The sequence below is a fragment of the Bos indicus genome, chromosome 7 (genome assembly GCF_029378745.1).
Source record: "Bos indicus isolate NIAB-ARS_2022 breed Sahiwal x Tharparkar chromosome 7, NIAB-ARS_B.indTharparkar_mat_pri_1.0, whole genome shotgun sequence".
NCBI lineage: Eukaryota > Metazoa > Chordata > Mammalia > Artiodactyla > Bovidae > Bos > Bos indicus.
The window spans coordinates 14,061,369-14,167,838 of record NC_091766.1 but is presented as its reverse complement, the minus strand read 5'-3'; the positions used below and the strand labels follow the sequence as shown (position 1 = coordinate 14,167,838).

General features: G+C 41.6%; 4 protein-coding genes and 1 long non-coding RNA gene across 22 annotated transcripts in view; 3 read left to right on the top strand and 2 right to left on the bottom strand.

Moving 5' to 3' along the window:
* The window catches only part of FBXL12 (F-box and leucine rich repeat protein 12), a 12,081-nt gene extending 6,688 nt beyond the window's left edge, over positions 1 to 5,393 (top strand). For 4 of the 5 annotated variants that reach the window (XM_070792769.1, XM_019964110.2, XM_019964111.2 and 1 more), the window contains one exon: positions 3,907 to 5,393. In XM_070792769.1, coding sequence (XP_070648870.1) covers positions 3,907 to 4,728 — 822 coding nt within the window. In that variant the 3' untranslated portion in view covers positions 4,729 to 5,393. Of the gene's footprint in view, positions 1 to 1,675; positions 1,753 to 3,906 lie in introns of all 5 variants that reach the window. The other variant, XM_070792770.1, reaches the window with a different exon arrangement.
* Positions 5,394 to 19,501: 14,108 nt separating this feature from the next.
* LOC109561565 (zinc finger protein 177-like) lies at positions 19,502 to 60,969 on the top strand. 11 transcript variants are annotated; one of them, XR_011567515.1, is made up of 9 exons: positions 19,505 to 21,429; positions 22,003 to 22,131; positions 23,892 to 23,965; positions 26,854 to 26,944; positions 27,359 to 31,478; positions 32,013 to 32,216; positions 33,651 to 33,734; positions 34,882 to 34,964; positions 35,696 to 47,033. XR_011567515.1 is itself a non-coding variant. In XM_070792778.1 (9 exons), exons 4-9 carry the CDS (start codon positions 31,446 to 31,448, stop codon positions 49,367 to 49,369), a joined length of 432 nt encoding a protein of 143 aa, XP_070648879.1. In that variant the 5' UTR covers positions 21,897 to 22,131; positions 23,892 to 23,965; positions 26,854 to 26,944; positions 27,359 to 31,445; the 3' UTR covers positions 49,370 to 60,969. The 11 variants fall into 11 exon arrangements, 4 of the variants coding, with proteins under 4 accessions (XP_070648879.1, XP_070648878.1, XP_070648877.1 ...); XR_011567518.1 differs by lacking the exon at positions 19,505 to 21,429 and adding an exon at positions 21,436 to 21,613; XM_070792778.1 differs by lacking the exon at positions 19,505 to 21,429 and adding an exon at positions 49,362 to 60,969 and having other exon boundaries at positions 21,897 to 22,131; positions 32,090 to 32,216; positions 35,696 to 35,792.
* LOC109561561 (zinc finger protein 426-like) lies at positions 44,394 to 87,200 on the bottom strand. Of its 4 annotated transcripts, XM_070792773.1 has the most exons (7): positions 86,370 to 87,197; positions 79,036 to 79,124; positions 78,409 to 78,535; positions 77,705 to 77,785; positions 76,893 to 76,975; positions 49,343 to 49,398; positions 45,577 to 45,786 (listed from the first exon to the last, which is right to left on the bottom strand). In XM_070792773.1, the coding sequence occupies exons 1-6, from the start codon at positions 86,386 to 86,388 to the stop codon at positions 49,366 to 49,368; spliced, it is 432 nt and encodes a 143-aa protein (XP_070648874.1). In that variant the 5' UTR covers positions 86,389 to 87,197; the 3' UTR covers positions 45,577 to 45,786; positions 49,343 to 49,365. The 4 variants fall into 4 exon arrangements, with proteins under 4 accessions (XP_070648872.1, XP_070648874.1, XP_070648873.1 ...); XM_070792771.1 differs by lacking the exon at positions 49,343 to 49,398 and having other exon boundaries at positions 44,394 to 45,786; positions 86,370 to 87,193; XM_070792772.1 differs by lacking the exons at positions 45,577 to 45,786; positions 49,343 to 49,398 and adding an exon at positions 52,127 to 57,155 and having other exon boundaries at positions 86,370 to 87,200.
* Positions 69,803 to 72,246, bottom strand: LOC139184076 (zinc finger protein 266-like). The gene is given in 2 exon segments (XM_070792767.1): positions 69,803 to 70,842; positions 70,844 to 72,246. Coding segments are annotated over 2 exon segments (1,344 nt in total). The 5' UTR covers positions 72,082 to 72,246; the 3' UTR covers positions 69,803 to 70,736.
* Positions 87,201 to 89,202: 2,002 nt separating the features above from the next.
* LOC109561566 (uncharacterized) lies at positions 89,203 to 97,966 on the top strand. Its single transcript, XR_002181068.2, has 3 exons — positions 89,203 to 89,399; positions 96,043 to 96,136; positions 97,470 to 97,966. It is a non-coding gene; the product is annotated as an uncharacterized lncRNA (long non-coding RNA).
* Positions 97,967 to 106,470: the final 8,504 nt, after the last annotated feature.

The following is a 106,470-nucleotide window of genomic DNA, read 5'->3' as shown; positions in this document are numbered from 1 at the left end:
TATTTTACTTATATTAATATATCCACCCATTACCAACTTTATTCACACATCACTTTTGAGATTTACTCTAATTAGTACTTGTAAATCTAATTCGTTCCTTTTAATTGCTGTTAAATGAATATACCACAGTTTGTTTCTCTATTTTCCTGTTGACAGATGATTAGATTATTTCCAACTTTCTACTATCACAAACAGCTTTATAAGACCGTGTCTCAAACTTTATTGTGCATATGAATCACCTGTTAGTGTTAGGTTGGTGTTGGTCACTCAGTCGTGTCCAACTTTTTGCAACCCCATGGACTATAGCCCACCAGGCTCCTCTGTCCATGGGATTTCCCAGTCGAGAATACTGGAGTGGGTTGCCATTTCCTCCTCTGGGGGATCTTCCCGACCCATTGCATTGACAGGCGGATTCTTTACCTCCAAGCCACCAGACTATTTTATTATGAAAACTTTCAAACGTATATAATAGTTAGAAGAACAGTACAGAGAACACAGTGTTGCCCACCACTAATACTTAATACATTGGTTGTATCATCTCTTCATCCATCCATCCCTCTTTCCATCAAGCTTTTATTTTCCAAATGTTTGTTTATTTTGTTTTCCCATTTGATTTTTTAAGTATGCTTCAAAATCAGTTGCAGATGAGTCCACTTCTAAAACACTTTAGTACCCATAACAGATATTAACTAGGACATTTGTTTTACATTTCTCTTTTTGAGGTTTAACTTTTTAAAATCACACATCATGAATAATTCTTACAAAAATGTGGAAGTAGTATAACTATGTATGGTGATGGGTATTAACTAGACTTATTGTGATGATCATGTCATAATACATATAAGTATTGAATCATTATGTTGTATGCCTGAAACTAATAAGTGTTATATGTTAATTATATCTAAATTAAAACAAAACCAAAAAAAATTGAAATATTGTCACAAATGAAGCAAGAGCCTTTGACAGTCATCCCCTGGTATCTCTACCCTTCCCCAGAATAACCACTAGTATGTGTGGAATTTCCTTCTGTAGCATTTTCTATGCTTTTGGAGCCTTGGGGCTTTATAGGGAAGGAAAGGGCAGTGGTTACAAGAGCAGGATTGGCCTTTGGGGTCAGGCTGTGTTGAATCATAGTTGTACTCTTGCAGCAAGATTCGGCCAATGCATTTTTCCAGTAGGGGGGTGGGGTGGGGACGGAGACCTGCCTTGCAACCAGGTACTGTGTGAGCCTTCTAGTTCAATGCTCAGCACTGCATCTGGCAAACAGTAGTTACTCAATACAAGTTAACCATTATGGTTGAAAGAATTGTACCCATATAAATTATAATATATATATAATAGTCTTCCCAGGTGGGGCTAGTGGTAAAGAATCTGCCTGCCGTTGCAGGACACATAAGAGACGCCAGTTCAATCACTGGGTCAGGAAGATCCCCTGGAGAAGGAAATGGCAACCCACTCCAGCATTCTTGCCTGGAGAATCCCTTGGACTGAGGAGCCTGTTGGGCTACAGTCCATGGGGTCACAAAAGAGTCAGACATGACTTAGCAGCTAAACAACAAAAGTACATAGTATTGTTTCTTTTTTTTTTAACCCTAAAGGTATCATTTTGCCACTCCTTCCTGCATGTCTTGAGGAGTTACCCACGTTTGAATCTCTGAATCCTCTTTGTTCTTAGTTGCTATCTACATGGCTGTTATCACTGGACATTTTTGCTGTTAAAACCATGATGTCAGAAACCAACGTTTCTGTAAGGTAAATTCCACAAAACAGGTATTACTAGGTTAGGCAGTGTGTTCATTTAAACCAACTAAAGAATTCATTTAAAAAAATATAAGTGGGGGCCGCTCAGAGATAAATGCAGAGGATTGAAAATATACAAAATTATAAACATTGGAAAGTAAGGTCTCTCCCTGCTTCTGTCACCCAAATCACCTTGTTCTTTCCCAGAAAGGCAGTAGATGTTCCTGTATTTGAAAAAACAAAACAGGTGCCAGTGGGGGTCCATATTTTAAATTTCAGTAAAAATCAGATTGCATTTCAAAGTAGCCAGACCAAGTCCCACCAGCAGGACCCAAGAACTGCTTTTCCACATCCTGGCTAGTGTTTGATATCATGAAACTTAAAGGATTTTCTCATTTGTCTTTTTACAAGTAAAAATGCTTCAACTTCTGGCTTTGTGGCCATTTGCTATTTTGCCAACAGTGGCTTCCACTCTTGTGAGTTACCTTTTAGTGGCCAGTGTTTCTAGTGAATCCCTTTCCTCAGCCCAAATTTGCAGGTCTGAATTTGATCAGGAAGATTTGATTCCTCTATCAAGAGTAGTTAACAGGGGGGGAGGGATAAATTAGGAGTTTGAGATTAAACTATACATACTACTATATATAAAATAGGTAACCAACGAAGACCTACTGTATAGCACAGTTGGAGCAATACTCAATATCTTATAATAACCTAAAATGGAATAGAATATAAAAAATATATATATATATCCAGCCATATATATATATATTCATCCATATATATACACATATGGGCTTCTCTGGTGGCTCAGGTGGTAAAGAAGCTGCCTGAAATTCAGAAGACCTGGGTTTGATCCCTGGGTCAGAAAGGTCTCCTGGAGAAGGGAATGACTACCCGCTCTAGTATTCTTGCCTAGAGAACTCCATGGACAGAGGAGCCCGGTGGGTGACAGTCCATGGAGTCACAAAGAGTCAGACATGACTGAGTGATTAACTCTTTTACTTTTACATATATACATATATATATATATAGCTGTACACCAAAATAGCAATCACTGAATCACTTCGCTCTGCACCAAAACTAATACATTGTAACACACTGTAAATCAACTATATTTCAATGAAAGTGTGAAAAACATGAATTTAGGAATAAAAGGATTAGGGATACCAAGAACCCAACAGAAAAGGAATAGCTGAAAAACAGCAGAATATCATCTTGCCTGGTCATGGATTTTGCTAATAAAAAAGTCATATTTACCAAAAAAAAAAGTCAACAAATTCTATGGTATGCAGTTTCTTTTTTCTGCTTTTTTTTTTTTAAAGGTAAACTGTACATATGATAAAATACATGAAATACTAGTTATTTATAGTTTGTTTTCTACAAGTCTAACTTCCCAGGGTTAAATTTTGCAGCTTTCACTATTACTAAGCTATGATTTTTTGTTTGTTTGTTTGTTTACATCTAATTTACCCTGGGCAGTTTTAACCTTTTTCAGTTTTTATTTTGTGTTGCTCATTTCTATGAAGAGGTGGTCATTAAGAATGCGATAGGCACTTCCTTGGTGGTTCAGTGGTTAAGACTCCAGGCTTCCACTGCAGGAGGCGAGGGTTTGATCCCTGGTTGGTGAACTAATATCCCACATACCACATGGGATGGCCAAAAAAAGAAAAAGAGATAAAAATATTGCTGGGTGGATTCACTTTTTTAAAAATCTTAAAAGGTATAAAGTTTTATTAAACCTGGAATCAATAGTACTATTTCATAAATTAGCAGTAAAATTTTCCTAGGGTATATATACAGATCACAGTGATTTTCATTGTGCAAGGAATTGAAAGGTTTAGAAACAGGCTTTTTGTTGTTGTTGTTTCACTTTCTTACTTATTCCAGAAGGTAATGAGACTCATTGTCCTGGTAGAGACAGATATGTTATGATGGTCTCTTATCCACCATTGCTTTTGTTCAAACTTAGAGGTCAAAATGATGGGGTTAAACCATCCTGTTACTTCTGGAAAGGTATCTGGTTGAGTAAGGCTGGTGAGGGAAGGACAGAATTCCCAGGAAGCCTCAGAACCCTACCTGGGGCTTGTCTGTCTCCAGGTGGGTGGGGTCCCTGGAAGATGCCCCGTATCTCTGGTCCAGACACCCTCCCACCTCTGGCTCTTACAGATGCGGCCCAAAGTCATGTGGCACCTCCTCCGCCGGTACATGGCATCCAGGCTCCATTCCCTACGGATGGGCGGCTACCTGTTCTCAGGCTCCCAGGCTCCCCAGCTGTCCCCTGCCCTGATGAGGGCCCTGGGTCAGAAGTGCCCCAACCTCAAGCGCCTCTGCCTGCATGTGGCCAACCTGAGCATGGTGCCCATCACCAGCCTGCCCTGCACCCTGAGGACCCTGGAGCTGCACAGCTGTGAGATCTCCATGGCCTGGCTCCATAAAGAGCAGGACCCCACGGTGCTGCCCCTGCTCGAGTGCATTGTGCTGGACCGCGTCCCCGCCTTCCGCGACGAGCACCTGCAGGGCCTCACACGTTTCCGCGCCCTGCGCTCGCTGGTGCTGGGTGGCACCTACCGAGTGACTGAGACGGGGCTGGATATGGGCCTGCAGGAGCTGAACTACCTGCAGAGGCTGGAGGTGCTGGGCTGTACCCTCTCGGCCGACAGCACCCTCCTGGCCATCAGCCGCCACCTCCGAGATGTGCGGAAGATCCGGCTGACCGTTCGGGGCCTCTCGGCCCCTGGCCTGTCTGTCCTGGAGGGCATGCCAGCCCTGGAGAGTCTGTGCCTGCTGGGGCCACTTGTCACCCCGGAAATGCCTTCCCCACAGGAGATCCTCGCCTCCTGCCTCACCATGCCCAAGCTCAGGGTCCTTGAGCTGCAGGGGCTGGGCTGGGAGGGTCAGGAGGCAGAGAGGATCCTGTCTAAGGGGCTACCGCACTGTATGGTCATTGTCAGGGCCTTGCCCAAAGAGTCCATGGACTGGTGGATGTGACTGCACCCCCCCCCCCCCCCGACCCAGGGATCCCCCTCTTAGCTTTCATTAATGAGATCTGGACCCTCTGAGCAGCACCTTGCCAGTAGGCAAGTGATCAGGTTGGAGAGGCCTTAAGGCCAGGTAGAGAGAACCCAGGCCTTGGTGTCTTCAGGTCATTGGAATCATGGTTTACCAGCTGTATGGCCTCTGTGACATGAGCCAGCCCCTTGGAGGCCCTATCCTCACATCTGGAGATGAAGAAGACCTCAGCTACCTCATGGTTACGTTACCGAGCCTTAATGTTTACCACCCCAGGGCCCACCAGTGGCCCTCCATGAAGAGCTGTTCTCAGGAACAGGATGATGCAGAAGGGCAGATTAGGACTTAGGGAGACCTGAGGGGCCGAGACCCCTTAGGAAGCCTAGAAAGCCTAGGAAGCTTAGGAAGCCTATCTATGCATGCACACTGCACACTAACATGTCATTGACACGCAGACACACCACTGATAACACTGACAGACCTACATGCACACAGGAGACATGGAAAGGAGGGCAGATACAATTCATGCTTTGATGATCAAAATGTTAAAGATCCGAAGCTGTCCTTTCTGTATTTTGTATTCTGGATTTTCCCAATTTTCCATAGTGTAATTTTGCTATTAAAGACAATCTTTTTTTTTTTTTTTTTTAAGTGTTTGGTTTATTTATTCAACAAATGTGTCTCAAGCTATTTTACAGGGACTGTTCTAGGCACTGGGACCACAGCAATGAATGAAACACACACAAGGAAGAAGGCAGGGTGATCAACAGGTGAACATACGCATGGAATAGTTTTAGAGACTCTGAGCCAATAAACTAGGGCCATGTGATGGACACACGTGTGTTTGGTTGGGTGGGCAGGTGGGCTTCTCTGAGGGGAAGCCTGGGAGACAATGAGGAACCAGCCCTGGGGAGCACTAGGAAAGACAGAAAAAGCAAAGACCTAAGATGGAAATAATGAACTTGGCATTTTCTGAGGATGGGAAGAAGGTCCCAGGGGCCAAGTGAACAATAGTGAAATCAGACAGGATGAGGAGACGTTGGAAGGGCCTCACAGGTGGCTTTGGTTTCAGGGGTTCCGTAAGGAGCAACTCGTTTTCCTGTTTTTGAGTCTGAACCACTTCAAAGATGCAGGTGGCAGACAGCAATCCTAAGTGCCTACCCTTGAAATGAGGTGTGTGTGTGTGTGTGTTTTTGAAGTAGAGTTGATTTACGATGTTGTGTTCATTTCTGCCATACAGCAAAGTGACTCATGACTCACTTATACATATATGTATGCATATCCTTTTTTTTTGCAACACAGCATGTGTGGTCTTAGTTTCCCAACCAGGGATCAAACCTGTGCCCCCTGCAGTGGCAGTGAAGGAAGCCTACAGTGAATGGTGTTGCCGGGTTTGTGGTCCCCAAAGGAGAAGATTTAACTCCAGACCAAAGACAGTTTCAGTCACTCAGAGCTTTGTGTAGATTTTTATTTGAAGTGAAAGTGACAGAGAAAGCTTCTGACATAGACATCAGAAGGGGGCAGGAGAATACCTGGCTTGCTAGTTTCGGCAGGGCATTATATACTCTTCTGCTAGCTAGTTAAATAAAAATAATACCTCAAGGTTTGTAAAAGTTCCACCATACCCTTTCCCAAGGCATACATCATGTCATAACTTTGGCACAAGATTAGCCAGGGGGAATGATCCTGGTCAATGTCTCTGGAGACATACTGTTGCTGTGTCATCAGGGCTACAAGTCTTGGGAAACAGTTTCCCAGGCAAGATTTGTTACAATTATAATTATTCATAGAGTCTAAGAAAAGCATTTCCATGAGTAAGACACTGCAGCCGTTAGTTCCAGACCTAAAGAAAGGCCAGTTCTCAGGCAAGATACATTGTTGCACAAGGCTTAAGGAAAGCATGAGCAAGAATATTGGACTCCCCTTTAAAGGGGCCTAAGCTTTAACTCAGAAGCAGGGTGTCTTAACCACTGGACCACCAGGGGAATCCCTATGTATTCTTTTTTATATGTTTTTCCATGATGGTTTATCTCAGAATATTGAATATAGTGGACTTCCCAGGCAGCTCAGTGGTAAAGAATCTACCTGCCAATGCAGGAGACATAAGAGACATGGGTTTGATCCCTGGGTCGGGAAGATCCTGTGGAGGAGGGCATGGCAACTCACTCCAGTATTCTTGCCTGGAGAATCCCATGGACAGAGGAGGCTGGTGGGCTACAGTCCATAGGGTCACATAATCGGATATGACTGAAGCGGCTTAGTACACACTGAATATAGTTCCCTGTGCTATCCAATAGGACCTTGCTGGGTTTTTTGTTTTGTCTTTTCTGGCCACACCTCACAGCTTGTGAGATCTTAGTTCTCTGACCAGGGATCAAACCTGTGCCCCCAGCAGTGGAAGGATGGAGTCCTAACCACTGGACCAAGTGAAGTCCCTAGGACTGTGTTGTTTATCCATGAGTGTTACTCCTGATCGGAGCTGGGTAGGAGGGTATGTGTGGCTTTGCAGGCTCACTACCTGCCTGCCAATTCAGTGTGTCTGCTCTGTGGTGGGCAGAGCCAGGAGAGAGGAAAGAGGGCTGAGCTGGGTACCCTTGGTTCTTTTTTCCAAGTTCACCTATCAGAGAGGACCCAGATGTTTCATTCTTTTCCCACTGGGGCAGCCAATGGAAATTCCTTCCCATCTGACCACATGAAGACCAGGGTGTGACTGCTCCCCTGATGTGGCCATAGTTAGGGGTCTACTTGTCCCACACTGGGACCAAATCTAGCAGCTCCTGCCCAAGGCATCTAGGGGACCAGGTTGATCCAGGCTGGGGCATGGACCCTGGGGACATCTCAGGAAGGGAAATGACCAAGGGCTCTGTCACCTTGGTAGAGAGTGTTTGGAGATCTGGTATATACTGTTGGGAGAGGGGGTGTGATGGAGAGATTGACAGAAGCCCTGTCCTGGCCTCTGCTGGTCTCCCTGGAGATGGAGTGTTGTTGTTTAATCACTAAGTTGTGTCTGACTCTGCAACCACATGAACTGGAGCCTGCCAGGCTCCTCTGTTCGAGAGATTTCCCAGGCAAGAATACTGGAGTGTGTTGCCGTTTCCTACTGATATTCAACCTGGAACAGCTCTTTTCCTGCCTTTCCAGTGGGAATGGAGCAACAAATATGGAGTTAGAGGCAGTGGTGTACACAGAAATGTTTAATGGCTGGTGTTAGCAGGTGGTGGTGGGGGGAGTCCTCATTCGTAATGCCTGTAGCATGTGCAGATTTTTGTGGTGTAAAACTCTCTACCATGGCTGGTTTCAAGCTACCAACAGTTTAACAACTTGGCTCAAGAAATTCATGACAATTTAGCAATCAGCTCCCCTACACTGGCATGAACTGGCTGCAGCACACCGCTAGTTAGAGGTGTTTTTTCCCCAGGCTCACCTGGTGGAGGACTCATTCTATCTTAGCGGTGCCTTCCTCGAGTTTAGCTCTGAAGGTTGGTGGAGTTGTGGGACATCAGACAGAGCTCCTCCCCACTTGGGATCTTCTCATCCTTAACCAATGCCTTTTCCTAGATAAGGAGCTGGGGGCTTAAGGCTGTCCTCTGTTTTAAAATGTATCTGGGACTTCCTGGGTGGCACAGTGGATAAGAATCCACCTGCCATGCAGGGGACACAGGTTCGATCCCTGGTCCGGGAGGATTCCTCTTGCCATGGAGCAACTACACCTGTGCACCACCACTACTGAGCCTGCGTCCTGCAACTACTGAGGCCTGCATGCCTAGATCCTGTGCTCCAGAGCAAGAGAAGCCATGACAATGAGAAGCCCATGAACCGCAACAGAGTAGCCCCCAGTCATCACAGCTAGAGAAAGCCCGAGTGCAGCAACAAAGACCCAGCACAACCAAAAATATATAAATAAAATGTACCTGGACCATGGTGAAGCCTTGGGGCAGGAGTCCTGGTTCTCCCCTCAAGCAATAACATTATCTTTGAGCTGTTTTTTAGATACTGCAAGTCCCTACATATGAATGAGTTTTGTTCTAAGAGTATGTTCATAAGTCCAATTTGTTAGCCTGCGTATTCAAGTAACACAATCACTGTATAGTACTATACTGTAACAGGTTGATAATAATTTTCACACAAATAATGCATAAAAACAAACACAGAAATATGGAAAACGTTTTAAATCTTATAGTACAGTACCTTGAAGGTCCAGTTCAGTTCAGTTCAGTCACTCAATCATGTCCAACTCTTTGCAACCCCATGGACTGCAGCACACCAGGCTTCACTGTCCTTCACCATCTCCTGGAACTTGCTCAAACTCATGTCCTTCGAGTTGGTGATGCCATCCAACCATCTCATTCTCTGTTGTCCCCTTCTCCTTCTGCCTTCAATCTTTCCCAGCCTCAGGGTCTTTTCCAATGAGTCAGTTCTTCATATCAGGTGGCCAAAGTATGATGCAGCTGCAGCATCAGTTCTTCCAATGAATATTCAGGACTGATTTCCTTTAGGATAGACTGGTTGGATCTCCTTGCAGTCCAAGGGACTCTCAAGAGTCTTCTTCAACACCACAGTTCAAAAGCATCAATTCTTTGGAGCTAAGTTTTCTTTATAGTCCAACTCTCACATCCATACATTATGACTGGAAAAACCATAGGCTTGAGTAGACAGACCTTTGTTGGCAAAGTAATGTCTCTGCTATTTATATGTTGTCTAGGTTGGTCATAGCTTTTCTTTCAAGGAACAAGCGTCTTTTAATTTCATGACTGCAGTCACCTTCTGCAGTGATTTTGGAGCCCAAGAAAATAAAGTCAGCCACTGTTTCACTATCTATTTGCCATGAAGTGATGGGACTGGATGCCATGATCTTAGCTTTCCAAATGTTGAGTTTTAAGCGAGCTTTTTCAGTGTCCTCTTTCACTTTCATCAAAAGGTTCTTCACAGAGGCTCTTTCTGCCATGAGGGTGGTGTCATCTGCATATCTGAGGTTATTGATATTTCTCCCTGCAATCTTGATTCCAGCTTGTGCTTCATCCAGCCCGGCATTTTGCGTAATGTACTCTGCATATAAGTTAAATAAGCAGGGTGACAATATACAGCCTTAATGTACTCCTTTCCCAATTTGGAACCAGTCCATTGTTTCACGTCCAGTTCTAACTGTTGCCTCTTGAACTGAGTACAGATTTCTCAGGAGGCAGGTGAGGTGGTCTTGAAGAATTTTCCACAGTTTGCTGTGATCTACACAGTCAAAGGCTTTGGTGTAATCAATAAAGCAGAAGTAGATGTTTTTCTGGAATTCTTTTGCTTTTTCTATGATCCAACAGATGTTGACAATTCGATCTCTGGTTCCTCTGCCTTTTCTAAATCCAGCTTGAACATCTGGAAGTTCACGGATCATGTACTATTTAAGCCTCGCTTGGAGAATTTTGAGCATTACTTTGCTAGCATGTGAGATGACTGCAATTGTGCTGTAGTTTGAACATTCTTTGGCATTGCCCTTCTTTGGGATTGGAATGAAAACTGACCTTTTCCAGTTCTGTGGTCACTGCTGAGTTTTCCAAATTTCTTGGCATATTGAGTGCAGCACTTTCAGAGCATCATCTTTTAGGATTTGAAATAGCTCAACTGAAATTCCATCACCTCCACTAGCTTTGTTTGTAGTGATGCTTCCTAAGGCTCACTTGACTTTGCATTCCTGGCTCTAGGTGAGTGGTCACACCATCATGGTTATCTGGGTCATGAAGATCTTTTTTGCACGGTTCTTCTGTGTATTCTTGCCACCTCTTCTTAATATCTTCTGCTTCTGTTAGGTCCCTACCATTTCTGTCCTTTATTGAGCCCATCTTTGCATGATATGTTCCCTTTGTATCTCTTATTTTCTTGAAGAAACCTCTAGTCTTTCCCATTCTATTGTTTTCCTCTATTTCTTTGCATTGTTCACTGAGGAAGGCTTAGCTTTCCTTGCTGTTCTTTGGACCTCTCCATTCAAATGGGTATGTCTTTTCTTTTCTCCTTGGCCTTTTGCTTCTCTTCTTTCCTCAGCTATTTGTAAGGCCTCCTCAGGCAACCATTTTGCCTTTTTGCATTTCTTTTTCTTGGGGATGGTCTTGATCATGGCCTCCTGTAAAATGTCACAAACCTCCATCCATAGTTCTTCAGGCACTCAGATCTACTCCCTTGAATCTATTTCTCACTTCCACTATATAATCGTAAGGGATTTGATTGAGATCATACCTGAATGGTCTAGTGGTTTTCCCTACTCTCTTCAATTTAAGAAAATTTATTGAAAATTCAGGAGTACAGTACAGTGGCTGGCAAACAGGGGCTGGCAAGAAGTGAACAGGCAAGGAGAGTTACTGACTGAGGAGGGAGAGGAGGTGGAAAAAGGTTAGAGCTGAAGGATCATGAGCAATAGGAGATGGAGGAAAAGCTGCGGTTTCATTAATGCATGATATTGATGGCATAGGTTCTGGTTTTTGGCCAGAACCAGATGTATGTTTGAATCTTCAAAAGTTCTCAACTTGAAGGTTCCTGTGTAGGGGACTTACTGTAATGAAACCCCCACCAGGTGGGAGAAAGTAACTGTATGCTCTCCATAAGGACAGAGACCCCAGAACGGTTGGAACCAGAAAGTTGATGATGTTGACTCCCAGTTACCTCACCACCAACCAATCAGAAGAATGTCCATGAGCTGATCATGCCTTCCTCTTTGAAGCATTACTATAAAAACGCCTCATTCAGCCTCACTACCCCTTCCACATTGGGACACACAGTTTTAAGGGCATTAGCCCTCTGTGGCCCCCTTTGCCTGGCAAAGCAATAAAGCTACTCTTTTCTACTTCACACCTCCACTAAAAAATACAAATAAAATAAAACAAAATGTACCTGGAGCTTATTGAATCATGTATAGTAAGGTGACAGATGTGGAGACATTGGTAGTATGGCTGTTAGCATAATTGACACCATATTGGGCCCTTATAGTTCCTCCTGTCCTTCTGCTGACCCCATGCAGAAATGTACTGTACAGTAAACCACCTCTCTGTCATCAAGGGCTTTGTAGTTAAGAGATATTGTTTAACAGTCATTAGGATTGGTTGGCCTCTATGCTCTGATAGTCCCCAAACAGTGATGAAAACTTTCACTGCTGATGTATTCCCAGTGCCCATGAGACTAGTTACTCATTTATAAATCTTGACTTAGTAATGTACATTCTGTTTCTCAGCACCTTCCCCCCCGACCCTAGGTTAACTATAAATTGTCCAAAGGTCCCTCAGGGGTGAGGAGTGAGGCCATGAATGCTTCTCAGTGGTCATACACCTGATCCTACCCTGTGAGCATGTTGTGAGTGTGTTAAGTTGCTTCAGTCGTGTCTGACTCTTTGAGACCCTATGAACCAGAACCTGCCAGGCTCCTCTGTCCGTGGGATTTTTCCAGGCATAAATACTGGAGTGGGTTGCCCTGCCTTCTTCCAGGGGATCGTCCCAACCTAGGGATTGAACCTGCATCTCTTACGTCTCTTGCACTAGCAGACAGGTTCTTTACTGCTAGCACCACCTGGGAAACCCATGAGCAAGTTACCCTCTAATAAATCGATCCATTGACTATATGAAGCTGCTTGCCTTGTTTTTCAGTCTCAAGATGGCTTCTCATTTCAATGGTCACTTTTCATTCCCTCCATCCTCCAACAACTGTCTTTATTTATTTATTTAAAAAAATTTTATTTATTCATTTGTTTATTTTTGGCTGTGCTGGGTCTTGGTTGCTGCATGCAGGCATTCTTTAGTTGTGGCTAGCAGAAGGTAGGAGAAGGCAATGGCACCCCACTCCAGTACTCTTGCCTGGAAAATCCCATGGACAGAGAAGCCTGGTACGCTGCAGTCCATGCGGTCGCTAAGAGTTGGACATGACTGAGCGACTTCACTTTCACTTTTCACTTTCACGCATTGGAGGAGGAAATGGCAACCCACTCCAGTGTTCTTGCCTGGAGAATCCCAGGGACGGCGGGGCCTGGTGGCCTGCTGTCCATGGGGTCGCACAGAGTTAGACACGACTGAAGTGACTTAGCAGCAGCAGCAGCAGCAGAAGGTACTTTCTAGTTGTGGTGCCTGGGCTTCTCACTGGGCTGGCTTCTCTTGTTGCAGAGCACAGGCTCTAGGCAACCACTGATCTCTTTTCTCTCACTAGAAATTATTTTGCTTTTCCAAGAATTTTGTGGAAATAGAATCACATGGTGTGTTTGTGTGTGTGTGTATTTGGGCGGAGAGGTCTTGTTCCTTTTACCCAGCATAAAAATTTTGAGATTGATCAAGATCCTTTCGTTTCAAGGATCAAAAATTTGTTCAAAGTAATTCCCGGGTGACCAGGTGATTAGGAATCCTCGCTTCCACGACAGGGAACCCAGCTTCAATCCCTGGTGGGAGAAATAAGATCCAGGAAGCAGTGCAATGTGGCAAAAACAAACAAAAAACCCCCCACCAGACCCCCAAACATGAACAAACAAATTGCCCCTTAAAAAAAACCAAAGAAACAGAAAAAAAATAAGTAAAAAACATTTCTTCCTGAGTAGTATTCCATCATATTACTAGAGACAGTAATTTGTTATCCATTCACCTATGGATGGTTATTTGTGTTTACACATAGAATTTTTGAGTGGGAATTAACACAACACTGTAAATCAACTGTATTTCAATTAAAAAATAAAGTATAAAATAAGCCTTGTGGGACTTCCCTGGTTGTCTAGTGGCTAAGATTCCATGTTTCCAAATGCAGGGGACCTGGGTTCAATTCCTGGTCAAAGAACTAGATTTCACATGCCACAACTAAAGATCCTGCATGCCAAAACTAAGACCAAGAGAAGCCAAGTACATAAGTAAATATTAAAAAAAATAAAAGCCTTGAAGACAGGGTTTCCCAGTTGGCACAGGGCACTATCAATGCAGGAGACATAAGAGACTCAGGTTCAATCCCCGGGTCCAGAAGTTCTGCTATAATAGGAAATGGTAACTTGTTCCAGTATTCTTGCCTGGAAAATTCCATGGACAGAGGAGCCTGGCAGGCTATAGTCCATAGGATTGCAAAGTTGTAGACACTTGAGAGACTGAGCACATATATACACATACAAGGCTTGAAAACATATAATTTTTGGTTAAAAAGAAATTGTCCTGATGTTGTAAATAATTTTTTTTTTGGCCACCCCACAGGATGTGGGATCTTAGCTCCCAGACCAGGGATTGAACCTGTGGACCCTGCAGGGAAGTCTTAACCATTGCAGTCTTAACCACTGGACTGCCAGGGAAGTCCCTTGTAAATAATATTAACATTACAGAAAGTGAATCTATTTCTAATCCTAGACCCCACAGGGAATCATTGTAAGAAGTTTGGCTTATCATCTTCTAAAATGTTGTCTTGTTGACTAAGAAAAAAAAAGCACGATGTAAGAGTTGTGATTTAATTTTTATTTGGGACCAGATGAGGACTATAGCTCAGGAGACAGTCTCTCAGACAGCTCTGAGGAATTGCTCTCAAATAGGGTAGGAGGTGAGTAGCTTTATGACTTTAGTGAAGGGGGATAGGTGCAGTCAAGCACACATTTTGATAGAAGGTTTCTGTTAGTCTCAAGGAGCAGATGTCTCTCTTAGTAATTTTAGTGCTTTTCTAAATTTGACAAGATGCAAGAAATTAGACTTGGAGAATCTCCTGAAAAATCTAACCCTTGGAAGACCTGTTCTGCCAGTTTTTCTCTGTGCACAGAGTGCCTCATTCCTGATCGCTATCCTGAACTCCTTCCACGGTGTGTTGAAGTCACTGCAGTGGCAGGTGATTTTATTCTTTTTTTTTTTTTTGGCAACACAATGCAGCTTGTGGGATCTTCCTCAACCAGGGAACAAACCAGGGCTCCCGCACTAAAAGCACCAAGTCCTAACCACTAGACCACCAGGGAATTCCCGCTAGTGACTTCATTCTTATAGAATCAGAGGGCAAGCGACAGTTTTCAGTTGGCTTTCTATTATTGTGACTTTGGACAAAAAACAATCATTGGGATCTCTTCATTTCACTTCTGAAGTCAAGGCCAGTCACAGGAACTAGCAATGAAATTCACATCAGCTTCGTGGCCCATAAAGGCAGGACTGGAACACATGGCTTCATTAGGCAACTTGGTGGGTTTTCTGATATTTCACCCCTTAATGTGCCCAACCTACTCAGGCATGGCACAGCTAGTCAACCACAAGTCTCCTCTGGATATCAACTACATGGTCCCAACCTGACCAAAATACCCTCTTGAAGTGGGAATTTCTACTAATGTACTTTCATAGCCTTGAGAAATTTCATAGAAATAGCACCTGGCAAAACAGCATATATCAAGAAACTGTGTTGATGATATGTCAACAATGATGAAAAACATTTTTTTCATCATGTTTTTCTTAGAATAATAGCCTTGTTACAGACCCCAAGGCCAGACCCAGAAGGGAGTATGACTGGGATCATGAAAGCATGGACCTTGGAATACCAGGTCAGTGTTAGGTATGAACACTGCCTACACACTTGCTGATTGTTCCCGAGACTATTCCAGAAGGGAACGGCCTGGGGTAAAAACAAGGAGATCTGGACTATGTCAATGTAGTGTCTTGGGAAAGATACAGCAAAGCAAGTTTTGTAGTCTGCAATCAGGAATGAAAGCTGGACTCAGAGTGGACTCTGCACCTCAGTCCAATAGAGGTTGCAGGCCCCCTGATCCATTGCACCAGATTTCGTGTTGTTTTCATTCCGTCACTCGCTCCTGGACCTTTAGGGCAACACCTTCTTTCTGGGGTCCAGCTGACTCCAAAACCAGAGAGAAAGGGCATGAACGATTCAAACTCAGCTCCTCCTTCCAAATCCACTAGTCAGATAAAGTTTGTGTTTCATGTGCAGAAAAGAATCATGACTGTCACTTCAGCTGAAATTTCCCTTACTTGGACCTAGGAAGCTGGAGAAATGGAGTCTCTTCCCTAACTCAGACTAACTTAGAAGCATACCTGTTTTGATGTGAAAGTTGGACCATAAAGAAGGCTGAGTGATGAAGAACTGATGCTTTTGAATTGTGGTGTTGGAGAAGACTCTTGAGAGTCCCATGAACAGCAAAGAGGTCTTACCAGTCAACCCTAAAGGAAATCAACCCTGGATATTCATTGGAAGGACTGATGCTGAAACTGAAGCTCCAATACTTTGGCCATCTGATTTGAAGAGCTGACTCATTGGAAAAGACCCTGATGCTGGGAAAGACTGAAGGCAGGAGGAGAAGGAGGCCACAGAGGATGAGATGGTTGAATAGCATCACTGACTCAATGGACAAGAGTTTGAGCAAGCCTGGTGCCTAGTATGCTGCAGTCCTTGGGCCGCAGAGAGTCTGACATGACTTAGCCACTGAACAACAGCATACTGATAGAGTGCCTGGGACACTCACCTGGTCCCAGACTCATTGGGATGAGCCCCCGTGGACATTCCCCCAATGTGAGCCAACACTATGTGGCTGGACTGGCCTTTATGGTTTCTTATTATGACTGTGATGAAATAAACTTATTTTAAGGCAGGATGAGAAAAAATGTAAACATTGGATTCTCTCTTTGCCCATTTGGGCCACTACCTCCTCCCCTTTGTGTGCAATGTGCATCTGTATTATACATAAATCAGACCTCCTTAGAAGACACAGGAATACCTGCCCAAATATAAAGAGCAAATTTCTCCTGGTGCCAGCAAGGTAACTCCTTGAGAGGAAATATTCCTTTCACAACCCTGTTAAAACCACAGTGACCCATTACTTGCCCTATATATGCAATCTGTACTTTGTAAACTCTCAGCAGTTCACTTTGATTTTTTTTTTTCCTGGAAAAAAAAGTGTATAACTGTGCTTTGATCTCTAACCAATGGAAAAGTCCTCAGGGCTTTCCAAAAGACTGTCTCCCAGGTTATATGGATAACCCTCAGGTTGGCTAGAATAAAATTCTATATTTCGTTCTTGGATTGACCACTAATTAATTTTTTTGTTGACAATTCCAAGAAGCACTTTATCAATGATCATCAGGGAACTTGAAAAAACAGGTTCATTAGTCACAGATCCTAAAGGGTACAGGGGCATGCTTGAGGTCTCAGATAGAAGGAGATAGAGTGCTGGCTTAAAAAAAAAAGCACAGAGTGCGACTTGTGAGTTAAATTTATTTGGAGCAAAATGAGGACTACAGCCTGGGAGACAGCTCCTCAGATAGCTCTGAGAAACTGCTCCAAAGAGGCAGGCGAAATGTCAGTATAGATGTGATATTGGTGAAGGGGGAGTACATGCAATCACGCACATACTTTTTGCAAATGGTGTCCCACTCCTATTCTCCCCTGACATGCTTGTTCAGACATTTCCATCTGTCATCAGGATTATTGACTTAACTTTTTTAAAAAATAATTTATATATTTGGCTGCTCCGGTTCTTAGTTACAGCATTCAGGATCTTTGATTTTCATTGCAGCATTTTGGGATCTAGTTTCCCTGACCAGGGATCAAACTTGGGCTCCCTGCATTGGGAGTGGGAGTCTTAGCCACCGGACCACCAGGGAAGTTCCTGCCTTAACTTTTAAAATTGTCCTCCCCAATTCTATTTTTGCTTCCTAGGAATCACACAAAAGACGTGTGTGCTCAGTCGCTTCAGTTGTGTCCAGTTCTTTGCGACCCATGGACTGTAGACCTCCAGGCTCCTCTCTCCATGGGATTCTCCAGGCAAGAATACTGGAGTGGGTTGCCATGCCCTCCTCCAGGGGATGTTCCCTACCCAGGGATCAAACTCTCGTCTGTTGTGTCTCCTGCATTGGCGGGTGGGTTCTTTACTACTCACACCACCTGGGAAGCCCCACACATCTTTTAAAAATATATATCAGATAATGCTCCTCTTGTAGCTCAAAGCCCTTCAGGGGTTCCCCACTGCACTCAGAGTTAAACCTGATATTCTTATAGTTGCCCAGATAACCCCCATATACTCTGACACTGTTACTTCTCTAATTTTATTTCCTGCTGGTTTCCATCCTCCCCAATTCACTTCCACCATCTTAGGTACTGAGCTTCTGCTGTTGGTTAAAGAGGCCAAACATTTCATGCCTCAGGATCTTTGCACTTGCTGTTCATTCTTCCTCCAGAAATTTTAAGACAGTCCCTAAAATCCTTCAGCCTGATTGCTGGGGGTGGTGGGGGGTGGGTAATGTGGAAATACTGTGTCTAGATAACTCTGAATTTTAGTTTTAAACTGTCATTCCTTCCCTGCCAAACCCCAAGCAGTAAGCATTGTTAGAACCCAAAGGTATCCCGGGAAGGGAACATTTACTTATGGAGGAGAAGAAAAGAGTGGCTTTATTCCTTTTCCGGGCAAAGAGGGAATACAGCAGGCTAGTACCTCATGAACTGTGCCCCACTCCTTAGGGAATAGGGAGAGGTCTTATAGATAGGGCTAATGCTCAGGGGTAGGTGATAAGGATCAATGGAGTGATGGGCTTGAGTTCTTCTGGATCTGGAGCATTGGTGGTGTGGTAAGTAGGAATCAGCATCATCAACCCTCAGGTCCAAATGGTCTGGGGTCTACATGCTTGTGGGCAGCCTACCATTGTTAATCATTAACTTTTTCTACCTGGATTGGGTGTCAGTATCTTGTGTCTGGACTTCATGAGACTCAGGTATTTTTATGTCTCAGTGCAGAAGGAATCCAGGATACTTGTGAGAGATGCAAGTGGGCAGGTAAGGGGGCTTTGCCAGGAAAATGCTTTTTTTAGATAAGAACTATCCAATACAGAAAGGATTATTTTGTGGTTGGTTTCAAGAGCAGCTGCTTGAGACAGCACATGATACCCTTGATCCCCAGCAGATGGCAACACATCATATCTGCCATGTAAATTATCAGTTCAGTTCAGTTCAGTTGCTCAGTCGTGTCTGACTCTTTGCGACCCCATAAATTGCAGCACGCCAGGCCTCCCTGTCCATCACCAACTCCCGGAGTTCACTCAGACTCACGTCCATCGAGTCAGTGATGCCATCCAGCCATCTCATCCTCTGTCGTCCCCTTCTCCTCCTGCCCCCAATCCCTCCCAGCATCAGAGTCTTTTCCAATGAGTCAACTCTTCGCATGAGGTGGCCAAAGTACTGGAGTTTCAGCTTTAGCATCATTCCTTCCAAAGAAATCCCAGGGCTGATCTCCTTCAGAATGGACTGGTTGGATCTCCTTGCCGTCCAAGGGACTCTCAAGAGTCTTCTCCAACTTTATAACATAGGAATTAAGAAAGCTTTAACATTTGTATTTCTCTTCATCCCTCATAAGGGGAAAAATAAAGGAATGCATATTTGTTGGGCATCTACTTTATCAGGCGAATATCAATATACATCTTTGATTTAAATCAGACCATGTCCCTCAACTCTCAGAACTCTCCCAAGCAATCAAATGGGGAATTAAACTAAAACTTAGATGTATATAACTATAGTGTCTACAATTTGGAAAACTCAGCAGGGGCCACAGGACTGGAAAAGGTCAGTTTTCATTCCAAACCTAAAAAAGGCCATGCCAAATGATACTCAAACTACTGTACTGCTGCTGCTGCTAAGTCACTTCAGTCGCGTCCGACTCTGTGTGACCCCATAGACGGCAGCCCACCAGGCTCCCTTGTCCCTGGGATTCTCTAGGCAAAAACACTGGAGTGGGTTGCCATTTCCTTTTCCAATGCATGAAAGTGAAAAATGAAAGTGAAGTCGCTTAGTAGCGTCAGACTCTTAGCGACCCCATGGACTGCAGCCTACCAGGCTCCTCTGTCCATGGGGTTTTCCAGGCAAGAGCACTGGAGTGGGGTGCCATCGCCTTCTCCAACTACTGTACCGTTGTGCTCATTTCACATGCTAGCCAGGTAATGCTCAAAATCCTTCAAGCTAGGCTCCAGCAGTACGTGAACTGGGAACTTCCAGACGTAGAAGCTGGATTCAGAAAGGGCAGAGGGACCAGAGATCAAACTGCCAACATCTGTTGGGTCATATAAAAAGCAAGGGAATTCCAGAAAAACATCTACTTCTGCTTCATTGACTAAAGCCTTTGATTGCATGGATCACAGCTAATGGGAAATTCTTAAAGAGATGGGAATACCAGACCACCTTACCTGCTTCCTGAGAAACCTGTATGCAGGTCAAGAAGCAACAGATGGAATTGAACATAGAACAATGGTCTGGTTCAAAATCAGAAAAGGAATATGACAAGGCTGTATATTGTCACCCTACTTTTTAAACTTATATGCAGAGTACATTATGCAAAATGCTGGGCTGGATGAATCACAAGCTAGGATCAAGACTGCTGGGAGAAATATCAATAACCTCAGATATGCAGATGACACCACTCTAATAGAAAGTGAAGAGAAACTTAAGAGCCTCTTGATGATGGTGCAAGAGGACAGTGAAAATGCTGGCTTGAAACTGAATATTCAAAAAAACTAAGATCATGGTAATCAGTTCCATCACTTCATGGCAAATAAGATGGGGAAAAGTGGAAACAGTGGTAGATTTTATTTTCTTTGACTCCAAAATCACTGTGGGCAGTGACTGCAGCTATAAAACTGAAAGACACTTGCTCCTTGAAAGAAAAGCTATGATGAACCTAGATAGTGTAAAAAGCAGAGATGTCACTTGGCCTACAAAGGTATCATCAAAGCTATGGTACAGATGTGACAGGTGGACCATAAAGAAAGCTGAGCACTGAAGAATTGATGCTTTTGAACTGTGGTGCTGGAGAAGATTCTTGCGAGTCCCTTGGACAGCAAGGCGATTAAACCAGTCAATCCTAAAGGAAATCAACCCTGAATATTCATGGGAAGGACTGATTGCGGAAGTTCCAATATTTTGGCCACTTGATGCAAAGAGCTAACTCATTGGAAAAGACCCTGATACTGGGAAATATTGAGGGCAGGAGGAGAAGGGGTCAACAGAGGATGAGAGGGATGGGTGGCATCACCAATTCAATGGACAAACTCCAGTGAGATAGCGAAGGAAAGGGAAGCCTGGCGTGCTGCCAGTCCATGGGGTTGCAAAGAGTCAGATACGACTAGCGACTGAACAAGTCTCAAGATTAATATACAAATGTAAGACAAATTCTTCCCAGGTGCCGCTAGTAGTAAAGAAACCAGCTGCCAACGCAGGAGACTTAAGAGTTGCGGGGACGATCCCCTGGCTGAGGGCATGGCAATCCACTCCAGTATTCTTGCCTGGAGAATCTCGTGGAGAGAGGAGCCTGACGGGCTACAGTCCATAGGGTCGTAACGAATCGGACACTACTGAAGTTACTTAACACACAGGTTCAAAGATAATAGAAATAAAAAACTGAAGAGGGTTGCATTAGTTATCCACTGCTGCATAACAAACCACCGGCAAACTTAGTATCCCTTTGTGAAAGGAGGTACTAAGGAGTTGCTAGAGCTGGGAGAAAAGCGTTCTCAGAGACTCCCACAGCCTGGCGGCTCCCAGGTGTGCACGAGGACCGGTCCAACCGACTTCAGGGGCCCTGGTTCCCCGGCTCCGCCCGAGCCTCCCGCCTGGCCCCGCCCCCAAGATCCCTATTGGAGCCTGCCCCGCGGGGCCCAACGGCTCCAGTGAGAGGATACTGGGACTCCCCGGCCCCAAGGCTAGAAGATGCTGTGGTCGCCGTTCTCGCCGCCTCAGGTGCTACTAGGCCGCCCCCCGAGTCTTCCCCCTTCTAAGGAAATGGAGTGGGCGTCCCTAGAGCGGCCATCCTTATCGAAACCGCGCCACTGTTTTCCTAGCGATCTGCCTCCAGCACCGAGGAGCAGATCCGTGTGCGGCCCCGCCTCTTGGCGGGCGGGGACTCGGCGAGGGCGAGGAGAAGGTGCTTGTAGGGTGGGGTCTTGGTAAGGGCCTGGAGATGGGGCTCGGAAGGCAGGTGACAGTGCTCACGGAGCGGGGTCTTGAGAAGGGCGGGAAGATGAACCTGTGGGTACGAGGTCTCGGCGGGGGCAGGGGCGTAGGATCCAAGGGGCCGGGTCTGGGCGCGGAGACCGGGCTCAGAGGGGCGGGGTCTCGGCGTGGTTGTGGAATTCTGGGAGGCGGGGCATAGGGGGGCGGGGCGTGGAACTCCAAAGGGCGGGGTCTGAAAGAGGGTGTGGCCTTATGCCTCCGGAGGCGGGGATTCGAGCGACTGGGAATCCAGCTGGCGTTGACCTTCCGTCCTCGTGTCCTTCGGTTCTCGTGATCTGGCCGTTTCGTCCGTTTTTCCAGCGAGAGGCGCCGGTGAAAAAATTTTTTGTGTGTGCCGGTGAAATTTAATCAAGGAGTCCCTTTCTGCCGGCCTTGTACAAGAGAATTTTACTTATACAAGAGACTTTTGCTTTCGTGAGCGGCATTGAGGTGAGGTTAAGATAAACTCTTTTTCAACTTTTATTTGTTTGACAAATTCGTTTGGGAAAATAATTTCAGGATTCTAGGGTGAGTGTAAATAAGCAAGTGTAATAAAAGGCGAAGGAGGAAAAGTGAAAACGTAAATACAGGTCTTAAAGATTATTCAGCTCTTTACATCCAGTCAGCTCCAACTTTCCTCCAGCGGCTATGATTGCTGCTGAGTTTAAAAATATAGGGATCTCTTAATATTGATATTATTAAAAGGGATTTTGGTGTCGTATATTTGTAGTGAAAGCGTGACAAGAACCCAAAGTGAAATACATGCGATTGTATTTCATAAAAACAAAAGGGTTCTTCAGTAAATGGGAGGAAGCAGCTTTCCTAATATTAGTAGAAGAAAATTGAATTTAGTAGCCTTAAACGAGATGTGTTTTGACCAAGTGAGTTTTTTATTTTTTCAGTGAAGTTAAAAACTCATGGGTGAGAAATTGGAGGAAGAATGATTCTGGAGGAAATTCAGCAACATGGGTTCCTTGTTTCTGAAAATACTTCTCATACCTTAGTGTTCAGTCGCTAAGTTGTGTCTGACTCTGCGACCCCATTGCCTGCCTTACCTTTTCTTAAATAACACGAGTGGTTTGTATTGCGGACAGGCATTTAAATTAATTCCAGTGTTAATATTTGTACTGTATCTATTATTGGATGTGTGCACCTTCTTAGTCTAGCTGTAACTGAACATTGTCCAGGGCACTCAAGAAAACTTGCTGAGTGTGAGCCAAACCTAAGTCAATGAATGGGCACCAGAAAAATAAAAAATGCACAGTGCTGTCTCCACCAAGTAGGCTATTTAGAGGAGAAACTGATGTGAAACTGATATGAGGGCCTATAATGGACAGATGAGCTTAATTGTATGGACAAGCAGGGAAGGAGGCTTGATATTAGGAGGCACTGATATTTAAGAACTGAAAGATAAGTAGGACAGAGCTGGGCAGAGGCTGTGGAAGAAGGGGGTCTGAGAGGTGGAAGAAAGTTCAGAATCCCAGAAGCAGGACAGAGCCTGGTGTATTGCTTGAATGAAGGAAAGAGAGACCTGACCTGGAAGGGCAGAGAGTGATGAGAAAAGAAGGGGCAGTGTTGCCTGAAATGTGGGTTCACCTCTTGGTGGGCATCTAGCCAAATGACATAACCAAGCCAAAGAGCAGGAGAGGTAAGGATTTATTACTTACGGCAAGTAAAGAGGACACTGGGATTTTTCCCAAAGCAATGACTCCTTGAACAGCAAAATTGGGGTAGTTTTAAGCTAAGGGTACATTCATACTCATGAAGGGGGTTGAGCAGAAGAGAACTCAGCATGGAATTGGGGTAGAGGTTGCCATTTGTCCTTATGCAATTTTTAACACTTTAGTTGTCTTCCATCTGTAGTTGTTTGTGGCTGCAATCTCATGCCTGCTACTTTCTGGATAAGAGTTCTAACTGTAGAGAGAGACGAGAAGGAATCATTTTTGGTGTATGTAGAAAGGGGAAGTGAATATTTCTAAAAGAAAGGGGAAGTGAATATTTCTAAAAGAAACAGTGCTGTGCTTTTCAGAGTAAATATTGCAGTTAAAAACAGAAAGTGAAAATGTTACATGCCCTGTATCTTTTGTTCTATGCCAAGTTGAAACGTCATTTTGCATGGTATTGTTATTTTTTAAATTTTTAAAAAATAAAGATGAAAATCTATTTGTTTATTTTTAATAGTTTATTTATGTATTATTTGGCTGCACCAGGTCTTAGTTGAAGCATACGGGATATAGTTCCCCCGACCAGGAGCAGAATTCAGACTTCTCTGGAGGCTCAGACGGTAAAGCATCTGCCTACGATGCGGGAGACCTGGGTTCGATCCCTGGGTGGGAAAGATCCTCTGGAGAAGGAGATGGCAACCCATTCCAGTATTCATTCTTGCCTGGAAAATCCCATGGGAGGAGCCTGGTAGGCTACAGTCCATGGGGTCGCAGAGTCCATGGGGTCGCAGAGTCCATGGGGTCGCAGAGTCCATGGGGTCGCAGAGTCCATGGGGTCGCAGAGTCCATGGGGTCGCAGAGTCCATGGGGTCGCAGAGTCCATGGGGTCGCAGAGTCGGACAGGACTGAGCCACTTCACTTCATTGATAACACCGAATCTTAGCCACTGGACCACCACGAAAGTCCCTAGTGTTATTTTCTTTAAACAATTAGTCAAAACACATTTTATTTCAGCTAAGCTTGCCTGGTGGCTCAGACAGTAAAGAATCTGCCAGCAATGCAGGACATGTGGGTTTGATCCCTGGATTGGGAAGATCCCCTGGAAGAGGAATGGCAACCCATTCCAGTATTCCTGCCTGGAGAATTCCATGGACAGAGGAGCCTGGCGGGCTACAGTCCATGGGGTCGCAAAGAGTTGGACACAACTGAGGGACTAACACTTTCACTTTTCACAACTTCCATAAAGTAGGAATAGTAGAGGGAATATTTATATTATTGAAATAAACTGAATATGAAAAAATTTAAGTAATTCAGGAAACTGTAGAGTAAATATATCAACATTTCCCTTCATATTTCCCCTGCCAAATGCCCATGAAACAGTGTTGTGCTCTTCTCCAGAGGGTCCCAGTGTTACCTATCTCAGTAGGCCTTTGCAGTTTGTTTTACAAATTATAGTAAATGATATATAACATAAAATTTTCCTTTTAAATTTTTTTAAGTTTTTTTTTTTTTTTTTTTACGTAAACCATTTTTTTTTAAAGTCTTTATTGAATTTGTTACAGTATTGCTTCTGTCTTTTGGCCCCAAGTCATATGGGATCTTATTAGCTCCTACCCAGGGATCCAGCCCTCACCCCCTGCATTGGAAGGTGAAGTCTTAATTGCTGGACAAGCAGGGAAATCCCAGTTTTTAACCTTTTTTGAGGGTACTTTTCAGTAGCATTAAGTATATTCACATTGTTGTGCAGTCAGCACCACCATCCATCTCCAGAACGTTTTCATTTTCCCAAATGGAAACTGTACCCATTAAACAGTAACTCCCTGCTTTCTTTCTCTGTGGAGTTGACCCTTAGCTACATACCTCAGATAAGTGGGATCATCTGATATCCATCCTTTTGTGTCCAGCTTATTTCACTTAATATTTTCAAAATTCTTCCATGTTGTAGCATTTGTCAGAATTTCATTCCTTTATAAGGCTGAATGGCTTCCCTGATAACTCAGTTGGTAAAGAATCCACCTGCAATGCAGGAGACCCCAGTTCAATTCCTGGGTAGGGAAGATCCACTGGAGAAGGGATAGGCTACCCACTTCAGTATTGTTGGGCTTCCCTTGTGGCTCAGCTGGTAAAGAATCTGCCTGTAATGTGGGAGACCTGGGTTCAGTCCCTGGGTTGGGAAGATCCCCTGTGCTGAGGTCCAGTCCCGGTGGATCCAGGGAATTCGAAGTGGGGACTGCGTCGGCGATCAGAAAGCTTCAGCTTATTTAAATGTAATTAAAGATATAAAGAGTGGTTAAGGATAGCTCAGTGAGGAAATTCAGTGGAGAAAAGAGGCTGAATAATTCAGCCAGAAGGTGAGAGAAAGAACGACATAGGGAGACCAAGTTTCGGTGAACAAGGCCCACACTTTATTTTCCAAAATAGTTTTTATACCTTAAGTTATGCATAGAGGATAATGGGGGAAGGGGTAGAGTCATGCAAGGACAGCAGTTCCTGATCCTAATCGAAGCCAGGCTTTCAGACTTATCATATGCAAAAGTTTAGGTGATTTACATCATCTTCTGGCCAGGAGGCCTGTTAAACATTTTAAGAAACTTATTTTTCTCTAAAGGTGATTATTCTAAAGTCAGGCGCCAGCCTCCAAAAAAGCATTGGATAAAGTTGCATTCCTATAGGGCAAAGGTGAGGTGGGCTCAATCAAGAAAAGAATTAACTCAAGGGTCCAAGGTTACAAACATTGAGGCTACTACTTACATTTCTATACACCCATTATATCAATCAATACACTGCCAAGGACACAGTAGCTAAGGGTTATGGAGACTTAGCAGCAAACATCGGCCCAACAAGTGAAAAACCCTTCACCAATACAGTTTCTAATCAATCTTTTAACTACTCAAAGGAATCTGTGTTTAGACAGTTTAGAACATCTCCTGCCTCTCACAGTTGGGAGGCTCTGAACAATCACATGTAGCCGGAAAAACCTATTCAGGCAGGCTAGAGGATTTCCAAAGGAGTTTGTAGGTTGAAACACTGTCACACCCAGGAATTATTAACTGGAGCTGTAAGCTAACTCTTTTTTCAGAGAGAGGTAGTGGGGGACAGCCCCCCGTAAAGTCAGAGGTGTAGGTGAAAGCACAAAGCAGAAAGTAGGCAGACTCTGGTTTTGGGGGTAGATGCTCGAGAATTTCCAGAGGGACTCCTGAGGCTTGATCCCGCCTTTGCATATGCCGAGCCTCCTTCCTCATGACCTTTGCCATGGGCGGAGTTCCTCATGCTGGCTCCTGGCAGTGATAGAATTCCAGTTGAGCTATTCCAGATCCTGGAAGATGATGCTGTGGAAAGTGCTGCACTCAATATGCAATATGCAGTATGCACTCAATATGCAATATGCCGGCTCCCGGCACCCTGGAGAAGGGAAGAGGTTCCTACTCCAGTATTCTGGCCTAGAGAATTCATGGGGTTGCAATGAGTTGGACACGACTGAGCGACTTTTACTTTTCATATTCCACAGACAGAAAAGCCTGGCGGGCTACAGTCCATGGGGTCACAAAGAATTGGACACGACTGAGCGACTAATACACAAGGCTGAATAATATTCAATTGTAAGTATACACATGTTGCTTACCCATTCATCTGTTGATGGACATGAGGGCTTTTTCTACCTTTCCTCTATTGTGAATGATGCAGCTATGAATATTCATGTGCACATATCTGTGTGAGTCTCTGTTTTCAGTTCTTTTGGATGTGTATACTATTGCTGGGTATACAGATCCAAAAGAATGGAAAAACTCGAATTGCTGGGTCTGTGTTAAGGTAGTTCTGTAATTCGGTTTTTGAGGAACCGTTACACTTTTCAACAGTAGCTGCACATTTCACACTCCTACCAGCAATGCATAAGTGTTCCAGTTTCTCCACATTCTCTTCAACAATTGTTAGTTTTTTTTCTTTTGATAAGAGCCATCCTACTGTGTATGAAGTGATGTCTCGTAATTTATTTTTCTTTTTTGCCCCACCAGCCTGTGGGATCTTAGTTCCCTGACCTGGAATCCAACCCATGCCCTCTGGAAGCGTGGAGTCTTAACCACCGGATTGCCAGGAAAGTCCCTCAATATGGTTCATGTTTGCATTTCCCTAATGATTAGTGATGTCAAGCATCTTTTTGTGTGCTTACTGGCCATTTATGTATTTTCTTTGGAGAAGTATTCATTGAAGGCTTTTTCCTCACAGTCATTTTTAACACGTACATATATTTTATAAGCTTCCCAGTGGTAAAGAATACACCTGCAGTGCAGGAGTTGCAGGTTTGCAATGCAGGAGACTTGGGTTTGATCCCTGGATTGGGAAGGTCCCCTGGAGGAGGGAATGGCAACCCACTCCAGTATTCTTGTCTGGAGAATTCCATGGACAGAGGAGCCTGGTGGGCTATAGTCCTTGGGGTCCAAGGAATTGGACGTGGCTGAGCCACTGAGCATATACATATATTATAGATTATGTAAACGTATTGAATACTTCAAGATCTATGTCAGTTTTTTGGTTTTAAAGGCCATAATCATATCCCACATACAAATATCTGGTCATTCTTTAGCCCCTTGCTATACTCTAATGGATATTTTGGTTTGTTCCAGTTTTTACCCATTATAAACAGTTTGTACAATAGTAAACAAGCTTGAATACACACACACATCTATTTATCTGTCTATATCTGCACAGTTGCCAAGGTTTCTCTTAGCTACAGTCCTGCAAGTTGCTAGTTGAAGGCATGGGGATATTTAAAATTTTTATACACATAAATTCGAATTATCCCCAGCACAGTCCCAACTACCACGGGCCCCTGGTCATCTTTGTCATCTGTGGCAAAGAATTTTTTCTACTGGGTACTGAGGGCAGGTGGCTGCCTGAACCTGGAGCCCAGATAAGACATCCCTGGGGCACTTCCCTGGTGGTCCAATGGCTAAGACTCCATGCTTCCAACCCAGGGGGTCCGGGTTTGATCCCTGGTCAGGGAATTAGACCCCACATGCTATAACTTAGAGCTAGCGTAGGCCCTCTCCCACTTCCCTCAAAAAGAGACATCCCCTGAAGCCCTCTCTCAGCCTGCTGGTCTACCACATTTTGAAATTATTCTCTCCAACCCCTGTCACTCCCACAAGCCTGAGAATAGGCCTTGATATCCCTCTTGCAAAAACAAAAAACAACAAAAAAAATCCCCTCTGCTGTATCAAACCTCTCTCTGAGGGAGTCTGCCTTGTAGGGGTGGCCCTGCCCCAAGAGGAAATTTCCTTTACCTTCCTGAAACCTCCAGCTGACAACAGCCCCCTCCTCTTTTGCCAAGGAGTGGGGAGAGCATAGTCAGAGTGAATAAACGCCCCTCACCCTCTGTCCTCCCAAGTTCACTAGTGCCTGAGCTTTCTGGGATGTGTGTGTAGTGTGTATGCTCAGTTGTGTCTGACTCTGCGACCCCACAGACTGTAGCCTGCCAGGCTCCCCTGTCCATGGGATTCTTCAGGCAAGAACCTTGGAGTGGGTTGCCATTACCTTCTCCAGGGGATCTTCCCAACCCAGAGACTGAACCCAAGTCTCTTGCATCTCTGGATTCTTTACCACTGTGCCACCTTGGATAACTCTTTTAAATTTGATGGGAAAATATGCTATTTGTTAAATCTGTAAAATACACTATGCATATGTGTGTGTAAAGTATATATGATATATACATATTAATTTTCACATGTTATACAAAATACATATATTTTTGCCTCTGCCAAACCTCACCTTGAACAAACTTGCTTCTCCTCCATCTTTCCCTCTCAAGTAGTGGTCATCTCTTAGCCAGTGTGCTAATATTGTAAGGAGAGGCTTGCTGTAGGCTGAAACCTCCCATCCTAGGGTCAGGCTCTTTTTTTCATTTTGGCTGCACAATGCAGCATATGGGATTTTCGTTCCCAAACAGGGATTGAACTTGTGCCCCCTGCATTGGAAGTTTGGAGTCTTAACCACAGGGCTGCCAGGGAAATCCCAGGTCAGGCTTTCTTTGATAGGAAAGAATAAACAAGGCTGAGAAGTGGGATGACTGGTGGGGTGGTAGGGTAGTTTGTTAGGGCGGACAGCTGGTTTCCAGGTTCACGGGTGGGTCAAAGTTCAATGACCCAGGAGACTTGGGGGTTGGGGGGTGGGGAGAAGCCTGACTGAAGCTTGGTAAAGTTTTGTCCAGGCTGTTCAAGGGGGACAGACAGTTCAGCTACTCATTCACAAGACAGATATTGGGAATTCGGATAGCCTCTGCCTGGCCTTGTCCTAGGTAAACAGAGGGGTCATCCTTGGGTCTACCTGAGTTGTATGGGGAAGGGTGTTTCATTTCAGGGCACAAAGGGTTGGAGGGGCGGTTCTTACCCATCACTGTTTTCTAGGATCACAGGGCTCAGGTATAAAGTTCAGTTGTTGGGAATTCTCTGGTTGTTCAGTGGTTAGGACTCAGCGCTTTCACTGCTGGGGCCCAGGTTCAATCTCTGGTCGGGGAATTAAGATCCTGCAAGCTGTGCCTTCCTCCCTTCCCCAACTCCAAAAGTTCAACATTGTGAATATAAAGGATCCAGTGGTCCTTCCTTGGTTTCTTTACCTTCTCCCGTTGGCTGAAGGTCTCCCGCAGCTCCGCTTCTACCCCAGTTGAATTCCCTAGCAAATCCTTTGGTCTTTCCTCTGATGCATATACCATACTAATGACTTAGAATAGTCTGCTGCTCCTGGCCTCTGCCAAGGCATTCTGGGCCCTGCCACTGCTGCTTACCAGCCCACTGCTTCTATTTCTGCCCTCCCCAGTTCTGTCCTGTGAACAGCAGTAAATATGATCTTAAAAAAATAAAAACAGGAACAGAATACTCTTGGTGCCTAATTCTTCTGCTAAGCTAGTCATGGGGTATAAATCCACATGTCCCTTTGCCCTGGTCTTTTATTATTATTTATTTACTTTTGGCTGCACTGGGTCTCTGTTGCTGCGGGTGCATTTCTCTAGTTGGGGGTGAGTGGTGGGGTGGGGTCGCGGGGTGGCTACTCTGTTACGTTGCATGGGCATCTCATTGCCGTGGCTTCTCTTGTTGTGGAGCGTGGGCTTAGTTGCCCTGCAGCATGTGGAATCTTCCTGGACCAGAGATCAAACCCGTGTCCCCTGTGTTGGCAGGAGGACTCTTAACCACTGGACTACCAAGATAGTCCATCCTTTGCCCTGTCTTGACTCAGCTCCTGGTCCCTCTGCTCCTTCAGTTTTCCTCCCTAGACACTCCAGTCACCAAGCTCCAGCCACTCCCACACGGGCTTTCTTCCCCCTTGAGCCCCCTCCCAGAGCTAGTTCGTGCCCTGGCCAGTATTTTGAGACCCTCTTCCTCTAGGGCTTCCAAAGGCCAGGACGAAGTGAGAGTGGAGCCCCAGGAGCCCCTGCGTTCCAGGATCAATGCTTTTTAGGGTTTTGGATATTTGGGGGATAATATTGTATTATTCTTGCTTCCTTCCTTCCCCCCTCCCTCCCATTTTTTTTTTTTTTTTTTTGGCTGTGCCTTACCAAGGATAGAACCCTGGCCCCCTGCACTGGGAGTACAGGGTCTTAACCCCTGGACTACCAGGGACATCCTGTTCCTTTTTCTTTCTTTTTTTTCCCCCTTGCCAAGTGGCTTGTGGGATCTTAGTTCCCCCACCAGGGATTCAACCTGGGCCCTTGGCAGTAAAAGCCTGGAGTCCTAGCCACTGGATTGCCAGGGCATTCCCCTCCTTGTTTTTGCTTTATAAACTTGGACAATCGACTTGCAAAACTGTTCTGAAACTTGATTACCCACAATAGTCACGGGAGATTACTAAGCTTCCCCTGGGTGGCAAGGTCCACAGGCCTCTTTTCTAATTGTGAGAGAGACAGGGCCTCCCTGGCCTTTTAGGAAACCTGCCTGAAGGCAGGTGGGTGGGCTTGCCTTTGCTTCATTCAGGGTCATGTGAAGCAGTGTCCAGGCTTGGGTGGAGTGGAATCTAGGCTTGGCCTGTTTCTCACAGCATCTCCCTTGTCCTCCAGCTGTACCTGCTTAGGATCCCACCTGTCACCAGCAGGGGAACGTGGAGGAGGAAGCAATGGCTGCAGAGCTGCCAACAGCCTGGTCAGAGGTAACTGGAAATCCCCTTCCATCCAACATGGCATCTCCCTTCCTTGAGGGTGGGTGGCCTGGAGCCTCAAATCCCACTGGGACTTGTCCCTACTCTTCCTCTAATGGTGGTGAAGGAGCTTCCCAGAGAATGCTGGCATTGCCTCAGTATTTATGAACTTTTCTCAGTATAGTCACTTCTGGGCTGTGACAGAAAACCAAGAAAATCTATGAGACCACTTTGTCTCAGGAACTCTTGGGAACATCACTCATTCATTTATCTAAATTAAAAAAAAAATTAAAATTTGTCACCATTTGTTTATTTAAAAATAATTTATATTGGAGTATAGTTGCTTTAACTCATTCATTTACCAAGTATTCTTCCAGGACCTTGGGGAGCTCAGGGCTGGGTGTTACCTGACTGAGGGGACCCAGGCAGGATGGGTTCACAGACTAGCTGGAGAGGAGTTCAAGTGTGTGTTGAAAAATTAACATATCGATGGGGCTACATGGGGCTGCTGAGGTCAAGTTCACCTTTCTGTCTGAACTTCCCAAGCCTCAGTCATCTGGCTCCATCTTCCTGATGCCCTGGCCTCATGGGACACTGATGGAGATGAGCCTGTGATGTTTCAGGACCCAGTAACCTTCGAGGAAGTGTCAGTGGACTTCTCCCAGGAGGAGTGGGCCCAGCTGGCCCCCGCTCAAAAAATTCTGTACCAAGACGTGATGCTGGAGAACTACAGGAACCTGACTTCTGTGGGTGAGTGTGGTTGGCCACCTCTCTTCGTTAGTAGATTTTGTTTTTCAGAGCTATCAGTGGTAGCTTACACGTCTGGGAGTTTACATGTCTGAAGTAAGGTCCTGGAGCAACACCCCCCAACATGTACACAATGGGCAGGATGTCATTCATATTTTTTTTTTTTTTTAAGCAGATTTATTATTTTTAAAAATTATTTATTTATTTTATTTTTTTGGCTGCACTGGGTCTTTGTTGCTACGTGTGGGTTTTCTCTAGTTTCAGCGAGTGGGGGCTACTCTTCATTGCAGTTCACAGGCTTCTCATTGTGGTGGCGTCTCTTGTTGCAGAGCACAGGCTCTAGGGTGCAAGGACTCAGTAGTTGTAGCGCACAGGCTTAGTTGCCCCTCAGCATGTAGAATCTTCCTGGAGCAGGGATCAAACCCATGTCCCATGTGTTGGCAGGTGGCTTCTTATCCACTGTACCACCAGGGAAGTGCCATTCATAGGTTTTTGCTGCAAACCTTTCTCAAGCACCTGCTGTGTTGCAGGAACTATCCTTGCTCTTGGGAGGAGCATGTGGTCTATCCTTAAGAAGTGATATTGTAGGGACTTCGCTGGCAGTCCAGTGATTAGGGCTCAACACTTCCTCTCTGGAAGGGGAAAAGGTTTGATCCTTGGTTGGGGAACTAAGCTCCTGCAAGCTTTGCAGCATAGCCAAAAAAAAAAAAAAATTGACTGTGTAGAATGGGGGTGAGCACTCTTTTTGTTAAGCGGCCAGGGAGTAAATATTTTCAGCTCAGTGGACCCTGGGTCTCTGTTGCAACTGCTGAATGCTGTCACTATGGTGCCGAAGCCACCGCAGATAGCATATAAACAAATAGTCAGGGCTGTGTTCCAATACAACTTGACTTACAGAAGCAGGTGGCTAGTGCCTGGGCTGCAGTCACCAGCCCCTAGTCTCCTGTCTTCCTTTTGAGAGTGAAGATTTATTCATTATATCAACCTGATTTTCTTCATGATCGGAAGCTTTCATGCCCCTTCTGTGTGTCTCTGAGCTTGGGTCTGAGGATCCCTGATCCCTGGAGGGCATGATGTGAGACAGAGTTTTGGGTCTTGGGTTATTATGTTGGGCTTCCCAGGTGCCTCAGTGGTGAAGAATCCACCTGCCAGTGCAGGAGATGTAGGTTTGATCCTGGTCTGGGAAGATCCCCGGAGAAGGAAATGGCAACCCACTCCACTATTCCTGCTTGGGAAATCCCATGGACAGAGAAGCCTGATGGGCAACAACCCATGGGGTCACAAGGAGTGGGACATGATTGAGTGACTGAACAACAACCATCATTATGTTACTGCTCTTGGGGCCACACATGCTGAAACTGTTGGCCCTACTCTGGGCGGAGTTTCCGTGCCGACCCTGCACACCCCCCACCTCATGTGTATTTCCCCACGTGCCAGGGTATCATCTCCGCAAACCCCGCCTGCTCACCCAGGAGGAGCTGAGAACACGGAAGAGGAGACTTCTCCAAGACACCTGTGCAGGTGAGCCCTGGGGAAAAGGAGCCCCTTTATAGAGTTTCTCAAAGGTCATTTTTGTCTGAGAAATTGTGTCCAGCCACTTGGGGTGAATTTCCTCTAGAAACTTCTGCTTTCCTTCCTCTCCTTCCCTTCTCTCTTTTCTCTCCCACTTTTTTTTTTTAAATTGAAGTATAGCTGATTTACAATGTTGGATACATTTCAGATATACAGCAGAGTGATTTGGTCATACATACATGTTGTTTTAGTCGCTAAATCATGGCCACCTCTTTGTGACCCATGGACTTAGCCCACCAGCCATATGTGTATTAATATATATGTATACAGGGTATCCCTGGGGGCTCAGTGGTAGAGTTCTATCCCTGGGTTGGGAAAATCCCCTGGAGAAGGAAATGACAACCCACTCCAGTATTCTTGCCTGGGAAATCCCATGGACAGAGGAGCCTGTTGGGCTACATAGTCCATGGGGTTGCAAAGAGTTGGATATGACTTAGCGACTAAACAACAACAACATTTATGTATATATCTATATTCTTTTTTTTTGTTTGATTCTTTTCCATTGTAGGTTATTATAAGATTTGAACATAATTCTTGCTGTTTCTACCACTTTTGCTCTAAGAATAAGCTCTGTCCTGCTTTCTCTTTTTTTAAAATTCATTTTTATTGGAGTATAGTTGACTTACAATGCTGTTAGTTTTAGGTATTCAGCAGTACCTAACTAGTTATGCACTAGTTATGCATACACATATATCCATTCTTTCTTAAGTCCTTTTCCCATATAGGCCATTACAGAGTACTGAGTACTGCTTCCTCTTTCCAGAACATTCCCAGGTGTGCTATTTTCCCATTTTCCCACTGTCCTCAAAGTGTATTTGCCCTCTTTTAGACTATTAGCAGTTGTCTCATTCTTAACAGAACTGTTCCCTGGCCCGTCACTTGCCATTTTCACCCCTTGTTTGCATGCTTGTCAAATTCTCTACCTTGCTGTAATCCTAAGTCTGTCTTTAACTGCTGGTGTATTCTTCCCTGTCACATTGACTGAGAAGAGTCAGTATATGAAAGAAAAACTCCATGGGCCTCTGTTTGTTGTTTTATGTTATCTAACCATTTATTTCTCCATGAACTTAAACCTTTTTTCTTCTGATCATTTCAGACCAGAATTCTCAGCTTAAAACCAAAGAGACCACGGCTGAGAGGAATAAAGTGTGGGAAAAACCATTTACTGGCAGGAAAGGGGTAAGGCTCATGAGGGCTCATTGCTGGTTCTCTGCAGGAGGAAATTGCCATGAGACAGACAAGCAGCACAACCTGGGGAGACACGAGGGGCCAGTAGCCTTCACCTAAGATAAGTCATGTCTCAGGAGAGAGTCTAGGGTGCCATGAATTTGGGTAGTATCCTAAACTGATTTCAATAGTGATTCATAGAGAGATAGATCCCACAAGTAAGCAGGTCTGTATATATGACTTAGAATTGAATTTTTGTTTTACAAAACTATCAGAAAAAAAAAGTCAGTACATAAGAAGTCTTATGAATGCAGCCATGATGGAGCCTTATGGTAGAGCATTCCCTGTATTTACCTGGTGGCTCAGATGGTAAAGAATCTGCCTGCAGTGCAGGTGACCCAGGTTCAGGACCTGGGTTGGGAACATACCCTGGAGAAGGGAATGGCTCCCACTCCAGTATTCTTGCCTGGAGAATTCCATGGACAGAGGAGCCTGGCAGGGCTACAGTCCATGGGGTCACAAAGAGCTGGACCCGACCGTGCGACTAAACACTTTCACTTCATTAAGTCTACTCAATTTGAACTCAGACAGGGCAGAAGCAGTGCACGTGCTCTGAAAATTGTAGCAATTTCTAAGGTAGGAATTTGATTTCTTTACACCACACACTTCCTATGGGGGAGAATTCCCATGAGTGCAATGAAAGTGAGAAAGCCTTTAGTTACTGCTTATCTCTTCATTGACAGCTACCAACTCAACCTAGAAAGAAGTCCCATGAACACAGTCTGTGTGGAAAAGCCATCAGAAGAAATCCTGACCTGACTACTAAGAGGAATTACACAGGTGTGAAACGTGATGAATGTAAATAATGTGGGGAAGTATTTAGTTATCCTTCCTTCCTTGGGGTCCACGTGCGATCACATGCTGGTGAGAAAACCTACAAATGTTCTCAGTGTGGGAAGGCTTTCAGTTGCAACTCCTTTCTCGGGCCGAACGTGTTAACTCATCCTGGAGAGGAACTGTGTCTAAGTGTAGCTAGTGTGGACAGATCTTCAGCTCTACCTCGAGCCTTGCTGTACCCAAGAGGATGCACACTTGGGAGAAGCTGTATGAATGCAGTGACTGTGGGAAGGCCTTCGGCAGGAGCAGTGACCTGACAGTGCATAAGAGAGTACACATGGGAGAAATGCCACCAGTGCAGTGACTGCGGCAAAACCTCTAGCAGAAAGTTCTTTCTGATGGCACACGTGAGAACCCATACTGGGGAGAAGCCCTACCCATTCAGTGACTGCAGAAAAGCCTTCCATAAGAGCTCTAAGGCAACTGCCCACAAGAGGCTACATGCAAGAGGGAAGACGTAGCAGTGTCGGAAGCTTTCCAGTCATTCATCACGTAGGAAACACGTGAGGATGCACACTGAAGACAAGTCTGGGAGTGGAAGCAGAGAAAGGCTCATCGATCCCACAGGAGAGCAACTGTGAATAGCTTTGGTATGGGGGGAATCCTGCTGGGGCTTAAACTACTGCACAAGGAAATTCAGAGTGGCAGAGAAAACATATAAACGTGAAGAATGTGGGTTTGCTTTTATTAGGTCCTATCTTGAAGCTGGAAATCTAGCTCATTAATTTTCAGTCTGTGTTTTTGAATTTAAGCAGTTAAGGCCATAGATATCCTGCTAAATACCCCATTTGGCTACATTACATGTGTGTGTGCTCAGTCCTGAAGCTGTGTCTGACTCTTTGCCACCCTAGGACTGTAGCCCTCCAGGCTCCTCTCTTCATGGGGTTTTCCAGGCAAAAATACTGGAGTGGATTGCTATCTCCAGGGGATCTTCCTGACTCAGGAATCAAACCTGCGTCTCCTGCATTGGCAGGTAGAGTCTTCACCACTGAGCCACCAGTTGAACTTGCACATGGGTTTTGAGCTAAGGTTTTTAAAACTTTGGTTTAGTTCTAAGTGTCATCTGATATATCTGTTAGACCTGTTTTAACTCAGTGTCACTTTTTAAGCCTATCAAAATACTACTTCACTTGAATTTCATCCAAACTCTTTCCTTCCCCCCAATCTTCTAATATCCCTATGTCTTCCGTGGTTTGGTGGGACACCTGGTGGTTCCTCAGGTATGTCGTTTCCTCTGTAACAAGTTGGTAAATCCAACTTTGTCAGACTATAGGTTTTGTCCCTGGTGGTCTTTGGCTGATTTGTGTTGGGACAATAATGTGTAGTCACATTATTATTCTATTATATAGAATACACTCTACTAGTTATGAGAATATATTTAGATTCTTGTCTTCTAAAATGTTCCTAAAACACCCTTCTAAAATGTCTTCTAAGCTGTTTTCCTATCCATTGTTGATTTTTATTTATGGTGTCAGGTTTTGTTGTTCAGTCGCTAAGTCGAACATAATTTCTGTTCAAACTTGGGAGATGAACTCCAGGAAATGGAATTTTGTGCTAATAGTTGAACGACAGTTTTTTAAACATCTCTGTTCCCCTATTTCCAAGACCAAGAAAAGAAATCTTTAAATGTATTTTTCATGCAGACAGCTGTTTCTTTGAATCTCTCTCTGGAGAATGATGTTTAATTTTATAATTCTGTCTGAAAACTTACCTTGCATGTAAAATGTACCATTTTAAATGTACAGGTTGATGAAATTTGACCAGTGTGTAAACCCCTATAATCACCACCTGAATTAGGATATAAAACATTACCATCTTCCCAGAAAGAATAACATTGATTTTGCCCATCATTAAGAAAGCTGTAAACTGTGGAAACGAAAATGCTTTTGTGTTCCATAATAAAAGCAATTTGACAGGGAAAAAAAAATTCCCTGGTGGAAATTTCCAGTGGGTAGGACTCCATGCTTTACTGCAGGAGGTGCATGTTCTATCCCTATTTGGGGAACTTAAGATCCCGCAAGCTGCCTAGCGGCAAAAAACAACAAAAACCCTCAAAAAACAACATGACTTTAAGCCTGGCAGTGTAACCTGAGCAGACAGCCTAGAAGCATGTGTGATGTGCCTCATCACACATGCCTGCATCACACGACGTGATGTCCTTCTCAATGCCCTAATCAAGAGCTTTGCACATGACTCTAAACACCTTAAAGCAGTTGCGTTGGGGGTTAATTTGCAGGGCAGATTTACTGTTCTAGCTTAGGCCCGTCTGATGTATTTCTTTCTCAGCCCTTCAAAACAATAGGGTTTTAAAAAATTGTATATTTAAATTTATTTATTTGGCTGTGCCAAGTCTTCGTTGTGATACATGTGATCAGGTTCCCCAACCAGGGATCAAACCCAGGCTGCCTGCATAGGGAGCACAGAGTCTTAATCCCTGGACCATCAGGGTAAGTCCCCCCGCACACACACTAGTTTAACTCTTTGTATTTTGTGCATATTTCTAAATCTACACTTTAAGACAGAGGTCTGCAAACTTTTTTGGTAAATGGGGAGCTATTAAATATTTTTGATTTGGTGGGCCAGATGATCTTTGTTACAACTACTCAGCTCTACCATGTGGCACAAAAGTGGTCACAGAAAATACATAAATAAACAGGTGTGGCTGTGCACCATCAAAACTATACAAAAACAGAAGCCAGGCTGGCTTATCCTTATTTTAAGGCAGAAGTTGTATTAAGAAAGAGGAAAAGGAGACTCGTGCTTTCAAAAAGCACTGAACCTTATTGGCTTATTTATTATTAAAAAAACAAAACACATGCAGAACTTTGAAGTGTGGACACTGGATCCTCAATATGTAAGAAACTGGGAATTTCCTGACGGTCCAGTCGTTAGGACTTGGCGCTTTCACTGCAGTGATTCCGCGTTCAGTCCCTGGTTGGGGAACTAAGATCCCACAAGCTGAGAGGCCTGGCCAAAAGTTAAAAATATTAAAAAAAATTAATTTCGATGGACAAATGTAATCTTGAGGGAAAAGGGGAACTAGGAAATGCTGCTTCCAAAGTTCAGAGAACACACATTGTTGGTGGGACCCTAAAGTGGTGTTGGTCGTAACAGAAAACTACTTGACCCCCAAGAGAAATCAAAAGCTGTTCAAAGACTTGTGCACAAGTGTTCATAACATGTGTCATGATAGCCAGAAAGAGAAAACCCCAAATTTCCCTTTGGGGAATTGGAGAATGGATTAATAAAATATAGTTAACTATACAATGAAATATTATTTGGCCATACAAATAAATGAAGTTTTTTTTTTTTTTTCTCTCAATTTTTTAACTGTGCCATGCAGCATGTGGGATCTTAGTTCCCCAGCTGGGGATAGAACTTGTGCAGTGGAAGCTTGGTGTCTTAACCACTTGACCACCAGGGAAGTCACAGAAAGGAATGAACCTCGCCAAACATGCTCAGTGAATGAAACCAGTCACAAAGCACCACAGACTGTACTATCCCATTTATGTGACATATCCAGATTAGGCAGAGAAGCCATAGAAACATAGAGTAGGTCCATTTTTGCCTGGGCTGGTGGGGAGAACCCAGTGAACTGTGCAGGCATGAGGGATCTTACTGGGGTAATGGAAATGTTCTAAAACTGGTTCATGCTGATAGCTGCACAGTGTGATGAATGTGAACGTGGAGTCAGTCGTGTCTGACTCTTTGTGACCCCATGGACTGTAGCCTACCAGGCTCCTCTGTCCATGGGATTTTCCAGGCAATCGTACTGGAGTGGATTGCCATTTCCTTCTCCAAGGGATCTTCCCAACCCAGGGATCGAACCCGGGTCTCCCGCATTGTAGACAGACCACTAAAAATCATTTGAGCTGTACATTTCAAATGTGTGAGTTTTATAGTATGTAAGTGATACCCCACTAAAGTTGTTTTAAAAGGTTCTTCCAATGTGCATTCATTTTGGTAAACATAGCTACCGTCTTCATCATGGCAGGATAGACCCATAATACTATTTTGAAGTCATCTTGTAATTGTGGCATTCCTTGGAGAGGACAGTCACGGTCTTGTTTTCTCAAATGCTGGCATTCAGTTGTTAATGAATCTTTTTTAGATTGAATGAATGATCTAAAGAGGGCAACACTCTTTAACGCATTTATTGGGGTTCAGTTGGGGGTATTTATCTTGGCAGTGTCATCTTTTCTTTCAGGGTCTTCTTCCTTTTAACCCACAGTTTCCATGCTACACTTTTGATTCTTTTCCTTGTGTTATTTAGAAGTCTTTTTGGACTTTTTGTGAGAAATGGCATGGTTTTCTTTCCTAGAATACTTCACAGGGTATTTCTGGAGAAGACCTAGAGGTATATGTATCTTGCTGGTCCTCATAGAGTTCTCTTTGTTGAGCCTATTCATAGCAAATTGGATATACTCCTTCCTGTCTAATAACTGATGGGTAGATCGTTGGGGGGATTTCTACAGATAATCATATCTATATATACAGACAGATTTCATTTGCTCCTTTTAAATTCTTACCACTTTCTTATGCTCTTGTTGCTCTTATGCTCTCTGGCAGCAGCTTTTGAATCATATTGATTAGAAGGGGCCTTCTGCACCCTGGTCTTCTTCCTGATCTTAAAGGGCATTGTGTTCCTATCGTATCAAAGTGTTATCTGCTGTTACATTTTGGTGGATGACTTTATCAGGATGAGAAAGTTGCCTTCTCTTCCTAGGGCATTAGTGTTCTTTCTTATGAACAGGCATTGCATTTTTTTTTCACAAAATCAAATGTCTGTTCTGCATCTCGTGAGATGATAGTATTTGTTCATTGACGTATTTCAAAACCCCTGGAACAAGGGTAGAACTCATAGCAGGCACTCAATAAGTATTTGTTGAATGAATGAATGAATAGAGGTGGCTTTTTCTTTGGTTTTTTAACATGTCTGTGTGGCAAATGAATGGACTCTTCTACTGTGCTCTTACCCTTGGGTTCCTGGGTAACGCTGCCCTCTCATGTCTACTACACAGCACTGTTCCTAGTTTGCTAGCTAGGGTTTTTGCATCTTTGAGTGACACCAAATTGCAAATTTTCCTTTGTCATGCTGTTCTTTTGTTGGGATATGCCAGCCTCATAAAGTTAGTTGGGGAAAGTCCCTCAAAGTCCATGCCTTCATTCACCAATTATCAACTTTTTTTTTGGACAACTGTTTTATGTTTTCTCTCCTTATGTATGTCCGACTTATTGTGATCCTATGGGCTGTATAGCCTGTCAGGCTTCTCTGTCCATGGGATTTTTCAGGCAAGAATACTGGAGTGGGTAGCCTTCCCTTCTCCAGGGGATCTTCCCCACCCAGGGATTGAACCCAGGTCTCCTGTGTTACAGGTAGATTCTTTACCATCTGAGCCACCAGGGAACCCCCCTTTCTTTTTTTAATGGGTGAGCCATTACAAACATAAGATTTCTTTAGCATTCATCCTAAGAACCAGGATATTGTCAAAAAATAAAAAGATCTTCCCTACTTCCAGGCTGATCGTTAGCCTGCCACAGTTTCATGGACGTTGGCCAGAGACACCGGATTTCTGGGTCAGAGACCAAGGGCTTTATTAACAATGCAGGAGGCAACAGATGCTTCACGTTCCTGTTGATTCTCCTGGACTCCCAAGTTGCACAGGGATGATGTAAAATGGCCCATGTGGATGCTACTCATGGAGTCAGTTTGTGTCACAGCTCAGGAACCCCAGCTCATTTTCTAATGAGCTGTAAACAAATCTGCCCCATCTTTGCCCGGGAGGGACTTTAACTTTAGGACACTGGACTGCAAACATACCTGCCCTCTGCTCCGAGGATGTCTGGTCTATAAACATCCTCAAGGACACAGTGCAAAACAGAGCAAGACATGTGGAAATGTGAGTTAGCCCATGGAGAACTATCTCCCAATGGACATTTCCTCTATAATCAAAATATAATGAATGCACATATGAAATTTAACATGGATAAAATGTTAGCGCACACAACCTCTAATCAAATTTCTCCCCACAAATATCCTTTCTTGAGGATTCAAAATATAATTTAATTTTTAAGTTATTTTTTAAAAAAACCTTAGGAATTCATTGGTGGTCCACTGTTTAGGGCTCTGTACTCTGCCAAGGGGCCTACTGGGTTCAATCCCTGGTCTGGGAACTAAGATTCCACAAGCTGCGAGATGCAGCCGAAAAAAAGCAAAAAACTTACATAACAAGTCCTGGGAAAATAGACACTTAAATATAGCCTTCTGACAAAAGTGACTGTATTCAACCCAGAAGAATCGGGTAGGACAGGAACTGGATGCCTGTACAGAAAACTGTCATTTTTTTTTTTTTCCCATAGAAGTTGTGAAAGCCCTCGTGAGCACCCATCCTTCTGTGTCATATGGAAGGACAAATAGAGAATGGTTGTGTTAGTATAACGACTATGTACGGGCCTTCAGATGGGACCTTCACTGGTATTCACAAGAGAACTCATTTTGAGAGAGGGGCTCTGTCAGTGTTACGAATGTGGATTTGACTTTATGCTACATTTTTTTTTAAAAATTATTGAAGTAAATATGATTTACAATGTTGTGTTAGTTTCAGGTGTACAGCAAAGTGATTCAGTTATATGTGCCTGTATATATTGTTTCCAGATTCTTTTCCCTTCTAGACATAGTTCCCAATGCTGCATTTTTTATGTGGACCCCGAGTTCATTGGCTTCTTGGCTTTTCCTTGCGTAATATAAATACGCAAGGCCACATATATCACTCTAAATGCCCTCCAAGTTATTCAACAAGTTGTGATAGGTGATCTTTTTACTTATTGTGGCTCAGTTCTAAATACTGTATTATTTCCATTTTAACAGCCCCTGAGACACATGGGTTATTCAGGAATATGTCTTCTAGATGCAGTGCTGGGGTTTCTCGGTTGCCTTGTTTTTCATTTCCATTCTAGTTGTTTGTGATTGGAGGCAGTGACCTGTAGGATGTGGAACCTCTGGCATCTGTTGGGACTTTACGGGCCCAGTGTAGCACACGTTGCTCTGTGTCCATTCTTGCCACTTCCTACTATCACAACCTGGATTTTGCTCAACTTGTTAAATGTTAGTAAAACAAAAAACAGAAAACCCAGCTTGCTCTGTCTTTCTTTTTTAAAATTATTTATCACTGGATATGTTAGGTCTTTGTTGCTGCATACAGGATTTCGGTAGCTGGGGTGAGCAGGGGCTGCTTTCTCTTATGATGCACAGGCCTCTTATTGTGCTGGCTTCTCTTGTGGAAAACAGGCTCTAGGTGCACGGGCTTCAGTTGTTGTGGTGCAGAGGCCCAGTTGCTCCGCAGCATATGGGATCTTCCTGGGCTAGGGATCGAACCCATGTCTCCTGCATTGGCAGGCAGATTATTATCCACTGAGCCACCAGGAAAGTCCCTCCCCATCTTTCTTGAAGGAATGCCTCACAGCCCTGGCACATGGCAGAGAGGCAGAGCCACTGGTGTGATTTCTAGGAAAGCCGTTGAAAAGGGGACAATCCCATGTTTGTTATCTTACTTTCTTTCTCCTTGGTACTTCCTCCCTCTTTCTGCCTGGAAAGTAAATACAGTGCCAGGGACTGGAAGAAGGTAACCAGTAGGCAGAAGCCACCGGCAAAGATGGTGATGCCAGAACACAAGGCTTCCTTGCTTCTCAGCAGTTTCTCTGAGTAGCTGTACTTACACTGAACTGCTTATCTCTAGACTCATGGTACATGAGAAAAAGAAATATATATATTTTTTAAAGTCTCCACTGTAGTTTCATGATGGGAGAGCTATCAAGAATTTTTTATTTCTCGTAGGAGTTTAAATTTTTTTTTTTGACTGCATTGGGTCTTAGTTGCAGCACACAGGATCTTTGTTTCGTCATGTGGAGTCTTTCGTTACGGCACACAGCCTTTTCTCTAGTTGTGGCTCACAGGCTTAATTGCTTCACAGCATGTGGGATCTTAGTTCCGACCAGGGATTGAACCTACATTCCCCTGTGGTACAACATGGATTCTAACTACTGGATCACCAGGGAAGTCCTCCCTTTCAGAAATGTTTATTACTCCCAGCTGAGTATAGTGTCTGCTGGTATGGTAGCCATGAGAACCTGCATCTTGGGTATCCACCTAGTGGGCTTAGTTTATGAGTGGCCCTGGTTGCTGACCTGCCCAGAACCTACCTCTGGGGTTGTGCTAAGACTGCTCCTGGCAGTGACTAAGCCTGGCAGGAGTAATAGTACCAGCCCATCCCTGTGGGTCACAGGGCTCTTCCACTGATGGCCACGGTTTAAGAACCCCCCACTAGTCTGGCCCAAACTTGGCTAGACTGTTCCTCTGTCTAGGACTGCCCTGACCCAGCCTTCCTCCACCCTCTCTGTTCTGACTGGACTTGACAACAGATAACAGAATATCAATGGGAGTTGTTGATAAACTTGTCAAAGCTGATTCTGTGACCTGCTGTCACAAAAGGCTGATTGAAATGGGTTTGGAAGAAACTAGGAGAAAAATTGGAGACAGCAAGGAGAAAGATTTTTTAGGTCTATTTTTTTCAGTATTATTAATAAAGCCATGCCAGTTTTCTGTCAGATGGTTCTCCCTCCTTCTCATTTAAGCCTTCTGTGTACTTTAGATGTGTCTCTTGTAAAAAGGATTTAGCTAGACCCCAACTCCCACGTCAGTCCACTCTGAAAGTATCTTTCAATCTGTTTAGTTCAGTTCAGTTGCTCAGTCGTGTCCGACTCTTTGCGACCCCATGAATCGCAGCACGCCAGGCCTCCCTGTCTATCACCAACTCCTGGAGTTCACTCAAACTCATGTCGATCGAGTTGGTGATGCCATCCAGCCATCTCATCCTCTGTCGTCCCCTTCTCCTCCTGCCCCCAATCCTTCCCAGCAGCAGAGTCTTTTCCAATGAGTCAACTCTTTGCATGAGGTGGCCAAAGTACTGGAGTTTCAGCTTTAGCATCATTCCTTCCAAAGAACACCCAGGACTGATCTCCTTTAGAATGGACTGGTTGGATCTCCTTGCAGTCCAAGGGACTCTCAAGAGTCTTCTCCAACACCACAGTTCAAAAGCATCAATTCTTTGGCACTCAGCTTTCTTCACAGTCCAACTCTCACATCCATACATGACCACTGGAAAAACCATAGCCTTGACGAGACGGACCTTTGTTGGCAAAGTAATGTCTCTGCTTTTGAATATGCTATCTAGGTTGGTCATAACTTTCCTTCCAAGGAGTAAGCGTCTTTTAATTTCATGGCTGCAATCACCATCTGCAGTGATTTTGGAGCCCCCCAAAATAAAGTCTGACACTGTTTCCACTGTTTCCCCATCTATTTCCCATGAAGTGATGGGACCAGATGCCATGATCCTTGTTTTCTGAATGTTGAGCTTTAAGCCAACTTTTTCACTCTCCTCTTTCACTTTCATCAAGAGGCTCTTTAGTTCCTCTTCATTTTCTGCCATAAGGGTGGTGTCATCTGCATATCTGAGGTTATTGATATTTCTCCTGGCAGTCTTGATTCCAGCTTGTGCTTCTTCCAGCCCAGCGTTTCTCATGATGTACTCTGCATAGAAGTTAAATAAGCAGGGTGACATACAGCCTTGACGTACTCCTCTACCTATTTGTAAACCTGTCTAGTTTTTTATTGTGATTTCTAATAGATTAACCTCTACCACCTCATAGTTATGATTTCTATCCAGATTTCTTTTAAAAAATGGCAATAGAGAAGATGTGATGAAAATGTATAGATACAGTTAAAAAAAACAATAAACTTGTGGTGGTTTAGTCGCTAAGTCATGTCCGACTCTTGCGACTGCATGGACTACAGTCCTCCAGGCTCCTCTGTCCATAGGACTCTCCAGGCAAGAATGCTGGAGTGGGTTGCCATTTTCTTCCCCAGGGTAATATGTATCCCCTGCCAAAAGAAGGAAAAAGAATGCAAGTAAACAACAGGTGAAATACAGATGTCTGTACCTGAGTTAATCATATTGTGGCAATGTCAGTATTCTTATCTTGATAATGAATTACAGTTATGTAAGACATTGTCATTAGGAGATGCTGGACAAAGAGTCCGTGGGACCTCAGTACTATTTTTGTAACTTCTTGTGATTCTTAAATTATTAAAAATAAAACATGACTAAAAATTGAGAAAGGAACAACACTACCTAAATGAATAGCGTGTTAATACATTCTTACTTTTGCTCACTCATTTTTGAGATTTAAGTCACATGAAAGTATAATTTATTTAATTGCTACATAGGGATCTTTTGTATGAATGTATACAACTTACTTATCCAGTCTACAGTGGATGGGCCTCTCTGGGTAGTTTGTAGCTTTTATCCATTATTAATAAAGTTGCCATAAACATTCTTGTACACCTCCCATGAACTCACTGGGTGTAGAATATTTATGTTCAGATTTCTTTTGTATTTTATGTAAAATGTATCTCATTGCTGATTAGTAATGAGAATGGGCATCTTTTTATATTTATTGGCTCTTGTGAGTTTCCCTTTGGAAATTACCTTTACATGTTTTTACTGATTTCTCTCTGTATCTTTGTCATTTCTCTATGATGTTTAGGAGTGTGATATTTCTGATACCAATTCTGTTTTCATTGTACATGTCCCTCTTTCTTTATGGTGTCTTGAACAGTGATTCTGAACTTTAATGTGTTAGTTTTTGTGTCTCATTTAAGAAATCCTTTCCCAAACTCAATTCTAAATATGTTCAACTTCATTGTTTTCTTCAGCTATTCATGTTTGGTTTCACATTTAAATTTTCAATCAACCTGAAACTGACGTTTGTGACAGTGTATGACAAGTTTATTGATAATGGTTTCAGATTCCACAGTGCAACTAATCTTTAATAAATAAACTACCACTTGTTAATACTGATACTGTATCAAAGAAGACTTTTCAATTATCTTAAGAGGCTATAGAAATACTCCCCCCCTTTCCATCTGTATGTATCTGTATGTAGCTGAATTTCTTCACCTAGTTCAATCAAAACAATGTATCACAGCAGAACGATTGTAAAAGCAAGTATGAGAATACAACTGTTCCTGTTAAGTGGACATTAAAGAGATAATGCAAAAATGTAAAATAATGCCACTCTTTTTTTGTTTTGGAAAATATACTTAAAAAATAAAGTACTATTTATTTATGTTTGCATGTAATGACTTATTTTTAACAGATGAGTAATAATATGTTTTGAGTAATATTTTAAAAAAACCCAGCTTTAACATTATTCTTGAAATTTGACATTGTTTAAGAAGATTTTAGCAGAGCCTTACAATCTTTTATAGAAATGAGAGAAACTTATTTCAAAAGAAAAGGTAAAGAGATCAAAATAAGATTGTATGTATGTCTAAGAATCAATTAATAAATATTAAAATTCACAAATAAGTAGAAGAATATTATATAAAAATACAAAATGCTTTTTTATTACCTAACATTATCTCTTTCTTCTTTCTTTCTATCAATCTTTTAATCAATCATATTAGTTAAGGTAATGCTGGCTGTTGAAACAGATAAGTCCTGAAGTCCAATGTAGCATTAAAGATGTATTTTGTATATTCTTTATATGTGCTGAATGTAGAACTGACAAGATTTTGTGGTAGATTACATAAATACTACTCTATACTAGTTTATGTTGACAGAAAACAACAAAATTCTGTAAAGCAATTATCCTTCAGTTAAAAAACTAATTAAAAAAGAAAAAGAATAAAAGGTGACTTCAAGGATTTTGGCTTGAGCAGTTGCTCAATAATGGAACTGTCATTTACTGAAATGGGGTAAGACTGAGCAGGAACAGATGTTGGGGAAAATCATGCATTAGTTTTGGGAATCTGAAAATTAACATGCCCATCACACCCAGTAGTGGAGACGTCAAGCAGGCATCTCCTCAGGCACACTTCAAGAATTAAACAGTACCCCAAATTAATCAACATAGAATTTAGAAAAACCTTTTATTTTGAAATAATTTTAGATTCAGTGGTGCTACTGACATTTCATCCAGCTGCCGCTTGCCAGGGTCACTACAAAGGTATGTTATGACATGCTAATTTCTTTGGAAAAAATGTCACTTGAGAATTTAGAATTTATCATAGCATGAAGTGTCTTTTTGACCAAAAGTAGATTCCCCTTTTGCCCCCTCTATCAACTTTTTTTTTTTTCTCTCCACACTGTGTTGCTTGGGGGATCCTAGTTCCCCAGCCTAGTTCAATCATGAGATTGAACCCGTGCCCTCAGCAATAAAAGTGTTGAGTCCTAACCACCAGACCACCAAGGAATTCCCTTAACAACCTTTTTTTTCTTTAAACTTTTTATTTTGGATTGGGGTATAGCCAATTAGCAATGTTGTGATAGTTTCAGGTGATCAACTTCTCATTTTTAAATATTTCAAACTTGCCATGAAGTTGAAAGAATATCCTGGTGAGCATGTGGAGAAACAAACTCTTGTACACTGCTGGTGGGAATATGAAATTCACCTGCTGTGGAAATCAGTTTGGAAGTTCCTCAAATAATGAAACAATTATGTTTCACTTTGGGTATAAATCCAAAAGAACTGGGAAAGAAAAGTGAAAGTGAAGTCACTCAGTCATGTCCAACTATTTGCGACCCCATGGACTGTAGCCTACTAGGCTCCTCCATCCATGGGATTTTTGGTTTTGGGTATTTTTCTGGGCTCCAAAATCACTGCCAATGGTGACTGCAGCCATGAAATTAAAAGACGCTTACTCCTTGGAAGGAAAGTTATGACCAACCCAGATAGCATATTCAAAAGCAGAGACATTACTTTGCCAACAAAGGTCCGTCTCGTCAAGGCTATGGTTTTTCCAGTGGTCATGTATGCATGTGAGAGTTGGACTGTGAAGAAGGCTGAGCGCCAAAGAAATGATGCTTTTGAACTGTGGTGTTGGAGAAGACTCTTGAGAGTCCCTTGGACTGTGAGGAGATCCAACCAGTCCATTCTAAAGGAGATCAGCCCTGGGATTTCTTTGGAAGGAATGATGCTAAAGCTGAAACTCCAGTACTTTGGCCACCTCATGCGAAGAGTTGACTCATTGAAAAAGACTCTGATGCTGGGAGGGATTGGGGGCAAGAAGAGAAGGGGATGACAGAGGATGAGATGGCTGGATGGCATCACTGACTCGATGGACATGAGTCTCAGTGAACTCCGGGAGTTGGTGATGGACAGGGAAGCCTGGCGTGCTGCGATTCATGGGGTCACAGAGTCAGACATGACTGAGCGACTGATCTGATCTGATAAATCCAAAAGAACTGGGAGCATGGATTCAAATATTTGCACAATAATATTCACAGCAGCATTATTCACAGTAGCCTACTGATGCCAAACTCAAAAATTTACAAATTAAGTTGTTTTTATTTTTTTGGAGTTTTTATTTTTCCTTATATAAGTTATTTAAACATTTTTAAAAAAAAATTAAAAACAAATTTTTTTTTTTAAACCTTGTTGTGTGGCCTGCAGGATCTTAGTTCTCCAACCAGGGATCAACCTGTGCTCTCTGCAATGGAAGAACAGAGTGTTCACTGGACTGCCAGGGAAGTCCTAATTATTTTTTTTAATTTTTATTTTATATTGGAATATAGTTGATCAACAATATTGTGTTAGTTTCAGGCGTACAGAGAAGTGATTCAGTTATACATACATAAATTCATAGCTTTAAACATAGCCCAAACAAAGAGATGGAGATTTTCAGTCATTTAGAACACAGCTGCTTAGCATACCCCAGAAATAAAATCTGCCCACCATGAGAAGATAAATCCTGGGGCTATAAAGACCCCAAAGTGCTGTCGCCCTTCAGAGCTTTCTGACCCAGAGACTCCCCATGAGGCTTCTGAATATCACCTAGATACATAAACCACCTCTGCAACTGCCTTTTCCTCCTGGAATAGAAGTTTGGCTACTCCCCCCTTCAGAGTAGTAACCCTGATGCTATAACTTTGGTATTTCCTGGTACTTTTCTCATATGCAAACCTGTCAACTGTGTGCTCAGTTGTGTCCGACTCTTTGTGATCCCATGGACTGTAGCCCACCAGGCTCCTCTGTTCATGGGGATTCTCCGGGCAAGAATACTGGAGTGGCTTGCCATGCCCTCCTTCAGGGGATCTTCCCAACCCAGGAATCGAACCCAGATTTCCCACATTGCAAGTGGATTCTTTACCATCTGAGCCAATCGATCTTTCTCCAGGGGAACTTTCTGATGCAGGAATTGAACCGGGGTCTCCTGCATTGCTGGTGGATTCTTTACCAGCTGAGCTACCAGGAAGACCAAGAAACTTGTCAAAGTTCTACCCAAATAAGGTGTCTGTACTGCCACCTCATGGTCATATCTTTTTCCTTAATTAGTCCAGAAATCACTTGCATACTTAATGTGTATGGCTTCCCAGCTTCCCCAAAACACACATTTAGATAATTGATCCATTTGGTGTTTTATTTTTGTGAGTGGTGGGAGGTACATATGTAATTTTATCTTTTCCCAGATGGCTAACTAGTTAGTTGTCTTTGCACTTTTCATTAAAACTCCATGTTTGTCTCAGTGATCTGAAACACCACCTTTACAAACTAAAATTCCATATGTTTTTGTGCCTATTTTGAGATATTCTACTTTATTCCATTTGATTCCTATTTATGTGACAATACTATAGTGTTATAGTGGCTTTGTGCCATGTTTTAACATCAGTAGGGCATCATCGCTTGTTTTTCAGTGCTTTCTTGGGTATCATCAGATGTTTGTTCTTCCATATAAACTTTAGCATCAGTTTGCCTAATAAAAAAAGATTCTTGGCATTCGTATTAGGATTATGTTATGAAAACCAAAGTCGCTCACTTGAGTCCGACTCTTTGCGACCCCATGGACTGTAGTCCATGGAATTCTCCAGGCCAGAATACTGGGGTGGGTAGCCTTTCCCTTCCCCCTGGGATCTTCCCAACGGAGGGATCAAACCCAGGTCTCCTGCATTGCAGGTGGATTCTTTACCAACTGAGCCACAAGGGCAGCCCAGGATTATGTTATACTTCCAAATTAATCCTGGGAAATTTATATCTTTATTATGTTAAGCCATTTTATTGAAGAACAAAGGATGTTTTTCCTTTTGTTCAAATCTATTTTGTCTTACAAGAGTGTTTTAAGGTTCTTCATTTGGGTTTTGTCCATATCTTGTTAAGTTTGAACCAAAGTTTCTTTTTTTACTATTGTAATTGAGTTTTTCCTTTACCATTGTATCACCTTATTAGTTACTGGCTTAGTAGATGGAGGCTTTTGACTTCTAAATGGCAATTCCATATCTTGCAAAGATACTGAATTCTTTAATTGCTTACTTTTTTTTTTTTTTTTTTTTGCCGTGCAGCATGTGAGACCTTCCCTGGTGGCTCAGCTGGTAAAGAATCTACCTGCAATGCAGGAGACCTGGGTTCGATCTCTGGGTTGGGAAGATCCCCTGGAGAAGGGAAAGGCTATCCACTCTAGTAGTCTGGCCTGGAGAATTCCCTGGGCTGTATAGTCCATGGGGTTGCAAAGAATTGGACACGACTGAGCGACTTTCAGATGAAACCTGGTTAGCTCCCCAACCAGAGGTCAAACTTGTGCCCCTAGCAGTGGAAACTCAAGAGTCCTAACCACTGGACCACCAGAAACTTCCCTGCTTATATTAATTTTATAATTGATACTGTAGACCTTTCCATGTGTAATAACATATCATCTGCAAAAAGAGGTGGTCTTACTTCTCTTGCAATTAATTTCTCTCATCTAATTGCATTAGCTAATGTCACCAGTACACAGACACACACATAGCTATAGATATAGATAATCAACCAACAAAGTATTCGCCAATTTTTATTTTCTTGAGTGTTTATATAAATAATGGCTATTGAATTTTGTCAAAGGCTTCTTCAGCATCAATGTAGATAATCATATAATTTACCTTCTTAGATGTCCTATAGGATGTGTTATTTAATGGATTTCCTAATAACTGAACAAACCTTGACTTCCTAGAGTAAATCCACTTGGTCAAGGCTTATTATTTTCTTAATGTGGCTTTATATTCTACTTGCTAATACTTACCTAGCTCATTTGAATTAATATTCAAATTCAAACCCATTGTCTCATTTTATGATAGCTCATTTGAATTAATATTCAAATTCAAACTCATCATCTAAAAAAAAAAATACTGATAAATGTTACAGCATAGATGTTTATGCTATGTGAAAGAAATGTCACAAGAAGGCATATAGTATTTTAATTTTTTTATTTAAAAAATATCTATTTGGCTGTGCTGGGTCTTAGTTGCGGCATGTGGGATCTAGTTCCCAGACAAGGGATCAAATCAGGGCCTCCTGCATTAGGAGTTCAGAGTCTTAGCCACCAGACCACCAGGGAAGTCCCCCATATGGTAATTTTTTAAAAAAACTGATATGAAATTGTCAGAATAGGCAAATCTGTAGAGATAATCAATAGATTAGTAGCTGCTTAGGGTTGTGGATGGGATGGTGTATTTGGGGTGATGAAATCATTCTAAAATTGATTATAGTAATGTTTTCAGAATTTGTGAAAAACCATTGAATGTACACATTAAGTGGGTGAATTCTATGTGAATAATGTCTCAATAAAGTTGTTACCAAAATCCCGTCCTCCAAGTCCAAAACCAATTCCTCTGAACTTGCGGCTCTTTTGTAGTATTACCTCCTATACAATCTATCTTGGTTTTTTTTTTTTTTTTTCAAGCAGCATCTTGCGTGGATTGCAGGATTTCAGGATTCTCCTCCTATTCAGCAACACAAGGGACCAGACGGTCAATACTGAAATCAGATTGATTATATTCTTTGCAACCAAAGATGGAGAAGCTCTATACAGTCAGCAAAAATAAGACTGGGAGCTGACTGTGGCTCAGATCATGAACTCCTTATTGCCAAATTCAGACTTAAATTGAAGAAAGTAGAGAAAACCACTAGACCATTCAGGTATGACCTCAATCAAATCCCTTACGATTATGTAGTGGAAGTGACAAACAGATTCAAAGGATTAGATCTGATAGAGTGCCTGAAGAACTATGGACGAAGGTTTGTGACATTGTACAGGAGGCCGTGATCAAGACCATCTCCAACAAAAAGAAATGCAAAAAGGCAAAATGGTTGTCTGAGGAGGCCTTACAAATAGCTGAGAAAAGAGAAGCAAAAGGCAAAGGAGAAAAGGAAAGATATACTCATGTGAATGCAGAGTTCCAAAGAATAGCAAGGAGAAATAAGCCTTCCTTGGTGATCAATGCAAAGAAATAGAGGAAAACAACAGAATGGGAAAGACTAGAGATCTCTTAAAGAAAATTAGAGATACCAAGGGAACATTTCATGCAAAGATGGGCACAATAAAGGACAGAAATGGTATGGACCCAATAGAAGCAGAAGATATTAAGAGGTGGAAAGAATACACAGAAGAACGATACAAAAAAGATCTTCATGACCCAGATAACCATGATGGTGTGACCACTCACCTAGAGCCAGACATCCTGGAAAGTGAAGTCAAGTGGGCCTTAGGAAGCATCACTACGAACAAAGCTAGTAGAGGTGATGGAATTCCGGTTGAGCTATTTCAAATCCTGAAAGATGATGCTGTGAAAGTGCTGCACTCAATATGCCAGCAAATTTGGAAAACTCAGCAGTGGCCACAGGACTGGAAAAGGTCAGTTTTCATTCTAATACCAAAGAACGGCAATGCCAAAGAATGCTTAAACTACAGCACAACTGCACTCGTCTCACATGCTAGCAAAGTAATGCTCAAAATTCTTCATGTGAGGCTTCTACAGTACATAAACCATGAATGTTCAAGCTGGACTTAGTACAGGCAGAGGAACCAGAGATCAAATGACTAACATCTGTTGAATCATAGAAAAAGCAAGAGAGTTCCAGAAAAACATCTACTTCTGCTTTATTGACTATGCAAAAGCATTTGCCTATGTGGATCACAACAAACTGAGGAAAATTCTTCAAGAGATGGGAATACCAGACCACCTAACCTGCACACTGAGAAATCTGTATGCTGGTCAGGAAGCAACAGTTAGAACTGGACATGGAACAACAGACTCATTCCAAATTGGGGAAGAAGTACTTCAAGGCTGTATATTGTCACTCTGCTTATTTAACTTACATACACAGTACATCGTGACTACATCAGTAGTCACATACAGATGTGAGAGTTGGACCATAAAGAATGCTGAATGCCAAAGAATGAATAGTTTCGAATTGTGGTGCTGGAGAAGACTCTTGGGAGTCCTTTGGACTGCAAGGAGATCAAATCAGTCAATCCTTAAGAAAATCAACCCTGAATATTCACTGGAAAGACTGATGCTAAAGCTGAAGCTCCAATACTTTGGCCACCTGATGCAAAGAGCTGACTCACTAGAAAAAGACCCTGATGCTGGGAAAGATTGAAGGAAAGGAGAAGAGGGTGGCAGAGAATGAGGTGGTTAGATAGCATCACCAACTCAATGGGCATGAATCTGAGCTAACCCTGGGAGACAGTGGAGGACAGAGGAGCCTGGCATGCTGCAGTCCATGGGGTCATAGAGTTGGACATGGCTTAGTGACTAAACAATACAGTACAGGGAACACAGTCATGTAGACTGAGTGCATGATTGCCCCACCGTGGACATTACAGTATTGATGACAGGAACAGGTGTGACTGTTCACCAGCTTGGGTGATGAAGGATTGGGTCATGAAGGATTCATGTTGGTCTTTTCTAACCCTTTCTATTCTGGACCTGGCTGTCTCCATCAGCCTCCAGTGGGGCCATCCATTGAGTTTATCCCATTGGCTTTATCCCCTAGGCTATTTGGGATCCTGCAGTCAATGCAGCTCTGGTCCTTTCTTTACTCTTCACCTAGAGCTGCCACTCTCACAGGCAGCTGTCTTCCTCCTGACTGCTCAGTCACTTGTCACATAAAGAATGGCTTGTGATCTGGGGGATTGGGACATTCCTGTTTTTGAGAGGCTGAGGCAGCTGAACTTGTGAGCCTACTAACGTCCCTATTCAGGAAACCTGCAGGACTGACCCTACATGTGGGTGTTTTAAAATTCCATTTTCTGTTAGATGTTTTATTCAGGTGTTTTGTTTGGTTTTCCCTTTCTGTGAAATACTGTCTGAGCAAGTTGCTTTATTCTTTTCATTTTTTAACTCAATATATCTCTCAGTTCAGGGTCTGGTTTTAGTAGCAATTTTAAAATCTAGCCCTTTAAAAATCTGATTTTTTATTGGTTAGTTGCTTTAAAATGACTGTTCTAAACACGTGCCTCAGATATATAAATTAATGAACCTCAAGCACGTAAGAGCCTTCTATATTGGATGGGTATTTTGTTGACCTGGGACTCTCTGAGAGGTACTGTCAGCCAAGCCTACTTAGAATTTCTTTTCCCTGGAAATGGTATTTTACGAGATTCCTACAAATAATACATATAATCTCCTTCCACAATTTTTTACTATGATAAAATATACATCACATATTATTTATGCTCAACCATTTAAACTGTGTAGTTTAGGACTTTCATGGTGGATCAGGGGTTAAGAATCTGCTTATCAATGCAGGGGACATGGGTTCAATCCCTGGTCCAGGAAAATTCCACATGCCTCAGGACAACTTACGCCTGTACATCACAACTACTGAAGCCTGACTGCCCTAGAGCCCGTGCTCCATAACAAGAGAAGCCACTGCAATGAGAGAAGCTCATGAACAGCAGCTACAGAGTAGTCCCTCTCCCCACAACTAGAGAAAGCCTGCATGTAGCAACTGAAGACCCAACATCAGTTCAGTTCAGTTCAGTCGCACAGTCGTGTCCGACTCTTCGCGACCCCATGAATTGCAGTATGCCAGGCTTCCCTGTTCAGCACCAACTCCCGGAGTTCACTGAGACTCATGTCAATTGAGTCGGTGATGCCATCCAGCCATCTCATCCTCTGTCGTCCCCTTCTCCTCCTGCCCCAAATCCCTCCCAGCATCAGGGTCTTTTCCAGTGTGTTAACTCTTTGCATGAGGTGGCCAAAGTACTGGAGTTTCAGCTTTAGCATCATTCCTTCCAAAGAACACCCAGGACTAACTTCCTTTAAAATGGACCAGTTGGATCTCCTTGCAGTCCACAGGACTCTCAAGAGTCTTCTCCAACACCACAGTTCAAAATCATCAATTGTTTGGTGCTCACCTTTATTCACAGTCCAAGTCTCACATCCATACATGACCACTGGAAAAACCATAGCCTTGACGAGACGGACCTTTGTTGGCCAAGTAATGTCTCTGCTTTTGAATATGCTATCGAGGTTAGTCATAACTTTCCTTCCAAGGTGTAAGTGTCTTTTAATTTCATGGCTGTAATCACCATCTGCAGTGATTTTGGAGCCCCCCAAAATAAAGTCTGACACGGTTTCCACTGTTTCCCCATCTATTTCCTGTGAAGTGATGGGACCAGATGCCATGATCTTCGTGTTCTGAATGTTGAGCTTTAAGCCAACTTTTTCACTCTCCTCTTTCACCTTCATCAAGAAGCTCTTTAGTTCCTCTTCATTTTCTGCCATAAGGGTGGTGTCATCTGCATATCTGAGGTTATTGATATTTCTCCCGGCAATCTTGATTCCAGCTTGTGTTTCTTCCCGTCCAGCATTTCTCATGATGTACTCTGTATATAAATTAAATAAGCAGGGTGATAATACACAGCCTTGATGTACTCCTTTTCCTATTTGGAACCAGTCTGTTGTTCCATGTCCAGTTCGAACTATTGCTTCCTGACCTGTGTATAGGTTTCTCAAGAGGCAGGTCAGGTGGTCTGGTATTCCCATCTCTTTCAGAATTTTCCACAGTTTATTGTGATCCATACAGTCAAAGGCTTGGGCATAGTCAATAAAGCAGAAATAGATGTTTTTCTGGAACTCTCTTGCTTTTTCCATGATCCAGAGGATGTTGGCAATTTGATCTCTGGTTCCTCTGCCTTTTCTAAAACCAGCTTGAACATCTGGAAGTTCACGGTTCACATATTGCTGAAGTCTGGCTTGGAGAATTTTGAGCATTACTTTACTAGCATGTGAGATGAGTGCAATTGTGTGGTAGTTTGAGCATTCTTTGGGATTGGAATGAAAACTGACCTTTTCCAGTCCTGTGGCCACTGGTGAGTTTTCCAAATTTGCTGGCATATTGCGTGCAGCACTTTCACAGCATCATCTTTCAGGATGTGGTCCACTGGAGAAGAGAATGGCAAACCACTTCAGTATTCTTGCCTTGAGAACCCTATGAACAGTATGAAAAGGCAAAATGATAGGATACTGAAAGAGGAACTTCCCAGGTCGGTAGGTGCCCAATATGCTACTGGAAATCAGTGGAGAAATAACTCCAGAAAGAATGAAGGGATGGAGCCAAAGCAAAAACAATACCCAGTTGTGGATGTGACTGGTGATAGAAGCAAGGTCCGATGCTATAAAGAGCAATATTGCATAGGAATCTGGAATGTTAGGTCCATGAATCAAGGAAATTGGAAGTGGTCAAAGAGGAGATGGCAACATTGACATTCTAGGAATCAGGGAACTAAAATGGACTGGAATGAGTGAATTTAACTCAGATGACCATTATATCTACTACTGCGGGCAGGAACCCCTTAGAAGAAATGGAGTAGCCATCATGGTCAACAAAAGATTCTGAAATGCAGTACTTGGATGCAATCTCAAGAACGACAGAATGATCTCTGTTCATTTCCAAGGCAAACCATTCAATTTTACAGTAATCCAAGCCTATGCCCCAACCAGTAATGCTGAAGAAGCTGAAGTTGAACGGTTCTATGAAGACCTACAAGACCTTTTAGAACTAACACCCCAAAAAGATGTCCTTTTCATTATAGGGGACTGGGATGCAAAAGTAGGAAGTCAAGAAACACGTGGGGTAACAGGCAAATTTGGCCTTGGAATACGGAATGAAGCAGGGCAAAGGCTAATAGAATTTTTCCAAGAGAATGCACTGGTCATAGCAAACACCCTCTTCCAACAACACAAGAGAAGACTCTATACATGGACATCACCAGATGGTCAACACCAAAATCAGATTGATTATATTCTTTGCAGCCAAAGACGGGGAAGCTCTATACAATCAGCAAAAACAAGACCAGGAGCTTACTGTGGCTCAGATCACGAACTCCTTATTGCCAAATCCAGACTTAAATTGAACAAAGTAGGGAAAACCACTAGACCATTCAGGTATGACCTAAATCAAATCCCTTATGATTACACAGTGGAAGTGAGAAATAGATTTAAGGGACTAGATCTGATAGAGTCCTGATGAACTATGGGTGGAGGTTCGTGACATTTTACAGGAGACAGGGATCAAGACCATCCCCATGGAATAGAAATGCAAAGAAGCAAAATGGTTGTCTGGGGAGGCCTTACAAATAGCTGCGAAAAGAAGAGAAATGAAAAGCAAAGGAAAAAAGGAAAGATATAAGCATCTGAATGCAGACTTCCAAAGAATAGCAAGAAGAGATAAGAAAGCCTTCTTCAGAGATCAATGCAAAGAAATACAGGAAAACAACAGAACGGGAAAGACTAGAGATCTCTGCTGAGGTCCAGCCCCGGCTGATCCAGGGAATTTGAAGGGGAGATGGCTTCGGCGAGTTCACTGGATACAATGCTGCTGCTACTGCTGCTAAGTCGCTTCAGTCGTGTCCGGCTGTGTGCGACCCCATAGACGGCAGCCCACCAGGCTCCCCCCTCCCTGGGATTCTCCAGGCAAGAACACTGGGGTGGGTTGCCATTTCCTTCTCCAATTGGATACAATAGCTTTATTTAAATATTCATCAAAGATATAAAGAGTAATAGAATGAGGATAGCTCAGTAGGAAAATTCAGTGGAGAAAAGAGGCTGAGTGGCTTGGTTTACGGGGAAAATCAATATAACCTGTGACATCAGGTTAGCTCTGACCACGGAGGCCGCAGGTGCCCTCTCGAGTAGTGGAAGGTGCTCCACCTTAGGCACCTTCTTGAGTGGGTCTTAGAAGCCCAGGCAAATAAATGGTTGCAGAGGACCTCCGTGCTCCAGATGGAGACTCAGCCAGAAATTGAGAAAAAGAATGACATGGGGAGACCAAGCTTCGGTGAACAAGGCCCATAGCTTTATTTTCAACAGGGGCTTGTATACTCTAAGTATACACATAGAGGATAATAGGGATCATGTGAAATCATGCAAAGTCAGCAGTCTTTGATCCTTATCGAAACCAGGGTTTCTTTCCTGCAAATTTATCATATACAAATGGTTTAGATGATTTACATCATCTTCTGGTCAGAAGGCCTATTAACATTTTATGACTCTTGACAAAGGTTTGTCAACCATAAGACTTATTTTCTCTAAGAGTAATTATTTTAAGGTTTGGCGCCATCCTCCGAAGGTGTTAGATAAAGTTGCATTCCCTATAGGGCAGAGGTGCAGTGGGTTTATAACAAAGGAAAGAATTTATTACCTTAAGGTTCTAAAGTTGCTAACACCAAGGCCACTACTTATTTTTTCTACATACCAACTATATTAATCAATACACATTCAAGGATACAATACCGGGGATGTGGAAACTTGGCAGCAAGCATTGGCTCATCAATGAAATCTTTTACTAGTTTTATCCTGACAGTTTCTAACTCTCCGAGAGGCTCTAAGCTATTTGAATATCTTAAGCTTCCCGTGCCTCTCATGGCTGGGAGACTGTGAACAATTGTATGCATAGCTGTAGGAGTCCGGGTAAACTTGTCAGGCGAGTTAGAGAGCTATCTGAGGGGTTTGGATTTAAACACTCCTAATGCCCAGGAACTGTAAGCTGTTATTAACTGGAGCTGTGAGTTAACTGTTTATCAGAGAGAGTGAGATGGTGGTGGGGGACAGCCCCCAGTAAAGTCAGAGGTGAGAGCACAAAGCAGTAAAGTAGGCAGACTCTGGTTTTTTGGGGGTAGATGCTCGAGAATATCCAGGGGGACTCCTGAGGCTCCATCCCGCCTTTGTGTATGCCGAGCCTCCTTCCTCATGACCTTTGCAATGGGCGGAGCTCCTCACACCGGCTACCGGCAGATCTCTTCAAGAAAATTAGAGATACCAAGGGAGCATTTCATGCAAAGATGGGCTCGATAAAGGACAGAAATGGTATGGACCTAACAGAAGCAGAGGATATTAAGAAGAGGTGGCAAGAATACACAGAAGAACTGTACAAAAAAGATCTTCACAACCAAGATAATCACGATGGTGTGATCACTCATCTAGAGCCAGACATCCTGGAATGTGAAGTGGGCCTATGAACAAAGCTAGTGGAAGTGATGGAATTCCAGTTGAGCTGTTTCAAATCCTGAAAGACCCAGCATAGCAAAATATAAAAACAAATTTAAAAAAAGCATTAAGTATATTCAGTAGCATTAAGTATATTCTTATTGTTATGTAACCATCATTACCATCTATCTCCAGAAATTTTTTACCATCTCAAATTGATACTTGGTACTTAAACACTAACTCCCCAATGCCCTTTTCCCTAGTCTTGACATCTCTTCTACTTTGTCTCTGCCCATGAAATAGATTCCTCCAGTTAACTTAATGTAAGCGGAATAATACAGCTTATAGTTTTTATTTATTTTTTTGTATCTGGCTTATTTCACATAGCTGAATGTCTTCAGGATTCATCTACAATATCTTGGCAGGTGTGTTTTTCATAGGCATATTGAGAAAAAGCAGAAAATTGGGAGCTTTTGATAAATACAAAAAATCTCTACTTTGGGTATCAAGATATAGCAACTGTTACGCCAGAGCACTTTTTGTTTTGTCTCTACATGGACAAATTTAATTATATCCTCTGGAGGACTGTGCGTCACATCAAGCAATAAGATCCAGGTGTCATTATATCAAGGTACTTTCAACAGTCTTGTGAAGGATCTCAGTTGTCTGTTAGTCAGAAATCACTGGGTGTGAATTCTCTAGCGGTCCGTTGATTAGGACTCTGTACGTTCACTGATGAGGGCCCAGGTTTAATCCCTGTCAGGGAAATAAGATCCTAAAGGCCATGTGGCATGACAAAAAAAAAAAAAAAGAAAGAAGATCACTGGTGCCTTTACTCTTTGCTGAGCAAGGCTCTATGTCATTGGTAACCAGATGAAACATACTACTGCCCACAATATGCAAAAACCCTCAAAAAGAAAACAGAAGCAGACCCTACTGTCAGTCTGTGTAAACTTTAATGCATTTCTACAGATGGAGTTAATTATATATAAAATTCTGATTCTTCATAATATAAAAAGTTGAGATGTGCATTATGAGCCACTTAGTAATTTATTTGTAAAATATATAAAGCAATGCTTGACAGAAATACAAGGCAAAAAAGCCCACAATTTCACTGGGAGATTTGATCACCTCTCCCATAATGTTTCTTCAAATAGTAGAGAAAAATTAGGTAGGATACAATGTGAAAATGATGAGCAAACTGCCTAATATATGTACGCAGTATACAGTGTCAAGTAACTGTTAGAAACTAGAAAGTGTTTGCGGGTAATGGTGAGGGAATGGACTAAAATGTGCAAAGGTCTTTTGCGGAAGATTAATATTTTCTATATCTTGTGTAGGCTGGTGATTACATAAGTATACTCAATTTTCAAAAGTCATTTGTGGAATACTTAAATGTATATTTCACTGAACACTAACAGTATCTCAATGCAAAAAAAAAAAAAAAAGTAAATATCCTGTGCAGTCACCATGAAACTAACTCTTCTGTGGACGTGTTGAGCACAAGGTTTCCTAATTCGAGGACTGTGGTGTTAAGTACAATCTCTACTAGGCAGTAGATAGCCGGTTTTTACCTACGACCCTATGAAACTTCAGGGTAACAAAGAAATATTAGAAAATAGAAAACACATAATGCTTCCCACAGCACGCAAAACCCTTCTATAAGAAGGCAGATCCTAATGTCAGATAACGCAGACTATTCCAGGATTTCAGGTTTCAAGCTTCTCATCCTGAGCAGGGTGAATTTGTTTCATGCATAATGACCAGTGGAACTTTCCAAGTCTGTCACCATTAGGATACCATTTTTGGGATTACTAGTTAGGCTGAAAGGGTAAGACTAGAAATCTCTTCAAGAAAATTGGAAATATCAAAGGAACATTTTGCCCAAAGATGGGGCACAATAAAGGACAGAAATGGTAAAGACCTAATAGAAGCAGAAGAGATCAAGAAGAGATGGAAAGAACACACAAAAGAACTGTACAAAAAAGGTCTTAATGAGTTGGATAACCACCATGGCGTAGTCTCTCACTCAGAGCTAGATATTCCGGAATGTGAAGTCAGGTGGGCCTTAGGAAGCACTGCTGCCAATAAGGTTAGTGGAGATGATGGAATTCCAGCAGAATTATTTAAAATCCTAAAAGATGATGGTATTAAAGAGCTGCACTCAATATGTTAGCAAATTTGGAAATCCAAACAGTGGCCATAGGACTGGAAAAGATCAACCCTCATTCCAATTCCTAAGAAGGGCAGTACTAAAGAATGTTCAAACCACCAGACAGTTGCACTCATCTCCCATGGTAGTAAGGTTATGCTGAAAATCCTCCAAGCTAGGCTTCAGGATTACGTGAACTGAGAACTTCCAGATGTTCAAGCTGGGTTTAGAAAAGGCAGATGAACCACAGATCAAATTGCCAACATTTGGTGGATTATAGAGAAAGCAAGGGAATTCAGAAAATATCTACCTTTGTTTCATTGACTATGTTAAGGCCTTTGGCTGTATGGGTCAAAACAAACTGTGGAAAACTCTTAAAGAGATGGGAATCTTACCTGTCTCCTAAGAAACCTGTATGTGGATCAAGAAGCAACAGCTAGAACCCATATGGAACAACTGATTGATTCAGAATGGAGAAAGGAGTACGACAAGGCTGTTTATTGTCACTCTGTTTATTTAACTTATACACAGAGAACATCATGGGAAATGCCGGGCTGGATGAGTTACAAGCTGGAGTCAAGACTGCCGACAGAAATGTCAACAACCTCAGATATGCGGATGATACCACTCTAATGGCAGAATGCGAAGAGGAACTAAAGAGCCTCTTGATGAGGGTGAAGGAGGAGAGTGACAAGGCCAGCTTAAAACTCAATATTAAAAAAAATAAGATCATGGTATCTGGTCCCATCACTTCATGGCAAACATAAGGGGAAACAGAAGAGGCTTCCTGGGTGGTACAAGTGGTAAAGAACCTGCCTGCCAATGCAGGAGACATAAGAGACGCAAGTTCAATCCCTGGGAAGATTGGGAAGATTCCCTAGAGAAGGGAATGGCAACCCACTCCAGTATTCTTGCCTGGAAGATCCCATGGACAGAGGAGCCCGGTGGGCTACAGTCCACAGTGTCACAAAGAGTCGGACATGACTGAAGCAACTTAGCAGCATGCACAAGGGGAAAAGGTGGAAACGGTGACGAATTTCCTCTTCTTGGACTATAAAATCACTGCAGATGGTGACTGCAGCCATGAAATTAGAAGACAGTTGCTTCTTGGCAGGAAAGCTGTGACAAACCTAGACAGTGTGTTAAAAACCAAAGACATCACTTTGCTAATAAAGGTCCGCATAGTCAAGGCTATGGTCTTTCCAGTAGTCATGTACAGATGTGAGAGCCAGACAATAAAGAAAGCAGAGCACTGAAGAACTGATGCTTTCAAACTATGGTGCTGGAGAAGACTCTTGAGAGTTCCTTGAAAAGCAAGGAGATCAGTGTGTATCTTAAAGGAAATCAACCCTGAATACATCTTCAAGGACTGATGCTAAAGCACCAATACTTTGGCCACCTGAAGCGAACAGCTGACTCACTGGACAAAACCCTGATGCTGGGAAAGATTGAAGGCAGGAGGAGAAGGGGATGACAAAGAATGAGATGGTTGGATGGCATCACCAATTCAATGGGCATGAACTTGGGTGAATTCCAGGAAATGGTGAGGGAAGCCTAGTGTGCTGCAGTCTGTGGGGTCTCAAAGAATTGACCAACTTGGCAACTGAACAACAATAAATTAGGCTGGTGTTATAATTTTGGTTTATTAAGATTGCAGTCTATTTTAAACCAAAAAAGTTGACCTTACACCATGTAAGACTGAAATACACCAAATACATGAACATGAAGGAAATCTAAGGAACAGATTAATAGAAAAACAGAAGAAAAACTGAGTATTTTGAAATGCATGAATTATATAGTACAAAAATTATATTTCAATAAAGCTGTTTTCTCAAAACAAAAAATTGTGACAGAACCTACATCACTGAGTAGTTAGGTTATAAAACTTTAATGTATGAAGCATCTAGAAGAGTAACATTAAAAAACATTAGCTAGTGCCTGATGAACTATGGAATGAGGTCTGTGACACTGTACAGGAGACAGGGATCAAGACCATCCCCATGGAAAAGAAATGCAAAAAAGCAAAATGGCTGTCTGGGGGGGCCTTACAAATAGCTGTGAAAAGAAGAGTAGCGAAAAGCAAATGAGAAAAGGAAAGATATAAGCATCTGAATGCAGAGTTCCAAAGAATAGCAAGAAGAGATAAGAAAGGCTTCCTCAGAGATCAATGCAAAGAAATAGAGGAAAACAACAGAATGGGAAAGACTAGAGATCTCTTCAAGAAAATTAGAGATACCAAGGGGACATTTTATACAAAGATGGGCTCGATAAAGGACAGAAATGGTATGGACCTAACAGAAGCAGAAGATATTAAGAAGAGGTGGCAAGAATACACAGAAGAACTGTACAAAAAAGATCTTCACAACCAAGATAATCACGATGGTGTGATCACTCACCTAGAGCCAGACATCCTGGAATGTGAAGTCAAGTGGGCCTTAGAAAGCATCACTATGAACAAAGCTAGTGGAGGTGATGGAATTCCAGTTCAGCTATTTCAAATCCTGAAAGATGATGCTGTGAAAGTGTTGCACTCAATATGCCAACAAATTTGGAAAACTCAGCAGTGGCCACAGGACTGGAAAAGGTCAGTCTTCATTCCAATCCGAAAGAAAGGCAATGCCAAAGAATGCTCAAACTACTGCACAATTGCACTCATCTCACATGCTAGTAATGCTCAAAAATCTCCAAGCCAGGCTTCAGTAATACGTGAACCGTGAACTTCTTGATGTTCAAGCTGGTTTTAGAAAAGGCAGAGGAACCAGAGATGAAATTGCCAACATCCGCTGGATCATGGAAAAAGCAAGAGAGTTCCAGATAAACATCTATTTCTGCTTTATTGACTAGGCCAGAGCCTTTGACTGTGTGGATCACAATAAACTGTGGAAAATTCTGAAAGAGATGGGAATACCAGACCACCTGACCTGCCTCTGGAGAAATCTGTATGCAGGTCAGGAAGCAACAGTTAGAACTGGACATGGAACAACAGACTGGTTCCAAATAGGAAAAGGAGTACGTCAAGGCTGTGTATTATCTCCCTGCTTATTTAATTTATATACAGAGTACATCATGAGAAACGCTGGACGGGAAGAAACACAAGCTGGAATCAAGATTGACAGGAGAAATATCAATAACCTCAGATATGCAGATGACACCACCCTTATGGCAGGAAGTGAAGAGGAACTAAGTGATGAAAGTGAAAGAGGAGAGTGAAAAAGTTGGCTTAAAGCTCAACATTCAGAAAACGGAGATCATGGCATCTGGTCCCATCACTTCATGGGAAATAGATGGGGAAACAGTGGAAACAGTGTCAGACTTTATTTTTTTGGGGCTCCAAAATCACTGCAGATGGTGATTGCAGCCATGAAATTAAAAGACGCTTACTCCTTCGAAGAAAAGTTATGACCAACCTAGATAGCATATTCAAAAGCAGAGACATTACTTTGCCAACAAAGGTCCGTCTAGTCAAGGCTATGGTTTTTCCAGTAGTCATGTATGGATGTGAGAGTTGGACTGTGAAGAAAGCTGAGTGCTGAAGAATTGCTGCTTTTGAACTGTGGTGTTGGAGACGACTCTTTAGCCTCCCTTGGACTGTGAGGAGATCCAACCAGTCCATTCTAAAGGAGATCAGTCCTGGGTGTTCTTTGGAAGGAATGATGCTAAAGCTGAAACTCCAGTACTTTGGCTACCTCATGCGAAGAATTGACTCATTGGAAAAGACTCTGATGCTGGAGGGATTGGGGGCAGGAGGAGAAGGGGACGACAGAGGATGAGATGGCTGGATGGCATCACCGACTCAATGGACGTGAGTCTCAGTGAACTCCGGTAGTTGGTGATGGACAGGGAGGCCTGGCGTGCTGCAATTCATGGGGTCTCAAAGAGTCGAACACGACTGAGCGACTCAACTGAACTGAACTGAAAGCAAAGTAGTAAATCCAGAAGTTATTTTTAAAAACAGAATCCTGAGTTATATAAAAAAAAATTACAGCATAATTTGGAAAATTAATGTAGTAGAATAACCATTACGTAAATGTTAACACATTTGATAATGTCTGTGAATCTTCTGATAAAACATGTTAGTACATGAGGGTTTTAAAAAATTCAATTCTTAAAGGCCACCCCCTGAAACACACAGCAAACAAGACTACCAGAGAAACTGTGGTACTGTTCCTGAACAGACAAAAAATGCCTGATTCAGTGCTATATTAACATAGTAGGGGAAGTCCTAGCCTGTTTTGTTAGATATGGAAAACAAACCCAGAAATACATATTTGAAAACTTTTTTTTTTTTCAAATTTACATATCTCGATTGAAAGAGATATTTCAATTTCTACCCTTAAAATTCCAAAGGAACCCAGTGGTATTATTAGACTTTAGCATGGTATCCGTGTAAATAAAAAGCAGTAAGAGGAAACAAAGGCCTAACAATGGGATTGACTGAATAGACCACGACTTTGAAGATGAGCAGGCCCATCAGTATGGGGAGAATTCCTACAAAAGCTCTAGGAAACTGGCTAAGTGATGGAAAATCTTTTTGATGAATATCCTGCAGGGTGAGCCTTCAACCTGTGTTGCCCTTCCAGCCTCTAAACCCCACGCTAGACCTGGTCCTACCTCCAGTCCCGACCCTGGGTGTGTGCACCGCCTTCTGCGCAGAGCCCGGGTCTCAAATCTGTTTCTAGCCTCAACTTCTTTCCTTGGGTACAATGCTCTCTCCACCTGCCTCTCTGGGCGGAGCCAAAGTCCTACTGCATCCAGTCATGAGGGAACTACTTACAACTTGTGTGAATCGGCCTCATATGGCTGACATCCAAAGCCCCACGTTTCAAGGTGCGGAACGGAAATGATGCAAGAGATTCCCGTTATCTGTGCCTCTCCCTGTGTGATTAGCTTTGTGGTGGTTAGTTGCATCCCAGCTAGGTGAGGCCCTCAGTGAACCTGAGTGTATCATGCTGGAAGGAGGGCGTCCAAGGACGAGTTCCTAGTAGGAGGCTTCAATGGGCCTCCTTTGGGCGGCCTGGCTGGCTCTGCTGGTAACTACCCAATCAGTGTAGGTATAATCAAGATTTTTTATTTTGTTTCTTGGGACTACTTTATTGAGACATAATTTGCCTACAATACAATACACCTATTTAATTTATACGACTCAATGTTGTCACAATTTTATAATCTTTTCACTTCAAAAGCAGCTTCCGGCTGTCAAATCACCCACTTCATTTCTCTCAATATCTAAACAACCACAAATATACTTTCTCTATACGTAGATTTGCACTTTCTGGATTTTTCATACAGACAACTATTTTCACTTAAAATGTTTTTCAAGGTTCATCCATGTGTACATGGCTCACATCATCTTGGCTTTGGAGAATTTCCATGTGAATATGCCACTTTGTGACTCACTGAATAACAAAAGCTGGGACCATATTTACTTGATTTATCTTGCTCAGCACTTGACAACACTGTCAACAGGAGGCCAAGCAGAATGAGGTCAATCTGCAGTGGTGATCTCAACATTTCCCACATGGTCTCAGACTCAGGCAATTATAAGAAATTCAGTGGGTAGGTCTTTTTAAAAATATTTATTTGGCTGTATTGGATCTTAGTTGCAGCACGTGGGATCTTTCATTGTGATATATGGACTCTAGTAATGCGCAGGTTTAGTTACTCTGCAGCATGTGGGATCTTAGTTCCCAGACTAGGGATCAAACCCGAGTCCCCTGCATTAAGGATAAGGCGATGCTTAACCTCTGGACCACTGGAAAAATCTCTAGGATACTCAGGTCTTATTTCAGACAATTAGGCTACATCTAAAGCCAATCTGTAGCCCTTAGTCATTGCAAATAATTAAAGGCGGCAACAGATGGGCTAAGTCACAATGTACACACCCCAAATTAAACTACAACATGACATATTCCTCCATACATACAAATGTGTAACACAAAAGTGCACATGCAATTCTTGTTCAGGATTTATCATTAAGGTTGATCTGGACTATCATTATTATTACAATGGTTTGATTAAACCTCAATAAAGCATCATCAAGCAGCTGCAGGCATGATAGCCAAACTCAACATAATCCAAGGCTGCTCAAGCATGAGAACTTTGTCAAGGCTAAAACGAGTTTCTGCAAGTGTGTATCTGCACCCAAGACCCACACTCAGGAACTGCCACTGATGGCATCAAGCACAGTAGATGATCAGGACCAGCTCTATTCACATGAGTTTTTGTTTTCACAGATGAGTGAAATAAAAAATACATAAGCAAGTTATATCATCAGTGACAGCTGTTGTCTGACCAAGAAAAATACAGTTGTTTTGTCAGACTGTGGTGTTGGGTTTAGGGGTGAAAGAGAACATTATTCTCAATTACTTTCTGCACAGCTTGAGATTAAAGATTCTCCCTCAGATGCTGGGGTGTTCACCTACAAAAGTCATGAAATCAGGGTGACTCACATTAGATGTAATCTTCTCCACTCGTGCCATGCCAGGATCAGGGTAAGAACGACACGATAATTTTACAGAATTTATAGACATACCATATCCCTCACCTTGGACAGCATGAGAAGAAAGTTAGTTGATCAGTCATGTCCAACTCTTTGTGACCCCATGGACTGTCGGCCACCAGGCTCCTCTGTCCATGGAATTCTCCAGGCAAGAATACTGGAATGGGTAGCCATTCCCTTCTCCAGGTGATATTCCCGACCCAGGTCTCCTGCACTGCAGGTGGATTCTCTAATGTTTGAGCCACCAGGGAAGTCCTCACCATAAATGAGGTTGGTGAGCACTGTACACATTTAAGCACTCCCTGTCTTCACAATGTGAAGACAATGTCAATCCAACAAGAGAATCCAGCAGGTTAGACAAGGATAAAGTGTGTATCCTGTAGGTCCACTTCAGACCCAGGTGCAAACTGAAAGTGTAGTCACTATACTGGCCTGGTCTAGCTGTGAGAGTGAAGAAAGGCACACTGTGTGCAAGAACTTGTTCTTGTTGTTTAGTTCCTCAGTCGTGTCAAGACTCTCCCCAAGGTCAGAGCAAATCACAAATGCTTGAAACAGATATACAGAACCCCCAGCACTCTACACCTCTCAGCAACTCTAAGATCTCAGACTCAGGGTAGTATTTTCCAAATACTCCATATTCAGTTTCTCTTGACTGTGAAATACCTCATGTTTATTAAGAATGAGGAACAATCTAATGGAAAATGATGACTCTACAACTAACTTCTTACATTCATAAAGTTTTGCTCCACAGTGAGATTATAAGTGAACATTAAGGTATTTAGCAGAACCAGAATTTACACAGGAAAAGATACATTGGATGTCTTCAATAAATAACCATTTAAACCTCTAAGAACAAGTTAAAATTACTTTCTTTTTCCTAAAGGTATAAAATGTAAAAAGTAATAAAACTTAGCCACATAGCTTAAATCAGTAGGATTTCTGTCTACTGCAAGATTTCCCATATTTAAAAAATATTAATTTCACTGAGGAAAGAGTAAAGGGCTGTCCATGTGTCTTTAATATTATAATATGGCTTCACTGTGAGTTTTTTAAATTTATTTATTTGGCTGCTTTGAGTCTTATTTGTGGCATGGAAGAGGTTTGTTGCCTCATGCCAGATCCTTTGTTGCTGTGGGTGGACTCACTAGTTGCAATGTGCAGGCTCAGCACTTGTAGCGCACAACCTTAGTTGCTCTGTGGCATGTGGGATCTTAGTTCCCCAAGCAGGGATTGAACTCGTGTCCACTGCATTGCAAGGCAGATCCTTAACCACTGGACCACCAGGGAAATCTCCACTGTGATATCTTACATACCAGCTGTGGGACTGACGTGCTTCCCACATTCCTAACATTTGTAGAGCAGCTCCCAAGTGTTGACCTTTCAGGTTGTTGAAGTGAATCAGAAAGACAAAAAGTTTTCCTCTGTACATTTATAGGGTTTCTCTCCACTGTGAATAGCTTTGTGTGTGGTAACGGATGAACTGGTACATGTTTTCCCACATATATTACACTTGAAAGTCTTCTGCCCTGTATGAGCTCTAAAATACTTAGGTAATTCCCTGGCAGTCCAGTGGTGGGTACAGCTCCATGCTCTCACTCCCAAGGGCCCAGGTTTAATCCTTGGTTGGGAAACTAATACCCTACAAGCTGCACGGTACAGCCAAAATGAATAAATAACATTTTAAAAGTGCTTAGAAGCAGCAAATGCCTCCCCGCATTCCAAACATTTATACGGTATCTCACCAGTGTGAATACACTTGTGAATGGCAAAGGGTGAAGAATTTGCAAATCTTTTCCCACACTTATTACACTGTAAAGGCATCTTTCCATTGTGAGTTCAAAAATATTTAGTAAGGGACTTCCCTGGTGGTCCAGTGGTTAAAACTCTGCCTTCCAATGCAGGAGACTTGGGTTCAGTCACTGGGAACTAAGGTCTTACATGCTGTGGGTGCAGCCAAAATTTTCAAAAAAATGATTCATAAGATTTGAGAAAGCAGCAAGGGCTTTTCCACACTTGTCACATTTCAATGGCCTCTCTTCAATGTCGTTTTATATGGTAAGAAAGGCTTGAGAAGTGAGAAAAGGTTTTTCCACATTCCTTACATTCATATGGTTTCTCTCCAGTGTGAGTTCGTTTGTGTATGATAAGATATGAAGAAGTGGTAAATGTTTTCCCACACACATTACACTCAAAAGGCTTCTCTCCAGTGTGAGTTCTAAAATGTATAGTAAGATATGAGGAATTAGCAAAGGCCTTCCCACATTTGTCACATTTAATAGTCTTCTGTGCAGTATGAGACTGTAGATGTCTAATGAGGTGGGAAGAAGAAGCAAAGGCTTTCCCACATGTGTCACATTTAAAAGGCTTCTCACCAGTGTGAATTTTCATATGTCGAGTAAGGCCTGAAGATCGAGTGAAGGTTTTTCCACATGTGTCACACTTAAAAGGCTTCTCTCCAGTGTGTGTTTTCATATGTTCAGTAAGGCCTGAAGATCGAGTGAAGGTTTTTCCACATGTGTCACACTTAAAAGGCTTCTCTCCAGTATGAGTTTTCATATGTTCAATAAGGCCTGAAGATCGAGTGAAGGTTTTCCCACACTCCTTACATTTATAGGGTTGCTCTCCAGTGTGAGTTCCCATGTGAATGTTAAAGGGTAGAGAATGTTTGAAGTCTTTCCCACATTCCTCACATTTGTAAGGTTTTATTACTGTGTGAATTTGACTGTGAACACGAAGGTATGAGGATAATCTAAAGGCTTTCCCACAATCCCTGCATTTGTAGGGTTTTATTCCAGTGTGAATTCGACTGTGAACACGAAGGTATGAAGACAATCTAAAGGTTTTCCCACATTCCTTACATTTGTAGGGTTTTATTCCAGTGTGAATTCGACTGTGAACAAGAAGGTATGAGGAAAACCTAAAGGCTTTCCCACATGTGTCACACTGAAAAGGCTTCTCTCCAGTGTGTGTTTTTATATGTTGTCTATGGCTTAGGGATGCAGTGGAGACTTTTCCAGAGTCCTCACATCTGTAGCATTTGTTAGAAGTGTGAGTTGGCACATGTGCATGAAGGCTTGTTGAGTGAACAGAAGTTTTTCCACATTCCTTCCATTTGTAGAGCTTTTCTTTATTGTGAGCTCTCACTTGTGTCCGAAGGTAAGACTGATTAACAAAGGCTTTCCCAACATCTCTGGGTTCTAAGGCTTTTTCCTGTATGTTAGATTTCCAGTGTACAATATCTGGAGTCAGCATGACAGCTTTTCGACACTGATTAAACATGGAATATTTTTCTCCAGTAAAGGATTTGTTGTGCAGAGTAAGGAAGTTTTTCCCATACTGATTATCTTCATAAGGGTTCCCTCCATTTTGAGTACTCCTGTATGTCCTAAGGCATGAGTGGTCACTGAGGTCTTTCCCACATTGCTCACTGTCATAGAGTTCCTGTACATTATGGCCTCTTGCCTGTGGAGAAATGGAAGGATGATGATTCAAAGATTTCTCAGACTCATTTAACTCCTCCTACCCATCTCAAAACAGAAACATTATTATAATGAGGATGAATGATTTATACCATCTCCATTACATTCATACTATTCTTGCCCTGTTGATTTATTTCAATTTAAATGATGAAATCCTTCTTTAAGAATGATGTGCCATATACTCTCATCCTAAAAGAGTTCTACAGGGGACTCCCTGGTGGTTCAATGGTTAAGAATCCACCTTCCTATGCAGAGGATGTGGGTTCAATACTTGGTCATGGAACTAAGAACCCATATGCCATGGGGCAACTGAGTCTGTGTGCTGCGACTAGAGAGAAAGCTGACACACTGCAATTAAGACCCACAGTAGTCAAATAAATAAGCAATCAAAATAAAGTAGGGGATTGATTCAAGATGGCGGAGTAGAAGGATGTGCACTCTTCTCAGGTGAGAGAACTGAAACTGCAACTAGCTGTTGAACAACCATCGACAGAAAGATGCTGGAACCAACCAAAAAAATTATACCCCACGTCCACACACAAAGGAAAAGTAGCAACAAGATGGTGGGAGGAGTGTTATCACGATAAAATCAAATCACATATCCACTGCATGGGTGTCCCACAAGCTAGAGAACAATAATACCAAGTAAGTTCTCACACTGTTGTGAAGGTTCTGAGCCCCATACAAGGCTTCTCAGCTTCCAGATCCAGCAAAGGGACTAGGAATCATCATGGAATCTGACTTTGAAAGCCAGTGGGATTTGACTGCAGGACTTCCACAGGACTGGTAGAAACAGAGACTGTGCTCTTGGAAGTCACAAACAAAATCTTGCATGCACCAGGACCCAGGAGAAAGGAGCAGTGACCCCACAGGAGACTGAACCAAACCTACCTGCTAGTGTTGGAGGGTCTCTATCAGAAGCGTGGACCACCAGTGCTCACCTTGAGATGGGGGCACTGGCAGCAGCAGTCCTGGGAGTGCCCCTTGGTGTAAGTCCTCTTGGAGGTCACCATTAACCTTACCATAGAGCCTGTAGACTCTAGGACTGGGCTGCCTCAGGCCAAGCAACTAACAGGGAGGGAGGACAGCCCCACCCATCAGCTGACAACTGGATTAAAGTTTTACTGAACAAGGCCCTGCCTACCAGAGCAAGACCCAGTTTTTCCAACTGCCAGTCTGTCCCATTAGAAAGCTTACACAAGCCTCAAAGCCTTATCCACCAGAGGGCAGACAGAAGCAGAAAGAAGAACATCAATTCCTCAGCTGTCAGAACAGAAACCACATCACAGTAAGTTATTCAAAATGAAAAGGCAAAGGATTATCTCTGAGATGAAGGGACAAGATAAAGCCCTAGGAAAACAACTACATGAAATAGAGATATGCAACCTTCCAGAAAAAGAATTCAGAATAGTAATAGTGAAGATGGTCCAGGATCTCAGAAGAAGAATGGGGAAAATACAAGAAATGTTTACCAAAGACTTAGAAGAACTAAACAACAAACAGAGATGAACAACAGACTAGAAGATACCATAGCAGAATAACTAGATAGGATAAGTGACCTGTAAGACAAAATTACAGCAATCACTGGCACAAAACAGAATATAGGAAAAAAAAAATGAAGACAGCCTAAGAGATAAGATTAAATGCACCAAAATTCACATGATAGGGGTCCCAGAAGGAGGGATCTGAGAAAACATTTGAAGAGATAATAGCCAAAAACTTCCCTAATGTGGGAAAAGAAATAGTCAACCAAGTCCAGGAAGTGCAGAGAATCTCAGGCAGGATAAACCCACGGAGGAACACACTGACACACACAGTAATCAAACTGACAAAAATTAAAGACAAAGATATTAATAAAATATTAAAAGCAACAAGGGAAAACATTGCTTTTATATACAAATAATACACAAGGGAACTCCTGTAATGTTATCACCTGATTTCTCAAAAGAAATTCTATAAGCCAGAAAGGAATGATGATATATTAATCTTAAAGTGATGAAAGGGAAGAATGTACAACCAAATATATTCTACCCAGCAAGACTCTCATTCAGATTTGACAAAGAAAAGTTTTAGACAAGCAAAAGTTAATGAGAATTCAGCACCACTAATGGCACCCCACTCCAGTACTCTTGCCTGGAAAATCCCACGGATGGAGGAGCCTGGTAGGCTGCAGTCCATGGGGTCGCTAAGAGTCGGACACAACTGAGCAACTCCACTTTCACTTTTCACTTTCATGCATTGGAGAAGGAAATGGCAACCCACTCCAGTGTTCTTGCCTGGAGAATCCCAGGGATGGGGGAGCCTGGTGGGCTGCCGTCTATGGGGTCGCACAGAGTCGGACACTACTGAAGCGACTTAGCAGCAAACCAGCTTTACAACAAATGCTAAAGGAACTTCTCCAGGCAGGAAACAAGCAAAGGAAAATACCTACAAAAAATAAACCTGAAACAATTAATAAAATGGAAATAGGATCATACATATCAATAATTACCTTAAATGTAAATTGGTTAAATGCACCAACCAAAGCAGATTGGCTGGGTGGATGAAAACATGCACATATATGCACTTCCACTTACCATATCACTCTACTTAACCACCTAAATTGTACGTAATTCTTTTATATTGTTAGGTTAATCATGTGTCCATTACAGCTTGCAATTATAATTATCTTTTATTTTTTGTCTGGCTATTGGTTGTGAAAATTGATAAACATCCTTTACTATTGTGATAATGTAACTATTATTCATTTTAACCCCACTGTATCATAATTGGTCAGCAGAAAATAATAGAATTCTATATTACTAAAATTACCACTTAATAGAAAAACCTATAACCACTTTTTAAAATCCAGATGACTTATCCATGAATTATCTTGGAATTTTTTTTAAAAATACAAATGCCCAGGTATTTTTTTTTTTCTCCAAAGCTCCAGATGTGATTCTAATGAGCGGTCATGTTTAAAAATAACTGAACTATATGATGAGCTTTTACTTTTATATAATTTCACCTTTTCTTTTTCATATTCAGTGCTCCTATTTCACTTAGTTTATGTTTTCCAGTTTTTTTGTTGTTGTTCTTTCTCAAGCCTTTAGGAAGTAGAAGAAAAGTTTTGTATACATATATATACATAAATAGCATGTATAATATATATTTTAGAAAACTTACAAATTTTTGATTAGCTAAAAAATTTATGACATTTTGGTTCTACATGTTTAAATATAATACAGTGCTAGATTTCTAATTTATATTCACTCAAAACTCTGATATATATCCATTTATTCTAGCATCTAATATTACTGGTAAAAGCCGAGAAAGCCTACTATTTTAGTTGTTTTTTTAAAAAAATTGAATGAGGCTTGAAACGTTTAATCCAATTCTCAGAATATAAAGAAATACTATGTTGCTAAAAAAATTAACATGTGATATAATATTATTAATTAAAGTACAGATTTTGTTCAAATTTCACAAAATTTTATGCTAGTGTCCATTATTTGTTATTCAAGATTCCACATTGTATTTAGATGCATTGAGCAACTTCAGCTGCATGCAATAAGTTCTGATAAATTTTCTTTTCATTTTTATTGTTGCTAATATTTTCTAATTTTTCTTCTTATGGCTTCTTAGCTACACCTATCATTTAAAAGTGGACATTTAATTTCCAAATACATGGGGTTTCTAAAGTATCCTTGATATTAACTTCTCATTTAAATGCTTTCTTCTCTGCCATCACCTTCTGTGTTCTTTCAGTCTTTCAACTTTATTGAGGCTTTCAATGGCTAAGTCAAAGACCTCTCTTGGTAAATGTCACATTACACTTGCAAATATGAGGGTTATTTTCACTTATCTCTTGATATTGATTTCTAACATAATTTCCTACGGTGACAAGAGAACAGACACTATGATTTCAATACTCTTAGAGCATGAAATTTCTGTACCTTGTTTTATGTCCCTGGATATGTTCTAGTGTCGCCTGGTTTATAGTCTATGGGAACCTGAATAGAATTTATATCCTGCAGTTGTGTGAAAATTGTATAAATCTTAATTATGTTGAATTAGTTCATAGTGTCTTTAAGGTCTGCTATACCCTTCTACTTTTCCTCTGTTCATTCTATTAATTTCTGAGAGTTGATACTGAAACTCTACTAAAAACCTTAATTTTTATACCTGAAACAGTAATTGTAGTATATATAGTGTATAAATGTAGTATATATATGTAACTTTGTTCTGTATTTTCCAAGTCTCCTGTAAATGTGTTATCATATTTTCATAATTTAAAACAACAACAAGAAAACAGAACAAAAAAATAAACCTGTTTCTTAAAAAAGAAAAAAAGGCTTCTATACAGCTTCATTGAATTGTTTTGAAAACTCCATGTCTAATTTATATAAGTGGGAATGATTCCTTGTGGGAATTTTGAAGCAACAAGTATCAACCTAGGGATAGGCTATCCCCAAGCTAGTCATAATCAGAATTCTTTGAGAGACATTGCTATCTCCAGGGTGAATGCCTTTGATCTCAAATATCTATCACTTGTGCTCATATTCTAACAAAAATCCTAAAATCATCTATGTGGAAAATAAGAAATATTTTTTTGAAACTTAGTGATCTTACCTTTTCTATCCCATTTGACATTTTTTTCCCCAAAATATTCTGCCCAATTCTTGAGTCTTTGGCTTTAAGTTGCATTCCCCACTCTAAAAGAGAATTACAAATTTAAGACTTTGCAAAAAGAAGTGGATGTTAGAGGAAGTAAAAACAGTAAGGCTCAGTTGTATGTTTTTCCAAATTACACATATCTTTTAAAAAGGCAAGATAGATTTGGGGAGTTTGATTATGTCAAAAAGTAAGTAGTAATATATGTATATGCAGTCAAAATTCAGCATTTGATTTAAAAGACAAATCTTTGAAAATTAAATATGAAGGAAAGAGACAGTATTACCAGGGAATGTTCTGGACAAAAAGTATACATCAAAATGTTAAAACTAAAGAAGAAACAAAAGGCTATTTTATGAGATCACTGGAAATTCTGATTAAATGGAAAGTAAGTACCTATGAGGGGCTTCCCAAGTGGTGCTAGTGGTAAAGAACTGGCCTGCCAATGCAGGAGACACAAGAGACACGGGTTCGATCCCTGGTCGGGAAGATCCTCTGGAGGAGGGCACTCCAGTATTCTTGCCTGGAGAGTCCCAGGGACAGAGGATCCTGGGGGACTACAATCCAAAGAGTCACGATGACTTGGACATTAGTGAAACGACTTAGCACTCACATACAAGTACATATGAGAAGTTGAGGAAGGTACAGAGCATCAGAAACCAATGACCCCAGCCTTCTGAGAGAAAAGCACATCTTAACATGTTGCCTCCTTACAAATTAAAAACACACTGAAATTTTATTAACATGCAAAGTCCTTTACAATCACTCACCTTGGAGGACTCCTCTCTCCACAGTACTCAACTTTTCTTCTTCCAACCAAGAGATCAGAGTGGGTTTGAACACCTGATATCCTGTTCATGAGGAAAGATCTATTAATAGAAACAGCCCTCCAAACAACACAAATCTTCCCATGAATAAGTTCCAGTATCTAGTCAGGTCATTAGAATGAATGTGGTATTAATAATATTCCAAAAGAGATATAAAGGTGAATAGCTCCTCTTTCTGTGTCTCAGAGTGATCATCTCTCTGGCCCCTGAAATACATGTTCAGACCTATATGTACATTTACAAAGCACTAAGACTTTTATTAAAGTGGGAAATGAAATAAGTGCAAAAAGAAATAGTCATTCTCATGGAGAAGGCACTAAACTAGTGGTTCCCAAATTTTGGTGTCTATGAAAATCATGTCCAGTGCTTGTCAAAACACAGATGACTGGGCCCAGATCCCAGTGTTTCATTTACTATGCCGTAGGTGAACAATTGAGAATGCACGTTTCTAAAAGAATGATAGTAACACTGTTAGTTCTAAAACCATATTTTTACAGAAACCATACTGGGTTAAAACTCATTCATGTAGAGACGAATGTCTACTAGTTTCCATTGTGTTCAGGTTGACATCACCCATCTCAGAACACAGACGGTACAGCACATATATGTCTGTCTCCTAAGAGGCTAAGGAATGATGGTGGCTGTACCTGCTGTGGTCAGGTTCTTGTAGTTCTCCAGCATCACATCTCTGTACAGCTTTCTCTGAAAGCGGTTCAGTAAAGTCCACTCTTCCTGGGTGAAGTTCACAGCCACATCAGCAAAGGTCACTGAGTCCTGAACCATCATACATATACTAGCTTCAGTAAAGTAAGATCTTCAACAGTGTTCAGTGGGGAATGAAGTAGGAAGACTCAGCATCAATAGAGGGCTTCAAGTTCTCTCATCATCTCCCCCATGACACAATGGTCTTCTTTCTATCTACACTAATTCTGATCAATATAGAACCAGTAACACAATTCTAAGCAAATTACAAATATTTTTACAAGCTGATGAATAAATAAATTCACTGAGAAATACACATTATCGTTCCTTATCATGTCAGAACAACAGGCAAAAACAAAACAAAACAAAACAGGAGTTGCAATCATGAGATAATATCAGAAGGTAATTATTGAATATTATGATTATTCAGAGCAATCCCTCAGCAATATGAGAGCTTCCACTTTGTGAGGCAATTCAACATGGATTCAGACAGACTTTATTTAAGTACCTCAAATGTGTCTATCTGGTAAATGCACTAGGTCATTTTGTACAAGGATACACTTTCTTCTCACCTGAGAACAATTTCTCAAACACTCAGTTACCATCCTGTTTGCTTCTATCTTTTCCTCAGGAAGGCAGAAAGAGTCCTTAGTAAGAACACCTAGGAGAAGAAAGAAGGCATGAGCACCCAGAATTGATCATAATTCCCACAGTCCTTGCCTGGAAGTCATTCCACTTTAGCTCAGAATTTCCGAATGTCCATGTGCATTCAGAAAATCTCACAGAGAGGTAAGTTGGTGAAGTAGGAGGCCACTGAACTCACATCCCTCTCAGGAACAAATAAAAAGTACATCCACATGTGGAGCACGTCTCACTGAAAACAAACTGGACATCAGCAGAAAGATGCTTCCAAAACCAAGTCTATAAAAAAGGTCCCCACAGAGTCAGGTAGGAAAGGAGGGTAAGTGGTCGGGGGTCCACCCGGAAGGGGACACAGAAGAGAATATCATGAGCCTGGAGGTCTGAACCACAAATTGGACACTGCAAACCTGTGGTCTGACATTAGGAAGACAAGTTCCCTTAGCTGGTTTGAAAACAAGTGGGACTTACAGGAAGGCTGTAAGAATCCAAGACTCCTCTCCTGATGAGACTGCACAGCTTGCTTATTCCCAGGAACAAGGTGGAGGAAGCAGGCTGAACCTGCCTGAAGCTCAGGTCAGTTTCTAACTAGGGAAAAGTGTTTGCTGCCAAGGAAGAGTGTACACTTGGGGGATGTACCAGATTTGGACCCAACACCTCATCTGAATGGGGTGAGGGAGCATACTGCTGGCACTTGCGGAGGTGGTGGATGGCAAGTTGTCTGGATCCTTGACTGGCTTCCTAGACAGTCTCAGTGTGTGTCTGACACACAACCAACCTCCTGCTCTAGCTGCTGAGAGAAAAGAGAGTGCACACTTGGAGGGAACAGAACCAACTCAGACTCAACAGTCAAGGCTTCTGCTTCGAGCACATTGGGACCTGCCCCTGCCCCTGCTGACAGGACACTGATAGCCACTGGGCATAGAAAAACCAGCCCACACAGGCTTCTGGCTCTAGCCCTTCTATCTCCAGCCCAACTCCAATTCTATCTCCAGCTATCACCCAACAAGGTGACAGCTGCCAAAACACCCCGAAAAAAGACATAACATGTGCTCACTTTGTTTTTTAAAATGTTATTTATTTATGGCCACGCCACACAAGTTGTTGGATCCTAGTTCCCTGACCAGGGATGAACCCATCCCCCTGCAGTGGAAGCACAGAGTCTCCACCACCAGACCACCAGGGAAGTTGCCCTGTGCTTACTTTAGATCCAGCCACCAATCCAAGCTCTGGGGTACATGAAGAATGCATAAGGGTCGTCCCACAAAACGACACACCTTCAAGATGGGATAGGCAACTGTTTTACTTAATTTCATAGTGACAGAGAAAGTTAAACAAAAGGAGAAGACAAAAGAATTTGTTTCAAATGAAAGGACACACACAAAACCCTGACAAACAACTAATTCAATGAAGATAAAAATAACAAGGTGTTAAAGCAGTAGTAATAAGAATGCTAATTGAACTGGGGAAAAGAAAGGAAGAATACAATGAGAATTGTAACTAGAAAATATAAAAAAGAACCAGTGGAAAGTGGAGAATACAATAACTGAAATGAAAAACACACTAGAAAGGATTAACAGTAGATGGGTTGACATAGAAAGTATAAGTGATCTGGAAAATAGAATAACAAATCACTCAATCAGAAAAATTGGAAGAAAAAACAAATTAAAAAAATTAGGACAGTTTAGGAATCCCAGGGACAGGGGAGCCTGGTGGGCTGCCATCTATGGGGTCACAGAGTCGGACACGACTGAAGTGACTTAGTAGTAGGAGTAGGAATTCCTTGGTGGTCCAGCGACTGGGGCTGAGCGCTTTTACTGCTGTGGGCCTGGGTTTGATTCCTGGTCGAGGAACTAAGTATCTTCAAAGCCACACGGTGGGGCCAAAAAAAGAAAAAACAAAACACAGTTTAAGGAGCTTCTGAGACAACATGCTGCATTCTAACATTCTGGTTGGAAGGGTCCCAGAATGAGTAGAGAGAAAAGGGTCAAAATGTATTTGATGAAATGATGGTTGAAAATTTCCTGAATCTGGAGAAGGAAACAAATATCCGGGTGCAGAAAGTACAGAGTCCCTAACAAGATGAATCCAGAGAGATCATACAAAAATATATAATAATAAAATGCAAAAGCTAAAGAGAAAATTCTAAAGGCAGCCAAGAGAAAAACAAAGAATCACATACAAGGGACCCCTTTAAGGCCATCAGCTGTTTTCTGCAGAAACTTTGCGGAACAGAAGGACATAATACATTTAAAGTGCTGCAAGGCAAAACCCTACAACTTAAGATACTCTACCCAACACGGTTATCATTCAAAACTGAAGGAGAGATAAAGAACTTATCAATCAAGCAAAAACTAGAAGAGTTCATCAATACTAAAAGAACCCAAAGAGAAATGTTAAAGGGTCTTCTCTAAGTAGAAACAAAAAGGCTACAACAAGAAGAAAGAATGTATAGGAAAGGATAATCCCACCAGTAAAGGTAAATATATAGTAAAGGCTGTAGACCAAGGGTTTAAGTAAGCTAGCATGAAGATTAAAAGAAACTGTAACTATAATAATAAGTTAAGGGATAAACATAAAACATGACATTAAAACAAAAAATGTGGAAGAAGGGAGCAAATAATTTAGAATGTGCTTGAAGTTAAATGACTATTAGTTTAAAACAAGTAGATCTAATTACAGGTCAACATATGAACCCCATGGTAACCACAAATTAGTAAAGCTAAAGACATACACAGATTGAAAGTGAAAGGATGGAAAAAGATATTACACACAAATGCAAACAAACAAAACTCTGAAGTAGCATTACTCATAGCAGACAAAGAAGACTTTAAAACAAAGTCCAAAAGACAAAGAAAGGCATTTGGTAATGATAAAAGCATCAATACAAGAGGATATAACATTTGTTAACATATATGGCTTAATACAGGAGCACCTAAATAAATAAAGCAATTACTTACAGTCATAAAGGGAGACATTGACCATAATACAATAAAAATAGGAAATTTTAATGCCCAACTTATATCAGTGGATACATCATCAAGAAAGAAAATAAGTAAGAAAACAATGGTACTAAAAGACACATTTAGGCCAGTTGGACTTAATAGATAACTACAAGACATTCCATCCCCAAATAGCAAAATAAATATTCTTTTCAAGTACACATGGAATGTTCTCCAAGAGAGATAACATGTAAGCTCGACAAATTTAAAAAGATAGAAATCATATTAAGGATTTTTTTTTTTCTGACCACAGTGGTATGAAACTAAAAATCAATTACAGAAAGAAAAATGGGAAAAGAATAAGCATGTGGAAACAAAGCAACATGCTACTACAAAACCAATGGGTCAATGATGAAATCAAAGAGGAAACTGGAAAATATGTCAAAACAAGTGAAAACAGAAACAAAACCTCACTAAATTTATGGATGCAGCAAAAGCAGTTAGAAGAGAAAATTTTATGATAGTAAATATCTATCATATTTATCTATCATATCCTATCTCAAGAAATAAGAAAAAACTCAAATAAACAACCTAATTTAATACTGAAAGGAATTAGAAGAAGAACAACCAAAGCCCAAAGTTATCAGAAGGAAAGAAATAAAAAACATCAGAGAGGAAATAATCCAAGAAAAGACTAGTGAACCCAAGAGTAGGTCTTTTGAAAAGATAAATAATGTTGATAAAGCTTTAACCTGTCTCATCAAGAAACAAGAGGAAAGAGGGTACCAAACAAACGCAATAAAAAATGGGAGAGAAATTACAATTGATATCAGAGATGCAAATAATCATAAAATAATATTATATATAAAAAGAGAATTCTATGAACAGTTATATACCAAAAAATTGGAAAATCTAGAAGAAATACAGTTCCAGTGTCACACAATCTTCCAAAACTAAATCAGGAATAAATAATCTAAACAGACCAATTACCACTGCTGAAACTGAAATAGTAATCAAAGCCCTTAAAAACTAAATGTTCAGGGCAGACAGTTTCACAGGGGAATCCTACCAAACATAAAAAGGCTTAATACTTAATTCTTTTTTGCCATGCCACATAGCATGCAGGATCCCATTTCCCTGATCGGGGGTTGAACCCACACACATTGCACTGGAAGAGCAGAGTCAACCACTGGCATGTCAGGGAAGTCCCTTTAATACCTACTCTTATCAAACTATTCTGAAAAACTGAAGAGGTGGGAACACTCCCAAATTCATTTTATGAGACCATCATTACCCTATGCCCAAATCAGAAAAAGGTAGTATAAAAAATTAAATTACATGCAAATATCTCTCATGAATATAGAGGCAAAAATTCTCAACAAAGTATTAGCAAACTGAATTCAAAAATCTATTAAAAAAATCATTCACAATGATCAAGTGGGATTTACTCCAGGAATTCAAGTATGATTCAACATCTGAAAAATCAAGTAATGTGATACACCGCATTAGCAAAAGGACGAATAAAAATCACAAGATCATTCCAATAAATGCAGGAAAAATATTTTGCAAAACTCAGTATCTATTCATGATAAAGACTCTCATCAAAGCTGGTATGTAGAGAACATATCTCAACATAACAAAGGCCATTTATACAAGCCCACAGCTAACACCATACTCACTGAAATACAGAAAGCTTTTCATCTAAAATCAGAAGACAAGGATACCCACTCTCCCCACTTGTATTGGAAGTCTTAGCCACAGCTATCAGATGAGAAAAAGAAATAAAAGGCATTCAGATAGGAAAGGCTGCAAAGAGTCACACATGACTGAACAACTAACACTTTCACTTTTTCTTTTTCAGATAGGAAAGGAAGAAGTCAAACTGTCACTATTTGCAGATGACATGGTACTATATATAATATAAAACCCTAAAGTCTCCACCAAAAAACTAAAGATAAATGAATTCAGTAATGTAGCAGTATACAAGATTAATATACAGAAATCCATTGCTTTTCTATACAATAATAACTATCAGAGACAAAAAGCAAGAAAAAAATCCCATTAAAAATGCATTAAAGAGAATTAAATTACTAATTTAGAATTAAAAAACTTAACAAAAAAACCCCTATACTCTGAAAACAATAAAACACTGAAGGAAATTCAAGATGATATTACAAAGAAGTGGAAAGATATCCCATGCTCATGGACTGGAAGAATTAATACTGTTAAAATGTCCATACTACCCAAAGCAACTACAGATTTAATGCAATCGCCAGAAAAGTACTCATGACAGTTTTCACAAAACTAGAACAAATAATCCTAAAATTTATATGGAACCAGAAAAGAAGTCCTGGGAGTCTGGGCTAAATACCCAAGGCAATCTTGAGAAAAAAGAACAAAGCTGGAGATACCACATTCCTTGACTTCAGACAATACTACAACGCTGCAGTAATCAAATGGTATAGCACTGATACAAAAAAGACACATAGAACAACAGAATACAGAGCCCAGAAATAAACCCACACACTTACAGTCAATTAATCTATGACAAAATACACAATGGAGGCTGCCGGGGACCAGCCCCGGCTGATCCAGGGTATTCGAAGGAGAGACGGCGTAGGCGAAGATCAGGAAACAATTGCTTAATTAAATGTTAATTAAGGATATAAAGAGTAATAGAATGAGGATAGCTCAGTAAAATTCAGTGAAGAAAAGAGGCTGAAATAAGGATAGCTCAGTGAGGAAATTTAGTGGAGAAAAGAGGCTGAAATAAGGATAGCTCAGTGAAGAAATTCAGTGGAGAAAAGAGGCTGAATAATTCAGCCAGAAGGTAAGAGAAAGAACGACATGGTGAGACCAAGTTTCGGTGAACAAGGCCCGTGCTTTATTTTCCAAAGTAGTTTTTATACCTTAAGTTATGCATAGAGGATAATGGGGGAAGGGGTAGAGTCAGGCAGCAAGCCAGGCTTTCTTCCTGCAAACTTAGCATATGCAAAAGTTAGGTGATTTGCATCATCTTCTGGCCCGGAGGCCTGTTAACATTTTAAGACCTTTTCTTCAGAAAACTTATTTTTCTCTAAAGGTGATTGGTCAGGAGCCACCCTCCAAAAGCATTAGATAAAGTTGCATTCCTACAGCGCAAAGTGTGGTGGGCTATAACAAGAAAAAGAATTAACTCAAGGGTCCCAGGTTACAAACATTAAAGCTACTACTTACACCAACTATATTAATCAATACACTGCCAGGGACACAGCAGGTAAGGGATATGGAGACTTAGCAGCAAACATTGGCCCAACAAGTGAAAATCCCTTCACCAATACAATTTCTAATCAATCTTTTAACTACTCAAAAGAATCTGTGTTTAGACAGTTTAGAACATCTCCTGCCTCTCACAGTTGGGAGGCTCTGAACAATCACACGAGGCCGGAAAAACCTATTCAGGCAGGCTAGAGGATTTCCAAAGGAGTTTTTAAGTTAAACACTGTCACACCCAGGAATTATTAACTGGAGCTGTAAGCTAACTTTTTTCAGAGAGGTAGTGGGGGACAGCCCCCCGTAAAGTCAGAGGTATAGGTGAAAGCACAAAGCAGAAAGTAGGCAGACTCTGGTTTTGGGGGTAGATTGCTCGAGAATTTCCAGGGAGACTCCTGAGGCTTGATCCCACCTTTGCGTATGCCAAGCCTCCTTCCTCATGACCTTTGCCAGAGGCGGAGCTCGCTCCCCGCAGGAGGCAAGAATACGCAATGGAGAAAAGACAGTCTCTTCAATAAACGGTGCTCAGAAAACTGGACAGCTCATGTAAAAGAATGAAACTAGAGCATTTTCTCATACTATGTACAAAAAACTCAAAATGGATTAACGATTTAAAAGTAAGACCATAAAACTCCTAGAAGAAAACACAGGCATAACAGTCTGTGACATAAATCATAGTCCATTTATGATTTGGATAAATCATAAATTTGGATGACTTTTGGATCTGTCTCCTAAAGCAAAGAAAACAAAAGCAAAAATAAATGGGATTTAATTAAAAGCATTTGTACAGCAAAATAAACCATCAACAAAATGTAAAGACAATTTACTGAATGGGAGAAAAACACCTGCAAATGATATGACCAATAAGAGGTTAATATACAAAATATATAAACAGCTGTACAACTCAAAATAAAAAAAACCAAACAATTCTATTAAAAAATGAAGGGAAGCCTTGAAAAGACATTTCCACAAAGAACACATACAGACAGCCAAGAGTTACATGAAAAGATACTAAACATCATTCACCATCAGACAAATGTACATCAAAACCACAATGAGATATTACCACACACCTGTCAGAATGGCTGTCATCAAAAACACGACAAATGACAAATTTGGCGAAGATGTGAAGAAAAGGGAACCCTTGTATTTTGTTGATGTGAATTTAAATTGGTGTAGCCAGTAGGGAAAACAGTATGGAGATTCCTCAAGAAACTATAATATGATCCAGCAATTACACTCCTTTGGGTACATATCCAAAGAAAATGAAAACAGTAATTTGAAAAGACACATGCACCCCAATGTTCATAGCAACATTACATACATACAGAAGCCAAGATATAGAAGCAACCTAAGTATCCATCGACATATGAATGGATAAAGAAGTTTCACAAAATATCAGTCAGTCATAAAAAAGAATGAAATTTTGCCATTTGCAACAACACTGATAGACCTGGAGGCTATTATGCTTAGTGAAACAAGTCTGACAAGGACAAATACTGCATGTTATCACTTATATGTGAAATTTAAAAAATGAAGGAAACGAATAGAACAAAACAGACTCAGAGATACAAAGAACAAACTAGTGGCTACCAGTGGGAGAGCCAGTAAGACTGGAGTAGGGAATTAAGAGGTATGAACTACTATGTATAAAGTCAAAAAGCTACTAGGATATACTGTACAGCACGTGGAATGTAGGTGATATTTTATAATAACTTTAAATGGAGTATAACCGATCAAAATACATTCATTGTGTTGCATACCTGAAACCAATACACTACTGTAAATAAATTATACTTTAACAAAAAGTTAAAAAAATAAAATAGACATTGCAACTCTGAGATAAGCACACACTCAAAACCAAAAACTAAAAAACTCACAAGTACACACTACTGCCATGAAGTACCAGGGAAGTCCTGTCCCATCTGGAGCCGGAGAGATAAATGGTGTGCCATGTTACACACCAGGCAAAGAGTAATCATTTCACAGGCAAGGAAACATAAGTAATGTGACTTTTTACTTATCAAGGCAATAAAATACATGAGTAGGACTATGTGGCAACTCTACCTCATGCATACATACTAGGAAGCTGTCTTAGAGAGCAGCATTCTCTGGCTCATTTCAGCTCCTCTTAGATAAAAACAAGCAACACAACTGCTCAGAATCACACCAAAGAAATCTGTACTTAAAAAACAGAACCCAAAGCTAAGTCTCTGGAAAAAAAAAAAAAGCATTAATGACAAATTACCATGGGGCGTATGATAGGCTGCTATGCTGCAAGACGGATAGTGAAATTTGCATACTCTTTCCTGAATCACGATCATTTCAGGGTAGCTTAAGAATGTAAGTGGATAGGGCTATCTCCATCCCTCTGAAGATACGGTTATCTGGAGCTCAGCTTCGTATCAAGCACAAATCAACAAATACTAATTATCAGTCATCAACATGATAAATTAGCTCCTTTTGTGCAGAGGACATATATGAAAGCTACTAAAACTGTATGCTCTACAACAAGAGGATCAGTATCATCAACTGCCATTTATTGACAACCATTATGTACCAACTATCTCACTAGGACCTTTTAAGTCCGTTTTATATTTGGAATAACTTCAGTATTTGAATCTGCTCTTTCAACTGTATATTGCATATGGTCTAAACACTAATCTGGGCTTCCTTGGTGGCTCAGCTGATAAAGAATCTGTGTGCAATGCTGGAGACCTGGGTTCGATCCCTGGGTTGGGAAGATCCCTTGGAGAAGGGAATGGGCTACCCACTCCAGTATTCTGGCCTGGAGAATTCCATTGACTGTATAGTCCATGGGGTCTCAAAGAGTCCAACATGACTGAGCAACTTTCACTTTAAACACTAATCAAGGGATTTCCCTGCTGGTTGAGTGATTAAAACTCTGCACTTCCACTGCAGGGGTCATGGGTTCAATCCCTGGTTGTGAAAATAAGATCCTAAATGCACACTAATGAAGTACATCTGATAAAAATTTAGGGTGCAGCTAATTTTGGACACTTTAAATGAAGAAAGCAACATAAAAAATCTCATTTTAAATAGATTACATGCTTAAGTAATACTATAGTATATATTGGGCTTCCTTGGTGGCTCACATGGGTATATGCCTGCAATGCAGATCCCTGAGCCAGGAAGATCCTCTGGAGAAGGGAGTGGCTACTCATGCCAGTATTCTTGCTTGGAGAACCCCATGGACAGAGGATCCTGGCAGGCTACAGTCCATGGGAGTCTCAAGAGTCGGATATGACTTGAAATACAATGAAGTGTTCGTTTTAGATGTACTCAAAGAAGATTCAGTTACACATACACACACAACAGCCTTCTGAGATGCTCTTCCAGGGTTGGAATCCTCAAATCTGGCTCAAATAAAGTGGTCCAACTCTTTCTTAGATTAATTTTTCGTGGAAAATTACCCATATCCTTCCCCCGAATCACATATATACTAACATCCCACCTCATCTCTTCAAAATAATTTCTCACAGCTATCTCAGAGGCTGATTCCTGGGCAACAGTTCCCAGATAAAACACTGAATAAACTCAACTCTTTCATTTTCAAGTGAACATCTTCATACTCTAGAGGAATACGGCAGGATCACTAACTTCAAGATAACCAGAAGGTGCAGGGGCCTGAGTAACCGGAATCAAACAGTGGATATTCATGATCTCAAGAACTAAAGTCACAAAGGCTTTCGAATAGGGAAGCACAGTGAATGACAACACCCCGAAAACTCCCCTTACGACCTGGATGAAAGCGGGGCCTTAGGTCCCGAATGATGTAAGAGAGAGGGGCCAGGCCTGCCCAAGGAGACCTCTCGAAAACTCGGACCAAACCTGTCCTTTAACGCGCTCCTTGTATCCCACAGCCCTTCCTGAACGCGAGCCTCACCAAGGACACGCTGAAACAGGACGACCAAAACCACTCCCTCCTAGAAGCACGAAGCCGCCGGACGGAAAACCGACGCAGACAGTGACGCCACTTCCGTTTCCTACTTCGGCCGTGACGAGGTGGAGTTCTGAGATTGGGACTGTCAGTCAAATTCAGCCAATGCAGAAAAAACTTGCAGTTTCTCCCAACGTTGCGGGTGAGGGGTCTTGCAGTCGATTCAGTGGGTGGGGGGTTGGGGGGCAGGGCTGGAAGCAGAAACACTCCCAGTGGATGATTCCGAGGCTAAAACTAGGCTCGTGGGCGGAGCTCCGAGTGGAGGGCGGGACCCATGCCCGGAAGTGATGGGGAGGCGAGAAGAGGCGCACTCCCGAGTTTAGGGGTCAGAAGGGAGAGGCGTCCAAATGGATGGTACTCGAAAGCTTTTGTACCTGTCTGTTCTCAGCTCCCTGGAGCCCTTAGTCTCCTATATTGATAAACCTGTCAACCCGAGATATGGTCTATCTCCTCTATTCAATCAATCTCATATTTAACGTTTATTTTTGCCTTCTTTGTATGAAGTTAGGACACCGTGCTAAACTTAAATTATTGACTCCTTTGAGTATTCTAAGTAGTGACATTTTCCTGTAACCTTTGTATATATTGTGTTCAAGTATGTATTTCGATTTTTTATTTTTTCGATCTTACCATACCGTCTAGGGCCTCCTAGCTGAGAAACAGCTCTGATAACCAGGCCTTCTTCACTCATTCAGAAATAGTTCTGTTTTCTCCTTAATCATGTTTTCTGTGTATTTTAGTGGGTGGCCGCAGAGGAGTTTATAAAGGTATTTTGAAATCCTACTTGTTAGCACATTTACGAAAATTGCTTATGTGCCTTATCAAATGTGTTTTATGCGTCTGTTAAACTGGTAATTGTTTTGCCATGTTAATGTTTCATCAATTGCAAATGAAATTCACTTTTTACATAGCCAGAGGACTCTCTTCTTAAAAAAAAAAAACCAAAAAACTCTGGGTTTTCTCCTAGCCTTCCTTAAAAATTCTCTTCTAACTCTAGGTTACATACAGATTTTCTAATTTTCTTCTAAAATTTATATTTTTACGGACATTTTAATCGTGAAAGAATGTGTTTTGGCATGTGTTATGGGGTAGTGGTGGAGAAGGAAATGGCAACCCACTCCACTGTTCTTCCCTGGAGAATCCCATGGACAGAGGAACCTGGCAGGCTACAGTCTGTGGGGTCGCAAGAGTCAGACATGGCTTAGTGACTAACTACTACTAATATTCGCATTGGAGAAGGAAATGGCAACCCACTGCAGTATTCTTGTCTGGAGAATTCCATGGACAGAGGACCCTGGCGGGTTGCAGTCCATGGGGTCACAGAGTCAGACACAACTGAGTAACTAACACACATACACACACACACACACACACACATGGGGTAGTGGATACAATTATGTTTTTTCCTCCAGAGAGAGGATCCTTGACATACTAATTTGAAATTCCACCTTTATTCAATAAATTCCTGTATATACTTAATTCAGGTTTTAGACTCTTCTGTGTCAGTACTATTTACTTGTACCTGTATCAGACTCTTTGATAACAACAGATTTATGTTATTTTAAAACCTAGTTGTAAAAATATAATGGAATTTTGGTTCCATTATAAAGTACCTTTTGATTGTTACACCCCCATATTCCTAGACACTTAACATCCATGCTGCCATGATTCCACCTTCTGTCTCTATCCATTTACCTTTTCTAGACATTTCATGTAAATAAGATCATGAAACCTTTCATCAGTAATTTTTTCAAGATTCATACGTGTTGTAGCATATATAATTTCTTTGTATTTCAGAATGATATTCCATAGTATGAATATTGGAGAAGGTAATGGCACCCCACTCCAGTACTCTTGCCTGGAAAATCCCGTGGATGGAGGCGCCTGGTGGGCTGCAGCCCATGGGGTCGCTAAGAGTTGGCAAAATTGAGCGACTTCACTTTCACTTTTCACTTTCATGCATTGGAGAAGGAAATGGCAACCCACTCCAGTGTTCTTGCCTGGAGAATCCCAGGGACAGGGGAGCCTGGTGGGCTGCCGTCTATGGGGTCGCACAGAGTCGGACACGACTGAAGCGACTTAGCAGCAGCAGCAGTGAATATATTGTTTTATTTACTTATAAATTGATGAATATTTGGATTGTTTCCACTTTGTGCATATTATGAATAATGGTGCTATGAAAACCCATATATATTCAAACATATTTTCATTTCTCTTGGGCCTTGTTGTTAGGGTTATCCAGAGAAACAGAACAAATATGTATGTATTTGTTGTATATATTTCCTATTATTATCTACTAGGGAAGGAAGGAAAACCATATCAATTAAGGAATCAAAATAATAATGACTGCTTTTATTGATGACTGCTACTAAATCCCACCAAACCTTCCTGAGGTACAACATGATATGTGTCCCAGAACTTTCCATTCAATAGATGAAAAGACCTCAGCTCATGCTTTCTATGGGCCAGAGATGGTCCTAGAGAGATTAGCATCCCTTTATGTCTGAGTTGCACACTTCTGAATACAGAGCAGATTCCCTCAAATGTCCCATAATTTGGTATCAGAAGTTTCAGGGCAGAAAGCAGGAGATGTTTGGTATGTGCGGAGATCAGTCCTGGGTGTTCATTGGTAGGACTGATTTTGAAGCTGAAACTCCACTACTTTGGCTACCTGATGCGAAGAGCTGACTCATTTGAAAATTCCCTGATGCTGGGAGGGATTGAGGGCTGGAGGAGAAGGGGATGACAGAGGATGAGATGGTTGGATGGCATCACTGACTTGATGGAAATGGGTTTGGGTGGACTCAGGGAGTTGGTGATGGACAGGGAGGCCTGGCATGCTGCGGTTCATGGAGTCACAAAGAGTCGGACGTAACTGAGCAACTGAACTGACTGACTGGCAAGGTGTCTAGCTGGGACTGAGCAAAAAAGTTGTCACAACTTCCACTGAAATAATTACAGGAGACATGGCTCAACTAACAGCTGTACCAAGAGGATTTTGAAATGGTGCTTGCCTTATCCTAATAATGCTAGACTGGGTGACTTACACAATGGAAATATATTTTCTAACAATCCTAGAGTCTGGAAGTTCAATGTCAAGGTCCCACCAGGGTTGGTTTCCTCTGAGGCCTGTCTCCTTGTGGGGTCCAGCAGCTGACCTCTCAAAAGCCAATAGACAAGTGAGATTGGTGGAAAGGAAAGTTTGCTTTACTTTGGATGCTGGCAACCAGCAGGGGGGCAGGGGGAGGGCAGATGCTTAGCAGAAGGCTGACTTCCTGCACTGACAATCAGTGGGCAAGAGCTTTTATAGACAGAGGGAGGGGCCTACATGCAGATATAGTACAGTCAGCTCTGATAATCTCCTTGAAATTGGTCATGTGGTGTCCTAATCAGATTCATCTTGTTTAAGTAGTTAATCTTCAGTTGCAGGATCGGTTTGTTCCCATTTCCTTGATGGCAGTTCTTGGAACTGTGACAGTTTATATCATGACTACAGTCTGGTCATCAGGTAGTTAACTTCTTCCACCTGATGTGCAGTTCAGTATCTACAAGATACCTCACAGGATACTGCTCAGGGTATCATCTATAATAGCCCTTGAGGAGGAACTAAATGTCCTTGACTCTGCTTAATATGACTATTAACTATTATTACTTGGCCTCCTTTGACAGTTTTCCTTTGTTTCTGCATTTTTTCATTTCTCTGATTAAGCTTATTCTTTGGCTAAAGTTGTTCCACAGACAAAAGGTAGGCTGAGGACATGGGGGGAGCACAGACCATAACGTCCTGCTCCATTTCACTTGGATTGCAGATGGCCACCGTCATGCCGATTCTGAACCTGGTCCTCCCTTAGTGCAGGTTTCCCTGGCCTCTCTGTGTGTTCTGACTTCCACTTCTTATAAGAACACCAGGGCGATTGAATTAAGGTTCACCCTGGTGACTTCATGTTAAAATTAACTACCTTTTGAAAGGCACTTTCTCCAAATACAGTCACATTCTGAGGCCCTGGGAATAAGGATATCAACATAAAATTTTGAGTGAACACAGTTCAGTCCATAATAGTACCCAAATAAGTGTAATATTATTAAATAAGTGTAATATTATTGTTAGTCATATGAAAAACATGCTGAAAAAGAGGAACCTGATGCTATGTTAACTGCGGTGTTTTTCTCTTTATATTTCTTTACACTGTTATTAGATTTGGAATTTTTCCTTAGAGACAAAAATTACCTAACAGCTGCATGTCATTAAAAGATATATGGAAAACAAGACATTCTGAGATTAACAGATGAACTGCAGCCATTATACAAATTTTTGATAGTTAAAAATGTTCAATTTGTGTAGGTGATGTTTCAGTTCAGTTCAGTTCAGTCGCTCAGTCATGTCCGACTCTTTGTGACCCCATGAATTGCAGCACGCCAGGCCTCCCTGTCCATCACCAACTCCCGGAGTTCACTCAAACTCACATCCATCGAGTCGGTGATGCCATCCAGCCATCTCATCCTCTGTCGTCCCCTTCTCCGATGTTTAGTATCTGGCAAAAACTAGAAAAGAAAAAAATTGGAACATTTCTCTGCTTCCAAGTTCATTTTTTTTTCTATTTTTTCCTTTTTTTCCCCACAAAAGATGAAACCAGTTTCTTTCTGATGCTAATAATAGCAATGGTTTGATTGACTCATGCCTTTAAACATTTATTAAATATTATCTTCTAGGTACTGGTATAAGACTTGGAACAAAATAAAGGCACAAATTTCATTGAGATTATATTCTACTGGGAGAAAGGAAATAAAATAATACATAAATAAATGGTAAAACCAGACTTTGTGATAAATCCTAAAAAAAATAATTAGGAAAAATATTTTAATATGTTATTACTTAACTATCTAGAACAATTCCATGTGTGGATCTGTTCACGTCGTCTATGGTGTTACTCACTCTGATATAACATGTTTGAGGAAAAGGAAGGAAGGAAGAAAAAAATGTAGGTTTGTTCTTGGAGAGGTTAAGTTGGATGTGCCTGTGAAACACCCCACTAATATCTACTTGGCAGTGGCATGTGTTGGTCTGTTTCTTGGCAGTAGTAGGGAGAGAGAATTGGATTTTTATAAAGAAACAGGCCAAAAAGACAGTCATGCTTGGCTGAGCCTTACTTAGGATGCTTCTGTTCTTGGTTTGTCCCTCACTTCCCAAGAAAAGACATTTCCAACTCCTGACCCCCATTAATCACAAATAAGCTCTCCAGGAACACTGTCCATGTTGTTGAAGATCCACTCCAAATGGCTAATAGGATTCATTGTAGTGAATCCTGTGCTGTGTTGCCCATTTCTCCCTTCAGAATTAAAGTCTTATTTTTCAAGCATAGAGATCAAGAGTCCTGAGCCTTCTCTATGATAACTGCCCTCAACTAAAGAAAGCAGCCTCACCTGAGATTACACCACTCAGATCTCTTGCTGTGGGAGCATAAGTGACCACCGTCTATATCCACCACTGTGTTTGCCCTAAGGTTGCTCCTGCTCCCGCCACTGACTGAGGAAATGGCAACCTACTCCAATATTTTTGCTTGGAGAAGCCCATGGACAGTGGACAGAGGAGCCTGGCGGGCTGCAGTCCATGGGGTCGTAAAGAGTCAGACATAACTGAATGACCAGTAGTTTCACTTTTCAGCATAGCTTGAAGTTCAGTGGCAGGAATTCCCTGGTGGTCCAGAGATTAGGACTTGGCACTTTCATTGCCACGGGCCCATATTCAGTCCTTGGTGGTGAACTCAGACCCTGCAATCCAGGCAGCATGACAAAAAAAAAAAAAAAAAGTTCAATGGGACTTTTGTCATGTCTCTAGAACTGTTACATTTTTGGTGTCCAGGCATCCAGAGCTGCAAAGGCCATACGTATGTAGAGCTGGAGCACAGACTCCTCACATGTCTTACCAGGAGTGATATTACAAGGATTCACTTCAGCTTCCCATCCTTGATTTCTGCATCCATATCCTATAAGCTGGAGATACAGCACATTATGCTATCTGTTGGTTTAGAAGTGTATGGTGCATCCTGTGAAGTATGTATGTACCCAGACATGCCTGTGTATTTAAAGGCTTGCACTACATACCATCATTCTTCTTGAACTTAAATGTATTCCCATAACTTCCCTTAAATTTTAGTTTTAACCCTCCCATTTTAGATACTCTGTTTATTCTATGTTTTATCTCTGTCCTCCCCTTTCTTGATAAACTTTACAGATGATTTGTTTGTCACATTGTATCTCCTCAATACTCTTTTCAGCTGAGTCTACCTGGTTAATTGTGGCCCCTGCCCCTTAGCATGTGCTGTGCTCAGTCATGTTTGACTCTTTGCAACCCCATGGATGGTAGCCCGACAGGCTCCTCTGTCCATGGAATTTTTCAGGCAAGAATACTGGAGCAGGTTGCCATTTCCTACTCCAGGGGATCTTCCAGACCCAGGGATAGAACCTGCATCTCTTATGTCTCCTGCATTGGCAGGCGGTTTCTTAACCAGTAGCACCACCACCTGGAGCCCTCCCTAATATCAATAAAGGACTCCATGTTTTAGTTCTTGTAGGAATTAAACATTCCTTAGGGGACACCTGGTCACTTTGAAGTCAAGTCAAAGAATTTCTCCTTGGAGAACATACCTTTTTCTCCCACTGCTGCCTACACACATAACTTTGGTAATGAGGAGAGTATAGCCCTTGAGATAACAACATGCACTGTTTCCCCTTTGCTATAATTCTGTGACCCCAGCCTTGGTGAAAACCCAAATGGGTTTCCGCAGGGCTGACTGCAGATAACAAGAAAGCTTCGCTGGTAAGCATCAGAGACGGTGTTCAGTAAAGGCTGGTGGAGTGAGAAGGAAACAAAGCGAGATGGTGGGTATTGGGCTTTACCTCTAGAATAATGAGGCTGGGACAGTCCCATAGTTATTTAGTCTATGAAGGGGAAATCTATAGTTAGCAGGTACTTTAGTTCTCTATATTGATGTTTCACCTTACCCACCTCACTGTGTCCACAATACCATCTACAAACAATGTAATTATTACTGACATTCAGTACTCATTTCATTGGCTCATTTTACCATTCTCTTTAAGTGTTTAAGAGAATATCAAGGAGTAGACTGCGTTGTCCTCTTCATGAATTAAACACAAAGATTTAGTGTTTAATGTAGAATATCCAGTTGGCTGTAGTCTTAAAATGTATATTCTTTACTGACTTAAGAAATGATCCTTAGCTTCCTTATCTAGTGAGAGGCTCTGTCCTGGCTGCTAACCACAGTAATGGCTCTTACATTCCCTCAAATGCATTTTAGACTGTAATTATGGTTATGATTGCTCTCCGCTGACCTATTTTTTAGATAAATTATGATAGCAAACATTCCAGTAATAAGCAGAATTACATTTTTTAGAGTAAGAGTTACTTGTTCACGATATATTATTCTTTTAAAATATATGTGTGAGTGTACTCTAATTTTACTATTCTATGTCTATATTCAGGCATATAGTGGGCTTGGAGGGTCCTTTGTGTGTGTTACAGTTGATACTTAATGGTCTCAGTCTTTATTACATATCTAACACTTGCCTGTGTTGAGCACCTAAAATGTGCTACGAGCACCTAATATGTGCTACTAGCACCATGTAGGTCACTGGAAACACAATAATGAGCAAAAATGGTCACGACCTCTGACCCACAAATAAATATAAAATTACCGACATGAGAGTCACATCAAGAACAGTACAGGATACTTGACTTGTGGGCCTCACGCTCTGTCCTCCTCACCCTCACCCTGTTCTCATCTCACTGGATGCTCATATCCCGTCCATTACCAAGCTCACCAATCCCAGGGCAACTGTGAATTCTGTTCTCTCAGGCCAAAATGCTTGCCCTTCCCTTATTTCCTCTGATTAGCAATTACCTGTCCCTCTTCTCAGAGCTCAGTATTCTTATTGCAGAGTGGTCTTTTCTATCCACCTCGCCAGACTAAATTTGCTCTCAATGATTTTTTTTTCTCTTAATTGTATTCTCGGCAGCTGTTCACATGACCCTGCCCACTCTTCCTCCTGAGTATACTATTGTTTAGTAAATTCTCACTTTATTTAAAAAAATGTTACTTGCATTCTCTAGGTATAATAGTACTGAGCATTTTTTCTGTCATGGAGACTGTAAACATTTATAATCATCCTAAATTTGTCTTTTTTTTTTTTTCAGGATGACTTTGAGAGAGCTAAAGCTTAGGCAGTTACCCTCAAGGAGAAGGAAGAGGAGAGCATTCTTTTAAAATTCCTTTGCCTTAGTCATGAGGGACATGGCTCCCTTAAGCTTTGTGTTAATAGTGCAGTAATGTATCTCACCTTTCTTTAGATCAGGAGCTCATAAGTATGCTTTTCTTAGGTTCTATGTTAATAATTTTAACAATCTATTTTGCCTGGGAACCTGCCTCTCAAGCAACACCATATCTCACCCAGAATGTGTTCCTTCTGGCTTATCTCACTGTACTAATGTTATCTCAGGATGCATGCTTTGGGAAAGGGTCTGGTAGAAATTTTACAAACTTGAGGTAGTCTTTATATCTATTCTCAGCAGCCAGCTGAAAGGTATATAAAACCCTGCTAAAATTCATGACGTGGGCACTCTTCTGTCCTTTGCAGTGTCTTTGCTGGAAGCTTTCTCTATCACTGTTACTTTAATAAACTTTGCTACACAAAGCCCTGAGTGACTGAGCCTATGTCTTTTGGTCCCAGAATGAAATCTCCTTTGGAGGCCACGAATCTGTTTGACACCGATCACCATGCTAGGTCATCATCTTGTTTGACTTTTTTATAGAAGCTTGGAACATTTTACATTAAAATTTTCTAAATAGTGATATATATTATGTATATTATATATATAATGTGTGTGTGTGTGTGTGTGTGTGTGTGTGTGAGATTAGCTGTGGCATTTGGGATCTTTAGTTGGGACATTCCAACTCTAAATTGTGGCATATGGGATCTAGCTCCCCTGCCAAGTTTCCATCTTGGTAACCCTCTGCACTGGAAGTGTGAAATCTCAACTACCAGGGAAGTCCACAGAATGATCTTTGATGGCTGCCCCTGTTTAAGGGGAATAATGATCAGTGATACTCATGCAAGACATATTGTTAGACACTGACATTTATCAAATGCCTGCTATTTGTCACAAGAACCATGCTAGGAAAATTACATGCATCATCTCATTTAATTAACTCATCAGTCTTACAATGTAGGGGATATTTATTATTCCTGTTGTAGGGGTGAGGTATTTACAGCTAAGACAGGTTAAGAAACTTTGTCAAGGTCACACAGACCTTAAGTTGGTGAAGCAAAATTCTATTCAAGGAACTCTCACTCAAGATCCCATTATCTGAATGACATCTCTATAATTTGAAAAGTTATGTATCAAAAATATTAATAACTGTCATAAAAGTAATAGTAATAATAGCAGCCATCACTTCCTGGGATCCTCCTCTGCCACAAGGGTCTTTTTAATTCTCACAAAGAAGGTAATAACCATTTTTTTTTTTTGGTTGAACTGGACCTTGTGGCTTCCCGTAGTGCTTTCTCTAGTTGCGGTGAGCAGGGACTACTCTTTTTTGTGGTGCATAGGCTTCTCATTCTGGTGGCTTCTCTCATTGCAGAGCGCAGGCTCTAGGTGCGTGGGTTTCAGTAGTTGTGGCACACAGACTCAGTAGTTGCGGCACATGGGCTTAGTTGCCTCATGGCATCAGAATCTTCTGGACCAGGGATTGAACCCATGTCCACTGTATTGGCAGATAGATTCTATCCACTGTACTAGCAGGAAGTCCTGAGTAACCATACCTTTATAAATTAAAAAAAAAAAAAGAAAGGCAATTTAAATTAAGCATTAACTGTCACAATAACAGGGAGGATCAAGTCATAGAATTAATTTTGTCTGAGTTGGGATACCATGTCCTAAAAACTATTATTAAACTATTTGAATGAAAGAGCTATAGAGTTTTAAAAAGATTATCATTTAGCAATATTAAATGTCTTTAGTCATTTTGCAACTGTCATACTATAAAAATCAGTTCATGTCTATAGCTTCATATAGAATTAGAACCAGTGAATAAACAAGTTCCTGCTGTATAGCACAGGAAACTAAAATTAATATCCTGAGATAAATCACTTAAATTACAATGGAAAAGAATATGAAAAAGAATATATATGTATAATTCACTTATTCACTTTGCTATACAGCAGATATTAACATTATAAATCAACTATACTTTAATAAAAACAACAACAAAAGAATTAGAACTTGTGATAGGAGATAAAAAAATTTTCAGCTAAATATTTTAGCTGAAAAAACATTTTAAATGCAAATGGTCCTACCATTTGACTGAGTGAATCACTATCACAAGAAGGACTAATAGAGTGTAAAGGATATCAACCAGAAGGTGGAATCATAACCGATAACTAGCTGAGTTGGCACTTGGCTATTAGGTGAAACTTCCATTTGTCTTGTTCCCCAGCAGACACACAGCTACATGGGAGCAGGAAACCATATGGGAGAATCAGTTTCTCCTCCTGGACCTCTCAGATCATCCTAAACTGCAGCCCCTCCTCTTTGGAGTGTTACTGTCCATGTACCTGGTCACCATGCTTGGGAACCTGCTCATCATCCTGGCCATCAGCTCTGACTCCCACCTCCACACCCTCATGTACTTCTTCCTCTCCCACCAGTCCTTTGTTGATAATTTGCTATGTCTCCACCACTGTCCCCAAGATGCTTGTGACATTCAGTCACAGAACAAAGACATCTCCTACACAGGATGTTTCACTCAGGTTTATTTTTTAAAATGATTTTTGCAGGAATGGATGGTCTTCTCCTGACCAGAATGGCCTATGGTTGGTTTGTGGCCATCTGCCAACCCCTGCACTACATGGTCATCATGAACCCATGTGTGTGTTGCCTCCTGGTTCTTCTGATGTGTTGGTTCATCATTTTCTGGTTGCTCTGATTCATATTCTGTTGAGGCAACTGACATTCTGTACTGACACTGAATTCCACATTTCTTCTGTGAACTGGCTCAGATTATCAAGGTGGCTTGCTCTGACACTTTCATCAATAACATCTGCTTGTATGTGGTCACTGCCCTGCTGGGTGTGTTTCCCCTAACTGGAATCCTCTTACTCCCAAATCATCTCCTCTTTAATGAGAATGTCCTCTGCAGCATGAAAACATAAAGCTTTTTCCACCCATGGGTCTCACCTCTCTATGGTCACCTTGTACTATGGGACAAGCCTTGGGGTCTATTTCAGTTCTGATATGACCCATTCTTCCCAGAGAAGCTCTATTGCTTTTGTGACGTACACTGTGGTCACCCTTATGGTGAATCCCTTCATCTACAGTGTGAGGAACAGGGATGTGAAGGGGGCTCTGGGAAGGTCCCTCAGCAGAGCTCCTTGTCTATGATGGGTCACTGGCCTCAGAACTAAATGGACATCACGAGGCTCAAAGACACATTGTGAAGTTAAACATTTTTGTCCTTTTTTGACCCTAAAAGACATGCTTTGTTTCTTCTATTCTCAAAGCTCTAGACATTTATTTGTTGTATCAGTTTCTCCTTAACACCCTCATCAGAAATTCCTTCTTTTCTTTCCTATTTGCAGACCACACATTTCTATCCTGGGCCAGCTTTCTTAGAGCCATTCCAGTGATTTCCAACATTAGATTTGAAGCACTTATATCAAATGTGGCATTGTTTTCCCCACAATTATCCTCTCAAATGTTGATATTTGTCTCCTTAATTTGTTGTGTTTTTCTATAAAAGAATAGGAATGAAAATCACACAATACTGATAATTAGCTTCACACTTCAAGACTGTTCTTATTTTTTTATGTTCAGTCATGTCCAATTATTTGTGATCCCATGGACTGTAGCACACCAGTCTTCCCTGTCCTTCACTATCTCCCAGAGTTTGCTCAAACTCATGTTTATTGAGTTGATGATGCTATTTAACCATCTCATCCTGTTGGCTCCCTTCTCCTCTTCCCAGCATCAGAGTCTCTTCTCATCAGATTGTCAAAGTATTGGAGCTTCATTATCAGTCCTTCCAATGAACATTCAGGGTTGATTTCCTTTAGGATTGACTGGTTTGATCTTGCTGTCCAAGGGACTCTCAGGAGTTTTCTCCAGGACCACAGTTCAAAAGCATCAATTCTTTGGGGCTCAGCCTTTTTTATGGTCCAACTCACATCCACACAACTACTAGAAAAACCACAGCTTTGACTAGATGGACCTTGGTCAGCAAAGTGATGTCTCTGCCTTTTAATATGCTGTCTAGTTTTGTCATAGTTTTTCTACCAAGGAGCAAGCAATTTTAATTTCATGGATGCAGTGATCATTTGCAGTGATTTTGGAGCCCAAGAAAATAAAGTCTGTCACTGTTTCCATTTCCCCCCCATCTATTTGCAATACACAGTAATAACCATAATAATATTGCTCTGTAATAAGGCATGCTGAATACAAAGGTAACACTTTTAAATTCACCTGGAGACAGTCCAGAAAAATTTTTTAAAAGTATATTTAACAGGTTTATTGAAGGATCATTTATATATCATGAAATTCAGCCACTGAAAGCATAAAATCAATGGTTTTGGTAAATTTATAGTTATACAACCTTTAATACAATCTAGTTTTGAACATTTCTATTACCCTAGAAAGCTCCCTTGTGCCCACAGAAAAAACTTGGTGTGGTGTACACTGGAACTTTCTGTATTGTTTATTTTCTTGGGAAAATCTGAACTGTTTCAAAAATTAGAAGTTTATTTAAATAAAAAAAGTGACACTGTAACATTCCATCAATGTCAATCACCAAAGACATAAAATTCATTCTGTCCTATTAGAGGTCAGGCAAGTTCTAACTCTGGGAGGTGAGTGTGTGAAAGGGTACAGTAGGGGACAATGGGGGTGGTAGTAACATTCTTTGTTTTGGTCAGTATGCTGGTCACATGAGGCTGTTCCACAGTGAAAATGTATGGAGGTAAACACTCGTATGTACTTTCTGTATGTAGTATTTTATTTCAATAAAAAATTAAAAGCAAAAAAAAAAAATACAAAGTCCAAATGATCTATTAGGGATATAGGAGGTAGATAATAAACTAATGATAAATATAACAGTTCAAAAGTGTTATGGGAAAAGTGAAGCAGGCAAGAAAAAAAAGAGAATGTACTACAGACACATGCACAATGGCAAAGTAGTCTGGGGCAAATAATGGCAGAAAAGGAAAATAAATATACCTTTTTACCAAAAAATATTAGAAAAACAATGTTATGATCCCCCACCTCCACCCAAAACCTTTTGAATACATTTTAACTACTGGGCAACTTCAAGAATGTTTTGGTTGAGAACATTCAATTGAAATAGGTCTGCCCTCTCCCACTCACCTTTGTAGATGGGAAGTGGCAAGTCAGACTTGTTCCAAAATCTGTGTATTGTATGGGTCTCCATAGATGTGTGTCTTCTCAGAGAACCACCACTAGGAATTCAGTCTTCAACAAAATAAAAAACCAAAGAGCAGTCTAAAATGGTCATCTCCAATGGTATTAGAATGACAAAGGTGGAAAGTTCCACAGTTCTTATGTGTGAACCAAACCCACCATCATGATAACACCATAGATGAGAAGTATGAAGCCTGAAACAACATACATCAAGTTTGTGAGTCTGGCATTAGGATCTGCATTCTTTTGGAAAGATTTTGTGTGTCATTTGTTAACTGTGAAGTCACACACAGACACACACAAACAGCTATCTGTTTCCCAGTAGAGATTCCGTTTAATATCACATTCCTCAAACTGGGAAACCTTGTACTGAACAAGGTCAGACATCTGTTTATTTTCCTGCTGACTGCATAGGATTTTTACTTTTTGTTGTTGAGATATATTTCATGTACAATGAAATGCTCATTTAAGAATTCAGGCAACGAGTTTTGAAAACTGAACATACTTGAGTAAACACCAGCTACAAAAAGATACAGAACGTAATCTTCCCCCGAAACCAACTGTCTGTTCTAGTGCATCCCCTCACCTCTATCCCCAGACAAGCACTTTTAAGTTACTAAAGACACTATTCAGTACACATGTATTAAACCCTTACTCATTGTCATGAATGTCCTGATTATCCCCTATTGCTTAGAGAAACATTATGGAGAGAAAGATGATTAAGTCCCCCTATGGAACAATGTACTATCTCTTTTATTTCTGTCAAACATTCCTTCATATGGTTTATAGAAATATTAAGTGGAGACACATCTAACCTTTCCTATTTTGAAGGACTGGAATGTTTTATCCAATTAATCCTGTATGTAGAAATGCTTTAAAGTCTACATTGTCTCATTAGGATCTCCTTTTGAGAGTTTCTGCACATCATGGGCATTTTCTGTATCTTTTGATTACCAATGGCATAGAACCTTGCACAGAGGAACCCAGTGACTTGTGACTAACACATACTGCATTTCTTCTCACGAATATTTTTTTAATTTATTTTTTAATCGAAGGATAATTGCTTTACAGAACTTTGCTGTTTTCTGTCAAACCTCAACATGAATCAGCCATAGGTGTATATCCCCTCCCTTTTGAACCTCTCTCCCATCTCCCTCATCCCACCCCTCTAGGATGATATAGAGACCTTGTTTGAGTTTCCTGAGACATATAGTAAATTCCTGTTGGATATCTTCTCATGGTTATTAAAGGATACCTAGATATTGCAAAATCACTCTTAACATTGTTTGATGTAATTACACAGTCCCCTGTGGCATGTAATAAACATCCATGTAGAGGCAAACACAGAAAACAGAAACATAAATTTAAAATGCTCTAGTGCTATAGACAGCTTCCCTGGTGGCTTTATGTCCAACTGAAGGACTCTCCATAGGTCAAAACTCCAATTTGTACTTTTCCCCAAGTCCCTATGAATATCATCCCTGTGCATTTCCAATTCATGGTGTTCAAAGGGGCCAAGTCTAATATATAGTTCCAACTCCATAACTTAACTAGAGGAATTTATTTCATAAAGACCAAAATAGAAAGTATAACAGTGGTTACCAGAAATAGACTAAGGGACAAGAAGAAGTTACTATTTAATAAGTATCAAGTAGCAATTTGGGATGACGAAAAACATGAGATGGATAGTGGCAATTGTTGCATAACAATAAGAATATACTTGGGAATTCCCTGGTAGTCCAGTGGTAAGTACTCTGTGTTCTCATTCCCAGGGCCCAGGTTTAATCCCTAGTTGGGAAGCCAACATTCCACTAGCCTCATAGCAGCCACACCTACCCAAAAATGTATACTTAATGCAACTCGACATAACTGCATACTTGGAATACCAGACCATCTGACCTGCCTCTTGAGAAACCTATATGCAGGTCAGGAAGCAACAGTTAGAACTGGACATGGAACAACAGACTGGTTCCAAATAGGAAAAGGAGTACGTCAAGGCTGTATATTGTCACCCTGCTTATTTAACTTCTACGCAGAGTACATCATGAGAAATGCTGGGCTGGAAGAAGCACAAGCTGGAATCAAGATTGCCGGGAGAAATATCAATAACCTCAGATATGCAAATGACACCACCCTTATGGCAGAAAGTGAAGAGGAACTAAAAAGCCTGTTGATGAAAGTGAAAGAGGAGAGTGAAAAAGTTGGCTTAAAGCTCAACATTCAGAAAACTAAGATCATGGGATCTGGTCCCATCACTTCATGGGAAATAGATGGGGAAACAGTGGAAAGTGTCAGACTTTTTTGGGGCTCCAGAATCACTGCGGATGGTGACTGCAGACATGAAATTAAAAGACACTTACCCCTTGGAAGGAAAGTTATGACCAGTTAGGTAGCATATTCAAAAGCAGAGACATTACCTTGCCAACAAAGGTCCGTCTAGTCAAGGCTATGATTTTTCCAGTGGTCATGTATGGATGTGAGAGTTGGACTGTGAAGAAAGCTGAGTGCCGAAGAATTGATGTTTTTGAACTGTGGTGTTGGAGCAGACTCATGAGAGTCCCTTGGACTGCAAGGACATCCAACCAGTCCATTCTAAACATCAGTCCTGGGTGTTCTTTGGAAGGACTGATGCTAAAGCTGAAACTCCAGTACTTTGGCCACCTCATGCGAAGAGTTGACTCTGACTCGTTGGTAAAGACCCTGATGCTGGGAGGGATTGGGGGCAGGAGGAGAAGGGGACGACAGAGGATGAGATGGCTGGATGGGAGCACTGACTCGATGGACATGAGTTTGGGTAAACTCCAGGAGCTGGTGATGGACAGGGAGGCCTGGCGTGCTGCAATTCATGGGGTCACAAAGAGTCGGACACGACTCAGCGACTGAACTGATCTGAACTGAACAATAGTTAACACAGTAAATTTTACATAATGTACATCTTACAATAGTAGAAAATTGTGAGTAGAGAATTACTAACAGTAGTATTTAATGGATCCTCCAGAAATATCACATCTGGGGAAAAAAGTTTTAAAACCAGCTTGATTGGCAGTGCTCTTAGAGACTCAGCTGTATAAAATATCACTGCAGAGGACCCTAAAGTGCTAGAGGTTTTTTCAGTTCAGTTCAGTTCAGTTGGTCCATCACCAACTCATGTCCATCGAGTCGGTGATGCCATCCAGCCATCTCATCCTCTGTTGTCCCCTTCTCCTCCTGCCCCCAATCCCTCCCAGCATCAGGTTTTTTCAAATGAGTCAGCTCTTTGCATGAGGTGGCCAAAGCATTGGAGTTTCAGCTTCAACATCAGTCCTTCCAATGAACACCCAGGACTGATCTTTAGAATGGACTGGTTGGATCTCCTTGCAGTCCAAGGGACTCTCGTCTTCTCCAACACCACAGTTCAAAAGCCATCGATTCTTTGGCATTCAGCTTTCTTTACAGTCCAACTCTCACATCCATACATGACCACTGGAAAAACCATAGCCTTGAATAGATGGACCTTTCTTGGCAAAATATCTCTGCTTTTCAATATGCTATCTAGGTTGGTCATAACTTTCCTTCCACGGAGTAAGTGTCTTTTAATTTCATGGCTGCAATCACCATCTGCAGTGATTTTGGAGGCCCCCAAAATAAAGTCTGACAGTGTTTCCACTGTTTCCCTGTCTATTTCCCATGAAGTGATGGGACCAGATCCCACGACCTTAGTTTTCTGAATGTTGAGCTTTAAGCCAACTTT

What these genes read in the sequence shown, in the direction of transcription:
- LOC109561565 (XM_070792776.1), top strand. Translation starts at nt 31,446, where the DNA reads ATGGCTGCAGAGCTGCCAACAGCCTGGTCAGAG. An exon ending in TGCCAACAGCCTGGTCAGAG is followed by an intron (nt 31,479 to 32,089) that starts GTAACTGGAAAT and finishes GTGATGTTTCAG; the next exon opens with GACCCAGTAACCTTCGAGGA. An exon ending in CAGGAACCTGACTTCTGTGG is followed by an intron (nt 32,217 to 33,650) that starts GTGAGTGTGGTT and finishes CCCACGTGCCAG; the next exon opens with GGTATCATCTCCGCAAACCC.
- LOC109561561 (XM_070792771.1), bottom strand. An exon ending in GTTTGAGAAATTGTTCTCAG is followed by an intron (nt 78,536 to 79,035) that starts GTGAGAAGAAAG and finishes ATGATGGTTCAG; the next exon opens with GACTCAGTGACCTTTGCTGA. An exon ending in GGAGAGAGGAGTCCTCCAAG is followed by an intron (nt 76,976 to 77,704) that starts GTGAGTGATTGT and finishes ATTCTCTTTTAG; the next exon opens with AGTGGGGAATGCAACTTAAA.